This window comes from Salvelinus fontinalis, chromosome 2 (genome assembly GCF_029448725.1).
Source record: "Salvelinus fontinalis isolate EN_2023a chromosome 2, ASM2944872v1, whole genome shotgun sequence".
Classification (NCBI taxonomy): Eukaryota; Metazoa; Chordata; class Actinopteri; order Salmoniformes; family Salmonidae; genus Salvelinus; species Salvelinus fontinalis.
The window spans coordinates 52,758,117-52,864,415 of NC_074666.1; the positions used below are offsets into that span (position 1 = coordinate 52,758,117).

Consider the following 106,299-nt stretch of genomic DNA (forward strand, 5'->3'; position numbering starts at 1 on the left):
CCAAAAAGCAACATTTTAGTCTCATCTGACCAGAGTACCTTCTTCCATATGTCTGGGGAGTCTCCCACATGCCTTTTGGCAAACAACAAACATGTTTGCTTATTTTTTTCTGGCTACTCTTTCGTAAAGTCCAGCTCTGTGGAGTGTATGGCTTAAAGTGGTCCTATGGACAGACTCTCCAATCTCCAATGTGGAGCTTTGCAGCTCCTTCAGGGTTATCTTTGGTCTCTTTGTTGCCTCTCTGATTAATACCCTCTTTGCCTGGTCCGTGGGTTTTGGTGGGTGGCCCTCTCTTGGCAGATTTGTTGTGGTGCCATATTCTTTCCATTTTTTAATAATGGATTTAATGGTGCTCCGTGGGATGTTCAAAGTTTCAGATATTTTTTTGTAACCCAACCCTGATCTGTACTTCTCCACAACTTTGTCCCTGACCTGTTTGGAGAGCTCCTTGGTCTTCATAGTGCTGCTTGCTTGGTGGTGCACCTTGCTTAGTTTTGTTCCAGATTCTCGGGCCTTTCAGAACAGGTGTATATATACTGAGATCATGTGACAGATCGTGTGACACTTAGATTGCACACAGGTGGACTTTATTTAACTAATTATGTGACTTCTGAAGGTAATTGGTTGCACCAGATCTTATTTAGGGGCTTCGTAACAAACGGGGTGAATAAATATGCAGGCACCACTTTCGTTTTTTATTTATTTTTTGAAGCAAATATTTTTTTTTCATTTCACTTCAGCAACTTGGACTATTTTGTGTATGTCCATTACGTGAAATCAAAATAAAAACGCATTTAAATTTTAGGTTGTAATGCAACGAAAAACGCCAAGGGGGGTGAATACTTTTGCAAGGCACTGTAGTTTTAATGCACCTCATAGCTGGAACTACCTACAAAATACATTACAATTGGATGCTCTGGTGTGGCTCTGGCAATTTAAATACTGATTGGGGACCTGCTTACTGAGTAATGTAACTGTTTTTCTTAAATATTTTTGGTGTGCTGTATTTTAGTTTGCTTTACATTGTATTTTCATTTACACTTTAGCCATTTAGCAGACGCTCTTATCCAGAGCGACTTACAGTGGTGATTGGATACATTTCTTTACTTTTTCGTACTGTTCCCTCGTGGGAGTCGAACACACAACTCTGGAGTTGCAAGCGCCATGCTCTACCAACTGATTTAGATTTGATTTTATCTTATTAATTGCCTTATTAATACTGTATATATATATATTTATTTAACCTTTATTTAACTAGTCAATTCAGTTAAGGACTAATTTGTATTTACAATGACGGCCCACCCCAGCCAAACCCGGACGACGCTGGGCCAATTGTGCCCCACCCTATGGGACTCCCAATCACGGCCGGATGTGATACAGCCTGGATTCGAACCAGGGACTGTAGTGATGCCTCTTGCACTGAGATGCAGTGCCTTAGACCACTGCGCCTCTTGATATGCACGGCTCCCTTATGAAAGAGACCCTGGTCTTAATTGTGACTCCCTGTTTTAAATAAAGGTAAAATAAAAATGAAATGCATGGACTGCAGGTGGTCAACTTAGGTCTTGAAAAGCTTTAAATGAACAGAACAAAGTGTTCCCCTTCCAAACTTCAGCTAGACTCATAACTACCTTTGAACATTTCGTTACCTCATATACAGTATAAATACAAAATAATTGTTGGGCCATGTTCAGACACTCCCTACTGGACCAGGCCTCCAGTAGGTCTCCCCAGTCTGGTGAGTCCGGTGCCTGCCCCACGGGCCAGTCCGGAGTCTCCAGCGACGGTCCCCAGTCCGGAGCCTCCAGTGACGGCCTCCAGTCCAGAGCCTCCAGCGACAGCCTCCAGTCCGGAGCCTCCAGCGACGTTCTCCAGTCCGGAGTCTCCAGCGTCTGCCTCCAGTCCGGAGCCTCCAGCGACGGTCTCCAGTCTGGAGCCCCCAGCGAGGGTGCCCAGTCCGGGGCCCGCTGCGAGGGTCCCCAGACCGGGGTCGGCGGCGAGGGTCCCCGCACCAGAGGCGCCACCAAAGTGGGGGGAGCCAGAGGCGGAGTGGGGTCTACGTCCCACACCAGAGCTGCCTCCATAAAGGAAGCCCACCCGGACCCTCCCCTTTAGAGTCAGGTTTTGCAGCCAGAGTCCGCACCTTTGGGGAGGGGGGGGGTGGGGGGGGTACTGTCACGCCCTGGCCATAGAGAGGCTTTTATTCTCTATTTTGGTTAGGCCAGGGTGTAACTAGGGTGGGCATTCTAGTTTCTTTATTTCTATGTTTTCTATTTCTTTGTGTTTGGCTGGGTGTGGTTCTCAATCAGAGGCAGCTGTCTATCGTTGTCTCTGATTGAGAACCATACTTAGGTAGCCCTTTTTTCAACCTGTCTTTGTGGGAAGTTAACTTTGTTTGATGGCACATAGCCTTAAGCTTCACTTTTTTTTTTTGTATTGTTTATTGTTTTGTTAGCGACATTGACTATTAAAAGTATGTACGCTCACAACGCTGCACTTTGGTCCTCTCCTTTCAACAGCCGTGACAACAGGGCTAAGATTGAATCATACTACACCGGCTCCGACACTGGTCGGATGTGGCAGGGCATGCAAACTATTACAGACTACAAAGGGAAGCACAGCCGCGAGCTGCCTAGTGACACGAGTCTACCAGACGAGATAAATCACTTCTATGCTCACTTCGAGGCAAGCAACACTGAGGAATGCATGGGAGCATCAGCTGTTCCGGACGACTGTGTGATCATGCTCTCTGTAGCCGACGTGAGTTAGACCTTTAAATAGGTCAACATACACAAGGCTGCGAGGCCAGACGGATTACCAGGACATGTGCTCCGGGCATGTGCTGACCAACTAGCAGGTGTCTTCACTGACATTTTCAACATGTCCCTGACATGTAATACCAACATGTTTCAAGCAAACCACCATAGGCAACCTGCTAAATGACTACAGACCGGTAGCACTCACGTCCGTAGCCATGAAGTGCTTTGAAAAGCTGGTAATTGCTCACATCAACACCATTATCCCAGAAACCATAGACCCACTCCAATTTGCATACCGCCCAAACAGATCCACAGATGAAGCAATCTCTATTGCACTCCACACTGCCCTTTCCCACCTGGACAAAAGGAACACTTACGTGAGAATGCTATTCATTGACTACAGCTCAGCGTTCAACACCATAGTACCCTCAAAGCTTATCAGTAAGCTAAGGAACCAGGGACTAAACACCTCCCTCTGCAACTAGATCCTGGACTTCCTGACGGGCCGCCGTCAGGAAGTCGGCGGTGAGGGTAGCAACACATCTGCCACACTGATCCTCAACACTGGAGCTCCCCAGGGGTGCGTGCTCAGACCCCTTCCTGTACTCCCTGTTCACCCACGACTGCATGGCCAGGCACGACTCTAACACCATCATTAAGTTTGCAGACGACACAACAGTGGTAGGCCTGATCACCGACAACGGCGAGACAGCCTATAGGGAGGAGGTCAGAGACCTGGCCGGGTGGTGCCAGAATAACAACCTATCCCTCAAAGTAAACCAAGACTAAGGATATGATTGTAGACTACAGGAAAAGGAGCACCGAGCACGCCCCCATTCTCATCGACGGGGCTGTAGTGGAGCAGGTTGAGAGTTTCAAGTTCCTTGGTGTCCACATCAACAACAAACCAGAATGGTCCAAACACACCAAGACAGTCGTGAAGAGGGCACGACAAAGCTTATTCCCCCTCAGGAAACTAAAAAGATTTGGCATGGGTCCTGAGATCCTCAAATGGTTCTACAGCTGCAACATTGAGAGCATCCTGACCGGTTGCATAACTGCCTGGTACGGCAATTGCTCGGCACTTCAGAGGGTAGTGCGTACGGCCCAGTACATCACTGGGGCAAAGCTGCCTGCCATCCAGGACCTCTACACCAGGCAGTGTCAGAGGAAGGCCCTAAAAATTGTCAAAGATCCCAGCCACCCCAGTCATAGACTGTTCTCTCTACTACCGCATGGCAAGCAGTACCGGAGTCTAGGAAAAAAGGCTTCTCAACTGTTTTTATCCCCAAGCCATAAGACTCCTGAACAGGTAACCAAATGGTTACCCGGACTATTTGCATTGTGTGCCCTCCCCCCAACCCCTCTTTTACGCTGCTGCTACTCTCTGTTTATCATACATGTATAGTCACTTTAACTATACATTAATGTACATACTACCTCAATTTGCCCGACCAACCAGTGCTCCCGCACATTGGCTAACCGGGCTATCTACATTGTGTCCCACCACCCGCCAACCCCTCTTTTTACGCTACTGCTACTCTCTGTTCATCATATATGCATAGTCACTTTAACCATACCTACATGTACATACTACCGCAATAAGCCTGACTAACCGGTGTCTGTATATAGCCTTGCTACTGTTATTTTCAAATGTCTTTTTACTGTTGTTTTATTTCTTTACTTACTGACCTACACACACACACCTTTTTGTCACACTATTGGTTGGAGCCTGTAAGTAAGCATTTCACTGTAAGGTCTACTACACCTGTTGTATTCGGCGCACGTGACAAATAAACTTTGATTTGATTTGATACACATAGAAAAGCGATACCTACAGCCCTTACATAACCGTGGACTGCAATTGAGCTCGCTAACCATTCTTGCACACAAACCATCCTGACCTTATAGGGATGCCCTGTGTTGAGGTTCAGCTTCCTGTGGCAACAGGAATTCATCCTCAACATGGTTCCTTCTCCCTGCAGTTACACAAAAACACTGTGTTCCATCCTCTGTACAACAGTACATTCTTAACAAAAATACTTGAAACCTTCCGAATTTCAGCTTCCTGCGATGAAAAGGAAGTGACTTAATTATAGGTCATAGGGGTGGTTATGACGTGTTAAAAAAGTTGAATCGTCCAAAATGTTACATATCTGTGACCGGGGGTCCTTCATGACCAGGCATATTTGAAGTCAATCACATCAAAATTATTTTGACCTCCATTGGGCACAATGGTCTTGCCGTCTGTCTGTGAGTGTATACAGTGCATTCGGAAAGTATTTAGACCTGTTGACTTTTTCCACATTTTGTTACATTACAGCCTTATTCTAACATGTATTACATTGATTTTCCCCTCAATCTACACGCAATACCCCATAATGACAAAGCAAAAACATGTTTTTCAATTTTTTTTCGAATGAATAAAATAAAATGAAATATTACTCAGTACATCGTTGAAGCACCTTTGGCAGTGATTACAGCCTCAAGTCTTCTTGGGTATGACATAACAAGCTTGGCACATTTGTATTTGGGGAGTTTCTGCCATTCTTCTCTGCAGATCCTCTGAAGCTCTGTCAGGTTGGATTGGGAGCATTGCTGCAGAGCTATTTTCAGGTCTCTCCAGAGAAGTTCAATCGGGTTCAAGTCCGGGCACTGGCTGGGTTACTCAAGGACATTCAGGGACTTGTCCCAAAGCCACTCCTGCATTGTCTTGGCTGTGTGCTTAGGTCTGAGGTCCTGAGCGCTGTGGAGCAGGTGTAATGATGTGGCAGTGAGTCGGAAGCAGGTGCAGGTGAAACGTTTTAATAAAACCAAGAACACGACACTAACATAAGGCAAAAAGCCGATACACAAGAACAACACCAACTGGTGTGAGAATCTGGGAGAGTGTGTCACGGTCGTCTTTCTGTGGAAGAGAGGACCAAGGCGCAGCGTGATACGAATACATCTTCTTTTAATATAACGAAGACGAAACAAACAGTTTTACAAATATATAAAACAAAAAAAAACGACCGTGAAGCTACAAACCTACGTGCACACATGCAACATAGACATAGACAATTACCCACAACCTGTCTAATGTCTATGGTTGCCTTAAATATGGCTCCCAATCAGAGACAACGATAGACAGCTGTCTCTGATTGAAAACCACTCAGGCAACCATAGACATACCTAGACACCTACACTGAGCACAACCCCATAAATTCTACCAAAACCCCCTAGACACTACAAACACCCTCGACTAGACAAAAACACACAAACATCCCCCATGTCACACCCTGACCTAACTAAAATAATAAAGAAAACAAAGATAACTAAGGCCAGGGCGTGACAGAGTGACAAATAAAGGGAGGAAATGATGAAGGTAATGGAGTCCAGGTGTGAATCATAATGATTCACAGGTGCACGTAATAATGACATGCCAGGTGTGCATAATGATGATTAGACCGGTGATTAGTACTCTGGCGACGTCGTATGCCGGAGGGGGGGAGCAGGAGCAGACGTGACAGCAGGTTTTCATCAAGGATCTCTCTGTACTTTTCTCCATTCATCTTTCTCTTGATCCTGATTCATCTCCCAGTCCCTGCTGCTTAAACAAATCCCGACAGCATGATGCTGCCACCACCATGCTTCACCGTAGGGATGGTGCCAGGTTTTCTCCAGACATGATACTTGGCATTCAGGCCAAAGAGTTCAATCTTGGTTTCATCAGACCAGAGCATCTTGTTTCTCATGGTCTGAGAGTCATTTAGGTGCCTTTTGGCAAACTCCACGTGGCCTGTCGTGTATTTTACCCGAAAAGGGCTATCTTCTGTATACCCCCAACCTTGTCATAACACAACTGATTTGCTCAAATGCATTAAGAAGGAAAGAAATTCCACAAATTAACTTTTAACAAGGCACACCTGTTAACTGAAATTCATTCCAGGTGAATACCTCATGAAGCTAGTTAAGAGAATGCCAAGAGTGTGAAAAGCTGTCATCAAGGCAAAGGGCGGCTGCTTTGAAGAATCTCAAATATAACATGTATTTTTATTTGTTATTTTTATTTATGCGCTATAATGAAACTGGCTCTCATGAGGACCGCAACAGGAAAGGTAGACCCAGAGTTAACTCCGCTGCAGAAGACAGGTTTATTAGAGTTAACTGCACCTCAGATTGCAGCCCAAATAAATGCTTCACAGAGTTCAAGTAAGAGACACATTTCAACATCAACTGCTCAGAGGAGACTGCGTGAATCAGGCCTTCAAGGTAGAATTGCTGCAAAGAAATCACTAATAAAGTACACCAATAAGAAGAAGAGACTTGCTTGGGCCAAGAAACATGAGGAAATGGACATTAGACTGGTGGAAATCTGTCCTTTGTTCTGATGAGTCCACATTTTAGATTTTTGGTTCCAACCTTCGTGTCTTTGTGAGACACAGAGTAGGTGAATGGATGATCTCCCCGTTTGGTTCCCATTGTGAAACATGGAGGAGGAGGCGTATTGGTGTGGAGGTGCTTTGCAGGTGACACTGTCTGTGATTTATTTAGAATTCAAAGCACATTTAACCAGCATGGCTACCACCGCATTCTGCAGCGATATACCATCCCATCTATTTTGCGCTTAATGGGACTGATCCAAAACACTTCCAGGCTCTTTAAGAAGGGCTATTTGACCAAGGAGAATGATGGAGTGCTACATCAGATGACCTGGCCTCCACAATCACCCAACCTCAACCCAACTGAAATGGTTTGGGATGAGTTGGACCGCAGAGTGAAGGAAAAGCAGCCAACAAGTGCTCAGCATATGTGGCAACTCTTTCAAGACTGTTGGAAAAGCATTCCTCATGATGCTGACTGAGAGAATGCGAAGAGTGTGCAATAACTAATTTAACTGTATTATGACAGGAAAAGACTGGAAAGGGAAATACCCAACAACAGCCCAAGAAACAGCAGCGTTACACCCCCGAATAGCTACAGGCTGCTTATGAGGAGGTGATGGCTGGGAAGGAGCCTGAGGGAGGTGGCTCATGCCTCCTGTCAGTACCTGTTTACAGGGATGCCAATAAACCAAAAACTTTCCATATAATTCATAACTATTGCAGTTTGGTGACATGCTGTCTTTTAGGGAGATTGGTTCGTCATCTTCACCTGTGCAGAATCAAGTGCAGAAAGAGAGGTACGCAGGAATGTCACATCTCAATTTAGGTTAGAGCGTGCAATTTGCAAACGATTTTAATAGATAGCACACGTGAGAATCTAGGACATGCGTTATTGACATGGGTTATTGTACACATGAGATTTCACAACTATTGAACACACAGGTCTAGTGAAAAGGTATTTCAAAATGTTAACACTGCAAACGTGAGAGCAAAGAAACGAAAGCTCTTTGTCAGCAGGTGACGGGCTTGCTTGTGTAAATACAGATCAGAGGTTGATACAGTGGTATTCTTTTAAGATTATACACCTCAAAGTCTTATGTAATTCATTATTGATTGATTCAGTGTTTGTGTTATTGATGACCACATTGCTATTAGCACCCTACTCATGAAAAATGTGTTTAATATTGGCAATAATAATATTAATACTAATGCTCATTTAAACGAAAATCATGAATAATGAAGGTTTCTTACACGTGTATATGCTTAAGCATGTTTTTGATCTGCAAGATGAACGCTACCCCTGGTGGGAAGATGCTGTACGGCACACAATGGGTTGCATAATGCGTGCCGTACGTTACGTCATGATACGAATAGCGTCAGAGGGGTCAGTTTTCTTATTTTCTCGAATACTATTGGTACATGTCACGCCCTGACCTTAGTTCCTTTTTTATGTCTCTATTTTGGTTTGGTCAGGGCGTGAGTTGGGGTGTGCATTCTATGTTTTGTGTTCTATGTTTTCTATTTCTGTGTGTTTGGCCAGGTGTGGTTCTCAATCAGAGGCAGCTGTCTATCGTTGTCTCTGATTGAGAACCATACTTAGGTAGCCTTTTCCCACCTGTGTTTTGGGGGTAGTTGTTTTCTGTCTTTGTGTCTGTACCAGACAGGACTGTTTCGTTTCGTTTCATTTCATTCTCTTTGTTATTTTGTTTAGTGTTCTGTTTTTAATAAATTAACATGAACACTTACCACGCTGCGCTTTGGTCCGATGATTCCTCATCTTCAGACGACGAACGCTACAGTACATTACCATGTCAATCAACGCTCGAATAGAAATGTAGTTTACACCCCGGATTTTGATGCCAAAACAGTCGCTACAGACCCATTAATTTTCATTACAGCCTTGTTTGAATGCCTCGGTTACGCAAAATGTGTAGGAACACCGTTAGGTAGCAGTAGCCTATATTGTTTAATACATTTTTTTAACCAAAATATCACAGATGAGACAAAAAAATTCAACTGCCCCTTTAAGGGTGGGTGGTTACCGTGGTAATGCAACTCAAATCATGTTTTTGCCTGCAAGATTGAGGCTGCGGTTCAAGCTCATAAAAGCTATACCCTCCTTCATTTACACTCGCCTTATGCCCTTCGGGGAATCCCCATCACCATCTTAGAGGGCGGTCCAAATTATCCAAGCAAGGGAAGTTTGCAACGAAAGCCCCTCAGCTCTCGTTTTTAGTCGAGTTTGTGAGTGTACAATTATGTTCACTTCGGGGCATGAAACTCTCAACGCTCAACGTCAATATATGGAGTCAACATACAAGTGTAAGTAAAAATGAAATTATGCAACTAATGCACATGACGACACAAACACCTCTTGTAAAAGTAAAGACGTTTTGTTTGGTTAGCTTTTGGAAATTGTAGAACATTTTCCATCTTCAGAAGTTCCAGCTAGGCATGCTAACGAAATTTTGCTAATTCGTTTGCTAGCTATCTTACAGTAGGCGTATATTAATAATTATATATTTAATGTAAGTAGACATGCAATCATAATTGACTTTGTGCGATTAATTTACCAACTATATAACAAAACGTCAGAAATACTTTGAAAACAGCTACTGCAGCATTTATTCTACTAAAAATGGGATCATACTTGACGATTGCTTTTCACAAATGCGAGTGAAATGTTCCGAGCTGTGGAGCCCTGACCACCCGCCAATGTTGCTGGTGAAATAGACATTTTACCTGCCAATGCCAAAATCTACCTGCATTTGGAAGGTGGCGGGTGTTAACTTTACCCCCTGGAAAGAGGGAGGGAGATCGAGATCAAATCAAATCAAATTGTATTAGTCACATGAGCCGAATACAACATGTGTAGACCTTAGAGTGAAATGCTTACTTACGAGCCCCTAACCAACAACGCAGTTAAAAAAAAATACAGACAAGAATAAGAGATAAAAGTAACAAGTAATTAAAGAGCAGCAGTGAAATAACAATAGCGAGACTATATACTGGGGGGTACCGATACAAAGTCAATGTGCGGGGGCACCGGTTATTTGAGGTAGTATGTACATGTAGGTAGTTATTAAAATTCCTATGCATAGATGACAACAGAGAGTAGCAGTGGTGTAAAGAGGGGGTGACAGGAGGGAACACTGCAAATAGTCTGGGTAGCCTGGGACTAGATGTTCAGGAGTCTTATGGCTTGGGGGTAGAAGCTGTTTAGAAGCCTCTTGGACCTAACCTTGGCGCTCCAGTACCACTTGCCATGTGGTAGCAGAGAGAACAGTCAATGACTAGGGTGGCTGGAGTCTTTGACAATTTTTAGGGCCTTCCTCTGACACCGGCTGATATAGAGGTCCTGGATGGCAGGAAGCTTGGCCCCAGTGATGTACTGGGCCGTTCGTACTACCCTCTTTAGTGTCTTGCGGTCGTAGGACAAGTAGTTGCCATATCAGGCAGTGATGCAACCAGTCAGGATGCTCTTGATGGTGCAGCTGTAGAACCTTTTGAGGATCTCAGGACCCATGCCAAATCTGTTCAGTCTTCTGAGGGGCAATGAGTTTTGTCGTGCCCTCTTCACGACTGTCTTGGTGTACTTGGACCATGTTAGTTTGTTGGTGATATGGACACCAATGAGAATGGGGGCGTGCTCTGTCCTCTTTTTCCTGTAGTCCACAATCCTCTTGTTTGTCTTGATCATGTTGAGGGAGAGGTTGTTGTCCTGGCACTACACGGCCAGGTCTCTGACCTCCTCCCTATAGGCTGTCTCCTCGTTGTCGGTGATCAGGACTACCATTGCTGTGTCATTGGAAAATTTAATGATCGTGTTGGAGTCATGCATGGCCATGCAGTCATGAGTGAAAAGGGAGTACAGGAGGGGTCTGAGCACGCACCCTTGAGGGGCCCCTATGTTGAGGATCAGAGTGGCGGATGTGTTGTTACCTACCCTTACCACCTGGGGGCGGCCCGTCATGACGTCCAGGATCCAGTTGCAGAGGGAGGTGTTTAGTCCCAGTGACCTTAGCTTATTGATGAGCTTTTAGGACACTGTGGTGTTGTACGCTGAGCTGTAGTCAATGAATAACATTCTCACATAGGTGTTCCTTTTGTCCAGGTGGGAAAGGGCAGGTTGGAGTTGTTAGGTTCTTATTTTTCAGAGTAAATAACTCACGGACACTAGAGAAGCTTTAACCAAGTTTAATCTTTCCCAAAGGTTCTGTACAGCTGAAAACAGACAGCTAAAGATTTCAGACTTCACAGTTTATATGCATCCTACTTAAGACACTCCCCTTTCTCTCCAATCCTTACATGTTATGGCTCTACAGGAAGCTAATAAAGAGGGTAACAGGATTCCAAACATGTATTACTCTCTTAAGAGAATCTGTCCTCACCTCCTGACCTCAACCCCTCTTTCATCTAATACACAGATGTCCATCTGTCTCCCCTGTATCAACACATCGCTCTCCTCTCCTCCATAAAACACATTCCAAAGCTTTCTTCTTTCTTCCGAGAACCATTAACTTCTAACATAACCCAGTCTCTTTCATTTCCTATCATTCATTTAATATCTCAATTCATTTAATATCTCAATGTTCAAAGTTTAGCACATCCCAACAGTCCTTCCTCTTGAACAATAGCGTCCTAATGTTCACTTTACATAAACTTGGAAATTACTTAACTGGATAAACAATGATAATAAAACATAAATAATTTTTTAAAAACAAACAAATGATTATGGAAACATGAATTAAACAAACAAACAAATTAACAAACAATGAACAACCAGTCACCGCGAGGTGTACAAATTCATAGACTTATGGCCTATAACTTATGACTTATGTACTGTGATCACACAATTTTATTCCCGTCTATCATCACATAACAAAATGCCATTCCAGCTGAATCTGCGGTCTTGTTATATGTCAGATGGAGCGGCTTTGGCTTCTCCACTTTCCCCTTCTCCACTTTCCTAAGAGAGTGATAGCACAAGACTAGGAAAGCAACAAAAAAACATAAAACATAATTAACAATGTGATTATCTATGCATATTTATATATGCATGAAAACCAACGTCTGAAACCATGACAATTCCCACTCTCTCTTCACCTGACTCTCTGCCTCCAAGATAATTTCCTGCTGGGTTCCACAGAAATGAAAGCTCTAAAAAGCTTCCTCATGCTTTCACCCAGTCTTCCCCTTTAGGCCCCAGGTTCCGAGAGGTGTTCCCAAGTCATATCATTTTCACTTTGTTCCCCGTCTTCTCCATTTCACCTGCTAGGCACAACACCTGATATGCAAGTGCGTATCCCTAATCCACATTCCATCCTCTTGAGGGAACTCAGCACTATCTGCTTTTACATCAATGCCTTCAACATATTGTTTACAGTACAATTACCCCTCTATTCTCCATCATATGATGCATCGACCCATAAAGCAGATAAACCCCAAAACCAACTATGATGTTTATAGTAATTTCCAGACCCAACCATCTGTATATCTTACAGTGGAATCTAGTCTCTCTCTAGCTCCGCTTCCTGTGTCATGGTGTCTTCACTCACCCATTATGCATTTGGACCTCACTTCACGTGAAAACTATGCACCCCCCCCAAGGAGAGACATGACGATCTTAACCACTGCAGGTACTGTTCTTAACTGTCTTGCCTGGTTAAATAAAAAATAAATTGGTTCCACCTGAGGATATGCACACTGCAACACATTGGTTATTTCCTGACAACACCATTTGTGATATTTGAATAACAGCATCCTCTGTCCTCCCATTGGTCCCCCAGTTACCACTAACCAATCCATGTGACATGAGTTGTCATTACTGATATACCGAAAATGCTACAAAAGTAACCATTGCTACTTCCAACATGGCCCATGACTAGTCTCACAATACCCCTCATTTGCACAGTAGTCCAATTCCATGCTATCAATACAGCATTCTACGCTTCTTCTACTGTCCCTACAGCGACTGCTGTGAGATTAGATATTACTCGGAATTTGCCTCCTGCTCTCCTATTGTCTTCGTGTTTTACTGATAAGTCTAGGACTGAACTTTCAGCTACCCCCTACCTGTTTCCCAGTTTACCCCTTGGTATCTAGCCACCAACATCTCCAATGACCTCCTGTATTCTGCTACAGTTGGTACCTGCGGATCATACATCCCTGTGCTCAAGTTAGGTACACATCTCTCATCCCAAGGCCGATCTACCCCCCACGCGTTTGTAAACACTCTTGTGAGATAGTTGAGGGGAGTGATGAGGTAGAGTGGATATTTTGGTGTCTGGAGCAAGACAGTCGCCGTGAGGAGCGTGGGACCAGTCAGGCACCATGTTTTGCGGAGATACGCACTGTGTCGCCAGTGCGCCTTCACAGCCCAGTGCGTCATGTGCCAGCGCCCCTAAAGTGAGCATCCAGCCAGGACGCGTTGTGCCAGCTCTACAATCCAGATCTCCAGTGCGCCTCCACGGCCCAGTATATCCTGCACCGGCCATACGTACAGTGTCTCCAGTGTGCTTTCACAGCACAGTGCGTCCTGTGCATCCTCCCCGCACTCGCCCTGAGGTGCGTGTCATCAGCCTGGTGCCACCTGTACCGGTCCCACGCATCAGGCCTCCAGTGCGCCACCACAGTCCAGTACGTCCTGTGCCTCTTCCCCGCACTCGCCCTGAGGTGCGTGTCATCAGCCCGGTGCCACCTGTACCTGTCCCACGCATCAGGCCTCCAGTGCGCCTCCACAGTCCAGAGCTTTCGGCGACAGTTCCCAGTCCAGAGCTTCCGGCGACAGTTCCTAGTCAAGAGCTTCCGGCGACAGTTCCCATATAAGCACTGCATATAAGGTCCCACAGTTGACAGTGCATGCCAGAGGAAAACCAAGCCATGAAGTCGAAAGGAATTGTCCGTAGAGCTCCGGGACAGGATTGTGAAGAGGCACAGATTTGGGGAAGGGTACCAAAATATTTCTGCAGCAAAGACTCTTCCTAGAGCTGGCCACCCAGCCAAACTGAGCAATCGGGGGAGAAGGGCCTTGGTCAGGGAGGTGACCAAGAACCCAATGGGCACTCTGACAACGCATGGGATTTCCTCCAGAAGGACAACCATCTCTGCAACCCTCCACCAATCAGGGCTTTATGGTAGTGGCCAGACGCTAGGTGCCTTTCCAAATTATGTCCCATCAATTGAATTTCCCACAGGTGGACTCCAATCAAGTTGTAGAAACAACTCAAGGATGATCAATGGAAACAGGATGCACCTGAGCTCAATTTCGAGTCTCATAGCAAAGGGTTCTGAATACTTATGTAAATAAGTTATTTCTGTTTTTTATATTTATTAAATGAGAAAACATTTCTACAAACCTGTTTTCACTTTGTCATTATGGGGTATTGTGTGTAGGTTGAAGGGGAAACAATTATTTAATCAATTTTAGAATAACGTTGTAACGTAACAAAATGTGGTCTGAATACTTTCCACAATGCACTGTATACTTGTAACGCTTGTCGTTGGAATGAGGTGAGGACCAAAGCGCAGCGTGGTAAGTGTCCATATTCAATTTAATAACTGGACACTAAGAATACAAAAATAACAATGTGAATGATACAAAACGAAAACTAAACAGTCCCGTATGGTGAAAACACAGACACAGGAAAACAATCACCCACGAAACCCAAGTGAAAAAAGGCTACCTAAGTAGGATTCTCAATCAGAGGCAACTAACGACACCTGCCTCTAATTGAGAATCATACCAGGCCAAACGAAAAAACCAACATAGAAAAACGAACATAGACTCACTCACATAGACTCCAACTCACGCCATGACCACACTAAAACAAAGAAATAACAAAAGAACTAGGGTCAGAACGTGACAGTACCCCCCAAGGTGTGGACTCCGGCCGTAAAACCTGAACCTATAGGGGAGGGTCTGGGTGGGCATCTGACCGCGGTGGCGGCTCTGGCGCTGGACAGACGGGCGGCTCTGACGGTGCTAGACAGACGGACGGCTCTGACGGCGCTGGACAGACGGGCGGCTCTGACGGCGCTGGACAGACGGGCGGCTCTGACGGCGCTGGACAGACGGGCGGCTGAGAAGGTGCTGGACAGACGGGCGGCTCAGTCGGCGCTGGACAGACGGGAGACCTTGGCGGCACTGGACAGACGGGAGCACCTGTAGTGAGGAGACAGAGAGACAGCCTGGTGCGGGGGGCTGCCACCGGAGTGCTGGTGCTTGGAGGTGGCACCGGATAGACCGGACCGTGAAGGCGCACTACAGGTCTCGAGCACCGAGCCTGCCCAACCCTACCTGGCTGAATGCTCCCCGTAGCCAAGCCAGTGCGGCAAGGTGGAATAGGCCGCACTGGGCTGTGATGGCGAACCGGGGACACCGTGCGTAGGGCTGGTGCCATGTACCCCGGCCCGAGGAGACGCACTGGAGACCAGATGCATTGAGCCGGCTTCATGGCACCTGGCTCGATGCCCACTCTAACCCGGCCGATAGGAGGCGCTGCTATGTACCGCACCGGGCTATGCCTGCTCACCGGGGACACCGTGCGCCTCACGGCATAACACGGTGCCTGCCCGGTCCCTCTCTCTCCAAGGTAAGCATGGCTCAGGTCTCCTACCTGGCTTAGCCACACCCCGTGTGCCTCCCTCCAATACATGTTTGGGGCTGCCTCTCTGGCTTCCAGCCGCGCTTACGTGCAGCCTCCTCATACCACCGCCTCTCCGCTTTCGCTGCCTCCAGCTCAGCTTTGGGGCAGCGATACTCTCCAGCCTGTGCCCAGGGTCCCTTGCCGTCCAGAATCTCCTCCCAGGTCCAAGAGTCCTGCGATCGCTGCTGCTTTTTCCCGTTACCACGCTGCTTGGTCCTTTGTTGGTGGGAGGTTCTGTAACGCTTGTCGTTCGAATGAGGTGAGGACCAAAGCGCAGAGTGGTAAGTGTCCATATTCAATTTAATAACTGGACACTAAGAATACAAAAATAACAATGTGAATGATACAAAACGAAAACGAAACAGTCCCGTATGGTGAATTTTCTGTTAGTTTTGGTTGTAAATCAGATTATGTTATGCCCAATATAAATTAATGGAAAATAATGTATTGTGCTATTTTGAAGTAATGTTTTATTGTAAATAAGAATATCATATTTTTCTGAACACTTCTACATGAATGTGGATGCTACCATGATTATGGATAATCATGAATGAATCGTGAATAATGATGAGTGAGAAAGTTAGAGGCATAAATATCATATCTCCCAAAATACTAACCTCCCCTGTTATTGGTAATGGTAAGAGGTTAGCATGTTTTGGGGGTATGATATTTGCGCCTCTGTAACTTACTCACTCATCAGTATTCACTTTTCATGATTACCCGATAACTACTCCACTCATATTGTTTTAATTATAGGTCATATTTCATGGAAATCTGGAAACCCTAGACAGATACTTTAAAACCATTCCATGTGCAGTACCTATGTTTGTCCTCTGTAGCTATGTGCTTTTATTTGCTGAAATCCGTACTTTTTAATAAAACTTTTGTTCTGACTGTTGCCCCGTATTGACTGACAACGACTGATGTTGTCGGAGGTACACTCCGCCCACACAGTCGTCACAACCTGACTCCTCCGATATGTACATATGGTGTGGTTGAGAAACCCAGCCAAGGGACTCCTTAAAAACACGCCACTTCAAAGTGACTATTTATAACAGTTTAGGTTAGGAGAGCATTTTCGTTAACCCTAAACCTTTTCATAACCTTAACCTAATTATCCTAACCTGCTACGTTAATTATGCTACCCGGCTGCATAAGTTCTCCGAAACTGCTACGAAAAAGACGGGGAATCTCCCCAGCTAAGGCCTATCCTAGCTTAGATATGTAATATTGTTAATTTTCCTTGCGCCTGAAAACGACAGTGACGGCTGCCTCCACTTCAACGAACGATACTCGGTGTGCTTATCATTCCTTTGTCTGTGAGCGGTTGACACCGTTTCCTTGAACGGGGGACAGAGAGCTGAAAATAAGAAAGAAATAGAGCGCAATAGCCTTCTCTTCGTGTATAGCCGCAGCCCACAGGACGGCGGCGCATGCAAGGTGGAGTAGCAGAGACCGCAGTTCCCGGTACTGAAGACGGTGACGAGAGCTCATTCTCTCTGCAAGGGAAGGAGGGCGGGGTCTCGTAGCATCAGCGCTCTCATTGTATGTCGGCTGCTGATGCTGAGCAGTAGCGGAGGAAAAAAAACGAGGGCCATGGATACGGTTTTAAAAAGCTTAGGCCTTAATACATCGTGGAGATTAATTACACGGTAAGAATGCTCCGTTTCTATTGATTTAATATGTTATTTAAAATGTTCGACAAGGTATGAATAATAGAGAGATAGGAGAGAGATATATGCTTTTGCAGCAGGTTGACAGGAATTCTCATGAAGCGCAAGCGCCATATGTGTGTTATTACTGTCGTTATTATCAAGCTTATGTCAGGACATTGCAGTGCATCTATACATGGTTGAGTTCATATGTAATGTTATGCGTTTCGCAATTCATGCGTAGGGTAATTGTTATGTAGGCATTTGTAAATGAGCGTGTAGCTGTAGCTAACTGTCGGGAAGTTACAGTATTGGCCTGCGCATTAGGAAGCATGCAGCCTTTCAAAGATGGAGAGGAAATTGCTGGTGGCATATTATGGCCAGGGCCATTTTAAACTATGAATTCACACGATGAATTGGCAACATCTGTCTTTCTGTTAGTTACTGTAACGGACATCTGCTAATGACCCGTTGGATAAATCATCATCCGTTGTTGAAGTGCCGTGGGTTAACCGACCTGCATTGCTCTTTTTCGCTAGTGCTCTAGTGCTGTTGTCTCCATAATTTAGGCTACATGTCCTATCTGGAATGCTTATTGTTGTGTGTGATATTTATATGACAACACAGGGCAAGGCCCATTATATTCATAGCCATAAGAACAATAGTTGCCATAAAAAAAACAGATCTAACAAGATCTAGAATTGTGTTCTCAAAAAATGAAACCAATCTGATTGAAGACATTTGTAATACGTGGGTCAACTATTTACGTACAACACAACAATATGACATGTTAGGCCTGCTAGAGTGTTTGTATGCATGCACGGAGGCCTAGATATATCACAATACATCCGCTAGGTTATCCAATACTGGGCACAACATCCTTTTTCAAATCATTGTGTAATAGGCCTAAGGCCTCAATATCTGGAGAGCAGTTTGTTTTGGGATCACAACCATTGGGATGTTGTGGTCATTGTTGTGGCTGGCTGATAGTTTAGGGATTAGATGTTAATACAGGCCCAGTCTAGACCGGCCGACCCTCAGAGCAAAGGTCTGCTTTCTCATCAATCCTGGTCAGAGAGATCTTAATAGTTCACATGGATCTAATAGTTCATATGGAAATAGTATGTTGAGTACAGTGAATACCAACAATAATAATGTAAAACGAGAGGGGGGCACAGTGGTAATCCAATGACAAGTGCTGTCCAGCCCAAATAATCAGACAGGAAGGATAATGTTCACTGCCATGCAGAGTGATTAATCCCCAGGTCCTCTGGCACAGCCAGCACTGGAGTCAGAGGCTTCTATTCCAAATGGCACCATATTCCTTATATAATGCATTACTTTTGACCAGGGCCCATAGGGAATAGGGTGTAATTTGGGGCACACGAGAGTGGCCCAACTGCACCATCTGCAAAGATTGCATAACCTGGATTCTCTTTAGAAAAGTGTCCCAAAATGTCATATTTATCTGGAAATGACATGGGCATAACACGACAGGGGCAATTTGGAGCGAACTGAAATCCAACTTGTTTAGGCTTGGCATTAGGAAATGTATTATATTCCAGCAGCATGCAATCTGAAAAATATATGCATTGGCAAATGCAGTGAGCCTTGCAAAACAAGCTGCAATTTTATATGTTGTATGCAATGAAATGTACTGTATGTGAATAGAATGGTTATATCAATATGATGTATAGTATACTATGTGGCATGTATACTTTTCTATTACTTTTCATTGTTTATGTCAGAATGGAAATAAAGTCGTTTGAGTTGTTGGGAGCAGAAGATGAAATTGGACACGTGCCAATGACTTGCGAACAGACGGACATACATTTGCAGCTCCTACCTAAAGGGTAGTCTTTGGTGTAAGAGTAGCATTTGAAGAGTTTGTTTCCGAAACGCTATATCCACCAATTTTTCATAGTGGCGGTTGTTCATCAGAAATGATTGCTCATGGCTATATGTACAGTATGTGTGTGTAACATATGATTGTTCTAAGATTGTTTTTTCTGAATAGATTTTAGATGTGTATTAAAATGGGGTTTGTTGCAAAATGCCCTGTATCCATTGTTTAGCTTGAATGGAGTGTGCCTATCCTGTATGTTTAACATACTGCATAAATTCAACCCATCATAAATCTAGCCTCATGCTGTAGTGTTTGGTTAGAGATAGGCCTTGTACCAAATGGCACCCCTATTCCCTATATAGTGCACTACTTTTGACCAGAGCTCAGATCTCAAATTACTGTATTGATGATAAATATATATATATATATATATATATATACACTACCGTTCAAAAGTTTGGGGTCACTTAGAAATATCCTTGTTTTTGAAAGAAAAGCACATTTTTTTGTCCATTAAAATAACATCAAATTGATCAGAAATACAATGTAGACATTGTTAATGTTGTAAATGACTATTGTAACTGGAAACGTCAGATTCTTTTTGGAATATCTACATAGGCGTACAGAGGCCCATTATCAGCAACCATCACTCCTGTCTTCCAATGGCACGTTGTGTTAGCTAATCCAAGTTTAGCATTTTAAAATGCTAATTGATCATTAGAAAACACTTTTGCAATTATGTTAGCACAGCTGAAAACTGTTGTCCTGATTAAAGAAGCAATAAAACTGGCCTTCTTGAGACTAGTTGAGTATCTGGAGCATAAGCATTTGTGGGTTCGATTACAGGCTCAAAGTGGCCAGAAACAAAGTACTTTCTCCCGAAACTTGTCAGTCTATTCTTGTTCTGAGAAATGAAGGCTATTCCATGCGAGAAATTGCCAAGAAACTGAAGATCGTGTACAATGCTGTGTACTACTTCCTTCACAGAACAGCGCAAACTGGCTCTAACCAGAATAGAAAGAGGAGTGGGAGGCCCTGGTGCACAACTGAGCAAGAGGACAAGTACGTTAGATTGTCTAGTTAGAGAAACAGATGCCTCACAAGTCCTCAACTGGCAGCTTCATTAAATAATACCTGCAAAACACCAGTCTCAACGTCAACAGTGAAGAGGCAACTCCAGGATGCCAGCCTTCCAAAGGTCTGCATCAGTGGCTTGTAGGCTATTTGTGGAAGCCAGGAGTTGAGACCGACCGTTATTATCTTGACAATCATCGGCTGATAAAATTTTGTGACCGCCACAGCCCTAGTCTCTCCAGAGATGTTCAATCGGGTTCAAGTCTGGGCTCTGGCTGGGCCACTCATGGACATTCAGAGATTTTTCCCAAAGCCACTCCTGTGTTGTCTTGGCTGTGTGCTTAGGGTTGTTTGAGGTTCTGAGGGCTCTGGAGCAGGTTTTCATCAAGTATCTCTCTGTACTTTGCTCCGTTCATCTTTCCCTCGATCCTGACTAGTCTTCCAGTCCCTACCGCTGAAGAACATCCCCACAGCATGATGCTGCCACCACCATGCTTCACCGTAGGGATATTGGGATATCTTGGTTTCATCAGACCAGAGAATCTTGTTTCTCATGGTCTGAGAGTTCTTTAGGTGCCTTTTGGCAAACTCCAAGCAGGCTTTCATGTGCCTTTTACTGAGGAGTGGCTTCCGTCTGGCCACTCTACCATAAAGGCCTGATTGGTGGAGTGCTGCAGAGATGCTTGTCCTTCTGGAAGGTTATATATACAGTTGAAGTCGGAAGTTTACATACACTTAGGTTGGAGTCATTAAAAGTTGTTTTTCAACCACTCCACAAATTTCTTGTTAACAAACTATAGTTTTGGCAAGTCGGTTTGGACATCCATTTTGTGCATGACACAAGTAATTTTTGTTTACAGACAGATTATTTCACTTATAATTCACTGTATCACAATTCCAGTGTGTCAGAAGTTTACATACACTAAGTTGACTGTGCCTTTAAACAGCTTGGAAAATTCCAGAAAATGATGTCATGGCTTTAGAAGCTTCTGGTAGGCTAATTGACATAATTTGAGTCAGTTGGAGGTGTACCTGTGGATGCATTTAAAGGCCTACCTTCTAACTCAGTGCCTCTTTTGCATGTCATCATGGCAAAATCAAAAGAAATCAGCCAAGACCTCAGAAAAAATATAGCAGACCTCCACAAGTCTGGTTCATCTTTGGGAGCAATTTCCAAACGCTTGAAGTTACCACGTTTATCTGTACAAACAATAGTACATAAGTATAAACACCATCGGACCATGCAGCTGTCATACCGCTCAGATAGGAGACGCGTTCTGTCTCCTAGAGATGAACGTACTTTGGTGCGAAAGTGCAAATCCATCCCAGAATAACAGCAAAGGACGTTGTGAAGATGCTGGAGGAAACAGGTACAAAAGTATCTATATCGACAATAAAATGAGTCCTATATTGAAATAACCTGAAGCGCGCTCAGCAAGGAAGAAGCCACTGCTCCAAAACCACCATAAAAAATCCAGACTACGGTTTGCAACTGCACATGGGGACAAAGATTGTACTTTTTGGAGAACTGTCCTCTGGTCGGATGAAACAAAAATAGAACTGTTTGGCCATAATGACCGTCATTATGTTTGGAGGAAAAAGGGGGAGGCTTTCAAGCCAAAGAACACCATCCCAACCGTGAAGCACATGGGTGGCAGCATCATGTTGTGGGGGTGCTTTGTTGCAGGAGGGACTGGTGCACTTCACAAAACAGATGGCATCATGTGAAAGGAATATTATGTGGATATATTGAAGCAACATTTCAAAACATCAATCAGGAAGTTAAAGCTTGTTCGCAAATGGGTTTTCCAAATGGACAATGACCCCAAGCATACTTCCAAAGTTGTGGCAAAATGGCTTAACAACAAAGTCAAGGTATTGGAGTAGCCATCACAAAGCCCTGACCTCAGTCCTATAGAAAATTTGTGGGCAGATCTGAAAAAGTGTGTGCGAGAAAGGAGGCCTACAAACCTGACTCAGTTACACCAGCTCTGTCAGGAGGAATGGGCCAAAATTCACCTAAATTATTGTGGGAAGCGTGTGGAAGCCTACCCGAAACGTTTGACCTAAGTTAAACAATTTATAGGCAAAGCTACCAAATACTATTTGAGTGTATGTAAACTGGGAATGTGATGAAATAAATCATTCTCTCTACTATTATTCAGACATTTCACATTCTTAAAATAAAGTGGTGATCCTAACTGACCTAAAACACGGGATTTTTACTAGGATTAAATGTCAGGAATTGTGGAAAAACTGAGTTTAAATGTATTTGGCTAAGGTGTACGTAAATTTTCGACTTCAACTGTATATATATATATATATATATATCAATGTCACAAATGTATAATTTGTTCAGTTCTTTAATACAAATGTAATTATTTGTCACGTTTGACTGTGTAAAACCTTGCAGTACTCCTTTTTTCTATGAGAGTGATGCGGATATATCTCGTTTAGGACAAAATGTGATTATTTGTCTCTGAAATGATAGATTTGAAGTGATAGATTACAAACAAACATGTCTGTGATTTAACAATGCATGGTTAGACGTGGGGAAAGAAACGTAAGTTCCAAAAAAAAAGCGGATTTACTAACATTTCTGAAAATGTATATACAGCGTTTTGGAAACTCTTCATTTATGAATTACTATCACAAACAAGGTGGTATCAAACAGCAGTGGTGCTTAGGAATATACCATACAAACATGACATGAGTACTTAAACACAGCGTAATACACGGCCTACATTTTCTATCAAAATGCGGAAATTGGTCAAATGGTTTTCGAACACCAGAAATCTTTATTCATGACTGTGGCGGGCGGCTACAAAGCATCATCTGCAGAATCCGGTAGCAACACAGATTTGATCTCAGTGGAGAGTTAAGTGGTTCATGATGCCAGTGTGCTTAATGATGTTGTGTTCAACCCTCACCATGCATCAGAGCTGGGAAACAGGCCACTCCTGCTGCGGGAACCCCACTGCCTTCTCCCCTTTCTCATTGTTCATCAGCCTTACTTGCCTTATGTCTTGGAGTTCTGCTTCAGTCTTAAATCCAGGGGGAAGATGTGTAAATGCCAGAGTGTGCTACAAGGACATACAAGCAGTAAGATAATAGGTCTAACTACTTGCACTCTAACTGGCCCTGAGATTTGATAAATGAAATAAGAGGACATTTCACTAGAGAAATGGTGAAGAGTGTAGAGACGGACCTCTCCAAATAATTTGGCATGGTAAAAGAGTTGGACTTAAATTGAGGAACTACAATTGGGCATGCTATACCTTGCATCCATTTTTGAATGGATGCAAGACTATCTCAGGCGTCAGGCACAGTCTCCAGAAGCATGGGCCTGTGCACCTATGGCGTTGTTAAGTGTTCTTACTAGTAATAGTAAACAAATACCATCAAACATTTTGAATAACCCTGTGATCTACTGTACAGTCCAAATATGGCTGGAGCTGATGAACCCTCACTTGTAGGAAAGGTATATCCTCATCACGGACACCAATAGAAGCAATAGAACATTCCCTCCAGGATTTAACAACAGTACCTTCGACTCATGGCTCAGCAGAGGAATCAGTTACTGGGGACGTATACGCAAACAATGTTCTGATGTGTTTTACACAAATCCAAGCTAAGTTTGGCATCCCGCAAATGCACTTTTATGGTTTCCTGCAAGTTCTACATTTTATTTCGGGATGTGACATTACATTATGTCTAGATGGGTCGTTGACGGGTCCAGTTGATCAATGCTTCCTCCAATTCACAGACTCAAAGTGTTTTATCTCTTAATTTTATGAGTCAATTCATACTTGGGATAAATACAATATAGGTAATGTATTAAGAATCTGGGAGAGGGAGCTTGAGATGGGCAGCATGGATCTCATCATGCAACACCACATTCTCTTGTTACAGGATTAGAGAAGTCCTGTACAAACTCCTACACAGACAGCATCCCCAATGTGTTTAAAATACAGAACAGGAATTGGCACATACATACACATACAAATGTAATACTTCCAGGTCAACTGTAATATTGATTCCATTGTAAAGCACAATTTCTCCCCTTTCCAACAAAATCAATAACGAGACCTCCAGGCTGCCCGTCTCTGCATGATTGAAGAAGGCATTGGCGAAGGGGGAGGCGAAGGCTACTGAGTGATAGTGAAAGGGGAAGATATGTTGTGTGGGGAAACAGCCTTTTTCACCCAATTTGTTCAACTTATCACCTCAAAAATGTCAATAAAACACTATAAAGAGTCTATATAAATGTCTCATTACATACCTACTTGAAGGTTTATGTCAAATTTGAATCGGGGGTTTTAGAGCGGCGCTAAAGTTATCTTCTGAAGTGAACTGCGGCTGTCACGGCTTTTGAGAGTCATGATGGCTCGCAGTGATGAAGCAAAACATGTACTGTTGATTGAATTAACTATTGATGAGCTCACAAGTAATTAACTTTACACTCACCATTGATAGTGTCTTAATAAATAAATAAATATCGTTGAATATATGAGTTACACAAAGTAGGGAACTTTATTTTGAGGGGATGGATGGGATTCTGTTCAAAGAGCGAGATGAAGGAAGATAATGTTAGATAGATAAGTACTTTTATAAACTACGTAACGTTAGTAAATTACTGTATAAAGCAACAATATTCATGTAAAAAATGTATATAACAACTAACAACAGTTGTAACAACAACTCACCTCTGTCCTCTCATTCCATCACATGAACACCTGCTCTTTCCACGAAATGTGCAATAACGTTATGTTGGATCACATGAAAATGATATTCACATTTGTTAGTCCATTTCCTTGGCGCTATCTTTATGAATGATGTTGCATGGACACACACACTGTCACGAACGTGTGGAGGATTGGCGGACCAAAACGCAGCATTAGGAAAATAAGCCATCTTCCTTTTTATTATGAAGAAGGAGAACCGAAAACAAAACACTATTACAAAACTAACAAAACAAACAAACGACCATGAAGCTATCAACGTAGTGCACACACAGGCTACAAACGTATAACATAGACAATTACCCACATCAAACGAAAGCCTATGGTTACCTTAAATATGGCTCCCAATCAGAGACAACAGAAATCAGCTGTCTCTAATTGGGAACCCATTCAGGCAACCATAGACTCTCCTAGACAACTACACCAACATAGACACAGCTAGACACATACACTCAACACAAACCCATACACTACACCCAACACCCCCTTTACCATATAACCACCCAAAACCGATAAAACACAAACATTCCCCATGTCACACCCTGACCTAACTAAAATAATAAAGAAAACAAAGAATACTAAGGCCAGGGCGTGACACACAAAAAAAACAGATTTTAACTGTATTATGACAGGAAATGTCTGGAAAGGGTAATACCCAACAACAGCCCACGTAACAGCAGCGTTACACCCCCGAATAGCTACAGGCTGCTTATGAGGAGGTGATGGCTGGGAGTAGCCTGAGGGAGGTGGCTCATGCCTCCTGTCAGTACCTGTTTACAGGGAAGCCAATGGTCCAAAAACAGTCCATATAATTCATAACTATTGCAGTTTGGTGACATGCTGTCTTTTAGGGAGATTGGTTCGTTATCTTCACCTGTGCACAATCGAGCTGTGCTATTAGCACCCTACTCATGAAAAATGTGTTTAATATTGGCAATAATAATATTAATACTAATGCTCATTTCAACGAAAAATCATGAATAATGAAGGTTTCTTACAAGTGTATAAGGTTAAGCATGTTTTTTAATCTACAAGATAAACGCTACCCCTGGTGGGAAGATGCTGTACGGCACACAATGGGTTGCATAATGCGTGCCGTACGTTACGTCATGACACGTCTCGATGTAACGTGAAACCAGAGGGGTCCGTTTTTTCATGTTTGCTCGAAAACTATTGGTCCATTACTATGTCAACGCTTGAATAGAAACGTGGTTTACACCCCGGATTTTGATGCCAACACAGCCTCTACAGTCCCATTAGTTTTCATTACAGCCTTGTTTGAATGCAGCGGTTGTGCAAAATGTGTCCGGAACACTGCTAGGTTTTAGTAGGATGAAAGGAAATGAAAACATTTATACTAAGTGTGGCAGCTGATGCTGGAGCATTTGCCTAGAGATTTAGTTGACCTGTTAGAGAGGGGCAGAGAGGATGTAGCTTGGCGCTCGAAATGGCAACCTTAACTCGGTGTAAAGGGAGTAAGGGGATGTCGTTATGTAAGCTTATTGGTGACATGTGAGGTGTGTATCTGAGCAGAAAGTTTTGGAAACTGTATTTTTTTTCTCTTTTTTTTGCCCTTCCTTTTTTAATGTTTTGTTATCTTACTGTTACACTATATTGTTTCTGATTGTTACACCATTGTAACCCATGGTAACACCCTTGGTGTTGGTAACACGTCGACAGAGATGGTCGCCTCACTTCAGGTCCTTAGGAAACTATGCAGTTATATATAGTGGCCCTTATACGTAGTTACTACACTGTAATAACTGTAACTGTTTTTGTTACCCGAACCAGTCAGAGACTTAACTACCTTATTAATAATACATCGTAATAATACAAAACAATTCATCAGCATGCAGGATACAGGATGCTTTGATCAGTTGCACAATTTCTCTCGTTCACTTTCGCTTGTAAATGTCCACACTCACCGAAAATGACATCCTGTAGCTACTAGCTATGCTTGTATAACTTTAGGAGCTGGATTTGCAATTAGTTTGTTACTTTTCATTTGTTAGCATTTAGCTAAAAGTGTCCATATGATTTTGCTATTAGTTTGTGCTACTTTTGTTAGCATTCTGTTAATAGATGCCCAATTGGCTTTTCTTGCGTTTTAGCATCCCCTTGTGTGCTATGCCGGTAATACTGTAAATCCCTGGATGAGAGAAGGACGGTATGACAATATGAAAATCTGGATACCGCCCAAGCCTAATGCTCACACATCCTCTGTGTCACATGTCAGGAAGGGAACTGATGCCAATAGTCTATCAAATAATTTGTCACATGCTTCATAAACTCAGCATGTGGGACACACATACTGGGTGTGTCCCAATAATATAATTGTTTTCCGGTGAGCTGGGATTATGTCCCATCACCAAATATGTACTAGGACAATAATCTGATTTATAAGTATACATACTCATTTAACCCCCGCCACCTGGTTCTGACCGATTGTAGTCTACCGCAGCATTCCTCCAGCATGGTTAGTTACTGGGTTAATACAGCATTAGCGCTCATGTGTAGTGTAGTGTAAAACGGTTGGAGCTGGTCAAGAGCTTCAAGCTCTTCAGTGTCCAAATCACGAATGACTTCAAATGGTCCTCTCACACGCTAACAGTTGTAAAGAAGGCACGACAGCACGTCTTCCCCCTCAGGAGATTGAAAAGTTTTGGCATAGGCCCTCAAATCCTCCAAAAGTTATACAGCCACACCACTGAGGGACCTTACATTGCCTTCGGAAAGTATTCATAACCCTTGACTTTTTCTGAATGACTACCTCATCTCTGTACCCCACACATACAATTACAGTGCCTTCAGAAAGTATTCATACCCCTTGACTTATTCCACATTTTGTTGTGTTACAGCCTGAACTCAAAATGTTTATACATTATTTGTATCTCACCCATCTACACAAAAGACCCCATGATGACAAAGTGAAAACATGTTTTTATAAATGTTTGCAAAGGTAGTGAATATAAAATACAGAAATATCTCATTTACATAAGTATTCACACCCTGAGTCAATACTTTGTAGGAGCAACTTTGGCAGCGATTACAGCTGTGAGTCTTTCTGGGTAAGTCTCTAAGAGTTTTCCACTCCTGAATTGTGCAATATTTAACCATTATTCTTTTCAAAATTCTTCAAGCTTTGTCAAATTGGTTGTTGATTTTTGCTAGACAACCATTTTCAGTTCTTGCCATAGATTTTCAAGTAGATTTAAGTCAAAATTGTAACTCGTCCACTTGATAAGCAACTCCAGTGTAGATTTGGCCTTGTGTTTTTGATTATTGTCCTGCTAAACGGTGAATTAATCTCCAAGTGTCTGGTGGAAAGCAGACTGAGCCAGGTATTACTCTCGGATTTTGCCTGTGCTTAGTTCCATTCCATTTATTTTTTATCCTGAAAAACTCCCCAGTCCTTAATGATTACAAGCATACCTATAACATGATTCAGCCACCACTATGCGGAAACCTCCCTGGTCTTTGTGTGTCACGACTTCCGCCAAAGTTGTTCCCTCTCCTTGTTTGGGCGGTGTTAGACGTCACCGACCTTCTAGCCATCGCCGATCCACTTTTCATTTTCCATTGGTTTTGTCTTGTCTTCCATCACACCTGGTTCCAATTCCATCACTAACATGTTGTGTATTTAACCCTCTGTTCCCCCTCATGTCCTTGTCGGTAATTGTTTCTTGTAGTGCATATGCAACGGTATGCTGGTATTACCGGGTTTTGTTTGACCCATTTCATGTATTGTTCTGTTGACGGTGGTTTATGTTTATTAAACGACACTGTTGTAAATCAGTTTTCACTCTCCTGCGCCTGACTTCTCTGCCGCCTGTACGCACCGCATTACATTGCGGTTGAATCTGTGTTTGAAATTCACTGCTCGACTGAATGACCTTGCAGATAATTGTATGTGTGAGGTACAGAGTAAGTAATTCACAAATGTATTGTTTGTTAAGCAATTTTTTTCTCCTGAATATATTTAGGCTTCCATAAAAGGGGTTGAATAGTTAGACTCAATACATTTCAGTGATTCATTTTTAATTAATTTGTAAACATTTCTAAAAACATCATTCCACTTTGACATGATTGGGTATTGTGTGTAGGCCAGGGACACAAAATCTAAATTTAATCACAACAAAATTAGGAAAAATTGTTTTGATGCTGAATGTTATCATATGTTCAACCAAAACCTAATATTAGATAAAGAAAACCTGAGTGAACAAATAACACGACAATTGATAACATTCAGTTGAAAAATATATGCAAAAGTAGAGAAAATCAGAAAGAGGGCTCTTCTATGCTCTACTGAACAAAAAGCCGTTTGGGAGCCAAGTGAGTGGATTTTTTAGGTGAACGGAGCCAAAAGATCCGCCTCATTGAAAAAAATTGTCACTAGTCATCATCACTAGTGCCTGTGAGGCAGCGCTGGCGCTGAATGTGCACGCTTATACTTTTTTGTAATGAAACTTACCTGTGTGGCAGTCCGGGTGCCAGAATCACCCTGTGGCTTTAGTAAGAGCTGCCATTGAATCCGTTGAAAATACATGGTCACTAACCACAGTTTTTATGCGAAAAGTCATAAGAAAAAATCACGACAGCTGTGAGGGAAACAGGAAGTTTCGGGGGTAATTGTATAAATGCCGACAGATAATTGGTTCGTTCGACATGGTGGGATCCATGAGCAACATGTGTAGAACAATCAGAAGAATGAATGCCCCATTAAAAACATTTAGAATGTATTTGTTTCCACCCTAAGGTCATGCACTACTCATGAATCATATTTAGCACATTTATTCTAAAATCATAAAATACTGTCATACCGTCAAAGATTTGAAAAATATTGTGATTTTATATTTTGTCAGTATCGTCCAGCCCTACATTATTGAGCTATTGATTGTTACCTAAAATCCTAGGAATGATTTTCAACTCAGTAATTACACTAAATGTTAATAATGCACTTTAAATCTGGAGTTTGCATCAGAGTGTAAAGGAGGACATTGAAGCCAGACAGCCCTTCACTGAAAAAGTATCTGTATGTGTTCACCCAGCCACAATACTAGTGGACCTTGTTGTAGTGTCTGTCAGCATTCATTTCAATACCATTACATTGCCTTCCCTTACATCAGTTTTGCGTTTCACACATACCTAATTCTCTGTGATTATTTTCAACTGATTTTACTATACTCTCTGTGAGTAGTAGGCCTACTCATGTACGCTTTCCTGCCCTTGCCCAGAAGTGCTTTGAACAAAGCTAGTGCCTTGAATCTGTCTCGCATGCATCCATGCTTGTAATTGCTGATTAGCCCACAGTGAACAATGTTTAATACGTTGTATTTAGAAGTTAGGATTCCATAATGTTTTCAGACAACCACTAGGATGACTTTCTGTCACGTTATTAGGTTGCATTACGCCTTTTGACATTATGATGTGGCCTGGAACCACAGTTATCCTAGCCATGTCATTCCTTTTTCTTTTAGGATCAAATGTTCCAGAACAGAGCCATACCGGACCCATTTGCTGTTAGAAAGGTCGTAAAGACTCCAGAGAATAGCCTATATGGCTTTGATTTTGAATGGTGGATGAGACATTGTCTCTTGCTGTCTGCATATTCACACTCTGCAAATAATATCAACAGTAATTCAACAAAACAGCCATGGTCCTTTGGACAGAAGCCATGAGCAACACTCACCAGCGATTGAAAAGCCTAGCACTAGTGGACTGATAAGCGCACGAGCAAGAAACGTGACATTATAATCTTCATCTGAAATCTTAGTGTAATATTTGAGGCCTCTGTCTCTGATTATAAGGAAATTATGCACGGGGGTTATGGCACTGTGTGTGTACAATCGCTGAGACTATAGCGCATGGGTTATACAGTCTTCGTAAGAGACTTCTGCTATGTGCTCCAGTGGTCCGGTGGTAACACTCCTGGCTCAGCGCACAAATGTGACTCGCCTTGGAGACCGGGAGTTCAATCTCTGTGTGTTCTTTTCTCAATGTGACTTCCCTTTACCTCTCTCCCACAGTGTCTAATCTGTCTGTCAATATACCATCCAAAAATATGAAGAGAGTGTTTCTCCACTTTCCTTAAAAAAAAGAGAGAGTCTGAAGAGAACCTCCCCCAACTTTTTTTTTCTCTCCTTGTCAAGACCAGTATGTAGGGAATCTAGTTTCAGGTGTTTCTTTTACGTTAGGTTATATCTCCTTATGCAAGCACACAGTACCATGCTGTGCCCTACTTTATACATCACTACCAGTGTATATACAGCTGCCCTTCCTCTCCCCCACGCTCTACTCTAACACCCAACACCAACACCCATTTTCTTATCAAACAACATGTATAACACATGCAGAGTGCCACACATCAAATTGCCACGAGTACCACGTGATTTGTACAGCTAGAAAAACAATGTCGTTTCAACAGTGACTTTTCAGAATGTTCACCTCTAAAGTCAGTTCAGATACAACAGCTGTCATGAGACGAGGTGAGATACAAACGTGCCAGTTTTAGAATGTTGTGTTGTATAACAGCTGACTAAAGACGGGGCAGTCAGATCAAGAAGACGAGACGTTCAGTTGAGACCGTTTCCACGGTAACGGTGACTCTTTTCAATGACGTGATGAAACTTTAAAACAAAGTTGCCACTTGTTGTAGCAAGGTGTTATTGCAAACGAGTGTTATGAAATATATGCACCGGAAACTTTGTGACTTGTCAGATAAATATCAGCAATCTACAGGGTAGGATCTTTATTTGAGCCAGTTTGCTACGGCAGGAAAATAATCCTGTAGCAGCAGGAAATGTGAATTATTATGTGGATTATATTTAATGGATTTTTTTTGTTGGGTTTGATACAATTCACATAAGGGAAAATCAACACTGCTATTTTAAAGTGGAAATTACAAACTTCAGAAGCCTTTTAAAACCTCTAATACACTACAAGTTTGCATTTACTGCAGGAAAATTCTCAGCAACAAAAGAGTGATCAAATTAAGATCCATAGCTAAAGATTTGACATGTTGAATCTTGGGAACTCCAGCCGACGACATGAGACGTTCTAAAACTAGACCGTTCGGATCAAACAAACTATGTTCTTAAATACAATTCCTTTCGACCGTCGCATCAAGTTGCGTCTCATCTTATGTATAATACGTTGTGGATGTAGCCTACTGGTTCTTTCACATGCTGATGTTCAATTATGTGCGCTGGTCTGCATCAGTCTAATGGCTTGTAACATTTGGCATAGAAAACCACTGGCTGACACTGTCCTTTTGTAGTCATCTGTGAGGATAGAAACCTGGCCAATGTTTACTCACTGTGCAGCTGCCTGACCTGTCTAAATCAGTGAGCCACTCCTGACCAGTGGCTACTGCCAACACCGTACTGTACATTGCCAGCACCATGCAATTACCCACTTTACTATTATACTTGAATAATCAATGTTTGTAAACAGTTAAGTTGAGTTGAGCTCCATATCCTTCAATTACAATTGTCAAAAAATGTTTTTTTATTCCTCCCCACACACAGCTCTACTGTCTACTAAGATAATGAGGAAGAGGAAGAACTGGAAACCACGGGAGGGCCTCTGTTCATTTCTATGAAGTCTCTATGAAAGCATTGGAGGAGCTGTAGTATTTGACTCAATGGCGAAGAAGGGCCGTACCAAGGGCGAGAAGCCCGAAGCGCTCATCTCTGCCCTACAGGCAGCTAACGAAGATCTCAGGTCCAAATTGACTGACATTCAAATAGAACTGCATCAAGAGAAATGCAAGGTAGGCCATTTTGTAACACTACGTTGCATGTAAATCGTCCCTTCTCAAATACACCTGTAACAGTGGGTTCAACTGCAGATGGTGTGGCACGTGGCATTCAAGTGGCATTGAGTGTCTTACGTATAGTCACTACACACAACCTTTGGCATACAGCACGTTTCAACATTTTATAAGGTTCTACATAGATGTACAGGGATGTTTTGAGTTATACATTGACCTGGTCTGGATGAGGTTTACCCCCTTCACAGTTGGCACACAGTAGATGTAGGCTGTTGCTGTTGTTGTACATTCACCTGCTCTACGTAAGAGCAGGTGAGATCTATCGTAGTAGATCTCGATCTGCAACGGTAGATCTCGATCTCCGCTTGGTCTTGCGTGCCCTATCTGCCATTATCTGTTTTTTTCTAATTATATTTGGCACTGTAATACATCTTTTTATCTACATAATAGGTGCTAGATGAAGAGAATGGCCTCAGGCTGTCTGTAGTATCTCTCTAACATTCCTGCTTTTATGGTGTAACTCAGTTCTCTTTGTCTCCCCCATCCCTCTCTTCCCGGGGCCTAGGTGAGTAAGTTGGAGCGTGAGAAGGTGCAAGAGTGCAAGCGGATCCGGGAGCAGGAGCAGCACCGGCACACGGCCACGCTGACAGAGCAGCGAGCCAAATGGCACGAGGAGAAGCAAAAAGAGCTCCAGGCACTCAGGGAGAACCTGGTCCGCCAGCACGAGCAGGAACAGGCCCGCACCGCCAAGATCAAGGACCAGGAGAACCAGCGGCTCAAGGCGGCGCTGAGCGCCATGCGGGACGGCAGCGGAGAGAAGGTGCGCACGGCGCTGACCCTAGAGGCCAAGGAGGAGGCACGGCGCTTTTTCGACGTGGAGAGGGTCAAGCTGCTGCAAGAGATCTCGGAGCTCAAGCAGAACAAAAAGCAGACGGACGAGGCACTCAGCACCATGATCCAGGCGGATAAGATGAAGGCCGGGGATCTGCGCTCCGAGCATCAGATGCACCAGGAACACATCTCCAAGATCAAGTGGGACAGCGAGAAGGACATCCGCAGACTGGTAAAAACTGTCTTGGCTGGAGGATGGGTAGAGGGTAGAGCAGAGGGTCTGATTGTGGATGCATGTCTTGCTGAATACCAGACGTAGCCGTAGCTGGTCTATACATCTCATTGCTCCATACAGATAGTTGGCCCAGGAAAATGATCTGTCGGAGAAGTTCTGAGCAGCATGCAGAGTAGTTTAGTAGAGTCGAGGTCTTTTGTGATGGAGTGATGTCTCCATGGTTTACGTCATACCAATTATGCAAGTCTGCAGAACATTGGGGTTCGTTCCACCAATTTGGTGTCAAATTGTTATATTCTATCATGAAGAGCACATGTTCAACTTCATCAAAAACAAGTTTTCCCATCTCAAGAGGTTAAATTAAAAAATGGTTTATACTAAGTGCTTATTAAGTGCCAAATAAAGTTACAGGGTTGACCATTTCTTCTTAAATCAGCCACACATCCCCTTGTTACAGGGGGAATGGAAGCTTCTTGTGTGCAACGGGGAGTGGAAATTGAATGCAAGCTTCACCCCAAAAAATTAAATTGTTAAAAATTGTTAAAACATATCTATGGGTAACAGGGTATCTGGGTATGGGTATCTATGGGTAACGTGTTATGCTCGACCCGCTCAGTTTTCCACCATAAAACACCATCGAATTGCCAAAAAAGAGTAGAACCAGCTCATCTGCTTTTACTTTATGATTTGACTACTATATGATTCATGTTTATTATTTCAAAATCATTTTTAAAAGGAATAGTTTCACCATTTTAAATTGAGAGGGATGGACCTTAAAATGAGGGACAGATGTACACTACCGTTCAAAAGTTTGGGGTCACTTAGAAATGCCTTTGTTTTTTAAAAGAAAAGCAACATTTTTTTTGTCCATTAAAATGACATCAAATTGATCAGAAATACAGTGTAGTCATTGTTAATGTTGTAAATTACTATTGTAGCTAGAAACGGCAGATTTTTAATGGAATATCTACATAGGCGTACAGAGGCCCATTATCAGCAACCATCACTTATGTGTTCCAATGGCACGTTGTGTTAGCTAATTCAAGTTTATCATTTTAAAAGGCTAGTTGATCATTAGAAAACCATTTTGCAGGCAGAGTTGCAAAGAAAAAGCCATATCTCAGACTGGCCAATAAAAATCAAATATTAAGATTGGCAAAAGAACACAGACACTGGACAGAGGAACGAACTCTGCTTAGAAGGCCAGCATCCTGGAGTCGCCTCTTCACTGTTGACGTTGAGACTGGTATTTTGTGGGTACTATTTAATGAAGCTGCCAGTTGAGGACATGTGAGGCATCTGTTTCTCAAACTAGACACTCTAATGTACTTGTCCTCTTGCTCAGTTGTTCAACCGGACCTCCCACTCCTCTTTCTATTCTGGTTAGGGCCAGTTTGCGCTGTTCTGTGAAGGGAGTAGTACACAGCATTGTACGAGATCTTCAGTTTCTTGGCAATTTCTCGCATGGGATAGCCTTAATTTCTCAGAATAAGAATAGACTGATGAGTTTCAGAAGAAAGTCTTTGTTTCTGGCCACTTTGAGCCTGTTATCGAACCCACAAATGCTTATGCTCCAGATAGTCAACTAGTCTCAAGAAGGCCAGTTTTATTGCTTTTTTAATCAGGACAACAGATTTCAGCTGTACTAACATAATTGCAAAAGTGTTTTCTAATGACCAATTAGCCTTTTAAAGTGATAAACTTGGATTAGCTAACACAACGTGCCATTACACAGGAGTGATGGTTGCTGATAATGGGACTCTGTACGCCTATGTAGATGTTCTATTAAAAATCAGTCGTTTCCAGCTACAATAGTCATTTACAACATTAACAATGTCTGCACTGTATTTCTGATCAATTTGATGTTATTTTAATGTTACATGATATGATACATCATTCTTTCACATGATACTCTTTTGCAGGGGTCAAAGTAAGCCAATACGGTCCGGTATGGAGTACCTGACAAGAAATTGTGCTGGTACAGCGTACCGATAAAACATGAGCATATCACAATAATTAAAACAAAGATGACAAGAAAACTGTAGGTTAGTACAACATAATTAATCATCACCTCCGGTCAGCCGCAAGTGCGTGAACACATAGGTTGTCCCGCACCATGAACAAATTAAATCTACTTTCACCCCTGCTCTTTTGAATGGAACTGTGCACATGTCTGTCTGTCTGTCTCAATCATTGAGACGGTCAGTCTGTCCATCCATCCTTCCTGTCCATCTCTCTGTGTCTCATTAACCACTCTCGGAGTTTCCTGTTTGCTATGCCCTCCTTCAGGTGGATGAGATCAAATCCAAAGAGCGCACCATCTTCTCTCTGGAGAAGGAGCTGGAGAATGCCATTGGCTTGCTGCAGAAGATGCAGATGCAAAAGGATGCCCTGGATGACCAGCTGTTCCTGGTCAAGGAGGCAGAGTGTAACCTGGGCAGCCCCAAGAGAGAGATCCCCGGGCGGGCTGGGGACGGGGCCGAGCACTGTGGCAGCCCGGTACGACATAGAAAGGCAGAGGGGAACTTGGAAATGGTACAAAACAGATTATGGAAATGTAATAATGAAGCCAATCCAAAAGAAAATGGAAATGAATGGGACAATTAACCGATAATGAGCAATAAAATACTGTAGGCCTATACTAGTTTACGCAGCTTATGCGGAAAAAGCTTGAGAAGAATGACATGAATAAGTGGTCAGAAATATACTTTTAAGGACAGGATTAAATTAGCCTGCAATTCGAATCACGCCGATCACCTCATCCATACAGAGCAACATGGTCTTTGCACATTGCAGGACAATGATCAAACTGCTTTCACACAGCGTCAAACAAACACAGTTTGGGTGTGGCCGTTCTCTATATGAAAGTTGTATCGCTCATATAATACCACAATTTGAATCCCAAAAGCCGCACTCCGTAGAAGTCTTCACAGATCCACCTGTACCCTAATACCCGAAATCCGATCCGCGGATCTAGAAGTCTAAATAATGTCACGGGTCTGGGTCGGATCTGATATGACTGTCACGGGGCTCGTGTATGTGTTATTTTCACTTGTCTGGAAGGCCGTACAGATCCGAACGCTACTGCTGCAGTAGAGAGAGAGAGAGAGACTTTTTATAATTTATGCTGCCGCTCTTGCTTTTCACAAGAGTGGAGCGTGGTGCATGTACTGTAGCTTGTTGTTGTTGTTGTTGATGTTGGCCAATCATAAGGTCAAATTACGGAATTAAAAGTTAAAGGAGAAAGATAGGCTACAATGACCAAGAGCCAACAGGTAGGCTGCTACTTAGTATTCTGAATGGAGTTGTTGTTATTTGTAACTGTATGATGAGAAAGTGCATGCACTGCAGCCTCAGTTAGCCTAGCTAGCTAACATTAGCTAGCTTAACTAGCTTCTCCTGGGTTGATACAGTCAAGACAGATATTACGTAATCATATATCATGGTAAATAACCTATTTATGGCAACTACTAGTTTACTATAGTGCGAGTCGGCTTAGTTGGTTGCTGTCTCTCATCTCTTCCTCTCTCATCCCTCCCCTTCCCTCACTCACAGTACGGCCCTTCCCCCGCATGCTAGAGCGGGACCTCTCTCTCCCTCCTCTCCCGCTTTATCAGCTCTGGTTAATAAAGTAGCTTAAAAAAAATTGGAACCGTGAAGACGTCTACTCCATAGTGCCCCGCCAACAGAATTCTAAATGTAGGGCAAATGCATCCCTTAATTTCTTCATCTGCAAATATCACTTTGTATGCCACATGTGTAGTGCTCAAGGAATTACTTTGTATGAGAGCAATAAAACATGACCAAAACAGCAGTAGTAGATCTTTTGTCAAATGAAAACCACAACAAACGAGTATTTAGAGGCCTACCTGCTAGAATAAGACAAGCTTCTGTCTGGTACTGAACAAAGAACTGAAGGAAGGGCTCTGAAGAGCATTGTTTCTGAAGACTGCTGGTCAGTCAATAAGTCTGTGAGGTTTCAATGCAGTCTCACATTCTGGGTTAGTGGTCTGCTCGAAAATCACTACATGACAGAAAACAACTGTTTTTGGCCAATATTTCTACAGAGATGTGACTGATGAATACAAAGAATTACCCAATAAGTGAACTCCAAAAATAAATGTCCCAGAAACGGATAAAATGATCAAACTACATTTTCCTGAAAAAAATGCCCCAAACATCTTATTATTCAATGTATAATACATGTAATTGAAATAATTGATTATATTATAGAACATAATATAACTTTGTACTGTTGTCGCTGTGTCGAAAACTGCATCCAAGAGTGAATGTAGTGTGTTGCAAGATACCAGTGAGCTAACAGTGTGTTCGGTTTGAACAACCTAGGACATGCGCAGGAACCAGAGACGCATGGCCGACCTCAACTCCACCATCCGCAAGCTGGAGGACCGCAACTCACTGCTAGTGGATGAGAGGAATGAACTGGTATGACCTGGTCACTCTGAACTCTCCATGCCGGGCAGAGAATCACATCTTAATCCCCTATCACTGAACAATAACAATCCGTCTTAATCTGGATTCCTTAAACACGTAATGAATTTATCTTGCAAAGGAGTTACAATTACAGTATGGAGTCCCCTGCCAAGTTGACACACTGGACTGAGCTGAACTCTTTATGCCTCCTTCTCTCTTCCCTCCCCTTCTATTCTATCATCATTGCCACCTCCCTCTCTCTCTCTCTCTCTCTCTCTCTCTCTCTCTCTCTCTCTCTCTCTCTCTCTCTCTCTCTCTCTCTTTCTCTCTTTCTTTCTCTCTCTTTCTCTCTCTCTCTTTCTCTCTCTTTCTCTCTCTCTCTCTCTCTTTCTCTCTTTTTCTCTCTCTTTTTCTCTCTCTCTCTCTTTCTCTCTTTTTCTCTCTCTTTTTCTCTCTCTCTCTCTTTCTCTCTCTCTCTCTCTCTCTCTCTCTCTCTCTCTCTCTCTCTCTCTCTCTATCTCTCTCTCTCTCTCTCTCTCTCTCTCTCTCTCTCAGCTAAAGCGTGTGCGGGAGTCGGAGAAGCAGTGCAAGCCCATGCTGGAAAAGAACAAGATGCTGAACAAGAGGAACGATGACCTCAGCCAGACCCTGCAGCGCATGGAAGAGAAACTCAAAGGCCTGGCCAAAGAGAACCTGGAGATGGTGAGTGGCAAGGACATAGAATTACAGACCCTTGACTTAAATGGGGAATTCCCACTCTAGTAACTCTGTTTATATGGCGAGTGTCGCCATCACACAGATCTCAACACAACCAGGGCTCCAATAGTTTAGTACAAGCATAGCATGCCTCAATAGCTCAGTGTTGACGAAGACTGTCTGCAACACATTGGCTATGATTACAGTCCTTGTCACAGTAAAGTAAATGGAACCAAAGCATTAAAGTCTGCATTAGTCTTGTAGATTTAGAAGTGCATTATACTGTGGCTTGGGCCTCGGTACCCTAACCACCACACGTATTCATTATTCATGATGAGCACATGCTGAGAGATGGAGAGGTTCTAACTCCCGTACAACTGCTTCCACTCTGTGTGTGTGTGTGTAGAAGGAGAAGATCAGCTCCCACCCACCGCTGAAGAAATCCAACTGTAAGTCTCTGAATGATCTGGACCAGGCACATGACGAGCAGGAGATTGAGTTCCTTAAGCTGCAGGTACTGGAGCAGCAGAGCATCATCGACGAGCTGACAAGAGTGAGTTGTCCTTTTCGAAATATGACTTCACCACCAACAATAGGTTTATTTTGGGGATGTTCACTTTTTTTTGTTCCAATGTAAAAATCGTGCTAATACGTTTTGTCAAATAGGCTTCCACTTCTAAAACGATCAAAGGTGTTGATTTACTAATCTCGGTGGTACCCAGAACCAAATGGTGTCTGTACTGGCCAGATAACATTTACTGTATATTAGCAGTCTGTCGCAAGAGACAATTGCTTTACTATCTAAATGAAGCATTAAGAGAACTGGTGCACACGCAGTATTTTGTTCTTTGCCAGATACAAATGATCAAATGAAACATATCCATGGTTGCTAAAGTTGTATGTTTGTTTGTTGGTAGTTCTCATATATTCGGTGTCTTTCAGGATAGGGAAAAGCTCCTGCGGAAGAAGAGGCATAAACGAAGCAACAGACAAATAAAGGTAGAGGAAGCCACGTTTGCACGTGAATGTGTTTCTCTTTATAGGAGAACCAAGTAAACAAGATCAATACCATAATACAGTCATCTGCCTCGGGAAATCAATCCTATGATCTCTCCCTACACAGAGGCACATTGTAGTGGACACCTTCTTCGGATACGATGAGGAATCCATGGACTCGGAGACGTCCTCTGTGGCTTCGTTTCGCATGGACCGCACCCCAGCCACTCCTGATGAAGACCTGGATGAGGTGAGACCTGTTCACGTCACAGGAAATAGACACAGACCCTGGGTGGGGAGGGAACTTTATTTACGATAAGTGATCAATAACCTTTGCATAAGCACCAGTAGCAAATCAGCATCCATGCAATATTTAGTAGTTTAGCAGACGCTCTTATCCAGCACAACTTACAGGAGCAATTAGGTTTAAGTGCCTTGCTCAAGGGCACATTGACAGATTCTTCACCTAGTCGACTCGGGGATTCAAAACAGCGACCTTTCGGTTAGTGGCCCAACGGTCTTAACCACTAGGCTACCTGCCACGTCATGCACTTTCCCTTCTGTCTTTCTGAACCAATGTGTTTCTAATCTCACTATCTATCATTTCTCATCCTGGCTTTCCCCTCACGCTCCCCTGTTCCCAATGTCTTCTCTCTAACCCCGGGGTCCGTCCACCAACACAGGGACTGGCTAACGAGGAGTCGGAGCTGCGCTTCAGGCAGCTGACCAGAGAATACCAGGCCTTACAGAGAGCATACGCCCTGCTACAGGAACATCAAGGGGGCCTTTTAGACGCTGAGATGGAAGCTAAGGTACAGTAGACCTGCCATTCATTTTCAGTTAAATGTCACCCGCATAAGATTGTAATTTTTGCATTATCTGGGGCAATAGGGATGCAGTCATGCCAGATTTGTTTCTGTATTCAGTCAAATTGTGTATAAGACTGCATACAGACTATATACTCCACTACAACTATCACTGCCCATGTGTTCTATAACAGCAGCGTCCGTCACAGGCTGTATCAAGTGGTTGATGTTAATGGGGATATGTTGTGGGTCACAGGCTCAGGAGCAGCTCCATGCAGACGTTCTCAGGTACAAGGCCAAGATAGAAGACCTGGAGAAGGAGCTCGCCCACAAAGGACAGGTAAAGGACATTATCCCACAGACCAACACTAAGACATGGGCTGCATTCCAAATGGCACCCTTATTTCATATTATATACTGTACAATCAATCAATCAATCAAATGTATTTATAACGCCTATTTTACATCAGCAGATGTCACAAAGTGCTGTACAGAAACCCAGCCTAAAACCCCAAACAGCACGCCATGCAGATGTAGAAGCACGGGGGCTAGGAAAAACTCCCTAGAAAGGCATGAACCTAGGAATAAACCTAGAGAGGAACCAGGCTCTGAGGGGTGGCCAGTCCTCTTCTGGCTGTGCCGGGTGGAGATGATAAGAGTACATGGCCATTTAAGGCCAGATTGTTCTTCAAGATGTTCAAACGCTCATAGATGACCAGCAGGGTCAAATAATAATCAGTGGTTGTAGAGGGTGCAACAGGTCAGTACCTCAGGAGTAAATGTCAGTTGGCTTTTCATAGCCGAGCATTCAGAGGTCGAGACAGCAGGTGCAGTAGAGAGAGAGAGAGTTGAAAACAGCAGGTCCGGGACAAGGTAGCACGTCCGGTGAACAGGTCAGGGTTCCCTAGCCACAGGCAGAACAGTTGAAACTGGAGCAGTAGCACGACCAGGTGGACTGGGGACAGCCAGGAGTCATCAGGCCAAGTAGTCCTGAGGCATGATCCTAGGGCTCAGGTCCTCTGGGAGGGGAGGGAGAGAGAGAGAATTAGAGGGAGCATACTTAAACTCACACAGGACACCAGATAAGACAGGAGAATTACACCAAATATAACAGACTGACCCTAGCCCCGGCACATAGACTATTGCAGCATAGATACTGGAGACTGAGACACGGGTGGGTCGGGGACACTGAGGCCCCATCCAACGATACCCCCAGACAGGGCCAACCAGGCAGGATATAACCCCACCCACTTTGCCAAAGCACAGCCTGCACACCACTAGAGGGATAACAACCAATTGAAAATGGTAGGAATTGAAAATGGTAACAGGGCGAAGATATGGTACTTGTGGGTATGCAGACAGAGCATAGGCTCTTACCACCCTGAGACAAAGCTGAGTATAGCCCACAAAGTTCTCCTCCACCGCACGGAAGACAGGAAGTTCATGTCTGTGACTCAACCCACTCAAGTGACGCAACCCTCCTGTACTTCTTTTGACCAGGGTCCATAGGGCTATGTCTGGTCAAAAGTAGTACACTATGGGGTGCCATTTGGGACACATCCTATGACATAGAGGAAGGCGATACACAATGTCCCAGTCTCTGAATTACTGCACATGGATGGCTTGTACTGTACTGTATGTGACCATAGTTATTATGCAATTATTTACATACTAGGAGTACCAAATATAACGGGGCTGTGAAAATGTAATTACAACTCCAGAGTTGGACTGTCAATAGTGATTAGTCTTGGGGACTGAGAGGAAAAGTCAATGAATGGTTTTGATTCTGTTGCCTCACAACAGTGAAGAACAATTTTGAGTTTGGGTTGTGATCGACGCTAGGATTTCATACAGTGTGGGTCAGTTAACAAACGTAAATGCTATCCATGATGGGATAGCTATGATATGTATCTGCGGGATATGTTTGATTTTGTATAACACTTCAGTATGCTGTAACCATAGAAATAGAATGAGTAGACTGGGCATAGAACCTCTGACCATGGCAAACTCATTGGTACACTCATTCTAATTCTATGGCTGCAAGTTGAGAGATGTACTCTCTTAATTTGACCAGTTTCTCACAGCAGCAACAGGACATTTGAATTATTCTGTGTGTTACAATTATATGGCATTTTGTTGGTCGTTGATACGATTTCCCTTAGGGCGAATCAAGTCAGAAATGTTAAAGTGGGAATTACAAGACTTTTTAAAACTCAAAAACACTACAGGTTTACATTTCCTGCGGCACAGAAAAAAGGATATCTTCGACAACAGAGTGATCAAGTTAAGTACATCTGCAAGAGAAGACCATTTTTCCCTCATTGAAACCTGGTTCTCCTCTCGCAGGACTCCAAGTGGGTAGAGGAGAAACAGCTGTTCTTCAGGAGGAATCAGGAGCTGCTGGATAAGGTCTGTCCTGCTGTGATATCATTGATATGATAGTAATATTGCATTACACTATCAATCAATCAAGTTTATTTTATATAGCCCTTCGTACATCAGCTAATATCTCGAAGTGCTGTACAGAAACCCAGCCTAAAACCCCAAACAGCAAGCAATGCAGGTGTAGAAGCACGGTGGCTAGGAAAAAACTCCCTAGAAAGGCCAAAACCTAGGAAGAAACCTAGAGAGGAACCAGGCTATGAGGGGTGGCCAGTCCTCTTCTGGCTGTGCCGGGTGGAGATTATAACAGAACTATGCCAAGATGTTCAAAATGTTCATAAGTGACAAGCATGTTCAAATAATAATCATGAATAATTTTCAGTTGGCTTTTCATAGCCGATCATTAAGAGTTGAAAACAGCAGGTCTGGGACAGGTGAGGGTTCCATAACCGCAGGCAGAACAGTTGAAACTGGAATAGCAGCAAGGCCAGGTGGACTGGGGACAGCAAGGAGTCATCATGCCCGGTAGTCCTGACGTATGGTCCTAGGCACACTATGCATCATTATTTACTTTTGTATTTTAAAGTCAACTCACTTTGTCCTCCACCAATGTCCGCTAGCAAGAAGGGTGATACATGGTAGTCATTTTGGATCTGAACATTCACCATGCACCACTTGATATTGTGTAGGGTATGGAAGTCCATGCTACTGGCAGGCTCTGACCTTAATGCTATCCCTCTGGTCTTCTGCAGGTGGAGAAGTTGGATGGAAAATGTAGTCGACAGCAACAGGAGCTGCAAGACTCCAAGGACCAGAATGAGCTCCTGGAATTCAGAATACTGGAACTAGAGGTGAGGACGTCGGATGTTCAGGCTGCTGCACAGACACTATGGAAGCTCTAGTCTAGAGCGCCCGGTTAAATTGTGTTTCGGAGCATTTTTTTACTCTCTAAATGGTTAAATGAGTGAGAAATAGATGTCATTGTTGGAATAGTTTGTGAGTGGGCAACATATACTATCATCTTAAATTGAATTGTGGTTATATTTGTCCATATACATTTTTTATTTATTGCTAATTCACCTAACGTGGACAATTTGTGTTACTACCTTACACAAGCTTGCATTTTCAAAACATAACATTTAGTGGAATTATACATCCTTTTTACCTCAGATTAGTGATGTTAATATAACAGTTTATAGTCGTCAAGATGATGATACATTGATGCTACAATATCTTTGGTTTGGTACTGTTGGTTTTATCAAACACGCCTGTCTGTCGCATGACTTAGAAAACTCAAATGGCATAAATAATTCGGAGCAATCTCTGTATAAAAATCACTGACCACAAACAAATACACGGATTTGACAGTAAAGCTGTCACTCAAATGAAAGCCAACCTCTGTCCCTATGTAGAACTACCCGTGAGGTGATGATTTGTTGAAATGATCCAATGAAAAAAGTGTTGCATTTCCTTTTCGTATTGGCCATCTACCGTAAACAGATTAGTTGATACATGGCTGCTATAGGTTCTCATCTATCGACAAGTAAATGTAATTTACACAAGTTCGTTGTGGTTTGTCTTTTAGAAGAGCACAAAAGGTATATGTCATTATTGTCCAAGTTCCATTGATTTCAATACAATATCTATGCGATTAATTTGCGTGCACTATTGATTCATGGTTCATGTGCAGTTTATAAGGTACTAATTTAGAAAAAAAACAAGGACTCTGAACACAAGTGTGACACGTACAGTGGGGAGAACAAGTATTTGATACACTGCCGATTTTGCAGGTTTTCCTACTTACAAAGCATGTAGAGGTCTGTAATTTTTAGCATAGGTACACTTCAACTGTGAGAGACGGAATCTAAAACAAAAATCCAGAAAATCACATTGTATGATTTTTAAGTAATTCATTTGCATTTTTTTGTGTTTTCACAAATATTTAGATACATTCCAAACATTATATCAGTAATGCTGAGCGATTAACCAAAATGTTGGTTATTTTCGGGTTTTAAACAACTAAATGACAACTAATTTTGTTCGTTTTTTTTTTTGTGAGGGCAACACTCAGTTTCTCTAGAGATAAATCAGATCAAGTCCGAACTGTACGATGTAGTAGGGAGTTGTAGTTTTCAACAGGCCAATATTCTACATGGTTTAGCGCAGAAAACGTGGTAATTAATTACATTGACCATAATCAACCGTAATCAAGGACTCCTTGTCCTGTCTGAGACGGAGAGAACAGACAGAAGAACGTGCGATTAAGAGGGATGGAGAGCAGTTGCTTTGTGAGGTATCTTTATCTGAAAATACATGATCTACGATTGATAGTTGGTATTCAGCAGTCAACCAAGTATGCCTTATTTAATTTGAAGAACTACTAAAATAGTGATTTTGTCAGACAGCATAGGCAGCAGCTCTTTGGAGATGAGATGATGGAATTAAATATTCAAGTTGTCAAATAGGCCTAAAACAAATGTAATATATGCAATTTGAATAAATGGTAAATAAGTGATAATCAGTAATGGGCAGTCACCACCATCATGGGACTTTTAGTAATTGTTTCATTCTACATTGTTACAGCATTCAACCCAAATAATGCATAGTGCATTTAATGTCCCCCCCAAAATGATCAAAATCGAAAGCCGTGATTGTTTTTAAAATAATCGAACTGAAACCGAACCGGCCTCAAAAAGTACAAATTGCTCAGCACTACTATCCGTCTTGTCTCTGGGACCTGTATTCCTCCCCTTCCCCCAATGGCCAGGCTCAGACAGGCTCAGAACAGGGCTTTGTGCATTCTGTGCTGCAATGCAGATACTGCAATAAGCCCCCAAAAGAACAGTGCTTCCATCTACTGGATAGAGAACAAAACAGCAGGAAATGTCCCTCCACTGACTCCCTCCGCTCTCTTCTTTGTCCAACCATTCAATCAATTTAACCAATGCTGTTAAATGATTCAATAAATGACTTGTTCCTCCTGTAGGAGCGTGAGCGGAAATCCCCTCCGTTTAATCATCTCCGCCTGCATCCGTTCTCCGAGGGTGTCAGCGCCCTGCAGATCTACTGCATGAAGGAAGGAGTGAAGGTATAACCCGTCTCAGCAATGTCTCATTAGTATTACAATACATTATATTTTGTCTTTCTGCAAAGCAATCTTAGGTGAAATAGGATGCTGATTGTTTATTTTGATCCTTCCCCAGGATGTCTGTATACCTGACCTGATCAAGCTGCTAGACATTCTGGGTGATAACGGGGTAAGCCTGTTTGGAAGGGCTCTATAACATGTTATTACTGATGTTTTTGCAAATAAAAATGCACTCCTCCTTTGCGTGAAGACTTGAAAATCAGGATTGTTTAACCTTTTTATTTAATTTTTTTTAGAACTTGCGAAATGAGGAGCAAGTGGCCATTATTCAAGCCAGCACTGTCCTCTCTCTTGCTGAAAAGGTATGCAAATACAATTCAAATAGTGATGCTTAGTTCAGAGTAACTTGTAAGCAATTAGAATAGCCATTTAAATGGCATTGCTTCTTATCTGCGTTTTGTTGTCATTGTCTCCCCCTAGTGGATACAACAGATCGAGGGCACAGAGGCAGCGCTGCATCAGAAGATGATGGATCTGGAGCTAGAGATGGTGAGTTCCTTCTCCGTTCACATCCCTCACTCACAGTCACTTCACATGGACTCGGCTTGACTTGAGAAGTGTTTACTCGGTTCCTTGAAATGAAAGTGCCAAATTTCTGTGCACAATACGATGGAAGAGATGCTCAAAGAACTGTAATTTTGGAGTTGTACGTAAGTACAAAAAAATACTTACGAATTCGAAGGCGCGTTGACAACATTACCTATCACTAACCGTTGCGTGATGTTATTGACTGGTGAGGTTGGTACGGAGTTCTTCAGCCACAGTATTGCGATCAGAGCACTGACCAGAGAGAACTGTCCTCCACAGGAGATGTTCTGCAAGCAGAAAGGCTATTTGGAGGAGGAGCTGGATTACAGGAAGTCAGCCCTGGATCAGGCCTACGTGGTGAGTGCCCTCCAGCTGCATTCCTACTCATTCAGCCACCTACCTTTAAATACAGGCTTACTTTTTTATTGGCCTCAAATGTATTACATTTAATATGCGGTTTGAACATACTGTGAGGGTAACATAAATGTGTGTTTGTGTGTGTGTGTGTGTGTGTGTGTGGTGTGTGTGTGTGTGTGCGTGCGTTGTGCGTGCATGTGTTTGTGCGTTAGCACATGCAATCTATACACCTCTCCCCTAGCTAGTACCGACTTACTATAAATGATGAATATCTACACGTATCATTATCGTCACTGTAGCTAACTCCCGCCCTTGAACCCGCCCCGCAGCAAATACAGGAGCTGGAGGCTACTCTGTACAACGCACTGCAGCAGGATAAGGTGATCGGATACGGCGAGCCTCTCAGTGACATGCAGAAGGATGAGCTTCGTACGTCCGTGGAGAAGTTACGCAGGCAGATGCTGAGGAAGAGCAGAGAGTTTGACTGTCAGGTCTTGGCTGAGAGGATGGAGCTGCTCCACCAGGCCCATCAGGTACAATATACAATCATATGTGAGCCACCACCTGGGTCCGTTCCTATGTGGCAACATTTGAAATGATGTGTTCCTACGCTGGATAAAACTAGAGACTCCGAGCTAGAAAAATTAAATGTAACGTACACTGCGGTTGAGGAGCAATGAGAAAGTAATTCTGCTTTGAAAGTTGATAAACTTGGTAACCCCATTTTTGAGAAAATGGCCTGTGAATGTTTTGTTGTACCTACTGGAGAGCTACACTACCGTTCAAAAGTTTGGGGTCGCTTAGAAATGTCCTTGTTTTTTAAAGAAAAGCACTTTTTTTGTCCATTAAAATAACATCAAATTGATCAGAAATACAGTGTAGACATTGTTAATGTTGTAAATGACTATTGTAGCTGGAAAATTATGATTTTTAATGGAATATCTACATAGGCGTACTGAGGCCCATTATCAGCAACCATCACTCCTGTGATTCCAATGGCACGTTGTGTTAGCTAATCCAAGTTTATCATTTTAAAGGCTAATTGATCAATAGAAAACCCTTTTGCAATTATGTTAGCACAGCTGAAAACTGTTGTACTGATTAAAGAAGCAGTAAAACTGGCCTTCTTTAGACTAGTTGAGTATTTGGAGCATCAGCATTTGTGGGTTCGATTACAGGCTCAAAATGGCCAGAAACAAAGAACTTTCTTCTGAAACTTTTCAGTCTATTCTTGTTCTGAGAAATGAAGGCTATTCCATGCGAGAAATTGCCAAGAAACTGAAGATCTCGTACAACGCTGTGTACTACTCCCTTCACAGAACAGCGCAAACTGGCCCTAACCAGAATAGAAAGAGGAGTGGGAGGCCCCGGTGCACAACTGAGCAAGAGGACAAGTACATTAGAGTGTCTAGTTTGAGAAACAGACGTCTCACAAGTCCTCAACTGGCAGCTTCATTAAATAGTACCCGCAAAAACCCAGTCTCAACGTCAGCAGTGAAGAGGCGACTCAGGGATGCTGGCCTCTGTCCATATCTGTGTTCTTTTGCCCATCTTAGTCTTTTATTTTTATTGGCCAGTCTGAGAAATGGCTTTTTCTTTGCAACTCTGAATACTGTATCTCAGAAGCTTCTGTCCATGAGTGATGCAACCCGAAAAAAAGCATTAAAGACAGAGGTAATGATTCCACCCATGATGGGCTATTAGAAGGATAATAGACTCTTGCCAAGTTGATTTCTATTTTTAGGGACTTGAAATGTATTAATGGATGTTTGCCTACTAATGATAATGACATGAAGAAGGAGATCAAGAAGGAGGGTAGGAGGAGCAAGCGCTGCGTGCTTATTACAGTATGTGTGATTAATTGGTTTTCTGACCATTTCGAACAGTGTGAACACAACACACACAATAATAATTTACAAACAAATTATAATCAATCCTATATAGTCTGTTCTAACGAAAAAGGTTTTAAAGTCTTTAGTACAGCCAAGATTAAAAACAGCTGAATTTATTCCTGACTTCAATTGTTTTAGCTGACATGTTGCGGTTTATTTATTGTTTAATTACTTATTAAGGCTCTCTTCTCTGTGCTGGAGTGCTTTTAAGAATTTGACGGTATAGCAATAGCCTATGAAACTTCACATTAACTTGACTCGTCTCTCTTAATTTTTACCCACAAACATAATCACTAGTAGTCTACTATAGTCCCATGTAGCTTGGCAGAGTGAGGTGCTTGCAACTCCCACAGGGGGAAAAATATGGAAAAGTACAGAAATGTATGCGCTCAAGTAAGTTTGCTAAATGACAAAAATGTCAATCATATTGTGTTTTATTATTGGCAGTGTAATTTAGCAGCTTTGACATGCATCGTCCAAATTACGGCTGAAGGGCGATCTAATGCCGACGTCTCGGCGACATCTTGCCAGTGTGCAAACGCTCTCCAAACTACATCGGCCCGATGTGTTTTGTATACATCGGGCAGAAGTCGGGGAGATGTACGTATGTGTGCTGCCTGGGGTGATGACATGCACAAATGCATGACTGATCGATTGATATATTGAAGTAGGCCTTAAGACCAATATATATGTAAGTCATGTTAAGACAGACTCTTAGTCCTACAGCTCCAATTCATTTCAAGAAAAACCTTTAACCCACATGTCCCTGAATGTACCGAAACATGTGTATGTTACACTCTAGTAGTAGGCCTACATTAAGATACATATCATAAAAGACAAAAAACTTACTGAGCATTTCATCCTCAAAGCGCCACGAAGGTCTGCTGCGCGGTATACATATTAGCAGTAAAATAAAAAAAAACGAGTAGCCTACCAATAGCCGCCAGTCTAATAAATCAATGTAATATACACAATCACAAAGAAATCCATTAATATTTTGTTTAGGAAGGTCATAAAAAAAACGTGACACTAAGACAATTTGTTTCAAGTGAACAGAATGGCATGTTTTAAGATGTATTTCTCTATGCTATAGTAGCTGAGGCTATGGTTGCTTCATGTCCACGGAATGAATTCACTTGTCATGCTCTTTCAGATAGGGTGTAGCAATCGAAACGTCTGGCCTAGCATGGACCTCTGTAGGATCATTTGGGAAAGTAAGCAAGCGCCAACAAGCTTCATAAAGACACCCTCAAAGATGTCCTTTGGTGGTTTCAACGAGCATTAACGGCAACGATGGCTGACAGTGAAATACTATGACGTTATGCACTGTAACATGCTGTACCATAGCACAGCATCCTGCAAGCTGTGCTGCAGTATGATGCAACTTTTAAAAGAGGAACCACTGTACACGCCATTTGAGGACTTAACATGAGGGATGACTCAACAGGTGCGGCCAGTCAATTGGACTTGTAGCTAAAGTGGTTCAGTGAACTTGGTCATTCCTCCAATTCAGTGCCTTTTGAGATGCGTAACTTGGTAAAAAATAAACTTTTAATTTCACCTCATTTTAACATTCTGTCATAAAGAGCACATGGTCAGCTCAATAAAAAACACATTTTTCCATCTCAAAAAATGACTATAGTAAGTGCCTTTTGAGTGCCAAATAAAGTAATAGGGTTGACCGTAACAGGGTTTTAAGATTTCATCTTAAATCAGCCGTACATCCCCTTGTGACAGGGGAAATTGAAGCTTGTTGTTTGCAACAGGGGAGGGGGAATTGAATGCAAGCTTCACAAAAAAATTCAATTGTTACAACATTTCTAGCCTGTTTATCTATGGGTAACAGGATTGACGTTTTATGCTTGACCCACTATTTTTTCCACCACAAAACACCAGATAATGCCCATACGCTATGATTTGACTAGTAGATGTTCAATGTTTATTTATTTTTTATGTAAAAAACTTAAAATATCAAAGGGATGCAAAAGGCACTTATTTCGTGGAACGACCCAAATATATGTTTGCTCGATGAGTAGCCTTGTCTGACACTTTATACCTGAAAGTTTGTGTTAGTCCCCAGAGCTCATGTCCAGCTCAGTGGACTAAAACATTTTTGAGTCACACAGACATAGTCGATACCTGTTGGTTACGCCAAGGCAGTGGTTACACCAGGAGAACCCTGACATGTTGCACCTGCATACAGTGGCTTGCAAAAGTATTCACTCCCCCTTGGCATTTTTCCTATTTTGTTGCCTAACAACCTGGAATTAAAATATATATTTTTTTTTGGGGGGGGGGGGGGGGGGGGTTGTATCATTTGATTTACACAACATGCCTACCACTGAAGATGCAAAATATTTTCTCTTGTGAAACAAACAAGAATTAAGACAGAAAAACTGAAAACTTGAGCGTGCGTAACTATTCACCCCCCCAAATGCAATACTTTGTAGAGACACCTTTTGCAGCAATTACAGCTGCAAGTCTCTTGGGGTATCTCTCTATAAGCTTGGCACATATAGCCACTGGGATTTTTGCCCATTCTTCAAGGCAAAACTGCTCCAGCTCCTTCAAGTTGGATGGGTTCCGCTGGTGGACAGCAAACTTTAAGTCATACCACAGACTCTCAAAGGATTGAGGTCTGGGCTTTGACTAGGCCATTCCAAGACATTTAAATGTTTCCCCTTAGACCACTCGAGTGTTGCTTTAGCAGTATGCTTAGGGTCATTGTCCTGCTGGAAGGTGAACCTCTGTCCCAGTCTCAATTCTCTGGAAGACTGAAACAGGTTTCCCTCAAGAATTCCCCTGTATTTTGTACCAGGCATCATTCCTTCAATTCTGACCATTTTCTCAGTCCCTGCCGATGAAAAACATCCCCACAGTATGATGCCGCCACCACCATGCTTCACTGTGGGGATGGTGTTCTCAGGGTGATGAGAGGTGTTGGGTTTGCGCCAGACATAGCGTTTTCCTTGATGGCCAAAAAGCTACATTTTTGTCTCATCTGACCAGAGTACCTTCTTCCATATGTTTGGGGAGTCTGCCTTTTGGCTAGCACCAAACGTGTTTGATTTTTTTATTTTATTTAAGCCACTCTTCCGTAAAGCCCAGCTCTGTGGAGTGTATGGCTTAAAGTGGTCCTATGGAAAGATAACCCAACCCTGAACTGTACTTCTCCACAACTGTGTCCCTGACCTGTTTGGAGAGCTCCTTGGTCTTCATGGTGCCACTTGCTTGGTGGTGCCCCTTGCTTAGTTGTGTTGCAGACTCTGGGGCCTTTTAGAACACGTGTATATATACTAAGATCATGTGACAGATCATGTCACACTTAGATTGCACACAGGTGGACTTTATTTAACTAATTATGTGACTTATGAAGGTAATTGGTTGCACCAGATCTTATTTAAGGGCTTCACAGCAAAGGGGTGAATACATATGCACGCACCACTTTTCCGTTTGAATTTTTTTGGACATTTTTGAAACAGGTTATTTTTTTCATTTCACTTCACCAATTTGGACTATTTTGTGTATGCCCATTACATGAAATCCAAATAAAAATCCATTCAAATTGCAGGTTGTATTGCAACAAAATAGGAAAAAACGCCAAGGGCGATGAATACTTTTGCAAGGCACTGTACCTGTATAAGTCAACATATGACATAAACTCCCTTTGATAATTTAACTTTAGGGATTCACACCTGCACCCACCTTGCTGAAAGAAAGGTCGTTAAAATATGTCCATAAAGAACAGATGGATGACAGGACTTTCACAGATCCCGAAAGTCTGTTCAAAACATAGTGCCACACTCACTTCTGACATTGACCTGATATTGATACTCTAAGCAGTTGAAACATTTAATAGAACACATCATATGTTTACTTGAATGAACACACGGTTGTTCAACTCTAAATTGTAGTTTTTAACATGGAACATAGCAGGCTGGGCGATGACGCTGCCGTTGCAGTTCCTCAATGCTACAGAAGAGGGCGATGTTCCGTTTATTTACAGTTTACACTGACTGAGTCACTCCAGGGGTAGCAGCATTGTGGCAGCCACTCACACGCACCCAGCAGGTGAACCACTTACCAGGCCACTCCAAGGGCAAAGCTGTCAGCATCACCAGTCCCATGGTTTCCCAGAAAACATTTATTGTTTCAATAAACCATGCCACAGTCGGATGCTCCAATGGAATGCGAAATGTACCTAAATAATCTTTACTGATACACCAAAACTGTAATACTGAAAATACATCTGTACATGACAGTTTTCCTAACGTTTTCTCTAATGTTTATTTATATTTCCAGTGCTGATTCAAAAACCTATGAAAAAATATAAATGTATGGAGCATATTTGAGTTGGCTTGGCATACAGTTGAGCTGTAGCATCCAATGTTACCGTTGAATTAATTTTGTATATTCGCTAAGGGAACAACAATATATTGCTTTACAATCTTTTCAGAGAATCCGGGACTTGGAGGATAAGACAGACATCCAGAGGAGACAAATCAAGGATCTGGAGGAGAAGGTAAGATGGCCGGCAGAGTTATTTACCGTCAGAAAGGTTTTGCTCTCTCCTCTCCCCTGTCGGCTATAAACTGACCACATCCCAAATACCATCCGATTTCCTATCTAATGCACTACTTTTGACCAGAGCCCAATGGGCCCTGACCAGAAGTAGAGCACTATACAGAAAATAGAATACAATTTGGGACTCACGTCCTGTGATGCTTCTGTAACCTGATGGGGTCTGTTAAAATATGTCATATAATGCGTGGTTATCTCGAAGGTTTTCACCCTGACTGACACTCAGACTACCCTTTCCTCATAGTCACGCATCAGGCAGACCCCTCTGAACCCCACATCACTGACTCGTTAATGAGCCACACATAATGAGGCGTGGCCTGTAGTTCTCCTTCCCTTGTTGCACAATACAGAGGGAAATGAGGGGTTCAGTTATGCCAGGACTTTGGTCATTTCGGAGTTAAAGTTATATACGAACCGAGTTGCACATGACTCAGAGACGCGGCTTGTGTTTTATGCTCTAGTCTACAGACATTCTCAGGTCAACCAAGCTCTACTATAGCTCTGCTATAGCTAGGCTCTGTTATTCACCATAGAGGCTAGGGCTAGCCATAATCAGGACTAGTTCCCCCTACTTAGTAGCACAATGTCTTTGTAACTTCCTAAAGCTTCCTTTGATCCTGCCTGTGGCTAACACGTCTTCTGTTTTCCCGACTCACTCTCTCTCTCTCTCTCTCTCTCTGCAGTTTTTGTTTCTGTTCTTATTCTTTTCTCTTGCCTTTATCATTTGGCCTTGATGTCTTTGACATCTCCTGCAGCAGAGGTAAGTCTGTCCTGGTCGACAAACACAGAGAATCTTCCCTTCCTCCTCTCGGCACTCTGTCTGTTTCCCCTGTTGTTCTGCATCTCCCTCGCGACCATCGGGACCTGTGATAGTCATAGGAGTGAAATCATATAGCTTGTGTAGCCAGCATGTCTTTTCACAGTTGTGATTCATAGTTTCACTGTTTAGGGAATCATGCTATATGTTGCTAATCATTTTCCTATTGACACTGGGAGTCATTATTCCCTGTTATTCCCTGTAATGAATAACAGCATTGGTTTAGTGCTTAACTTTGTCAGACTGTGACTTTGTGTTCTTGGCATGCAAGCTTAGTTTGGTCTACCTGCTCCTTTGCGGCTACTATGCTATCTCTATGGATAATGCTACCACCATTGTTACATTGATCTCATACGGTCTCTCTCTCTCTCTCTCTCTCTCTCTCTCTCTCTCTCTCTCTCTCTCTCTCTCTCTCTCTCTCTCTCTCTCTCTCTCTCTCTCTCTCTCTCTCTCTCTCTCTCTCTCTCTCTCTCTCTCTCTCTCTCTCTCTCTCTCTGTTTGCAGCCTGGAGATTGTGTTTGTGACTGCAGTGGTTTTCATTTTTTGGTGAAGCGAGTCATCTTTTTGGCTCATGTTGTAATAGTGAGTGGTAACGGACATGGCTGGGAATTCACACCTCTTTGATTTGGGACCTCACTCTGGGGATACACACCATGTATGCTGCACTGCACAGTCCTGATCCTTGGAACATGGAACTTCCCTAAACTCGGTGGGGTAACTGGAATAGAAACCTCAGTCGGGAAAACACACACACATTCGCAAACACTCATATACGCTGGACACGCTAACATCAAACATACTGGAAACACACACGCACACACACACACACACACAAATATAACACACAACACACGCACACATACACAGGCAGACAGAGACACGCACACATCACACGTGCGCACCCACACACACATACAGTACATACACACGCCAAACCCACTCACAGACATCAAGGAAACCAAAGTCTGGGAGATCTTATCTCTGCCATGCAGGGGAACGCTACACCACCTACCACCATCCAACTACACCAAGACTACACCCAGACTACACCCAGACTTCAGACTGCCTACACCCCGACTACACCCAAACTACTCCCAGACTTCAGACTGCCTACACCCACACTTCAAACTGACTACACCCCGACTATACCCAGACTTCAGACTGACTACAACCTGACTAGACCCAGACATCAAACTGACTACACTTCGACTATACCCAGACTTCAGACTGACTACAACCTGACTAGACCCAGACTTCAGACAAGAGAGGAAAGGAAAGGCTTCATCAATAGGCCTCACCAGACCACAGAGTCCTTACTCTCTCCCTCCCCTCTCCCTCTTATAAACCCGAACAGACACTAGTATGTGTGAACGCACCCCTTCACAGGAGCGACGAGATCTGACTCAGGGCCCTGTGAGCAGGGTGACTGACTGATCTGATGGTGACTGACTGACTGTTCTCTGACCAGGAGACGCGGGACATGGGACACTCAGGACAATGTGTCTCCTCTGGTCGGAAGCAGATCAGGGGACGGCAGAGCGAGAGAGAAGGATGGGAGAGAGAGGATCCACTATGTGCTCACACACTGACCGGGCTTCTGTTTCGAGACCTTCACTTTCTTTGTTTTAAACCAGCGGACAGAATGGACGTCTCGATTTCTACTTCTTTTCCTTTCAGGAACAAAACCAACAGTCCCAGTCGATCCCCGTGTACCAAGATTTCCACAGAGAGAAAAAAAGACCCTCTCTATATACATGTGTTGATATGTACATTGTGTCTTGATGATTTCCTGTAGTTTCTTTCCTTCCTTCTGTGAATGTGAACGCTGTCCCCTCCACAGTAGAGCTGCTCGGCAGTCTCTAAGTACCACAACGTATGGATCGCTCTGTCTATTGTGGCGACAGCTGCAAACGAACTCTATTTCCTCGATTGTACTGAACTTATTAAAAAATTGCTAGAATAATATTTCCCTCCCCCCTTTTCCCTGTCACATTCCCTCTATTTTGTACTCTTTCAAGAGAATCAACTGTAGCCTACCAGCAGGAGTTTCATGGTTTATACTGAATGACGTTTAACACTCCCTTTAAAAGAACAGGACTATCTACAGCAAGCTGTAAATACTACATCCTGGTTACCTACCTACATCCTAAACAGCTCTGTCTGATTATGGTCATTGTCATCTCAGCAAAGTGGCCATGAATACTGTACAGTACCTCTTGCAGCAATGACATGTCATTTGCTTTACTCTTTCTCTAACACCTTTTTCAGCACCATGGACACCACAGGGGTTGGTTCTAACCTTCCTGCCCCCCCCCCCCTTCTCCAAACTGAAATAGGAGAAAGTTGATGCAATGTATACCTGCCTGGTTCTGCTTCTCTCCTTTCACCCTGACTATGTCCTGGTCCTGCAATATTAACTACCTTCCCCGTCCAACCCCCTCAGCCACATCCACCCGAGCTAGCTTCCCCTCCCGACCCTATTCAGAGGCCTAGGAACCTAAGGCATCCCATCACATACCTGTACATACATGAACGTGGCCCACTTCTGTTACGTTACAATGTAGGGGAATGATTGACACTATTTTGGAGCAAACTCCGCTAACTAGCGATTGCCTTAAATGCGCTATCCCCATCAATTTATACTTTCTTTTTAACGATTATGTTTTTGGTCCGTTAATATGATTACGTAACGTTGTACATTTCTGTTCACCGAGGACATTTTTTTGTAAATCTTTACCCTCCTGTTTTCCAATGAGAATTTAACCCCCTCCTCTTCTTTCAAGTATATTTCAAAAAAACAAAAAAGGGATAATGATGAAAATAAAAGTGAATGGACTTCAGTTTTAAGTGTCTGTGTTTTGGTGACATCTTGTTTCCAAATGTCATTTTTGGTGGCGATTGACTTTTCAGTGACCTGTTTTTACAGTGTGTTTCAGTTGCTCCAGCTCAACAAATAGGATTAATGGAATCCAATGGCACTGATTGAGGTGGGGAAGGAAAATAGGGTCTGGTTGTTAAGGCATATTACTGTGTGTGATGTGCTCTGCATATGGTACACTTGACCATCAATTGGCAACAGTATCCAAAACATTTCCCTCATACAGTAGCCATTACCTACCAGTAAGTTAGGGACACAATTGTTTATTTTTATTTGCGGTACATTATCAACCTCACGTACTGTACATGTTTTGTTTGAATGATGTTCTTTGTGTATTTTGACCCTTTTCCTTTTTTAGTAAGTTAACAATTGACATCTGTTTGTGTTATGAAACCCAGTTGACTTGGTTACTGAGGACTTTATGGGAACATTATGGGAATAACAAGTGCTTTTTGGCATTTCACTCAAGCAGAGGTAAAGGTCCCTGTTCTCCCACTAATAGAAAAAGAAGATGTTTCAGCTCCTTGGCACTGAGTTTATACCGTGGCCATCTCAACACAGAACAAAGTCAATCCAGGCTAAGAGTCAGTCTTTTCACTTATCCACTCTGTCCCGAGCTCTGCCAGAATAGAATGGACCCATTGAGAGTTCTGGACTACACCTCTGCCAGAGGCTATCTGCCATGAGTAGACTTTCATCTCTCTCTCTCCATCCACCTTTCAGCATGTACTCTCAATCAAAGAAAGGTCATTCACAGAGACAGAGCTGGTATAGTTAAACACATTTTTTTCAAAAAACTATATTTCCGTTCACAAATATACTGTATCTCCCTGGGACAAAATTAGAGACAGAAGGGAAAAAATTAGCATGGCTTAATTCTGCAGGGCTGTTGTCAACTCGAAACGAAATCCCAGGTAACATTTTGCTGTGTGTAAACAGACATATTTCTATTTGTCAGCTGCACCTCTTGCTGGGAATGAACAAGGATGTGCGTTATAGAAAGGTCATCTCCCAGACCAAACGTATCTCCTGGTTTGCTACCAGAACAGTGTCTGGGAGTCTCTTATGTCATTACTATTATTCTAACTCAATTTCTGTCCCAGCAGTTCTGCAGGCTCCGCCATTACAAGCGGATGCAGCTGGCCTCATCTCTCTGCAGCATCACTGTGAATGAATGGCCTCAGTTATTTATTGTTCTCCGCCCAGGCTATGATGGTGTGTCAGCACATCCATCAGTCATCCCTACCCCAGGCAATCCTTCAGGTGAGGGAGAAGCTGAGAGTCAAATAGGATGGGAGAAATGGATGAATATGCACATTGATGCACTCCTCCTGTAAAGTTTGTGTCCTATTTGAATGATTTCTTGGACAAAAATAATCAAACACCCATTTTATCTTGCAGTGGGTTATTCCATAATTTGGTGACTTTTGAGATGTGCAGCTTGGTTAAAGAACAGTCACTGTCACGCCCTGACCGCAGAGAGCCTTTTTATTTCTCGATTTTGTTAGGTCAGGGTGTGATTTGGGTGGGCATTCTATGTTCTATATTTCTTTGTTTTTGGCCGAGTGTGGTTCCCAATCAGAGGCAGCTGTGTATCGTTGTCTCTGATTGGGAATCATACTTAGGCAGCCTTTTTTCCTTTTCTCATTTGTGGGTTGTTGTCTTTGTTTAATGCATGTTAGCCTTACGGAGCTTCACGTTAGTTTTTGTTGTTTACTGTTTTGTTGGCGACATTCCAAAATGAAAGAAAAATGTACGCTCACCACGCTGCACCTTGGTCTAGTCATTTTCAAGACGGCGTAGGTGACAGTCACGAAGAGCATTATGTTCCACTTCATTTTTTTTCCCCATCTCAAGAGGATAAATACAACAATTATTACTGTGGTAAGTGCATGTTAATTGCCAAATAATCTAACAGGTTTGACCATAACAGGGTTGACGATTTCATCTTAAATCCCCTTGTGACGGGAGAAATGGAAAAACATTGTTAAAGGACATGCAGCAGTTTTGATCTCAATATCAAATAATTTCTGTGTAACAATTAAGTACCTTACTGTGACAAAAATACACTACATGACCAGAAATATGTGGACACCTGATTGTCGAACAACTCATTCCAAAATCATGGGCATTAATGTGGAGTTGGTCCCCCCCTTTGCTGCTATAACAGCCTCCACTCTTCTGGGAATGCTTTCCACTAGATGTTGAAACATTGCTGCGGGGACTTGCTTCCATTCAGTCACAACAGCAGTAGTAAGGTCGGGCACGGATGTTGGGCGATTATGCTTGGCTTGCAGTCAGCGTTCCAATTCATCCCAAAGGTGTTCGATGGGGTTAATGTCAGGGCTCTGCAGGCCATTCTTCCACACCGATCTTGAAAAAAACACTTCTGTATGTACCTCACTTTGTGCACTGGGGGCATAGTCATGCTGAAATAAACTGTCGCCACAAAGCACAGAATCATCTAGAATGTCATTGTCATTTGAACTAAGGGGCCTAGTCCAAACCATGAAAAACAGCCCCAGACCATTATTCCTCCTCCACCAAACTTTACAGTTGGCACTATGCATTGGGTAGGTAGCGTTCTCCTGGCACCTGCCGAACCCAGATTTGTCCATTAGACTGCCAGTTGGGGAATCGTGATTCCTCACTCCATCACACCAGGCAGGCCAAAACTCCACCCCACCAAAACAGGCTGTATTATTTTCAAACAGCTCTTACACTAAAAGGGCATTTTCACAACTTCACAGTATTATTCTCATTAACCTCATTTTTCCCTCAGAACAGGCTTAATTCGTCGGGGAATGGACTCTACATGGTGTCGAAAGCGTTCCACATGGTTGCTGGCCCATGTTGACTCCAATGCTTGCCACAATTGTGTAAAGTCGGCTGGATGTCCTTTGGTTGCTGGACCGTTGTTGATACACATGGGAAACTGTTGAGCATGAAAAACCCAGCAGCGTTGCAGTTCTTTAGTCAAACTGGTGTGCCTGGCAGCTACTACCATGCCCCGTTGAAAGGCACTTAAATCTTTTGTCATGCCCATTCTCCCTCTGAATGGCACACATACACAATACATGTCTGAATTGTCTCAAGGCTTAAAAATCCTTCTTTAACCTGTCTCCTCCCCTTTATCTACATTGACTGAAGTGGATTTAACAAGTGACATCAATAAGGGATCATAGCTTTCACTTGGATTCACCTGGTCAGTCTGTCATGGAAAGAGCAGGTGTTCCTAATGTTTTATACACTCAGTGTATATAAAGCACAGGAAAATCACGTTTTTGACTGCACTGGTTCTGTCTAGCCTGTTGATCTATGGGTAACAGGTTTGACATGCTATGCTCGACCACAAAACACCAGAAAATAACCCAAAAAGAGTAGAACCAGCTCATCTGCTTTTACACTATGATTTGACTATTAGATGTTCAATGTTTCTTTTGAAAAAAATAAAAGTTTCACCATATTAAAAAGAGAGTTCAGTTCACATAACAGGGTTGACCTTAAATGAGGGAAAGGTTGTTTTTTTTTACCTTAAAATGAATCACTAATCACATGAAATAAAGAATAATCTTCGGAAATGACTTTGTCAGAGCAACAAAATAACTTGGGCTTTACAGTGATGGTGAAAACTTGGAGAAATGTTGGGGATAAGTGTTTTAAATCTTCCTGTCACAGACGGTGTACGGAGGGACACTTAATTCATAGAAAAAAAATGATTTATTGAATTCTCCATGTGTTCTATGTTAATAGACGCTGTGGGCACAACATCACCGATGCACTTGCTAATAAACCCGCTGTGTATTCATTAATTTTGTTGTTCGACGCTATGCGGAACATATCCCAGTCCACGTTGTAACGGTTTTGACTTGAGGTTATTATTTATAGGGGTGCCAGGTAGGTTGTGCCTACCAGAGAAAAAATTGGTTTCTCCTTTTGGTTTGGGAGGGAATGAGTCCCATCTGCTCCGTCAAGTCTACACCAATACAAAGGACTTATGTAAAAGTCAGGATGGAAATACACTTTTCATAAACCCTTAAAACATTGGAAAGAACTTCAAAAACAACTGTATTCTTTTGCGTGGGTTGTATTAACAACCAAAATGATCACACACACATGACAATATAACAAATAATGAGCTCTGGTTCCTCCAGAAATGTCCTCTACCTCGGGCCTAAAAAGAGTCCAGCCCGGTAAAGAAGTTCAGGGACTCAAGTGACCTTAGTCACACAATGTGTGTCCGTTCATTCAAGTGTAGTGTAAACCCAGTATTAATCATACAATCAAAATAACACTTATTTTACAACATAACTATAAAACGTATCAAATACTAATACGTCCTCACTTACAACTAACTACATAAATCATGGTATACATCACCCCAAAACAAATGAAATACCATATACAAAAAGGTTGTAGTCAGTCAGTCAGACAATCCAATCCGCCAACAGATCTCCAGCGGAGAAAGGCCAAGAAGAACCACGGAGAGGTGTAGTCCACATACGCAGAGTGGATCCGTTCCTGGGTAAACTAGCTATTAAAGGGCACTTCATTGAATATAACAGGCTTTTACATTTCAATATTGGTACACAATTTCTACTTAAAATATTACAGGCACGCAAAAGGCACTCATTTTGTGGAAGACCCCAGTAATGACTATTTGTTACTCGTTTGTTTTCTAAGTGTAGAGGTTTCTCCATTATACCTATTCACCCAATTATGCTTTAGTACCTTGAGGCCTTACGTGATCTGTGTCTGCACCACAAAATCTCCCTACTGATGTCTCCCAGGGCTCTGTTCTAGGCTCTCTCCTTTTTTCTCTCTACACTAAGTCACTCAGCTCTGTCATATCCTGATATGGTCTAAACTAACATTGCTATGCGGACGACACTCAACTACTCATTCTCCCCTTGTGACACCATTGTGGTGAAAATTCATCTCTGCATGCCTGGCAGACATCTCAGCTTGGATGTCGGCCCACCACCTCAAGCTCAACCTTGACAAGATGGAGCTGCTCTTCCTCCCAGGGAAGGCCTGCCCGCTCCAAGACCTCTCCATCATGGTGGACAACTGCGTGGTGTCCCCCTCCCAGAGTACAAAGAAAATTAGCGTGACCTTGGACAACACTCAAAGCAGTGACTCTCTCCTGTAGGTATATGCTCTACAACATTCGTATAGTATGACCTTTCCTTACACAGGAAGCGGTGCAGGTCTTAATCCAGGCACTTGTCATCTCCCGTCTGGACTACAGCCACTCTCTGTTGGCTGAGCTCCCGCTTGTACCATCGAACCCTGCAACTTATGCAGAACGCCGCAGCCCGCCTGGTGTTCAACCTTCCCATGTTCTCCCATGTCACCCTGCTGTCGATGCAGCTCTGCTTCTAGCTCCTAAGCATCTTTGCAGTATTTTGTTTTTTTGTGTGTTACTTCTTACATTATTAGCCCAGAAAGTGTTTTGTGTTATTACATACAGAACGGCGGTAACTCACCAGCATTACAACCAGGAATACGACTTTCGCGAATTGGATCCTTTGTTCGTAACCCCTAGGGCAATTGAACTTATCCCAGAGGCTGCTCCAAGAGGTATTTGGAGTGGATTTCTAGTCTGACTCAGGAGGCATGCACACCATCCAGTATATTACTCCCTAATGTTCAGTCTCTGGAAAATAAAGTAGATGAGCTCAGGGCGAGGATCTCCTTCCAGAGAGACATCAAGGACTGTAACATACTCTGTTTCACAGAATCATGGCTCTCTCCGAATATACTGTCCCCGTCCATACAGCAAGCTGGTTTCTCAGTACATTTCGCAGACAGGAATAAAGAACTCTCACAAAAAAGAAAGTTGGGGATGTATGTTTCATGATTAACTACTCATGGTGTGATTGAGATAATGTACAGAAACTCAAGTCCTTTTGTTCACCCGACCTAGTATACCTCACAATCAAATGCCGATCGTATTATCTCCGCATGAGAATTATCTTCGGTTATAGTCACAGCCGTGAATATTCCCCCTCAAGCCCATACCACTACGGCCCTACAATGGACTTTGTGCAAACTGGAAACCACATATCCCGAGGCCAAATTTATTGTAGCTGGGGATTTTAACAAAGCAAATTTTAAGAAAACGCTACCGAAGTTCTATCAACACATTGACTGTAGTACTCGCTTTTAAAATATTTGACCACTACTACCCCCGCCCTCCCTTCGGCAAATCAGATCATGACTCCCTTTTGCTCATCCCTTCCTATAGGCAGAAACTCAAACAGGAAGTACCTGTGCTAAGGTCTATTCAACGCTGTTCTGACCAATTGGAATCCATGCTTCAAGATTGTTTTGATCATGTGGACTGGGACATGTTCTGCGTAGCCTTTGAGAATAACATCAACATATACACTGACACGGTGACTGAGTTCATCAGGAAGTATATAGCCGATGTTGTTCCCACTGTGTCAATTAAAACCTACTCAAATCAGAAACCGTTGATAGATGGCAGTATTCGCGCAAAACTGAAAGCGCGAACCACGGCATTTAACCATGGGAACGTGACTGGGAATTTGGTCAAAGACAACGAGTGTAGTTATTCCCTCCGTACGGAAATCAAACAGGCAAAATGTCAGTACAGAGACAAAATGGAGTTGCAATTCAAGGGCTCAGACACATAACCTATGTCGCAGGGTCTACAGACAATCACAGATTACAAAGGGAGAACCAGCCACATCAAGGACACACGTCTTGCTCCCGGACAAGCTAAACACCTTCTTTGCCCTCTTTGAGGATAACACAGTGCCACCGACGCGGCCCACTCCCAAGGACTGTGGGCTCTCATTCTCGGTGACTGACGTGAGTAAGACATTTAAACTTGTTAACCCTCACATGGCTGCTGGCCCAGACGGCATCCCTAGCCGCATCCTCAGAGCATGCACAGACCAGCTGGCTGGAGTGTTTACGGACGATCTGGAATGGTCCACCCACACACAGTGTGGTGAAGAAGGCGCAACAGCGCCTCTTCAAACTCAGGAGGCTGAAGAAATTTGGTTAGGCCTCTAAGACTCTGACAAACTTTTACAGATGCACAATTGAGAGCATCCTGTCGGGCTGTATCACAGCCTGGTACGACAACTGCACTGCCCGCAACCGCAGGACTCTCCAGAGGATGGTGCGGTCTACCCAACGCATCACCGGGGGCACACTGCCTGCCCTCCAGGACACCTACAGTACCTGATGTCACAGGAAGGCCAAAAATATCATCAAGGACATCAACCACCCGAGCCACGGCCTGTTCACCCTGTTACCATCCAGAAGGCAAGGTCAGTACAGGTGCATCAAAGCTGGGACAAAGAGACTGAAAAACAGCTTATATCACTATCAGACTGTTAAAAAGCCATTACTAGCTGGCTACCATCCGGTTACTCAACCCTGTACCTTAGAGGATGCTGTCCGAGTCACTTTATACAATGCACTCTAAACAATTCCACTTGAATAATGTTTACATATCTTACATTACTCATATCACATGTGTATATACTGTATTTAATACCATCTATTGCACCTTGCCTATGCCGCTCGGCCATCGCTCATCCATATATTTACAGGTACGTATTCTCATTCACCCCTTTAGATTTGTGTGTACTAGGTAGTTGTTGGGGAATTGTTAGATTGCTTATTAGATATTACTGCACTGTCTGAATTAGAAGCACAAGCATTTCGCTACACTCGCATTAACATCTGCCATGTGTATGTGACAAATAAAATTTGATTTGATTAGATTAGATTTTTGTACATAGACATGGAATCACTGGTCACTTTATATATTAGGACACTAGTCACATTTATTAATGTTAACATACTGCTTTACTCATTTCATATGTGCAGTATATACTGTATTCAATTCTACTATATTTTTGCCAATGCCACTCCAACATTGCTCATCCTAATATTTATATTTCTTAACTCCATTCTTTTACTTTATATTTGTGTGTATTGTTGTGAATTGTTAGATACTACTGCACTGTTAGCGTTAGGAACACAAGCATTTCGCTACACCTGCAATAACGTCTGCTAAATATGTGTATGTGACCAATGTAATTGATTGGATTTGATTTTTCCTCCGCAAACTCCATTGGCTTCCAGTCGAAGCTCGCATCCACTACAAGACCATGGTGATTGCCTACGGAGCAGCAAGAGGACCTGCCCCTCCCTACCTTCAGGCTATGCTCAAACCCTACATCCTAACCTGAGCACTCTGTTCTGCCAACCTCTGGTCTCTTGGACGTCCCACCCCTACGGGAGGGCAGATCCCGCTCAGCCCAGTCAAAGCTCTTCTGTCCTGGCACCCAATGGTGGAACCAGCTTCCCCCCGAAGATATGACCGCAGAGTCCCAGCCCATCTTCCTGAAAACGTCAGAAACCCTACCTCTTCAAAGAGCATATTTTGTTTTTAAACGGCACTTGTCTTTTACTACTAGCATTAATTAACTTTGCTGATAACTTCTTTCTTGAGGAAAATTGTACTTACTACAACTGTGATATGCGGTTGTCTCACCTAGACATCTTAAGATGAACGCACCTACTGTAAGTCACTCCGGAAAAGAGCGTCTGCTGAATGACATATGTAAATGTAGGTGCCAAGAGGCATGAAGAGGATTGACAGTGCATTGTGTCTAAGCTTTGTCAGGGATCGCTGTACCATGCCTAACTGAATATGCACTTAGGGCCCTGGAGACATGGGACCTGTTATCTTTTTATGGGCATTCATTTCAAAGCCCTCTCATCCATTTTAAATAGTATGATGGCTGATAACGCTCCATATGCTCCAATGTGGGCACGTGTTCATGCTTAAAAGCCTCACTAAGTATACAATAGCATCTTGTAGCCATCGCTGTATCCTTGAATATGTACCAAATGCATGTTGCAGGGCTGTGTTGGCTTCAAGGTATGACGTTCAAATACTTCATCCATAGATCTTCTCTACTAGAAGTCCAAATGACAAAAAGTGATCTCATGATTCATGTGGAGAAGTCTGATAAAATCATCTGAGGAAATCATCAGATGGGAATATTTATTATTCGACTTACACATTGTAATGGGACTTCAGCAACCTACTGTATATGGCTCAGGGCTATGTGTACTCCACAATAATCACTAGAGAACCATTCTTGTCATTCATTCTGACGTGCCCATAATATCCAGCACCATTTATTTAGATCTGTTAGCTTTGCAGCCATGACATCACACCAACTATACTATAACTCCCAGAAACAGAATGACATCATACTAATAAGGGAGAGAGGAAACAGTGAGCGAAGCTTCATTCCTTAATCACACGCAGATGACAGAAAACCACTGTTACTCGTACATGTCGGTGGGCTAAATGTAATCTTTTAGCTAGACTTACTGGTGCGAGGGATAAATTGTATTTTTCAGAATGTTTGACAATAGACTGCCAAGAATTGTGGGCAAATTTGCAACTGAGCCGAGGAACACCGTGGTGCATTTAGAAGTTGAATAAGAAAAAAACACGTCGGATTGAGTTTAAAAGGGTGTAAATTATCTAAGGCTTTGAAGCATATCATCTCTGTTGTCACAGTGCTGTGTGCTCCCTGTTCAGCATTCTCATGTCACGAGATTGGTGACTGTACACAGTATGTCTAAGCAACACAAAATGGCACCCTATTTCCTATATAGTGCCCCATAGGGCTCTGGTCAAAAGTAGTGCACTATATAGGGAATAGGGTGCCATTTCACAGCCTGTTTGATCTCACTGTGCTAGGACCAGGGTGACCCAGAGTTGTCTCTCCACTCAAACCTTCTTGTTTTGGCACTGTGATGTGACTTCCTCTTCACAGCCACATGTGTCATTTCTAATGGGACTGAGAAAAACCTCGACTGACTATTACATTTAGGTACCGTATCATGTGCATTGAGTTGTAGCCAAACCGAAGTTAATCAACTATACCCTATAGTTGGTTGCCAAGTGTAGGTTTAGCAACACTCTGATGTACAGTACCTTCAGAAAGTATTCAGATCCCTTGACTTTTTCCACATTTTGTTACGTTGAAGCCTTATTCTAAAATGGATAAATAAAAATCCTCAGCAATTTACACAGAATAACCGATAATGACAAAGTGAAAGCAGGTTATTAAGAAATGTTTGCAAATGAATCCCTTACATGAATACCTTATTTACATACAGTACCAGTCAAAAGTTTGGACACACCTACTCATTCAAGGCTTTTTCTTTATTTGTACTATTTTCTACATTGTGGAATAATAGTGAAGACAGCAAAACTATGAAAAAACACATATGGAATCATTACCAAAAAAAAGTGTTAAACAAATCAAAATAGATTTTAGATTCTTCAAAGTAGCCACTTTGCCTTGACAGCTTTGCACACTCTTCTCTCAACCAGCTGCACCTGGAATGCTTTTCCAACAGTGTTGAAGAAGTTCCTAAATATGCTGAGCACTTGTTGGCTGCTTTTTCTTCCTTCTGCTGTCCAACTCATCCAAAACCATCCAGGTACTGACCAGGACCAACCCTGCTTAGCTTCAGTAGCAAGCCAGCAGTGGGTGGTATGCAGGGTGGTATGCTGCTGACTACATGATTCCATATATGTTATTTCATGTTTGGATGTCTTCACTATTATTCCACAATGTAGAAAATATATATTCAAAAAATATATAAAGAAACCTTGAAAGAGTAGGTGTGTCCAACATTTTGACTGGTACTGTAAGTTTTCAGACCCTTTGCTATGAGACTGGAAATTGGGCTTAGGTCCATCCTGTTTCCATTGATCATCCTTGAGATGTTTCTACAACTTGACTGGAGTCCACCTGGGGTAAATTCAATTGATTGGACATGATTTGGAAAGGCACATACCTGTCTACTGTTAGGGTGGCAGGTAGCCTAGTGGTTAAGAGAGTTGGGCCAGTAACTTAAAGGTTGCTTGTTCAAATCCCTCAGCAGACTAGGTGAAAAATCTGTCTGAGCAAGGCATTAATCCTAATTGCTCCTGTAAATCAATCTGGATAAGAGCAACTGCTAAATTACTAAAATGTTAGCTAGAATTTGTACAAATTCAGAACATGTTGTATGTTTTGCAAAATTGTAACATATACACGTAATATAGATTGTAACTCATAACATGTCATACGAAATGGTTAATGGACTTCCACAAATTAATACACAACATACTGAACGTAACATATGGAGTGCCTTCGATTTACAGACAGAATAACTGACCAGGTTGCACTTGAGGATGCAACTATACAGCTAGACATGGCCTCACTGAATCCAGCAGAAAGTATGCTTGTGTTGGCTCAGTAAATGTATTTCTAAGTAGGTCAAATCCAATTGAAGGCACCCAAACAGACCTTGTGAGAAACTGCTGTGTGGCTCCTGGCTGGGGAGAGTGTCAGGGAATATTACCAACGGTTGTGTTTCTACTTAGCCAGCTGAATGAGTTGTTGCCTGCGCTTGTCTCAGCACTTTGTCACTTTGAGACGTGCTAGAATCTGTCTTCCTGCAGGCCTCCTGTCTGTCTAATTTCTGCTAAGTAATCAGGCCAGTGTCTGAGAACAGTGACGCTGTCATCTGCAGGCTCAGGAGAAGCTTAAAGACGTAGTGCCTTTCTTCTGGGTGATGGAGGTAAATTGTGTGTTTGAAGGTTGAACCGCCATGTCGTGTAGACCTAGATAAAAGCAATGAGGCCCCGACAACAACAGACGCTATTGGCCTGGTAGCATGCATGGTGCTGAAAGGACAGCGCCAAAGATGGGTGTGGCCAAAATACGTGAATATTACCTGAATAAGTGTCCCTGATTAAATTGCTTATCTTAGGCTACTCCCTTACAAAATAATACCCAGTAATCAGTTACGTTATTTATATAACAAGTAAGATATGTTGTCTTAAGCTATTCAATATAGGCCTATTTAGAGGAGATGACAGTTGCCTAGACTATAACCATATCAGGTGCACTTATTTTTACTCGATGATGCATTGAAGAAGTTTGGTGCATCTGTGGTAAGCTAACATCTAAAATGTGTGACTGAACAGCACGAAGGGGTAAAAAAAAAGCTCCTGCTGCAGGTACCACTTTGTTTTCATGAGACCCAGGGCAGCACTGCCACCTCTGGTTTGGAGACTCGAGTCTACTCCCCCTGCCTCCTCCTGCCCTGTGCAGCGACACACTAGAACAGTTTCAGAACTACTTTCGCCTTCTTTCCTTTCACTACAGCGCACTATGGCCGAGCGTAAGCAGAATTGGAACAGGGAGGAGAAGGATGACTTACCGGTGTATCTCGCCCGTCCCGGAACGGCCGACCAGGTACCCCGGCAAAAATACGGAGGTATGTTTTGCAACGTTGAGGGAGCATACGAGAGCAAAACCATTGATTTTGATGCTCTGAGCGTCGGTCAACGTGGGAATAGAACCCCTAGGACTGCTAAACCGGAGACCGGGCAGGAGGCGAGGAGCCCTACAAGTGAGAGGTCTCCATGTAAAGAAAGTGTAATTTGGCACGATATGAAAGACTCTGGCACAGAGAGAAAATGTACCAGAAGCAAGGAAGTCCTACAGAACCTGGGTGACGAGAAGGTAAGTTCTACTCTTGCGTGCTACAGATGTCTGCAGTAAACAATGTACCCGTCAGTTTCAAAAAATAGTGATCTAAATACAATAAAACACAAGAGATGCACGGCAACTGACACTCAACTCTAAATTCAGAGGAGCATACAGATGAATTCATGTTGTGTCATGGCAACAGACATTTGACAAATTGTTCGTCCTCATATCAAAGGGCTCCTTGAGAAACTTGTCTCCCTAAAATGGTTGGTTGGGTTTATGCCAACTACATTGTAAGTGCATCCGGATAATGAATGATGTAAGAAAGAGTCCGTTTGACACCCTAAACGTATCAATACAGCACAATACGCAATCTAACGAATTAATTACAGGTTTAAGCGAAATATTTAATCACGTTTCCTTTCCTCTTTTTTAGCGATTGACTACTAATTGCGTATCTACTTAGCTTTCCTCAAATTCTTTTTTTTGTTATCTAGTTAAATGAAAAAAAGCTTCAACTGTATATCACACCGTGGAGACAATCTAACACGTGTCATCCATTTACATAAATTGCATGATGGTAATGTTGTACTGTTACAATATTTGCGTGTGTGTCAAATCCCGAACAGCCTTGGTTATGAGCGCAAACTTGTGCTGATATTTGGGAGTCTCGGCCAGGTACATACTGTAGGCTGACAGTAAGTGGCCTTCAGATTGCAGGCCTGCATAGGACATACGCAAAGCAGCTAGTGAGGTAGCTTACTGCTTTGTGTCAGCGGTCATGGGCAGCCTTGCTGTATGGAGAAAGTTGCTTTCTGGATCCATAAGTGCCCAAATATCTATGACCTAGGAAATGTTTTAATCCTTCTCGACTGTAATGTGATTTGTGGATTCAAATAAAATATTTTATATGTGTGTGTGTGTGTGTGTGTGTAAAGAATGTGTGTGTGTGTGTGTGCGTGTGTGATTCTGCCTCTCAACAGGCTTGTGGAAAGTGAACAAAGTTGTAAAGGGAACTTTGAACATCCAGTATCCATCTGTACTTTATACAACCACAAACATATACACAAACATTCGAGGGGAAAATCCACTTTTTTCTATCAATGGAACTGGTTTGGGATGCAGAGGTATCTGAATGACAATGAAATGCTATAAATACTGGAATTTGATGAAGGCTGCAGTATAAATTTGGTTGCATTTGATTAGATTGGTCTGTGGCTCTGGATCCCCTGCTGGAGATTTAGGAATCCGTTCATCCTTTGGCTGCTTCACTCTGGCCAAACACAAAGAGACACAGAGCAGTTGGTCATGTGAAATGCTTTACTCAATTTACCACTTACATGTTGCCAACGCACATTGAGCCTGGCGTTAGTCTTTAATCTCATGAAATAAACAAACAATTTGTACTTTCTCCCTTTATTTCTCATCCTTATGATTGGGTGGCTAACTCACGCCACTCCAGTCAAAACACAAATAAACACATTTTGCCAAGTTCGATCAATCGTATATCGGCCACATATGTCATAATTGTTAGTCTCAGATAAAAACAAATGCATTTGAATTATCATACATCAACCTTGCAGGTTATAAGAAGAATATAAAAGGAATCCAGTAGGACATTGTTGAGGAATTATTCTGTGAGTTTTTTTTTTAATGGCATATGTTCCACTTCGTCTCTTTCAGAACATGTCAGTGTGCAGTTTATTCGAGGTTTGAGCAAAATGAACACAACTTATTAAGCATTGAAGCATTTCAAATATTTCTCACTGTTATTTTTGGAATCTGTGCACCAATTCTTATAATGGATGTTGGAGGTATACCAGAATGGACACTTTCTGGTATACCTCAAGCAACAACCGTCTCTCGTTTGTCTCATGCTGAGAGAGGAAGCTCAGATGGTTAAAATAGACTAGGTGATGTGAGTTATGAATCCATCCTGTGTCTGAAGTCCTCTTTATTCCTATTGTAATGTCATTGGTGGGAAATTACAGTATAACATTACTTGTCCTTTAAACCATCATAAAGTTGGTTTAAATGAAGACTTGTGGGTTCTGTCATGAAGCTTCTGAATATCTCTATTTGGAAACGACTTCAGTTGAGCTTGTGGGCAACACAAAGTGATGATTCACTGTGTGTTTTCCAAATGGCACCCTATTCACTTTCTAGTGAACTAGGGGATAGGGTGCCATTTGGGGCTGAGACACTGTCTCCTGGCCCTGCTATACCGTAATCCCTTTGGCTCAGAGATGAGAAAATCCATTAGGTTGAGTGAGGATGATTACACTATAGTCATAGCTGTGCCAGTCAATCCTAGACACACACCCAAACTTAGCACAGAACAAGTAAAGAGACGGACCAAGCAAAACCAAGGTCACTAACTGTACTCTATGACGCGCTGATTCAGCGCAGTGAAGTGTCTTCTCACCAGGTCACTAACTGCACTCTATGACGCGCTGATTCAGCGCAGTGAAGTGTCTTCTCACCAGGTCACTAACTGCACTCCATGACGCGCTGATTCAGCGCAGTGAAGTGTCTTCTCACTCTCTGCCAGTTTGTGCTGTGATGGCAGATTGTCTCCTGTTGCATAATAAATCAAGGCGACATTTCTATCCAGGCATCAGTGAGGACTAGTGGTGTGTCATCATAGACTGATATACGGTTTTGACTAGATGGTATACAGCTACGGTCAGAGTTGACTTTTCGTAGCAAGTCAGGAGGTTAGGATAATTAGTTTAAGGTTAGGAAAAGAGTCAGGGTTAGCTAAAATGCTCAACAACAAAAAAATCAGCTGCATCTAGCCATGACTCTGACATGCCTCTTGTGGCTGCTAGGGTCCCCATGTGGACCGATGTGGAACTGCAATTCTGCAGCCCTGATCTGACCGTCTGATCTGAGTCTCCTGTGTCCTGTGTTGCCCCCATCTTGTGGTGGTGACATATCAGTCTGACAACTAATGTCAGCCAAATTAAACCTGGGAGCTTCTTTCTGTTCTGCCCTCTCATGCAAGCGAATGCCACACGGAACTTCAGCTGAAACGTCTAGGGAATGCAAGTTCTGTTTCACACGAATGTGCACTCCTATCAGTACTCTATAAAATCAATGTTTCATTATGAAGTTATAATCATGCCCTACCACATGAGGCCAGAGTATGAAGCCTCACAATACAATGTTTATTAAGATAGCATATTAAAGTATTGAAAACCATGTGCTCCCATCTTCATAAAATTGTATTTTTTCGTCAGCGCAGCTCTTAAGTCTCCTGTGACACACCTACACTTTACATGAGCACACTGGGAATGAATCATCCCCTTTCTCTACTCCATTGAAAGCCTTAATTTGTGCAGCAACACCACTAAGGCTTGTGTCTCAGTGGAACGGTAGGTACCTCTTCAAACAAACAACCAGGGATGGAGAGTCTCCGTGCCCTGCCTTGTCTTAGATTCAGGGAGGTGGCCAAACCATGGGAGGGCCCTCTCTTTGTCCTCTGCCCGTCAGGGTAATGCTCCAGGGATGGCCTTTCTCTCCACACTCCCCCAGCATCCGTGAAATTCCTGTCATGGTGGTAATGGGTTAGGGCCTCGGCCCAGGGGGGTTGGGGCTGTAGGGGGATAGGGTTTAGGGAGTTTAATCCCCTTTGGCCCACAGGGTGGAAGGTGTCTGTCAGACCCCTCTGTGGCTGGCTTGTACATGATACCCAGCTTCCTGTCTGTAATACCCCTCTGTGGCTGGCTTGTACATGATACCCAGCTTCCTGTCTGTCACACCCCTCTGCGGCTGGCCTGTACATGATACCCAGCTTCCTGTCTGTCACGCCCCTCTGTGGCTGACCTGTACATGATACCCAGCTTCCTGTCTGTCACGCCCCTCTGTGGCTGGCCTGTACATGATACCCAGCTTCCTGTCTGTCACATCCCTCTGTGGCTGGCCTGTACATGATACCCAGCTTCCTGTCTGTCACGCCCCTCTGTGGCTGGCCTGTACATGATACCCAGCTTCCTGTCTGTCACGCCCCTCTGTGGCTGACCTGTACATGATACCCAGCTTCCTGTCTGTCACGCCCCTCTGTGGCTGGCCTGTACATGATACCCAGCTTCCTGTCTGTACCTATGAGTATATGATCTTGTGCATTACTTTTAGAACGTCAAAGACTAGAATAACTGTCTATTACTGTATTTGGATTTGAATGGGAATATCATACATTTCCATCTGTATCATTCAGTGTGCCTTCTGCGCTTACAGAGGAAATATTCAGCCAACTTTGAGTGCTTTGTTGATGCATTCTCCAGGGATAGTAAATGCTGAAGTAATAACTGGTCTGTCCACATCCATGAAAGGACATGTCAACAGTGTGCTATTAGGAAGCACCTTGTCATTCCTCACTAAATGACTTCCTCCTCGGTTTTCTTGTTTATATTGTACGGATATTTCCTGGACTAATGTACACAGCATCTCTCATAGCCCCTTTTAAACTCATGATAATCCATTGGTACTTTGAGATACATACACCATACAGATGCTCGCACACACACACACACACACGCACGCACACACGCACGACACACACACACACACACACACACACACACACACACACACACACACACACACACACACACACACACACACACACACACACACACACACAGGGTTGTTTTTGATTCACAGAACCTCATTATCAGTGCATTAGGGAAGGGGGTCTGCTCTACTGAGGCCCAGACAATAGAGACACATGGCAGGGTGGGGACAGTGACAGGCTCTGTGGGTCCGACAGCTGTTACTCACCAGCAAGCTCCACCCTCTTTGTTCATAATAACAGGAGGTCGACCAGTCTAGCCCAATAATTACCGAGATCACGGACACAGATATCAGCTCTCCCTGAAATACTGCATCTCAATATTTTGTAGCCCATAAAAAAATGGAAAAGGGGGAAACGCTAGAGTTGTTGTGCATTTGTACTGTACAACCCTATCATGTTTCCTAGTTATCACATGCCACTGAAGAAACTCATGCGTTGCCTTTACAATAAATCATACGTGATTGGTGGGTTGTGGATACTCAGGAAGTCGTCTCTTCTAGTGTGTATGGATAACCATTTGTATGGCGTCTGAAGGCTAGACCACTCCCAGTAAAATAATATGAATGGTAGGCCTATTTGAGAGCCGTTCTACTTTATTTTGTCTGGGGAAAAAAGATCACTTGACATAAGTCGCTTTACAGTGAAAATACCGACCTCCAATTAAAAAAAAAAAAAAAAAAAGGTGGATTTGTCACTTGCTGAGCTTAGAAATAGGACTACACAGGGGAAGCGGATAGGACAGCCTGCCCCATCCTTAGCTTCAGTAGCACCCTCCTCCAGCTCATTTGGCACAGTCCCGCTGTAGTCTAACCTGTCAGGCCCACGCCCCTCTTGTCTCAGCTCCACAGAGAATACAGTATATAGGCCTAGTCTACCGCGTGGTACCTACATGCTCTGCCCATTGGCTATCCACGGCCGCACCGGTTCTTATGATCAATTCAGCCGTGAATTAACTAGTGCATTGTTCGCCTGCTGGGATCTATTAGCGCTGCATGCGTAGCATGTTGAACACACCATTGGGTTTACACAACAAAGCTATAAAGTAGCGAGCTCATAGTGGTCGCCAACACCTGCGGTTGAGCGTCCTCTTGTGGAATGATTTGAGCATTGCAGCTTTACAAATTAGACTGTATTGAGGGAGGAGTCCACCGGATGATCAGAGTAGACTTTCTAGCTCACTACGAAGCGCACTTTACATTGCAGAGAGAGGCGACCATTCCCTAGTTTTCCCATCCAGGCTGTAGCCGCAGAAGCATCCAGAGGGGAATATTTCAAGGCTTTGTTCAGAGGTGGAATCAGTTTTCAGTCGCAATCATGTCTGGGCATTCTTATCAAGGCAAAAAGAATATTCCAAAGATCACAGTAAGTAGAAAGTAATATCTGCCTCAATTATTCTTGAAACGTGCATGCTTGATTGTTGCAAATCAGTGTATTGGTTTTTGTCTTTCCTTTTTTTTATGTAACCGCTATTCAGGGCTGTGGCAATAGCAATTCGTGGGCAGATGCATACCGGCTTTTCTCATCAGTGTGGAATATTTTCCTAACCATTACGATAGTCTATTGAACATAGCCGCTGGAAAATGAGATACATTGCTAGGTAGTGCAGAATGAGGTGGCATGATTGGCCACAATAGTGACAGCCCGAGAGACAGAACAAGGCGTTTTCTTAAAGGTAACTTGCATCTTCTTTGTTGAGGATGGCATGGTACCCGTGCGCAGTGCATGTGGCTCATGGGCAAGATATATAATCAAATAAATAAAATAACCTGCATCTTCACACTGGGCTGTAATTGTTATAGCTTTCGTTTTTTTTACTCAATTGTGGCAACTTGAACGATTGAGGAAAGAGAGAAAATGATGTAGGAAATCGTATTCTTTTAAAAATAAATAATACATGACATTATCGCGTTTTGTATTCTTTTTTTGTATCCTACAGGGCCAAATATGTTGAAAACTCGACCTCCTATGATAAGAAAAAACGAATACAAAGGAATAAATAAGTTATAACTGTGTGAATCGAGGAAATATATAGCCTATTCGTTTTCATTATTGAACTACTTTAATTATGTATCATAATAAACCACGTTGTACACACCCATTCTGTTAAATACATATGTATTTGTCCAGCTGTAGGCAATCTGAGCGTCTGGACTGGTGCAGGGAGAGAAAAAAAGAATCTCCCACGCCCATGTGTGATCAGATGCGATAACCCGCCTGTAAAATGGGTCATTTCGAATTCTGCATCACTAGAACATAATGTAATAGAATTCGCCGGTGCGGTGCCTAAAGGGGTTGGGAGTCTAAATCGGTGCAAGCAACGTGGTGGCCGGGATTGATGCTGCTACTGCAGCACAGCTCTGGGTCTGTCTGAAATGGCTGCGTGTTCATTGTTGCAGCTCAGGGTGATGTTCTATTCCAGGAGAGACGCCCTTTGTCTCGTCTGATATCACTGACTGATTGGGGGTGGACGCCGGCTGGCTTGCAGCGGTCCTCTCACATGTAAAGCATGAGGACGCACGATAATGTTTTAGGAACCGGTTGTGCATGTTTTCTATGTGTATATTTTAACATGTTTTATTTTGTGTGGGGGCTTTGAACATCTTTGTGTGGCCTGTAAAGGTAATACACCTGCTGCTAAATCGAGGACCTCGGGCTGTACTGGCCCTTGGGGGCACTATTGTATGCTTCATCATCAATTCTACATATCTACTTTCTTGTAGACCTATGACTTTACCCTACTGTATGACTTTACCCAATATGTACAATATTTACCTGACTCCAAAATAATGTGTGATAACACCAACTTGACAGAATCGAGAATCTATTATCCTTTAAACAATTATTAATAGACAGTTCTTTACAGTGTAATTATATGTAGGCTATAGCCTGACAAGCTGAGAAATATATTGTATTGGGAATGATTTTCCTAGTTTATTTCTACCCCCCTTTACATTCCAGCTGTTTCCCTATGTCTGGGAACAGCGGAGGCCATGTCAGATTTCTAGGTGTGGTTATGCTTTTTCCATGTCCTCACAGTAGCCCACTGTAGTGCCGTGCATGTCATCAATAATCCCCCCCAGCTGGAACCTGTATATGTGGGCAGGACTGACAGGCCTTACCCAGAAAAAACACGATTTCCCCCAACCGGCACCTCAAAACAGGGCGCCTCCATCCCCACACTGTCTGCAAAGTGGGCCCGACTGCAATCAAAACATCCTGCTGTGACCACCCAGCTATTGCCATCCACTCTCCATGGTAACCTGCATAGAGACATAGCACGTCGGTTAACCTTGTTTCCCTAGCTCTAGCCTCTTGACATGAGGCCATTTTCCCATTCTGGAAGGAGATGGTGGGCAGGCCCAATCGGAACCAGATTTGAGTGTACTTTGGCCTGTCACAAGATCACACTGCTGGAGACCTGCCTCTGTGATGTGGTGGCTAGGCAATTTATTTCGATTGAAATGTCCTATTGTTTTGACTTTTCCGCAGAAAAAAATGTCGAATGTGCTTTTGAGCGAAAAGTCAATATTTTTGTCACTAAGCAACACGGCTGAGGGAAGCAGAGGCACTGGCTCGCATGCAGCAGGATGTCTTCCCCCTTCCATTGGTCTCGGCCTGCCTGCCTGCCTGCCTGCCTGCCTGCCTGCCTGCCTGCCTGCGCCTGCCTGCCTGCCTGCCCGCCTCACAGATAAGGGTCTCACAGTTAATGGACGCCTCTGTAATATCCTCTTGGCTCTGTGTGTTTTGGCTGCTGTGTTTTCCCTGTTAGCAATAACACATGGCAGCACTGTTCCCAGTCAAACTCTGCAGATGTCCACAAGGAACTGGCCTGTTGCAAATGCCTCTCTGACGGTTATTTGTGCTCGTCTCAATTTGGTCAGAGTGGAAAAAAACCTTCACAAACCTACACAATGCAGCATACAGTTCTTCATTTACACTATCTTTAGTATTTTCTGGCTTGTATATTAGTGAAAGGGACAGTTCCCTTTAGGAAGCTCCATAGTTGTATTAGTGTTCTGGGTACTAGCATGACAATGACATGAATGTCATCGAAGAGTCGTGTTCAGAAAGCTTTCACCCCAATATTGGCTTCTTCTTTGCCTACAGTCGACTGACATTTGGAAAAACGGACCTTGCCACGATACGATACAGCTTGGAACATGGTCAAGAACAGTATTTCCCATTCCAGGCCCTGGCGACCCGAAGGAATGCACTTTATTTTTCCTCCCCCGAGCACACAATTGATTCAACTAATCAACTCATTAGCAAGCCTTTGATGAGTGTAATCAGGTGTGTTAGTTAGTGCTAGTGCAAAAAAAATATGCGTACCCCGTTTGGTCCCCAGGGCCAGGATTGGGAAACACTGGTCAAGATGAGGACTCGATACAACTTCATACCTTTTGACCTCGTCATCATTTCTGAAGTTCGATGTAAATTCAACCTTGTGTACAAGGACTTATATTGGTTGTTCTCAATGTCAAATTGCAGCAAACCCCTGTTCACTTAGGCCTTTTTTGACCTCAGGAGGAGATTTTATCACGAGCATGTCTCACGATCCTAATCCTCCGATTGTTCCACATTGTGTAAGCTTTAAACTATTAATGAAATCCTGTGATCTGTAACATGCCGACAACAACCACCCCGCCACACACACACACACACACACACACACACACACACACACACACACACACACACACACACACACACACACACACACACAGTATCTGTCTGTGTGCCACGCCAGGCCAGTGCAGTGGATGGGCTCTACATAGAGGCTGTATGTGTCCCAAACCTCACCCTATTCCTTATAAGCACTGACCAAGGCCTTTTATTTTACATTTACATTTTAGTCATTTAGCAGACACTCTTATCCAGAGCGACTTACAGTAGAGTGCATACATTTTATTACTTTTTTTTTACATTTCATTACATTTTTACATACTGAGACAAGGATATCCCTACCGGCCAAACCCTCCCTAACCCGGACCACGCTATGCCAATTGTGCATCGCCCCACGGACCTCCCGGTTGCGGCCGGCTGCGACAGAGCCTGGGCGCGAACCCAGCCCAGCCTGGGCGCGAACCCAGAGACTCTGGTGGCGCAGCTAGCACTGCGATTCAGTGCCCTAGACCACTGCGCCACCCGGGAGGTTTTATCCAGTGCCATTTGGGACACAAACATAGACACACTACCCATTAAGGTATTTTTGTTCTCCTTTACTGTAACTGGCTGCAGCCTGGTTGATTGACAGGCGGGGGTAGGCCCAATGGCACATGACCTAGTCAAGGTCAGCCTAAGTGATCGGGCGGGGCTTTGACGTGGACCAAAGTGGACAGCACTAGACCAAGTGCACGACACACACTCATCCCAGTTACCAGTCGAAGGCAAAATGATACGTTTGAGATGATGTGTAGCCTACGTTAAAGTGAACATTTGAACTGGAAAAAACGTTAACGCACAAAGAGTCAGTGAGGAAGATACTGTTATGCCAGAAATGTCCTTAGATATAGTATGGATATAGTTTTCTCTCTGATTTCCGTGGAACTTTTTTCATAGACTGAGATTTTAGTAGCACTGTAAGGATACAGTGAGCACACAGGTGTGTGTGATTTTCACATCAGTTGGTTCCATCGCTATCCTCAAGCTCTGCATGGCTTGTGGTTGCACTGATGGGACTCTCCACAGGTGGCGGTTTGACTTGTTTATGAGTAAGTTTAACAGTGAACAATATTTTACAGTTCCTGTCGTGACCCATCTGCAAATCCACCATTATAGACCAATGGTGTGCAGTCACACCTCAAGGATTTTGGCTGGTCTCATATGAACACCACTGCAACTATGGGATCCTGTCAAAGCGTTTAACCACCGCAGATTGCCTGTATCGTTTTACTCTTTTAATTGCTGTCATGTTTATGTTGTAAGAAAGGTTGGGGAATGTCTTGCAAAAACAAAGACTATCTTTCTTTTCCCTCATTCTTTTCAGTGGGATTTCTACAGAGTTATGCATTTGAGGGTTGGGGTTTCATACTGAGCCCAGGGAAATCACTGGATTCTCTGATCATTATAATCACCTAGGAGATACCCTTGTTTACACAGCGGAGACCACTGGTCTATGAACATTTCAGTGCATTCAGTCATTTCCAGCCACAGCAAGGTTCCACCACATGAAAACACGAATGTTCACAAAATCGCAATCCTGATGAACAATACCTCCAAAACGTTTTACTTTCTCTCATTTATTTATATTATTATTATTATTTTATATAAGAACTTATTCTGCTCCATTAATCCACTGAAGCATTGAGATGGTGGACAAAGGCCTATATATGTAGGATCTTAGTTTGAGCCAGTTTGCTACAGCAGGAAAATAATCCTGCAGCAACAGAAAATGTGAAGTATAATGGACATTTTTGAAAGGGTTTACCATAAAACTTCAATTAATAGCCTAGACGTTTATTTGATTAAATCACTGGACACAACAGGCGCTTATTAGTGACAGGCTTCTATTTGAGTCAGGTGTCTTATTTCCTTAATGCACAGCTTTTGCTCATTTGCATAGTTAATTGTTTAATTCCAGCATTCACTTAGAGAATTTTAATCAGTTAATAATTTCCTGCACTGTGTTATGTTTCTTTTTTTCTTAGTTTGCCTCTATTTCTATTAACTTTTCCTTGACAATAATTATTCTCCTCTTTGACTGGGCATTTTCGGCGGTTCTTACTTTCGCCACTATAGGGGTATCGGCAGATTTCCAGGGTCAGTACTCCCGAAGTTATTGACTATTTTTGCGCTTGCCAGTTAGCTAGTAGTTCTCAGCTGTAGGCAGCCAATGGCCAGCAGTTTCTTACTGGCAATAAAAAAAATGGATGATGGCCATCATTTTTTAGAGTCATTACTGAATTATTGAATCTCACAAATCAAACATTAAACCTCGTAAACAATTCATTTAGACCCGGCATTTATTTGAAACAGGCATTTACTTGCTGAAATGTGTGTTGTTGCCTGGCTATTAAAAAGGGACTGGCAGCTATTTGAGACGGCGTTGGTTGACATTTTTCGTAAGGGCAAATCAAGTCTAAAATGTCTAAGTGGAAGTTACAATCTTCAGAAGCATTTTTTGCAACCTCAAATACGCGACACATTTTACATTTCCTGAAACTTCTCCTGCGACAGGGTGATCAAATTAAGATCCAACATCTGTCGCTTGTGAAATCTGACTCGAAGCCCTATTGCTTGGGGCCTATTGCTGGGCCTGTGAGTGGAAGGGCTGAGCTTAGCATGTAGCTAAGTGAGACCGTTAGAGGTTTTGGCCACAGGATCTCAAATTATGATGTATGATTGAAGAAGCAATAAATGAAGTAATATATCTGTATAATATTTTGGCAGTGTGGTCATACAGATGCTGGTATAAGTACAGCAGAAGAGTAGGATAGTAGTAGTAGTAGTTAGTCAGATATGATGAAAGTGAGGATTCAGTTTTGATCCTGGCTCTGATTGGTGATGACAGGACTGAGGCCTGAGGTACAGAGTGACAGATGGGGGCGGGTGTTCAGGCACACAATCTGCAGTCAGGCCCGGTGCATGTGGGTATGTCTTTACTGCAACACAGTCTAGCCCAGGTACCTATGCAGCACAGTAGACCATCTAGATCAGGCCTGGGCAACTCCAGTCCTTCCCTTGGCCTGATCGGTGTCACACTTTTGCCCCAGTCCCAGCTAACACACCTCCAATAATCAACTAATCATCATCTTCAGTTTAGAATGCAATTCGTTGAAATCAGCTGTGTTTGTTAGGGATGTGGGGAAAGTGTGACACCAATCAGGCCCCCGAGGACTGGAGATGCCCAGGCCTGGTCTAGACCATCAATCAAACACCGTATAGGGATAATTTAAGGGCGATGACGTCCTCATGATCTTTGGACTGGTGTTAGATACATTCACTCCCCTTGGGTCAGTGAACCATCACCCCTTAGCTAGCCACGATATCCAGCCTTTCCCCCCTCAGGGGCTAGCCAGCTGCGTTGTGTGAGAAATTGGGAATATCGTTACGCAATACCATCTGCTTATGTACTAGCAATCTGAAACATACTCAGTTCCAAAACCCCTGAAGGTAGTGGTGTGGTATAGATTAGTGGGGCTGTGCAGTGTGTGGGTGGTGGGGGGCCATTCTGTAAGTAACCCTGTAGACAGTATACGTGCTCTCTTTCCGTCTGCCTCTGTGCTGTACACTGTGTGCTGCCTGTTCCAGGCGGAGTGGGGCGACTTGTGTGGCTCAGAAGACTCTCTCTCCCTCCCGTCCCTACTACATTGTCTGGAAGACTAGCCAGTGTTTGGTGTGAGCTGTGCAGGTGTCGGGGATACATCACTAAGGCTACGTGTATACAGTAGAGTATGGCTTCAATTAAAGCCGTTAGGGAGGGTGGGGTTACTATCTTGGCTCCGCAGCCAAGATGGTAAATCACAACTCACACCACGTTCCAATTGGAACACTCCGATTCTGTTTCCTTACGGGGTAGTGAACTGAACCTAGGTATTTTACACAGTGTGAAAGGATAATGAGTACCGGACAAACATTATTCATACAGTTAAAAAAGCCATTTGACTTTGGTCACTCTATGTCCTGGTCTAGTTCTAGAATCTAATGGTCTGACCAGAGGAGAGGCCTCAATGCTAATGTCAACATGACAGCAACTCTCTCTCTCTCTCTCTCTCTCTCTCTCTCAGCAGTCGTGGGCCATTCGCTGTCGCTCAGCATTACGCCCCGTTCCCTGTGAGGCGTGTCTCTAACAGACATGCCAGCCCACCGCTCAAGCCTGTCTGAGTGACCCTGCTGTAGCAAAGGGTTACCATGGAGAGGGTTCGCCAGTGGTCTAGTGGCTGTCTCTGTCGCAGCAGCTGAGGGGCTAGACGACCACGCCCTTTCTCACAGGCTATGTTATCTAGTCTCGTCTATCTAGTCCAACCTCATCTATGTGACTACTGGGCCATCCACCCATCCAGCAATGTGTAAAATGTAGGTTGCTGTGTCGTTGCTATGTAATCTGTGTGAGTGGCAGGCAATTCTCATTAGCCCTGCCTTGTGTGGATGGGGGAGTCAGACATTCCAAACAAATGGCTCTTGTTCCACCCCAGCTGCTAATGGGAGATTGCGCAACAACAAGAACCCCCCCCCCCCCCAAATAAGTGTCTGCTGGAATTGCCGGAATACTGATGCCATTGCGTTGGGCTTTCTAACATTCCCTCCCTCCCTCCAACCCCCACCCCTTTCTTTCTCTCTCTCTCTCCTCTCTTTCTTTCTCACTCTCCTTTCTTTCTTTCTTTCTTTCTCTCTCTCTCTCTCCAGAGCGACAGGCTTCTGGTCAAAGGCGGGAGGATCGTCAATGACGACCAGTCCTTTTATGCTGACATCTACATGGAGGATGGCGTCATTAAGTAAGACACAATCACGTCCTCCCGTGCATTTGCATCTACATTTTGGTCATTTTACGGATGCTCTTATCCAGAGTGAATTACAGTCAGTGAGTTTAACTAAGGTAGGTAATACAACCACATACGACAGTCCTTTCAAGTGCCATACAGATCCAGACAGTGCATAGTGGTGCATTTCGCGCCGGGCCATAAGAAAGGCAAAGGGAGTACATTCCTCCCTGCTCTTGGAAGGGCACTCTATTCCCCCCTTTCCTGTTCCCACTCGATCAGCCTATTAGGCCTTTTGTCCTGTGTGCTCCCAAAGAGGAGCTCTGATAGTTAAATCACCCGCAGGAAGGTTAGAGCTGCATACCAATTAAGCAGGCCAGACTAGCGTTGACCGGGCTGCTGCTACTGGCGCAGACAGACAGACACTGCCCTCTCCTCTCCTCTCCTCTGTCTGTCTGTCTGTCTGTCTGTCTGCCTGCCTGTCTGCCTGTCTGCCTGTCTGCCTGTCTGTCTGTCTGTCTGTCTGTCTGCACTGCAGCCCTCCAAGCTGCTGTTTGACATGCTCTAATGACTTTCATCCAATGTGTAAGGGTTGATAGTTTACTAATGTTGCCGGGTCACCGTTAGCTCTCCATTTGATTACCTTCACTGTACACCAGTCAGCCATGAGCCAAACTACATTTCTTATGATATGATAATATATTCATTTCAGTTTATTCATTAGCTATTCAGCTATTCATATCACAAATGTACGGCATTGTGTCAACTCACTGATACCCCTGCCCTGACGTGGCTTTTCTCCCTTCTAAACGTCCAGGCAGATTGGCGACAACCTGATCGTCCCAGGAGGGATCAAGACCGTCGAGGCCAACGGCAAGATGGTGATCCCCGGTGGCATTGACATCCACACCCACTTCCAGATGCCCTACCGGGGCACCACCACCGTAGATGACTTCTCCCAGGGATCCAAGGCTGCCCTGGCTGGGGGAACCACCATGATCGGTGAGCGGGAGGGACGGGGGCCATGGAGCATGTGTCTCTCACCGGGGGAGGTGGGTGGGAGGTCTGAGGGTATCACAGTAACAGACAGCAGGGGCCCCATAGGAGGGATTGTTGTAGTTAACTACCCTCATGACATGGAAAGACTCCTGTATCAATTACATCCATATTCATTAGGGCAATTCAACCATTTAGACAGAAAGTCTGAATCGTACTGTTTACTGTGTGTCTGTGGTTATTATCTGATTTTAGTTGAGAATTGAGGCAAGATTATAATCCACGCTACTCGGCTGTGGCAGTGTGAGATTGTAGACGAAACACAGCGTAGATTGTGAGGGGGCAGCCATGTGGCAGCTTTATCCATTGAGGAGGAGAGAGAGAGAGAAAGCCAGAGCACGAGATAAGGGGGGGGGGGGGGGGGTAGAGGGTCTCTGAGCTCTCCTAAATCAGCTAGTGTGGGCAGCAGTCCAGGGGACCACACAAAGGCCGTGGGGAGGGTGGGGGAACGAGGAGGGGCTAGGGGGGCGTACGTAGTGAAACACAAGTCCCGTGGAAATAGGCGAGCTGTGTGTGAGGCATCCCAGCCCAAGCTCCAAAAAATGGGCCGAACACACAGATGGAAGAGCTGGTAGATAGGAATGACTCACGATGACCAACTGGTACTGAACTGTCTGGTGTCTGTGGCCCTGTGAAGGCAGAACTGCCTCCAGCTCACTCATGCGCTCCATTAGCCTATTCACCCCTCCATTCACGTCTGCGACACAGAGTAACAAGCGATAAAGCCTCGGTCAGAGAGTCAACATAGTAAACAACATCTCTTTTCTTGGTTGCTGTTGACTCGAGATCGCATTATCACACTCAGAGGGATCTGGGGAGATTGGGCGGTCTTTAATTGGATCGGGAAGTGGTCAGGTGGTCAGGGCAGCAGGCGCATAGATTACATCAGAGACGATGGGGCATTTCTCTTCATCTCTTGAGCTGATCTGAGCCTCACACTAAAATGAACTGTGAAGTCGATGTAACCCAAGCACACACTCAGACATACAGACATTTCCATTGACGTCTGACATTGTATTGAAAGCCACTGGCAGAGGAGCCACTGGCATTGTGAGTTATATAACACAAACAGGACAAGCAGCACTAGTAACATCCTGTCTCTCCCTTTGTCACTCTCGCTCGCTCGCTCTGTCTGTCTGTCTGTCTGTCTGTCTGTCTCCCTCTCTCTCTCCCTCTCCCTCTCTCTCCCTCTCTCTCTCTCCCTCTCTCCTACACTCCCTAATCCATATCTCTCTATCTCTCCTTTCCTCCCTGCCTGCAGTGGACCATGTGATCCCAGAGCCGGGCAACAGTCTGATCGAGGCCTTTGAGCAGTGGAGGAGCTGGGCCGATGAAAAGACCTGCTGTGACTACTCCCTCCATGTGGACATCACCCACTGGAACGACAGCGTCAAGCAGGAAGTAGACACACTGCTCAAGGAGAAAGGTAATGCCCAGCCTCACACCGACAAGGGGACAGTCGGACAGTATATGGAAATGAAAGTGGATTTTATTTCAGTATGCTTGGGAGGAAACGCGTCCGCTACCAAAGGGTTAGGCAGGGTGCTGTTTATCACAAATATCTGTCAGTCTGAATATAAACTGGATGGAGAGGATCGTGCTGTTAAGTTTAGAGGTGAGGATCCATTGGGAATCCTCTTTGGATCCAGACAAAGAGTTAAGCCTCCTTAGAGAAAGTCCCTTAGTGCTGCTGCAGTGTAAGGGTTTACAGTCCCAGCACTGTATCTAGCAGACAGACGGACGTTCCGTCGGATGGATGGACAGACAGACAGGCAGACAGACAGCGCTATTATACCTAATCGAGATGAGCAGGGTTACTACTGGCAGAAGCCATGACAAGCGATCAGCAGTAGTGGTTTCCGCCTCCTCTTCCTCCTCCTCCTCCTCCTTGTCTCTGGCCCATAATCTCAGTCCGTCCCCCAGCCACATGCGTCCTGGTCCTGGCGTCCAGTCCGCTCCCAGGATCTGTGGTCCATACCTGTCCAAACCCAAACACCACTGTCCATCTGCAGGAGGGTGTGGTCCTCTGAGGGCTGAGGGGACCCTCTGTGGTTTCACGCCCAGCTAGATAACTCAGCCACAGGGCAGAGTGGACTGGCCCGTTAGGCCGCCCCAACACAGCCACAGTGTCCAGAGAGCAGAAGACAGGCCTCTTGGTGAATATTTTCGTGTCATATCACCAGTTGGCAACCCATCGCTTACCGGATGAATAGGCACTAATTCAGTGATCATTTTCTGGTAATGACAGTCAGGCCCTGAACTCCAGTCACTTTGGCTGAAGGGATACAGGCCTGACGAGGAATCATTGGTTGGGCTCCATGAAAAAACTGTCATTCTCACAGGACTGTTCTCACTTTGCGTTGTTTCTCTTTCTCCCTCTCTCTCTCCCTCTCTCTCTCTCTCTCTCTCTCTCTTTTCTCTCTCACTCTCTCTTTATTCTCTCTTTATCCCTCTCGCTCTCTCTTTTTGTTCTTCTTTCTCTCTCACGTTTTTCTCTCTTTATCTCTCTCTTTTCTCTCTCTCTATCGCTCTCTTTTTTCTCTCTTTATCTCGCTCTCTTTCTCTCTTTTCTCTCTCTATCGCTCTCTTTTTTCTCTTTCTCTCTCTCTTTCTCTTTCTCTCTTTTTTTCTCCTTTCTTTCTATTTTCTCTCTCTCTCTCTCACACTCTCACTCTCACTCTCTCTCACTCTCTCTCTCTCAGGTGTGAATTCTTTCCAGGTCTACATGGCCTATAAGGACTTCTACCAGATGAGCAACAGTGAGGTACAGTATGCTAAATAGCCTACAGCAACATACCATGTTGGTGAGCCCTGCTCGGCTCTGCTTGGCAAGCACGTGGATGACAGTCCCACCAGACTATAATCAATGGAAAAAATGACCATGTCTGCAAATCATGAGGCCTATATGGAGGCACTGTGGTAATGCTAGACTATTTTAGACTAGAGCAGCCCACGCAAGGCTAGTTTAGTCATGTTTTGTGACCACCCAGTAATTGGTAGTTTATTATAGCAGCCATCGTGTGGCTTCCTATGTGTGATCTGATGTGGGTGGACTGCGACCTTTCACCTTACTGTGTTATATTAATGTTTCTACTATGTTCCATTCATGTTTCTACTATGTTCTATGAATGTGTCTCTACAGCTGTATGAGATCTTTACCTTCCTGGGAGAGATGGGTGGCATTGTGCAGGTCCATGCTGAGAATGGAGAGATCATCGCCGAGGTAACCCACCTGTCACAACAACCACCCACCCCCCCTCCTCTCCTCCCTGGCTTAACCTTTGACCTTTATCACAGTGCATCACCATCCAGTCATACATTGTCCTGTTCCCCCAGACTAAAAAGACTCCCATAGATACTGTATCAAAAGGAAAGGGAAACGGTGAGGTTGAGAGGGGTTAGTGCAGGACACTGACAAGTAATGTTGTGGATGCGGTTTATGTTACTTTGTGTTAGGACTGACTGTAGGGTCCTGGGAGGGAGCTGGGTGAACCTTAATAGCTGGTTCTGATTCCCTCCGAGATTTAGAGTGTCTGGGATCTGTCTGGCGGGACTATAAAGCCTGCTTCCTCGCTGTCTGAGGCCCAGTATCATGTCCCAAAGTTACCCCAAAGCTGTCAAGGGTGAATATGAGGGTGAAAACCTCCATACAACAGTTAACCACTCACCACTTTCTCCCTGCCCGGGCATCTCTCCATGCAATGTGTTATTGATGCAGGGTTAGATACTGCCATATGTCTGTTTGTGGTGCTGGTGTGTGTGTGTGTGTGTGTGTGCATGCGTGCGTGAAGGTGGGCGGGCATGCGGGTGTGTACGCATGTGTGTGTGTGTGTGTGTGTGTGTGTGTGTGTGTGTGTGTGTGTGTGTGTGTGTGTGTGTGTGTGTGTGTGTGTGTGTGTGTGTGTGTGTGTGCGTGTGCCAGAGGCTGGGGTGAATTCGGATGAACACGGTTCTGCTGTCTGTCTGTCTGTCCCACAGGAGCAGGCACGCATACTGGAGATGGGAATCACTGGACCAGAGGGACACGTGCTGAGCAGGCCAGAGGAGGTGGGAAACTATCAAATCAAATCAAATGTATTTATATAGCCCTTCTTACATCAGCTGATATCTCAAAGTGCTGTACAGAAACCCAGCCTAAAACCCCAAACAGCAAGCAATGCAGGTGTAGAAGCACGGTGGCTAGGAAGAACTCCCTAGAAAGGCCAAAACCTAGGAAGAAACCTGGAGAGGAACCAGGCTATGAGGGGTGGTCAGTCCTCTTCTGGCTGTGCTGGGTGGAGATTATAACAGAACAGGGCCAAGATGTTCAAATGTTCATAAATGACCAGCATGGTCAAATAATAATAATCACAGTAGTTGTCGAGGTTGCAGCAAGTCAGCACCTCAGGAGTAAATGTCAGCTGGCTTTTCATAGCCGATTTCATAGTCTGTCTGTGTGTGTGTCTGTGCGTGTGTGTGTGTGCCAGCGGAATTGTGTGGAATCAGTAAGGTATGCATGCACGTTTGCACATCTGTTCGCTGACAAATACGGACCAAAAGTAAAATAAATGATATATAGAAAAAAATGCACTCTGGTAATTCTTCCAATTGTAATTATTGGAACAAACAAAACAATGTGATACCGCAGCACCACTAACAGAGTGGACCACAGCACCACTAACAGAGTGGAGCTTGGTCCCATATCAAAGCTGGCATTGCATCAGTGAGCATCTCCAGACTGGGTTACAGCAGAACACAAGTGCACTGGCAATAGGTGAGGTTGCCAGTCCAGGTTTAGTTGAATCTGTTCTTAGACTAATCGATTGTTCTATATGTGTCCGACTGCCTGCCTGTCCGTCTGTCCCTGTCTGCCTGCATGCATGCGTGTGTGTCACTGTATCCGTCGACCCCCCCCCCCATCCAGCTGGAGGCGGAGGCTGTGTTCCGTGCCATCACCATTGCCAGCCAGACCAACTGCCCCCTGTACGTGACCAGGGTCATGAGCAAGAGTGCTGCCGACATCATCTCACAGGCCAGGAAAAAAGGTACGCAGGTTCCCAGTGTGGCTGACTGGCATTGTGCTGCAATTAGCATGTCAATCAGGCAGCTGAATTCTATCTTTGAAAGTCACAGCGAATGCCTGGAAACAATATCCATCGTGTCAGAACACGAGAGCTACAGTATGTCCTTGGACCTGCGTGGGCCTCAAAGGTAGTGCAACTTCACCGCTGCCTCCGTAAGTCTTCTATTCTGTTGGAGGATAGGAATGCGCCTGTGCCCCTTATGTGGGGGCACAGGCCTCCCGGGTGGCGCAGTGGTCTAGGGCACTGCATCGCAGTGCTAGCTGCGCCACCAGAGTCTCTGGGTTCGCGCCCAGGCTCTGTCGCAGCCGGCCGCAACCGGGAGGTCCGTGGGGCGACGCACAATTGGCATAGCGTCGTCCGAGTTAGGGAGGGTTTGGCCGGTAGGGATATCCTTGTCTCAGTATGTAAAAATGTAATAAAAATGTATGCATTCTACTGTAAGTCGCTCTGGATAAGAGTGTCTGCTAAATGACTAAAATGTAAATGTGCTGATTGTGGTGTCTTGGTTCATGGTCTAGATTTACACCATAGGCCTGGTCTGGTCTAGTAGACAGACCGGCTAGAAGGAGGCCTGTTTTGAGAAGAATCCCTACCTTATTTACTGGGGTTCACCGTAGCAAACTGTCAGAAACCTGTCTCCGCCATTCATCACAGAGGAGCAGGGAGAGAGAGAGCGGGCCTGTTGTGCGTGGGGGAGAGGAAGATGGACACGTTTTGAGGAAGAGGCAGAGAGGGGAAAAATGCTGTTTGCATGTCCTCATGTAGGACGCATGTGAGGGTCGCCTGGCACGGAGATGTGGTCCCGGGAGGCCTTGCTTTCGTCCCTGGCTGACCCTGTTCCTCAGTGCTGACATCAGATGTGTCATGTCAGAGCCCAGAGAGAGAGACTCGCTTGGAGAACATCAGATCTTTACTACAAGCTATTTCAGCTGTTTCGCCAGACCTTTCAGTTAGATTCGATTATTCCTTTCATTCAAATGTGTTTATTAATGTGAGATCAACCTGGTAAGTGGGAGATTTAGTTAACGAGTGAGTACATTTTCAGGAGGATGACGCGACTTGATTCGATGTATCCTCACCCTGGGTGACCAACTTTCCCCCAGGTAACGTTGTGTTCGGCGAGCCAATCACGGCCAGCCTCGGGACTGACGGGACACACTATTGGAGCAAGAACTGGGCCAAGGCCGCCTCCTTTGTGACATCACCCCCACTCAGCCCGGACCCCACCACCCCGGACTACCTGAACACGTTACTGGCCAGGTAAAGAGCGCCCCCTGTTGACTGAATAACACTACACTAAGCTCACCTGTCCACGCTGCATCTGTCCTGTATGTGCTCTATGCAGTGGCGGATTTAGGTATAGGTGACATGTGCAGCCGCCCAGGGAGGCATTTTGCCGGGGGGAAATAATTTGCACGTTCGGTTTTCTATCGTTCATTTATTTGCACATGATGTCAATGATATCATGTCACCGTGTGGGACTGTGGGTCAATTAACCTTGTCGGAGTGGGCGCCCTGATTCTAGTTTGTTAGGCAGGCTACTGCCTGGGAAGGTCTCTGGGGAGGGGGGCGGGGGTAGGTTGACCTCTGGTCTCCCCACTGGAAGCCCGAGGTAGGGGGAATCTATCAAATCGCGCATCTTTAACTTTGTACAAATGCAATTAATAAAATGAGTCACACTACGAAATGCTACCAAATAAACCACAATTCATTCATAATACTGTGAATATATAGTTTCACAGACATATTGTTGCTGAAGGGGGGGGGGGGGTTCGCCCTGGGAGCCATACAAGCTAGAACAGCCACTGGCTCTATGACTTCATCCATCGCAAGCTGTGCGGGTTCTGGAGGCACTTCCAGCCTCATGATAGATAGTCTGATGGTTGCACAAGTGGGACTGTTTGTCTGCTAGGAAAGTTTGAGTGCTCTGTAAGAAAGGGAAGACATCGATAACTGATAGGAGGAGACCTTGGCACTTGACTCAGAGCAATTCACCTACTTTGTCTGTGCTACTCCAGCTAATTATGAACTTTTCCAGCTTTTCTATATCGAATAAACGGAAGGGATCACAAATCACAGCTAAAGCAAATCTTACCGGTCTGAGTTTACTCTTTTTAATCATCTCTCTCTCTCTCTCTCTCTCTCTCTCTCTCTCTCTCTCTCTCTCTCTCTCTCTCTCTCTCTCTCTCTCTCTCTCTCTCTCTCTCTCTCTCGCTCTCTCTTTTTCTCTCTCTCGCTCTCTCTCTTTCTCTCTCGCTCTCTCTCAGTGGTGACCTGAACGTGACTGGCAGTGCCCACTGCACCTTCAGCGTGGCCCAGAAGGCCATAGGGAAGGATGACTTCACTCAGATCCCTGAGGGCGTGAACGGAGTGGAGGAGAGGATGTCCCTCATCTGGGACAAGGCAGTGGTGAGGATGAGAGGATGGCTGGACCACTATCTGCATGGCACATGTCTATCTCTCTCTTTCTTTGGCTGCGTCTCAAATGGCACTCTATTCCCTTTATAAGGCCCATATAGCTCTCATCAAGAGTAGTGCACTGTATAGGGAATAGAGTGCCGTTAGCTTCACTACCTCTCACCGACCCTTTTTTTTACCTTGCTCCCTCTAACCCTCTTAGCTACTCTCTAAGTACCCCACTCCTTGAAATTTATGCTGCACTGTGTCCACAGTTCACCGCAGTTTCTCCTTTCTCCTCTTCCGTAATCCATCTGGTAGAGTGGTTTTGTGTTTCTACGAGTGCTCTTGTTTTCTCTCTCTCTATCTCTGGATCTGTCCCCCCGGCCCTTCACCCCCTTCACCCTGCTTAGAACAGTATAGATCTCTTCCTTTTCTCATTCTCGTTCTTGCTCTTTCATGTGCAAACAGACTTTGGTCTGTATTTATGGACAGCTGTGTTATGAATGAAAAGTTGTGGTGCTGCTTTGCCTCTGAAATTCAGATGAATTATTCACACTTAAGTCTCCCTTCAGGCAAAAACACATGGTCTCGGCACTAGCATTGACAGGAGCGTGCGTGTGTGTGTGTGTGCGTGTGCGCGTGTGTTCTTGCGTGAGACTACCAGAGTGCCCACGCCCACCAGTCAGCTGCAAAAGCATCTTTGCTTAGCTAGCATTTCACCGTTAGCATTTCTTCCGGTTCACTCAGACCACCGGCAAGATGGACGAGAACATGTTTGTTGCCGTGACGAGCACCAACGCCGCCAAGATCCTGAACCTGTACCCCCGCAAAGGCCGGGTTGCCGTGGGCTCCGACGCCGACCTGGTCATCTGGGACTCGGATGCTGTCCGCACCATCACCGCCAAGACGCACAACTCGGTAAGAGGTCAAAGGTCAAACATCTGTCAAATACATAAAAACGTACAATGACAATTGACATGGACTACATAGGCAAATACATAAAGGGGGTACACTGAATGAAAGGGACTGAATACGCCAAAGTCGAATAGTCCCTCATATAGGCAACATTTCAGCCACAATGTTCAATGAGCTTAAAGTCCATTTCACTTTTCATTGTAGCAGTCAGCACTCATCAAGGACATTCAGGTCACTGTGGTTTAACAGGACATGGAGGAGCAGTGCCTTTGACTTCTACTACCACAGATGTTCTGACAAACATTATAGCAGGCCTGGTGAGCTCTGGCTGGTGGTCATTGTGGACATTCAGTTCTGGTCTGAGAGCTGCGTAGCTGCAAAGGTAACATGGTTCTCCAGAGGAGTGTGAGACAGCGCGAGAGAAAGAGAGAGAGCGAGAGAGAAAAGCGCTGGCCTGCTCCCAGAGACAGTTCAGTTCCTCCTAAAATAACTCCCTGTAGACGTCCACAGCTACTAAAGCGCACACCATTGGCCCTTATGTTTGCTAGCCATGTTGTGAGCAGCCACCACTGTGTGTTGTTCAGCTCATCTCTCTTGTCCCTCGTCCCTAATCACAAGGACAGGGAGTGAAGCGTGGATCACACAGGAGCCCAGAGAATACAGAGCAGTACAGGGTTAAACAGAGGATGTGTCCACTCAGGAAATCAAGCCTTCTGCACTTCCTCCTGCAGCCACAGAGATTGAGGGAACGAGAGACAGACCTAAGAGAAAAGCAGTGGAGTCCGATGAAGAGGTGTGGAGAGAAAGAAAAACAGAGGGAGAGAGAGAGAGAGAGAACGAAAAAAAGAGAGGGAGAGAAAGAAAGAGCTGGAAAAAGATTGGACATGTTTTCAGTGATTTTTCCACTTGTAGAAAATATACAGCGAGACCAAAGGTTCTTACAGAATGATGTCACCTTCTCATTTCCTGTGTGTAGCCCCTCCAGACAACAGAACAGCACACAAGAACACATAACATAAGAACTGGGGCTCCTGTCCATGTTTATAATAGCTACAGTGATCTATTGTACACAGTAGTTCAGCGCTTTATACCATTATATCTGTGTATCCCTCCCTCCTTAGTAAATACAAGTATCCTCAGTTATCTGAAATGTTTTGATTCTGGTTAGCTTTGTTTATGTTGTTGCACAGAGAGCCAGGCCATGACATCATACTTGGCAGGCCTTATGTCCTGTCCTGGGCTGAATCTGGAACACGCTAAAACACCAGGGCCGTGTGCACAGGAACAAACTGACAATGGGGGGGGGGGGGGGGACAGAACGATAGATGGAGGAAGAGAGTTTAGTGGCAGGAGTATAGAGGGAGGGGGAAATGGATCAGGGAGAACGAGCGAGAGTGAAAGGGAGTAGGAAAAAAGTGGGAGAGAAAGTGAGACAGAGAGAAGAAGGAAAGAGAGAAAGTGCAAGAACGAGAGAGAACGGGTAGAGTGATGCTTGGATTCATTAGCCCCAGCTGTGCGATGGCAGCTGTTTGTCTTTGTATGCCAAATAGAGGCGTATGAGAAACAGGCCGACTGGATGATGAGGAATGAAGAGGAGGAGGAGCAGGAGGGTTATTTCTCTCTCTTCTCACACAGATGTTGTTCATTAAGGCAGAACCATGGTCTCATCTCTACAGAGACGGCGTGCCCAGCCGCCTGCCAACCCGCCTCCTCTTTTCCTCTGTCCTCCCAGCCAAACTGGGCCTGTGTGTCCATGACTCCACTCATCTCTGCCTCAATAGGCTCTCTGTCTCAAAACAACACATAGAATTGACAAACAAACAAACCAAAACAATGGCAAAAAACACAAAGTTCTTTCCACAGGGCTGTGGGGTGAGACAGGGATGCAGCTTAAGCCCCACCATCTTCAATATATATATCAACGAATTGGCGAAGGCACTAGAACAGTCTGCAGCACCCGGCCTCATCCTACTAGAATCAAATGTCTACTGTTTGCTGATGATCTGGTACTTCTGTCCCCAACCAATGAGGACTTACAGCAGCACCTAGATCTTTTGCAAAGATTCTGGCAGACCTGGGTCTGACAAAGCTGTGAACGAGCTTAGAGACAAGGCAAGAACGGCCTTCTATGCTATCAAATAGAAGATAACATTTGACATACCAATTAGGATCTGGTTAAAAATACTTGAATCAGTTATAGAACCCATTGCACTTTGTGGTTGTGAGGTCTGGGGTCTGCTCACCAACCAAGAATTCACGAAAATGGGACAAACACCAAATTGAGACTCTGCGTGCAGAATTCTGCAAAAATATAATCCGTGTACAACGTAAAACACCAAATAATGCACGCAGAGCAGAATTAGGCCGATACCTGCTAATGATCAAAATCCAGAAAAGAGACGTTAAATTCTACAACCACCTAAAAGGAAGCGATTCCCAAACCTTCCATAACAAAGCCGTCACCTACAAAGAGATGAACCTGGAGAAGAGTCCCCTAAGCAAGCTGGTCCTGGGGCTCTGTTCACAAACACAAACAGACCCCACAGAATCCCAGGACAGCAACACAATTAGACTCAACCAAAATATTATTACTTGACACATTGTAAAGAATTAACAAAAAAAAATGAGCAAACTAGAATGCTATTTGGCTCTAAACAGAGAGTACACAGTGGCAGAATACCTGACCATTGTGACTGACCCAAACTTAAGGAAAGCTTTGACTATGTACAGACTCAGTGAGCATAGCCTTGCTTTTGAGAAAGGCCGCCATAGGCAGACCTGGCTCTCAAGAGAAGACCTGCTATGTGCACACTGCCCACAAAATGAGGTGGGAACTGAGCTGCACTTCCTAACCTCTTGCTCAGTGTATGACCATATTAGAGACACATATTTCCCTCACATTACACAGATCCACAAAGAATTTGAAAACAAACCCAATTTTGATATACTCCCATTTCTACTGGGTAAAATACCATAGTGTGCCATCACAGCAGCAAGATTTGAAAAGGGCAACCAGTGAAGAACAAACACCATTGTAAATACAACCCATATTTATGTTTATTTATTTTCCCTTTTGTACATTAACTACTTGCACATAATATGACATTTGAAATGTCTTTATTCTTTTGGAACTTTTGTGATTGTAATGTTTAATGTTCATTTTTATGGTTTATTTCACTTTTGTTTATTGTCTAGTTCACTTGCTTTGGCAATGTTAACAAATGTTTCCCATGCCAATAAGAGGCTTAAATTAAATTGAATTGAAATTTAATGGCCTCTCGTCAGACCAGTTTAATGAGCAAAACATCCAAGTCTGATTAGCTTTAGTGGAATTTGCCATCTCTATCGGAATTAGCCTGTCGGCTCATAATGTGGTGCGTAGCCATGGGGTCATGCGTTTCAGAGTCCCTGTTTATTTTGCCGTACTTGATCATCTCAGTCCACAAAGACACACTGATGTAAACTACTGTAAACTCTTCGGCTCCATTTGTTTCAGACGAGTGACTAATGTCAGACTGCAGAAAACTGGAAATAATTGCGTTGACGTTGGAGCCGGTTGCTTCTGCACCGCTGTACTGTCATTTCCTCAGTTTGGTAACTCCCGAGAGAGAGGCCTTGCAGCTGCTCATCATTTGTATTACTGGGTTGTGTTGTGAATGGCTAAAGTTAGGTCATCTCTACAGTAAGGCAGTCTACAGTAAGGCAGCATAACGGACTGTACTAACTGGGGTGCAACGGGGGGGGGACAAGGCTTGATAAATCTAAAGTTTTTGTTGTGATTTTGTCCTCTCTTTTGTTGGCCTAACACCACTGATCATAGTCATACAATATCAAGTTGAAGTATAATGTGTGTGTGTGTCTGTGTTTGTGTGTTTTCCAGGCTGCTGAGTTCAACGTGTTTGAGGGCATGGAGCTGCGTGGTTCCCCCTCGGTGGTGATTTGCCAGGGGAAGCTGGTGCTGGAGGATGGGAACCTGCACGCCATCTCCGGGGTCGGTCGCTTCATCCCATGCACCCCCTTCCCAGACTTTGCCTACAAGCGCATCAAGGCCAGGAAGCAGGTAAAAGATGCTAGCGTCTCTCTCCTTACTTCTGTCTAGTCAGAATCTACTGTACTCTAAGGCTGTGTTGACACAGGCATCCCAATTCTGATCTTTTGACCAATTATGGGCAAAAGATCTGATCTGATTGGTCAAAAGACCAATTAGTGGCAAAATATCAGAATTGGGCTGCCTGTATAGACACAGCCTAAGTCTGTCTCCCCTTTGTAAAAGTATTAAACAATATACAAGTATTTCCAATGAACATATTCCCAACTCTTCAGTTCTGTCTTATGTTTTATGCGGATTGTTTGTTACATGCCAGAGTGTTGCTATGTGACACTGAGCCAAGGTAAAGGACTGTGAGGACTGTGAGGTATGTGAGGCAGTGGAGGCTGCTGAGGGGAGGACGGCTCATAATAATGGCTGGAATTGAGTGAAAGGAACGGTATCAAACACATGAAAAAAAAAAGATACATGTCCTTGATACCGTACCATTAACTCCATTCCGGACATTATCATGAGCCGTTCCTCCCCTCAGCAGCCTCCACTGGTATGAGGTGTGTGAAGTACAGTATTTGAAGACTGCAAGGTCTGTGAGGTCCGCGAGTTGCGGACATCTGGAAGTGTTTTCTCAGTGGTTAGGGATTAATCAGGACTAATCTGATGTAGAGCTGAGATGAGCCATCCAGAACCCACAAACATGGAAGATGTCAGTGCGGCTTTACTTTCAAGGCGGTTTAGCTTTGCGCAAATACATGCTGCTGCTGTGGCTCAGCCTATGCCACACATCATCAGACATGCCGTCAATCTCAATGTACATACTGAAATGGTAATCCATAGCAGTGTGTCCAATGGAGACAGACTGCACTTATATATCTCAGCTGTTTTCACACCAACCCGTACCGCAATCTCAATCGCACCCCACACTGCCCTTTCCCACCTGGACAAAAGGAACACCTATGTGAGAATGCTATTCATTGACTACAGCTCAGCGTTCAACACCATGGTGCCCTCAAAGCTCATCACTAAGCTAAGGACCCTGGGACTAAACACCTACCTCTGCACCTGGATCCTGGACTTCCTGACGGGCCGCCCCCAGGTGGCGAGGGTAGGTAACAACACATCTGCCACACTGATCCTCAACACTGAGGCCCCTCAGGGGTGCGTGCTCAATTCCCTCCTGTACTCCCTGTTCACCCACGTCTGCGTGGCCAAGCATGACTCCAACACCATCGTTAAGTTTGCTGACGACACAATGATTGTAGGCCTGATCACCGACACTGATGAGACAGCCTATAGGGGGGAGGTCAGAGACCTGGCAGTGTGGTGCCAGGACAACAACCTCTCCCTTAATGTGAGCAAGACCCAGGAGTAAGACAAAGGAGCTGGTCGTGGACTACAGGAAAAGGAAGGCCGAACAGGCCCCCATTCACGTCGATGGGGCTGTACTGGACCGGGTCGAGAGTTTCAAGTTCCTTGGTGTCCACATCACCAACAAACTATCATGTTCCAAACACACCAAGACAGTCATGAAGACGGCACGACAACACCTTTTCCCCCTCAGGGGACTGAAAAGTTTGTTACCACACGGCAAGCGGAACCGGATCGTCAAGTCTAGGTCCGAAAGGCTCCTTAACAGCTTCTTCCCCCAAGCCATAAGACTGCTGAACAGTTAATCAAATGGCCATCCGGACTATTTACATTGAACCCCCCCCCCCCCCCCCTTTGTTTTTACACTGCTGCTACTCGCTGTTTATTATCTATCCCTAGTCACTTTACCACTACCTACATGTACAAATTACCCCGACTAACCTGTACCCGCGCACACTGACTCGGTACTGTCATTCCCTGTATATATTCCCTTGTTATTGTTATTTTATTGTGTTACTTTTATTTTATTTTATTTTTTACTTACGTTTCTTTGGTAAATATTTTCTTAACCCTATTTCTTGAACTGCATTGTTGGTTAAGGGCTTGTAAGTAAGCATTTCACGAATACGCCTGTTGTATTCGGCGCATGTGACAAATAACATTTGATTTGATTGTGTACACATAGGACGTCTGTCCTCTGGCAGTCGCTCTGGTGTTAGCTATAACAGCAATACATTATGGGCTGGATGCATGTCTGTCTGTCTGTTTCCAGGCTTCGGGGGCATAATAGGAAGTCTGTCTCCCCAATTGGAAGGCACAAGATAAAAATAGCATTCAGAGTGTGTAACGCAGATGGGAATTGCCAGAAAATGCGGTAATGGTGTCTTAACTACCTCTCTGGGTGATCTCACGTATCCTTTTGATGTAGGTGCTGGAGAATGGGGGGATTGAACGAGGGGATGGGGATGTTTGAGAGAGAAGTATTACGTCAGACTTGAGGGTTCACCTCAGGGGAGTTGGCTGTTGGCTGTGGGTTGTATACTGTAACGACTGACTGCCAGTTAGAACCCTCTCCACAGAGGGTTCTAAATGGAACCAAAAAGGGTTCTACCTGGAACCAAAAAGGGTTATCCTATGGGGACAGCCGAAGAACCTTTTTGGAACAATTTTTTCTAAGAGTGTAGCTCAGCTTCCAGGAATTCCTCAGTCACATAATCCTAGGACAGAGGACAGAAGCTTGCATGTCAAATAAGAACAGTGTCTCAGTCTGCAGTACGTCTGTCTGTCAGTAAATCTGGAAGTGCTTTCCTTAGGAAAACACCGAGTGAAATATGCATTTTGATTCAGGCACAATGCGTTCTACAAACAAACCCATGAATCAAATTATAAACAGGCATTGTCTTGGAGAACTGTTGTAAACTTACCAACAGAAATGATACCCAATTCATCTCTCTTTCTCTCCTTCTTTATCTCGTTCCCTCCTTCTTCCTCTCACTTTCTCTTTCTCTACCTCTCCACCCCCCCCCTCCTTTCCCCCCTCCCCCCTCTCTCTCAGCTGGCAGTCCTGCGGGCAGTGCCCAGGGGCATGTATGATGGCCCCGTGTCTGACTTCTCGCCTATGTCCCGTGGCGGTACCCCCTCAGCGTCTGCCCGCACCTCCCCCACCAAGCAGCCCGTGAGGAACCTCCACCACTCGGCCTTTAGCTTAGCAGGTAACCCTGCGCAACGCGGTGAGCTTCAGCAACCTTTTCATTTACCCATCTGTCTTCCCATACCTTGCCGTCATAGGAAGTACCAGGAACCTGACACACACACACACGCTCAACAACAGTCAACAATGACACATTACAATGCAATTCACGCTTGATATGTTGCCATGGTCGACTTTGCCATTTGTCTGCGGAATATTAAATAGCCTTCGGGTGAAATCTGACATTTTACCATAATCAAATGTTCTGCCTTCATGATTTGTTTGAGGTAATAAATGCACACAGCACAAGACATTTGTCCTCCAGCCATCTTGGTACTTCCAGACAGTGCTCTATATGTTTCTCAAGTCTTTTTGTTATCTTTAAAAAAAAAATTTTTTTTTTACATTGGTTGATTTAATTCATTTCAGCTTGATGCAGCTTTGTCTTGGTTCTCTCTCTCTCTCCCTCTCTCTGTATGCATCTTAATTCAACTACAGTATGTTCTAAGATTTCCGTCCAGACATCTGGCATCTCACTTTCGTAGTTGTTGTCTGTTTAATGAAGCTCGTCTAATGAGCGGGTACAATGAGGCTGATGATAATGGATGTGTCAAAAGTTCGCTCACATAACCAATAGCAGAGCTTAGTGGAGCGTTGAGTGACAGTGCGATTACATACATCTGCAACCTCTTTTCAAAGTACAACCTTTGAGGGAGGAGCCAAATAAACAATAGTTTAACAGGAATAGTTGATGTGTGATGCACTGATGCAGGAGGAGGGAGGGTGACCTGCGTTGGAAAGTATTTCCCCATGGCTGTAGTCTAGTGGGGGTTTATTCCATTCATCCCCATCGTTCCCAGAAAGCCAGAGAGCCTGCTTTCCTTTCCTAGGCTGTGTGTTTATAAACCAGACCTGGCCTATTCTCTCCTTCTGGCTTCCAAGATAATCCCCTGTTCGAATACTACCCACTCACTCTGGGAATAAATACCCCTATCGTCCACATCCAGTACATGCAAGAGCACATGCACATATACCCGCGTACACACACACACACAAACGTAACACACACATGCGCGCGCACACACAGACGCAAACACACGCACACTCACAGGACTCTGCAGAATAGGGCTTCATCTCACCAGCCACAGGGTTGATATACTTCTCTGTCTCCAGATGTGAAGTAACCTTGGCCGTGTTTCGTGCAGAGAGGATGTGGTAGAGTTCTACAGTGTAAAACACTAGACCCTGGCCCGAAGAGAGTGTACGACTTAAAACAGTAGGCGTAAATCTCTCCTTGTCCATTATGCCAATTTAATCCAGGGCTAATCCCAATCCCGTTGGCGGTCGAAAAAGGGATTTATTCCAGAGGTCGCCAAGGAGTGCCAAGGTCGCGTCGCCTGGTTGGTTTGTCTCATGACGAACGCTAGTTGCTAGTGGAGAAACTGGCTTTGTTGAGGGGCATCTGTAAGAGACAGCGCTAAGTCATGTATGTCTGTGTCAGGTCCCCCCACCACAGAGGATCTCCCCATCCGGCCAGCGGGACGCCGCATCGTAATCCCCCCCGGTGGTCGCTCCAACATCACATCCCTTAGCTAAGAGGTTGAACCAGGATCGAGACCAGTCAGAAGATGACAACAGCCACTGGGAGAAGACGGAGACATGATTAGTTACAAGTTAAGAGTTGAGCAAAACACTGAATCCTCATGCCTTACCAGCCACAATGCTACCTGCTTAAGCTTCTAAAGCACCGTTTTCCTCCTCCTAGGGAATTGCAGGTCAGTCACTAGAACAATAGGTTCATTTGAAGGATATTTGTCAAAACCTTTACACAAAGATTGAATTTGTACGCCGTGGAATTACATGAGCATGGTCATAACCAGAATATAGGTAATCAATGTGTATTACTGTCCCTTACTGTCAACATTAGTAGTTGTTTTAACTGTGCATGGACCGTTTCGGTTCTACTCTGAATCCATAATATAGTTAAATGAACCTCATGATAACTGTCATGACCAGTGACCACAGTGTTCTGATGCCTGTTCCCTAGGACAAGTAATACTGCTTTTCTCATAGCAATTCTTAGTTTTTTTTTCTTCCATCACGTTCTCGGCTTTCAATGTCACCCTTTTTGAGTGCTAGTCTGCAGATATACAGTAGTTCGCTAGCGGTGTAATAATAACATGCAGTAACATCCATTACTGATAGGTGGCACTGTGAGTATGTATGGTAGATGTAACGTAGCTTTGTGAATGATGTTGTCGCTGGCTCCCTGGGTTGTTGAACCAGAAGTGATAGTCATTTAATGATAAAAAAAAATAAACTAGATAAAAAACACAGCTGGTAATAAAGATATTTTGTAAACATGTAATAGCATGTTGGTAGAAGTGGTTGTCAGGTTAATTTCCCCTTGCGCTCTGCTCCATCCTGGCTGTAGATTCCATTGAGAAACCGTCCTTTGCCATTGCTTCAAGCTTAATGCCTGTTCCTATACATACCGTTTAGCAAGTCATCTGGGGGGGTAAAAGGAAAATGCGCAAGAAGTACCAAGCTCAACTTCCATGGCCTGGGTCGTGAAATTGTAATTCTGAGCTTTGTGAACATTACTACATAAAGAAAATGAAATGATTAAAAGTAACAAACCTGATTTGAAATAACAGTAATTCACCTCTGTCTTTTATTTTTTTTATTTTCATGGCAATGTGGGATCTCGTTTTGAAGCAGCAGACCATCGTAACCTGCATTCAAGAACATAACATTGAAACGTAATGTCGTGCTGTTTTAAATCTCAACACTCTGAGAGTCTCCACATTTCTGTACACTCTACCTGACTGACAGCCCTTAGTTTGGTAACTAACACCAAGGGGAAGACAGACACGCTTAACCCTGGGTCACTCTCTTTCACAATTCTTTTATATGCGTCTGTTTGGTCTACCTGTCCCAGACAAGGCAGGGGATATGTTTTCAGAAAGAGGCGAGGAGGACGAGGAGAGCTTTATTTTTGCTATCCCAATCAGCTGAGGAAGAGGTTGTGAGGAGGTCATTGTGTTTTAATGAGTGATGGCGTAGAACTTCAAGCCATCCAAGTGGTGATTATATTTATGTTAGTTTGACTTGATCTTTGTTATTGTTTTTTTTAGGTTCTTTTTTTTTTTTTTTTTACTGTTGTATCAAAACCCAGAGAAGGCAGGTAATAAAATAAAAAACGTTGAGGTGTGATGTGGTGTTATGAACTGTTCCTGAATAAACATGAGTTGCAACTGACTGACTGTCACTCTTTTATCTTTCAATCTACATTATAGTAGAAATAAAAAATATATACCTTTTTAAAACTTCTTCAGGATCGGTGGGTCCCCCACGGGACGGTTCAGCTAACGTAGGATAATGCGATTAGCATGAGGTTGTAAGTAACAAGAACATTTCCCAGGACATAGACATATCTGATATTGGCAGAAAGCTTAAATTCTTGTTAATCTAGCTGCACTGTCCAATTTACAGTAGCTATTACAGTGAAATAATACCATGCTATTGTCCGAGGAGAGTGCACAGTTATGAACTTGAAAAGTTATTCATAAACCAATTAGGCACAATTGGGCAGTCATGATACAAAATGTTGAACATATATGCAATGGTTCATTGGATCAGTCTAAACCTTTTCACGTACACTGCTGCCATCTAGTGGCCAAAATCTAAATTGCACCTGGGCTGGAATATACATTATGGCCTTTCTCTTGCATTTCAGAGATGATGGTACATAAAAAAGGTTGGTTTTTTCTTTGTATTTTCTTTTACCAGATCTCATGTGTTATATTCTCCTACATTCATTTCACATTTACACAATCTTCAAAGTGTTCTCTCATAGAAATTGGATGTGTAGTCCTGACAGTTAATAGTACTAATAATACTGACAGTATTATTGCTGTTCCAGTATATTACATTTCTATCTGCACAATTCTGGATTCATACTTCCATTGTTTTGGGGATTTCCCATTTTCTGACCCATTGTTAATCCTGGCAGTAAACTTGTCACCGCTCTGTTATCATTTTTCTATTTTATAGCCAGTTAAAGTATCATGACATCACTTTTGATGACTGTCATTATGAAAAACTGAGAAGATTGCTTCTATAACACGCCATCTCCGTCTGGAGTGGGAGATAGTCAGCATTATTTTACAAACACGGCCAGTTCACAAGGACTTCTTGGCATTGTATATAAACCCTCCCAAGATAATGTAGTTGTCACTGGCCAGTTAGTTTCTACAGTATGTGCATTTACAACAGATGAGCTTGTGTGGGGGAGAGAGAGGCTCTTTGAGGAGAAATCCAAAATAAGTCCACTGTTATTCTTATCGTATGTGTACCTCCAGCTTGACTTCAATTTGGCTTTATGAGGAGCGTATATCATTCACGGAGACTCACAGATTACCCCGTGAATGTGGGAAAGCGCTGGATCAACTTTGATCTCAGAGCCCACCGAGGAAGAGTAATGGGGGCTTGTCTTAAAAGGGGATCTGGGGAGAAGTTGGCCACAGTCAGACTAGCAGTGAATGGGAAAACCACATGATGCATGGTAACTTGCTGATGGTGCATTAAGAGGTAATGTCTCCAGCTGATTAAGACAGGAGAGGGTGGGCGGTCAGAGAGAGAGAGGTCTCGGACACAAGGACTCCAGTCTTGCCTTGATCTCTGGCAAGATCTTACAAATGAGAGTCTGTAGTATCAGGGAAGAGGTAAAACATTCTACATTTTTGTCAGTATAGGACAGATAATTAGTTACAGGCAGCATGACTTTGGCTGTTATGACCATTATGACCTCAGCAGCTATGAACATAACCTCTGTTTTTCTAAGGGGTGGAGGAGCTCAGCAATAATGAAGTGTGACATAAACTCAGCGTAAGCTTCACAAAGCCCTGAAAGTACCAAATGACATATTAGCTCATGCACAGCTTTGAAGAATACAGTGTGATTCACCAAGGAAACAGTGGCTAAATTGGTGTGTTCACCCCAAATTACTTGGTGAGCTCACCATTCTGGTGTGTAACACCAAATACTGGAGCCAAATCTGGAGAAGAAGGAGGAGCAACAAAGCCTTCTCAAAAAAAAAAATACTTCAGACAAACAAATCAAGCCTAAACTATGCTTCCTGTTTCTGCGGGACTACAATTGATTGTCTGGGTAGTCTGGGGGATGCTATACTTAGCTTATTCTCTTTGGTGCCATTCTCCACTGTGTCTCTGTCGGTCTGATTTCGGACTGTTTTCATGGGTTTGCCCTTTTGGCTCATAGTGATAAGGCCCCTAATGCGTTAGAGCCCTGTCACTCATCCATAGCCACCTGCTAAGGCTACTGAGGAACTTACAACATAAGGTTGTTAAAGACAGACAGAGAGCACACAGCTCTCGCTCTCTCTAGAACATTCTTATTTTGAGTGTTTTGTGGTTCCCCATGCCTATTCAGGCATAATCCCATCTCTGCAAAGGGCAAAATCAATACTTAAAAAATGTATACAGTATCAGTGGTGTTTACCTTGGTTCCAACATATCAGTGACATTAAAAACTCTCCTAGGGTAGGGGGCAAACTTTAGGAATTTTGGATGAAATGCATGCCCAAATTAAACTACCTGCTTCTCGTGCCCAGAAGATATGATATGCATATAACTGGTAGATGATTTGAATAGAAAACACTCTAAAGTTTCCAAAACTGTTAAAATAGTGTCTGTGAGTATCTGTGAGAACTGTGAGAACTGATTTGGCAGGCGAAACCCTG

General features: G+C 43.8%; 2 protein-coding genes across 6 annotated transcripts; both read left to right on the top strand.

The window, feature by feature from the left end:
- The first annotated feature begins 16,740 nt into the window (after positions 1 to 16,740).
- LOC129821020 (janus kinase and microtubule-interacting protein 2-like) lies at positions 16,741 to 57,402 on the top strand. Of its 2 annotated transcripts, none has more exons than XM_055878223.1 (22): positions 16,741 to 17,426; positions 32,615 to 32,859; positions 33,425 to 33,922; positions 36,215 to 36,460; positions 38,273 to 38,371; positions 38,915 to 39,061; positions 39,462 to 39,608; positions 39,998 to 40,054; positions 40,179 to 40,301; positions 40,735 to 40,863; positions 41,114 to 41,197; positions 43,204 to 43,266; positions 43,992 to 44,090; positions 46,226 to 46,327; positions 46,443 to 46,496; positions 46,624 to 46,689; positions 46,808 to 46,876; positions 47,195 to 47,272; positions 47,602 to 47,805; positions 53,621 to 53,686; positions 54,429 to 54,505; positions 55,067 to 57,402. In XM_055878223.1, the coding sequence occupies exons 2-21, from the start codon at positions 32,731 to 32,733 to the stop codon at positions 54,477 to 54,479; spliced, it is 2,511 nt and encodes an 836-aa protein (XP_055734198.1). In that variant the 5' UTR covers positions 16,741 to 17,426; positions 32,615 to 32,730; the 3' UTR covers positions 54,480 to 54,505; positions 55,067 to 57,402. The 2 variants fall into 2 exon arrangements, with proteins under 2 accessions (XP_055734198.1, XP_055734206.1); XM_055878231.1 differs by having other exon boundaries at positions 36,215 to 36,424.
- Positions 57,403 to 69,667: 12,265 nt separating this feature from the next.
- LOC129821029 (dihydropyrimidinase-related protein 3-like) lies at positions 69,668 to 103,796 on the top strand. Of its 4 annotated transcripts, none has more exons than XM_055878260.1 (14): positions 69,668 to 70,036; positions 83,925 to 84,013; positions 84,816 to 85,000; positions 86,316 to 86,480; positions 87,757 to 87,818; positions 88,197 to 88,277; positions 89,033 to 89,101; positions 89,958 to 90,078; positions 91,221 to 91,377; positions 92,385 to 92,526; positions 93,265 to 93,435; positions 97,313 to 97,492; positions 100,401 to 100,575; positions 102,037 to 103,796. In XM_055878260.1, exons 1-14 carry the CDS (start codon positions 69,683 to 69,685, stop codon positions 102,129 to 102,131), a joined length of 2,046 nt encoding a protein of 681 aa, XP_055734235.1. In that variant the 5' UTR covers positions 69,668 to 69,682; the 3' UTR covers positions 102,132 to 103,796. The 4 variants fall into 4 exon arrangements, with proteins under 4 accessions (XP_055734235.1, XP_055734244.1, XP_055734226.1 ...); XM_055878269.1 differs by having other exon boundaries at positions 100,401 to 100,557; XM_055878251.1 differs by lacking the exon at positions 69,668 to 70,036 and adding an exon at positions 75,710 to 75,941 and having other exon boundaries at positions 100,401 to 100,557.
- Positions 103,797 to 106,299: the final 2,503 nt, after the last annotated feature.

Excerpts from the sequence above, each read along its gene's own strand:
- LOC129821029 (XM_055878260.1), top strand. The coding sequence starts at position 69,683 with ATGGCCGAGCGTAAGCAGAATTGGAACAGGGAGGAGAAGGATGACTTA. Across the intron at positions 70,037-83,924 it reads AGAACCTGGGTGACGAGAAG|AGCGACAGGCTTCTGGTCAA; the intron begins GTAAGTTCTACT and ends CTCTCTCTCCAG. Across the intron at positions 88,278-89,032 it reads ATGGAGAGATCATCGCCGAG|GAGCAGGCACGCATACTGGA; the intron begins GTAACCCACCTG and ends TCTGTCCCACAG.
- LOC129821020 (XM_055878223.1), top strand. The coding sequence starts at position 32,731 with ATGGCGAAGAAGGGCCGTACCAAGGGCGAGAAGCCCGAAGCGCTCATC. Across the intron at positions 41,198-43,203 it reads AGCTCGCCCACAAAGGACAG|GACTCCAAGTGGGTAGAGGA; the intron begins GTAAAGGACATT and ends CTCCTCTCGCAG. Across the intron at positions 43,267-43,991 it reads ATCAGGAGCTGCTGGATAAG|GTGGAGAAGTTGGATGGAAA; the intron begins GTCTGTCCTGCT and ends GGTCTTCTGCAG.